The 121,896-nt window shown below is 29.8% G+C and overlaps 2 protein-coding genes and 42 non-coding genes across 44 annotated transcripts in view; all 44 read left to right on the forward strand.

The window, feature by feature from the left end:
* Window positions 1-9,387, forward strand: part of Dhfr (dihydrofolate reductase) — a 10,281-nt gene extending 894 nt beyond the window's left edge. Inside the window, exons 2-6 of the mRNA XM_067262450.1 lie at window positions 2,980-3,029; window positions 3,692-3,797; window positions 3,897-4,017; window positions 5,265-5,377; window positions 9,294-9,387. Coding sequence (XP_067118551.1) covers window positions 2,980-3,029; window positions 3,692-3,797; window positions 3,897-4,017; window positions 5,265-5,377; window positions 9,294-9,369 — 466 coding nt within the window. The 3' untranslated portion in view covers window positions 9,370-9,387. The remainder of the gene's footprint in view (window positions 1-2,979; window positions 3,030-3,691; window positions 3,798-3,896; window positions 4,018-5,264; window positions 5,378-9,293) is intronic.
* A 61,173-nt stretch (window positions 9,388-70,560) lies between these two features.
* Window positions 70,561-70,633, forward strand: TRNAF-GAA (transfer RNA phenylalanine (anticodon GAA)). The gene has a single exon. It is a non-coding gene; the product is annotated as a tRNA-Phe (tRNA).
* Window positions 70,634-70,812: 179 nt separating this feature from the next.
* Window positions 70,813-70,885, forward strand: TRNAF-GAA (transfer RNA phenylalanine (anticodon GAA)). The gene has a single exon. It is a non-coding gene; the product is annotated as a tRNA-Phe (tRNA).
* A 179-nt stretch (window positions 70,886-71,064) lies between these two features.
* TRNAF-GAA (transfer RNA phenylalanine (anticodon GAA)) lies at window positions 71,065-71,137 on the forward strand. Its single transcript has one exon. It is a non-coding gene; the product is annotated as a tRNA-Phe (tRNA).
* Window positions 71,138-71,316: 179 nt separating this feature from the next.
* TRNAF-GAA (transfer RNA phenylalanine (anticodon GAA)) lies at window positions 71,317-71,389 on the forward strand. The gene has a single exon. It is a non-coding gene; the product is annotated as a tRNA-Phe (tRNA).
* A 179-nt stretch (window positions 71,390-71,568) lies between these two features.
* On the forward strand, window positions 71,569-71,641 carry TRNAF-GAA (transfer RNA phenylalanine (anticodon GAA)). The gene has a single exon. It is a non-coding gene; the product is annotated as a tRNA-Phe (tRNA).
* A 179-nt stretch (window positions 71,642-71,820) lies between these two features.
* TRNAF-GAA (transfer RNA phenylalanine (anticodon GAA)) lies at window positions 71,821-71,893 on the forward strand. Its single transcript has one exon. It is a non-coding gene; the product is annotated as a tRNA-Phe (tRNA).
* A 179-nt stretch (window positions 71,894-72,072) lies between these two features.
* On the forward strand, window positions 72,073-72,145 carry TRNAF-GAA (transfer RNA phenylalanine (anticodon GAA)). Its single transcript has one exon. It is a non-coding gene; the product is annotated as a tRNA-Phe (tRNA).
* A 179-nt stretch (window positions 72,146-72,324) lies between these two features.
* Window positions 72,325-72,397, forward strand: TRNAF-GAA (transfer RNA phenylalanine (anticodon GAA)). The gene has a single exon. It is a non-coding gene; the product is annotated as a tRNA-Phe (tRNA).
* A 179-nt stretch (window positions 72,398-72,576) lies between these two features.
* On the forward strand, window positions 72,577-72,649 carry TRNAF-GAA (transfer RNA phenylalanine (anticodon GAA)). Its single transcript has one exon. It is a non-coding gene; the product is annotated as a tRNA-Phe (tRNA).
* Window positions 72,650-72,828: 179 nt separating this feature from the next.
* On the forward strand, window positions 72,829-72,901 carry TRNAF-GAA (transfer RNA phenylalanine (anticodon GAA)). Its single transcript has one exon. It is a non-coding gene; the product is annotated as a tRNA-Phe (tRNA).
* A 179-nt stretch (window positions 72,902-73,080) lies between these two features.
* Window positions 73,081-73,153, forward strand: TRNAF-GAA (transfer RNA phenylalanine (anticodon GAA)). The gene has a single exon. It is a non-coding gene; the product is annotated as a tRNA-Phe (tRNA).
* A 179-nt stretch (window positions 73,154-73,332) lies between these two features.
* On the forward strand, window positions 73,333-73,405 carry TRNAF-GAA (transfer RNA phenylalanine (anticodon GAA)). Its single transcript has one exon. It is a non-coding gene; the product is annotated as a tRNA-Phe (tRNA).
* Window positions 73,406-73,584: 179 nt separating this feature from the next.
* On the forward strand, window positions 73,585-73,657 carry TRNAF-GAA (transfer RNA phenylalanine (anticodon GAA)). The gene has a single exon. It is a non-coding gene; the product is annotated as a tRNA-Phe (tRNA).
* A 179-nt stretch (window positions 73,658-73,836) lies between these two features.
* TRNAF-GAA (transfer RNA phenylalanine (anticodon GAA)) lies at window positions 73,837-73,909 on the forward strand. The gene has a single exon. It is a non-coding gene; the product is annotated as a tRNA-Phe (tRNA).
* A 179-nt stretch (window positions 73,910-74,088) lies between these two features.
* TRNAF-GAA (transfer RNA phenylalanine (anticodon GAA)) lies at window positions 74,089-74,161 on the forward strand. The gene has a single exon. It is a non-coding gene; the product is annotated as a tRNA-Phe (tRNA).
* A 179-nt stretch (window positions 74,162-74,340) lies between these two features.
* Window positions 74,341-74,413, forward strand: TRNAF-GAA (transfer RNA phenylalanine (anticodon GAA)). Its single transcript has one exon. It is a non-coding gene; the product is annotated as a tRNA-Phe (tRNA).
* A 179-nt stretch (window positions 74,414-74,592) lies between these two features.
* TRNAF-GAA (transfer RNA phenylalanine (anticodon GAA)) lies at window positions 74,593-74,665 on the forward strand. The gene has a single exon. It is a non-coding gene; the product is annotated as a tRNA-Phe (tRNA).
* A 179-nt stretch (window positions 74,666-74,844) lies between these two features.
* TRNAF-GAA (transfer RNA phenylalanine (anticodon GAA)) lies at window positions 74,845-74,917 on the forward strand. The gene has a single exon. It is a non-coding gene; the product is annotated as a tRNA-Phe (tRNA).
* A 179-nt stretch (window positions 74,918-75,096) lies between these two features.
* TRNAF-GAA (transfer RNA phenylalanine (anticodon GAA)) lies at window positions 75,097-75,169 on the forward strand. The gene has a single exon. It is a non-coding gene; the product is annotated as a tRNA-Phe (tRNA).
* Window positions 75,170-75,348: 179 nt separating this feature from the next.
* Window positions 75,349-75,421, forward strand: TRNAF-GAA (transfer RNA phenylalanine (anticodon GAA)). The gene has a single exon. It is a non-coding gene; the product is annotated as a tRNA-Phe (tRNA).
* A 179-nt stretch (window positions 75,422-75,600) lies between these two features.
* TRNAF-GAA (transfer RNA phenylalanine (anticodon GAA)) lies at window positions 75,601-75,673 on the forward strand. The gene has a single exon. It is a non-coding gene; the product is annotated as a tRNA-Phe (tRNA).
* A 179-nt stretch (window positions 75,674-75,852) lies between these two features.
* On the forward strand, window positions 75,853-75,925 carry TRNAF-GAA (transfer RNA phenylalanine (anticodon GAA)). The gene has a single exon. It is a non-coding gene; the product is annotated as a tRNA-Phe (tRNA).
* A 179-nt stretch (window positions 75,926-76,104) lies between these two features.
* Window positions 76,105-76,177, forward strand: TRNAF-GAA (transfer RNA phenylalanine (anticodon GAA)). The gene has a single exon. It is a non-coding gene; the product is annotated as a tRNA-Phe (tRNA).
* Window positions 76,178-76,356: 179 nt separating this feature from the next.
* TRNAF-GAA (transfer RNA phenylalanine (anticodon GAA)) lies at window positions 76,357-76,429 on the forward strand. The gene has a single exon. It is a non-coding gene; the product is annotated as a tRNA-Phe (tRNA).
* A 179-nt stretch (window positions 76,430-76,608) lies between these two features.
* Window positions 76,609-76,681, forward strand: TRNAF-GAA (transfer RNA phenylalanine (anticodon GAA)). The gene has a single exon. It is a non-coding gene; the product is annotated as a tRNA-Phe (tRNA).
* A 179-nt stretch (window positions 76,682-76,860) lies between these two features.
* Window positions 76,861-76,933, forward strand: TRNAF-GAA (transfer RNA phenylalanine (anticodon GAA)). The gene has a single exon. It is a non-coding gene; the product is annotated as a tRNA-Phe (tRNA).
* Window positions 76,934-77,112: 179 nt separating this feature from the next.
* On the forward strand, window positions 77,113-77,185 carry TRNAF-GAA (transfer RNA phenylalanine (anticodon GAA)). Its single transcript has one exon. It is a non-coding gene; the product is annotated as a tRNA-Phe (tRNA).
* Window positions 77,186-77,364: 179 nt separating this feature from the next.
* TRNAF-GAA (transfer RNA phenylalanine (anticodon GAA)) lies at window positions 77,365-77,437 on the forward strand. The gene has a single exon. It is a non-coding gene; the product is annotated as a tRNA-Phe (tRNA).
* Window positions 77,438-77,616: 179 nt separating this feature from the next.
* Window positions 77,617-77,689, forward strand: TRNAF-GAA (transfer RNA phenylalanine (anticodon GAA)). Its single transcript has one exon. It is a non-coding gene; the product is annotated as a tRNA-Phe (tRNA).
* A 179-nt stretch (window positions 77,690-77,868) lies between these two features.
* On the forward strand, window positions 77,869-77,941 carry TRNAF-GAA (transfer RNA phenylalanine (anticodon GAA)). Its single transcript has one exon. It is a non-coding gene; the product is annotated as a tRNA-Phe (tRNA).
* A 179-nt stretch (window positions 77,942-78,120) lies between these two features.
* Window positions 78,121-78,193, forward strand: TRNAF-GAA (transfer RNA phenylalanine (anticodon GAA)). Its single transcript has one exon. It is a non-coding gene; the product is annotated as a tRNA-Phe (tRNA).
* Window positions 78,194-78,372: 179 nt separating this feature from the next.
* On the forward strand, window positions 78,373-78,445 carry TRNAF-GAA (transfer RNA phenylalanine (anticodon GAA)). The gene has a single exon. It is a non-coding gene; the product is annotated as a tRNA-Phe (tRNA).
* Window positions 78,446-78,624: 179 nt separating this feature from the next.
* On the forward strand, window positions 78,625-78,697 carry TRNAF-GAA (transfer RNA phenylalanine (anticodon GAA)). The gene has a single exon. It is a non-coding gene; the product is annotated as a tRNA-Phe (tRNA).
* Window positions 78,698-78,876: 179 nt separating this feature from the next.
* Window positions 78,877-78,949, forward strand: TRNAF-GAA (transfer RNA phenylalanine (anticodon GAA)). The gene has a single exon. It is a non-coding gene; the product is annotated as a tRNA-Phe (tRNA).
* A 179-nt stretch (window positions 78,950-79,128) lies between these two features.
* TRNAF-GAA (transfer RNA phenylalanine (anticodon GAA)) lies at window positions 79,129-79,201 on the forward strand. Its single transcript has one exon. It is a non-coding gene; the product is annotated as a tRNA-Phe (tRNA).
* Window positions 79,202-79,380: 179 nt separating this feature from the next.
* Window positions 79,381-79,453, forward strand: TRNAF-GAA (transfer RNA phenylalanine (anticodon GAA)). The gene has a single exon. It is a non-coding gene; the product is annotated as a tRNA-Phe (tRNA).
* A 179-nt stretch (window positions 79,454-79,632) lies between these two features.
* TRNAF-GAA (transfer RNA phenylalanine (anticodon GAA)) lies at window positions 79,633-79,705 on the forward strand. Its single transcript has one exon. It is a non-coding gene; the product is annotated as a tRNA-Phe (tRNA).
* Window positions 79,706-79,884: 179 nt separating this feature from the next.
* TRNAF-GAA (transfer RNA phenylalanine (anticodon GAA)) lies at window positions 79,885-79,957 on the forward strand. The gene has a single exon. It is a non-coding gene; the product is annotated as a tRNA-Phe (tRNA).
* Window positions 79,958-80,136: 179 nt separating this feature from the next.
* On the forward strand, window positions 80,137-80,209 carry TRNAF-GAA (transfer RNA phenylalanine (anticodon GAA)). The gene has a single exon. It is a non-coding gene; the product is annotated as a tRNA-Phe (tRNA).
* A 179-nt stretch (window positions 80,210-80,388) lies between these two features.
* On the forward strand, window positions 80,389-80,461 carry TRNAF-GAA (transfer RNA phenylalanine (anticodon GAA)). The gene has a single exon. It is a non-coding gene; the product is annotated as a tRNA-Phe (tRNA).
* A 179-nt stretch (window positions 80,462-80,640) lies between these two features.
* TRNAF-GAA (transfer RNA phenylalanine (anticodon GAA)) lies at window positions 80,641-80,713 on the forward strand. Its single transcript has one exon. It is a non-coding gene; the product is annotated as a tRNA-Phe (tRNA).
* Window positions 80,714-80,892: 179 nt separating this feature from the next.
* On the forward strand, window positions 80,893-80,965 carry TRNAF-GAA (transfer RNA phenylalanine (anticodon GAA)). Its single transcript has one exon. It is a non-coding gene; the product is annotated as a tRNA-Phe (tRNA).
* A 25,515-nt stretch (window positions 80,966-106,480) lies between these two features.
* LOC136968405 (transmembrane inner ear expressed protein-like) lies at window positions 106,481-121,470 on the forward strand. The gene is made up of 4 exons (XM_067262421.1): window positions 106,481-106,561; window positions 110,403-110,523; window positions 120,498-120,641; window positions 121,298-121,470. The coding sequence occupies exons 1-4, from the start codon at window positions 106,484-106,486 to the stop codon at window positions 121,468-121,470; spliced, it is 516 nt and encodes a 171-aa protein (XP_067118522.1). The 5' UTR covers window positions 106,481-106,483.
* Window positions 121,471-121,896: the final 426 nt, after the last annotated feature.

The following is a 121,896-nucleotide window of genomic DNA, read 5'->3' on the forward strand; positions in this document are numbered from 1 at the left end:
AAAGCGGAGCTGTCTGGTTTTCGTAAACATGTGATAACCGAGCATAATACTAAAATGAAAACAAAAAACGTAAACTAACTTATATTTTCAATTAAGAATATTTTTAAAAATTTGACTGGAAAGTTATCTCGACATATGTATATGAAGATAGAAAATTTACCTATTTTCTTTCCAATCTGCGTACAAAAACAATTTTTCGACAGGCATGTCCATTTACAAAAAAAAAGTAGACATTTTTTTTCTTTTTATGTGGACGGCTTCAGATTTTCAAAAGAATAATTTTCAAACTTGAATAGGAATATTACCGCTACGTCATGACTACATAAGAATTATTATTTAAAAATAAAATAAAAGATTATTGTGTGTAGACTTAAAACACTCCTCACCTGTTAACGTGTAACAGGTGAGAAGTGTTTAAATATTTTAAGCAGTATACACCATGTTCTAATATAAAAACATAACTATTATGATAAATAAAACTATATTCCGTGTTGTTGTTAGAGTTTAATCCACAAAATACGATGTGTCCAGCACCAAACACGGTTTCACCTTCTACAAGACAACGTTTCCTGTCGGCTTCTTACCTGTTTTGGCAGCCATTTTGAGCGCCCTTTGTCGGATTTGGCGCTTGTCAATATGGTTTGCTAGGCAACGCTTCAGAATCAAAAATGAATCGTTCTGTTACCCAAGAGTTGAGATCTTTGCATTATGTAATGTTTTTTTTAACAACCCACTATCTTGTAATGCATTGTAACAATTATCTACATGCCCACCAACCCATATCTGCATTATGTAATTTATGGATAGCTCCTTGTGTTTACTAATGCATAGATTGATTTAAGATTTTGGTGACATTTCATTGATAAATTGAACTATTATAATTTATTTTTATATTTAGCATAAGGATTACAAATCTGCTTGTTATTTGCTTCAAAAGAAAAAAATTTATCTGCTAATCTGATTGATATTAATAGAATTACAGAAAAGCAAAAGATTGATAAATTAGGTTAATATGAATAATATGTTGATGGCAGAATCATTTTAACACTTTTAGATACATTATACAGATATATAAAAATAAACTAGTAATGAGCAATGAAATGAGGCCATTAAGAAGGCAAGGACTTGGCCATGGTTGAATATGGCTATTTGTTGATGTGGTAGTGGTTGATTATATTTAATTTCATACAGATTAAAGTATTCTGTTAAAATGTTATTTTTCAGATTCCTGTTATGACAATTAAGCCTATAAAATAAAAATTTTTTAATTGATACCAAACAAAATACCGAACATAAAGATATTACTTTTTAAAAATATATTTAATATAATTTTTGATAAACAATGAACAATCAGATAATGTTGAAGTCATTGTCTTCAAATATTGTATAAATATTTTTAGCTTCTTGTAAATATAGCTTGTAAAATAATTCTTTTAGAATTCAAAAACTATTAAAAACAAACTGTTATTTTGAATAGGTTTTGAAGTTGTTATTATATTTTGTACAATATTTAAACATTTACCTAAAGAATTAAAGCAATTGCAAAAGCATTAATACAATATTAAAATCTGACTTCTTCAATGATTTGTTGTTTGTTTTAGAATTATTTTTATTAGCATATTTCATCATCACTATTGTCATATGATGATGAGTTATACATTATAATTTTATTCTACATAGCTGTTTTAATATATGTTTCTGTTTTAATACAGAATTTTTGTTTTGTATCCATATATAGAATGTTTACCAGTCTCATTGAAGTTAAAGGTTAACTTCAATAAGACTGTAACTAAAGTGTGAATTTATTATTAAAGTACAGTGCTGGACCAAATAACTGGCAAGTTTGGGACTCGAAGTGGTCTGAATTCTGAATTTTCTAGTTTTCTGATCAAAGGCTAAATATATACTTAAAATATAAAATTAAACAATGGAAATATGAACAAAACTGTTTTTAACACACTGTATACAAACAGTCATACTGGAACTAGCATTGTGCAATGAATATATTATAGAAATTAAAACAAAGTGGCTGTGTAGCAAACTACAGCTCTACTACAGTGCTAAGTTTCAGAAATATCAAATTTTCTGATAATTCTGGATTTCAGAAATTACAGATATAATAAAAAAAGCTAAGTTGCAGTAAAATAAAATATTTGTTATATTAAGATCATCTATATCAGCCAAGCCCACCAGTGGCCGAGCAGTTCTGTTGCTAAACACTGGGAGTTTGGTCGCAGGTTTGCACCACACTTGGATGTGCTGGCCATGTGGAGTTTTCCGGGTTTTCTCCATGTTTGTAACACCTGAATAGGGGCCAGTTTCCCTTAAAAGACCTCCCAGAAGGCATTCTTTCCCTTCATGTAACATCATGCTCCAGAGAAGGCAATGGGAAACCACTCTGGTTGTAACTTCCCCTGGATACATCTTGGCGCGTTACTAACCGCTTACTAACCTGTGTCACATGCTTGCGACGTCAGGATGTTCTGATATGGCACCCAGAGAGAGAGATATAAGCCAAAAACTTTTTAATTTAGAATAATATGAAATTTTCAGAATATAGGTTTTCAAGCTCTTAAATTTCAGTGTGAAAATCTTGAAAAAATTTAATGGTAGTCAATTATAATAAATTGATTCCATATTTTTTAACTGTTTTTTGTCTTGGTGATCTAGAATAATAAAAACAGAATAATTAACTGAACAGATAAGAATAAAATTGTTCAAGTATGTTAAAATAGTTTTTTGTAGTTGATTTTTGTCGCAGTGAAAATAACAAATTATGATAAATTCAAAAATAGTTGAATGAACTTTCTAAAGTTGTTCTGTAATTTTAATTATTGCATTTATATTTAACGTGAAAAGTGATTATACAATAAAAATTTAATCATATTAATTTTTTTATTAGAATAAAAATTAAAACAGAAATTTATAACATCCAGATTTTTCATTTCATTTTAATTTAAAATAATTTTATTTTTTTAGAAAAGAAATGGCATTTTTTACAAGAATTACATCTGAAACAAATAATCCCGGTAAGTCATGTCATTTGTTTTATACTAAACAATATATAACACTTTCAGAATACAGTAGAGTCTCGCTAGTCTGAACTAATTGGGACTGAGCCCTGTTCAGATTAGCGGATTTTCGGATTAGCCGAATAATTGAAATAATTCAGAAGCAAGCAGTAAAACAGGTCCAGTTTATATAGATCCAACACCATCAATGACTTTTGTTTCTGTTTTTGTGTGTAAGTACAGTATAGATCTGCTGTTTTAGGCCATGCACTAATTTATTAATTTACTTTTACTGATTTATTAATTTTGCACTGATTTATTAATTTTGCACAGTATTAATACAGTACTACAATAAAATACAATTTTTTATTGTTGTGGAATTCTAAATCTTTTTGTACCATTAATACTATTTAAGTTTAACTGAAAAATACAAAAAACATATATTTTGTGAACTAAAAAATTCCCTCTCCACTGACTGAAACTTGTTCGGATTAGCAGTGTTTGGACTAGCAAGACACTAGCAGCCTCATGGTAACCAATTACGCAACTCATCACTCCAAAGTTCAATAAACAAAAAGAAAAACTCAAAAGTGAAAATTCAGAAAATATCAGTTATAAAAACAGTTGTATAAGTATAATTGAATATAAAAATTGTTTTTTTTTTTTTTTTGTGTGTTTAGAAAAAAGGAATGCAGTAATTATGGGAAGAAAAACATGGTTTTCTATTCCTGAGAAGTTTAGACCACTTCGTAACAGAATTAATATTGTATTAAGTACCACTCTGATGTAAGATTTATTTTTCAAATGCAGTGAAATATATTTAATAATTACTTAAAATATATATATTTCAAATGAAATTAAATTATATTTTTGTATTTATCATAGAGTATTACCTGGAGCTGATTACCTAGTACGATCTTTAACAGATGTAATTCATCTTTTATCTTCAGAATTAAAGGATAAAGTGGAAAATTGTTATGTTATTGGGGGAGAAAGCCTGTACAAAGTAAAAGTTACATTTTTTAATATTTGTAAATATCTTAGAACATAAGTGTTGAAAACTAATCATTTGATAATTTTTTCCTAAATAAAATTCCATTTACAAATTATAATTATTATATTATCTCTGATCAAAATTTTGTTGTTGTTAAGTGTTATGAAAAAGACATTTTCCTGATTTCTCATTATAACATATTAAACTCTACAATCTGTTCTGTATGTTTACTGTGATTGCTTTTTAATTAATATTGATTTTATCAAAAGTAATAAGAAAACACATGACATACAACAATAGAAATTTTTATATGTAATCAATGTTTTATTTAATTAAGAACGTAATCCCAGTATTAATGTTGAGCCTTTGTGATAATGAAATTAGCAAGGAATATTTTGATATCATTCCAAAATCACTTAAAAAATTAAATGGTTTAGAAAACAGAAAATATGAAAAATTGAGCTTAAAGTTCAATAAATGAAGAATATTTTGTCGTCTCCCAGTCCATATTATACAAAATTGCTGAATTATAAATAACAAATTGTTTTTACAAAGTAAAAAAAAGATAATTTATTAAATTAGTCAAAATTAAGATTATGTACTAAAATACAGATGAAATGTAGATTAGGCAGATAATTTATTTTTCAGTATTGTTTTATTTTTGAATGGAAATCTACATACAGTCAAACCTTGATATAGTATTCTCAAAAATAAAATAACACCAATGAATACTTTGAATGGAATTTCCCATAAATGTTCAGTAGAGAAATTTTCAGTACTTGCGAATTACTAAACATAAGCTTTTGAATTGCAAACAACATTGAAAATTCTATTATTTGATTATAAAAAATTCAAATTAATGTGCACATCCTGTTACTGTATATGATTCTTATTTAAATTTCTTCAGTTTAGAACTGAACTTGATTTTATGGCTTGCTTTAGAGGTGAACAAATGGTGGTTTGACTGTATATAAATTTTTGTAAGTCAACTTTGTAAATAATTTGCTAAACTACTCATTTTTATAAATTTGATTTTATGTCAGTGATGTGAAATGAAGATCTTTAAGTATTACTTTGACATTAGTCTGAGAAACATACATTATTATATATGATTTGATATTTGATATATTTTTTATCAAATTTTTATATTATATAGAGAATATTAGAATATTTTTATTATAAAATCTGTTATTATTGTTATTTTTTTTAATTTGTATTACTAATCAAATGTATGCTGAACATTTATGTTTTGTATGTAGGAAACAGTTTCTTCTGATTACTGTGATAAGATTTATCTGACAAGAATCGATGCTGAATTTAAATGTGATACATTTTTCCCAGAAATAGATAAAAATGTTTATAAGCTTGTAAGGTGAGAATATCTTTTAATTTATAATATAGAAGTTTATTTTGAATATTAATATATATAAATTGTTATATAATAAACTATTTACAATGTAAATTGACAACAAAACTTCCAAAATGTTTAAAACAATATTCTATATAAAAAAAATAGTCATAAAATTTTTGAAATATAAAGAAATGATTGACAGTATTTATAAAAGATTGGACAAGGTAATACAAGTACTAAGAGATATTGTTTAGATTAAAAAATATTTACATTGAATAAAGAAATAAAAACGATCTTCCTTTTACTTTCTATGGCGTAAGCTTCCTGTGTCTGTATATTTCATTTTTTTTTTTTTTATATCTGCTGTTTGGCAATAATTTACTTAAAAACTGTTTATTTTAATAAAAATAAAAGATTACAATATACATATACTTTTTTAATCTTTTCACATGTATAAAATTGCAGAAGTGACATCACTGAGTTTTAAATGTCTATAACTCCTTAATAAATTTGTTCAAAAAATTTTACTGAACATTTTTATCATAGTTTTTCTTAAGGAATCTGTCCTATAAGCAGAGTTGATAGATATACTGGTCCTTGAGCTATGCTCTCAAGTAGAGTTAATGTTTCAGGTTGCCGATAGCTGGCATTAGAGTTGCACTACAGCGAGAAGTTGATTTATCTATTTGGTTAGTGGGTAGTTTTACCATATTCAAGCATTTCTTTTGTAACTTTTTTCTGCTGTTTTGTCAAAAAAAAGTCTTATTTGTAATTACATTTTTTAATTTTATTCATGTGTAAAGAAAGAAAAAATATATTTGATTTATAAAAAATTTAATAAGATGATAATATGAAATTACAGATGAAGATGTGGATAAATCAAAAATAATTTAATTTATTTAGGTTTTAAATAGAGATCTGTTTAAAACTGTTATATTGCTACATATTGTGAATGAAAGTTTTGTACATAATGTTTTTGCTTTTTTAACTCTTTCCACCCTGTGGACACTAAGAGGGCCTCTTTTAGTAAGCCCATTATGTTCGGCCAGGCCCACAATCGGGTGGCTGGCTAGTGAGGGATGGGGGCTGATATTTTTGGTTGGATCACCCCTGAAAAATTCCCAGGGATTTTTTGACCCATCCAGATTCAAACCTTTGTTCCCAGAGCAGTAGGCTACCACGTTGTCTGCTCGGCCATCCAGCCATCTGTACATAGTGTTCTGAGTATAACAATCTGTTCAATACATAGGTAATGGTAAAATAAGTAAATAAATTTGCATTTTACTGTTTTATTTTATTACATATGTAATGACAATATAATTAGGAGAACCATAACTTTCCTCAAATACATTTAAATAGCCATAGAAATTTAATCCAGATAAAGACAAACTATTTTTTAAATAATTAATTTTAACACTACATAAAGTGTGCTATACAATTTTACTTGATTCGTGGTGTGAGTAAGTATAGTGAGAAATAGTATTTAGGATGAAATAATTCTGTATTTTTGACATGAGAAATTACATTTCTTTTGACATTCACATTGACTCTACATATTTTGGTACAGAAGATGAATGAAGATTTATTGATGGCCTAATACACCTGTAGTTTGTTTATATAGGTCTAAAACAACACTAACATGTTTTTCTTTTAGATTCCACGATCTATAATTACTATCAATATCTAATAATACTGTCTAAACTCTTGCCATTCTACATTTACCTATTTTATTTGTCAACCTCTAATTCAACATCCTCTAATTACCTCTAAGTTGTTAAGTCTGTAAATATGTTGTCTAAATAGTTGGAATTTCCTCTTTTCCTCTGACATCCTATATTTGAAATCCAAAAACTAAATCTACTGACTTTTAATCCCCCTCTGTAACCTTTTTTTGGCTCAGCTTTAATCTCTCTATCATTAATAAACACAATATAAATTGTGAATAACATATATCATAGCTCCTTTCTCTTTTCAAACTACAATAATTCAACTAATATTAATAAATAAATAAAGATATGGGCTTAACCTTGATAAACTCCAAAGTCACTCTAAAACCTAAATATCCTTTTTTGTAACACTTTAAATCTATCCTATCTTAACACATGGTTTAACATTTCTATACATTTCCATAATTAAATGTACATAATTCTTATTGTTCCTTTTTCTTCCTGATTCAGAGAGTTTTCAGGAATCCCGAAGACATCCCATATTAATAATGTATACACAGGCTTAACTATAAATTTTATGACTGCTTTCTTATCCCTAATAAAAATGCCCAAAAATATTTAAAAATGAACACAAATTGTAAGCAAAAACAAACAGTCTAATAAATTTAGTCTAAAATCGTGAAAATGACAGTTAATGGAAATATAAATATTAACAACATTTAAAAATAAATAATGTTCAAAACTGAATTAAAGTAGTATTTATAAGCAGTCTTAAAAAAGACAAAAAGAAATATCTGAGTTAAAAATGAGAAAATTTCATATATTAAAAGAATTTTGAATGTTTACAGCTGACTCTCCTCTTATGCTCAAGCCAAATGTATGCCATGAAGTGCTCAAAATGGCAGAAATATTTATTGTGACACTATTGTAGTATTAGAGCTATTGGTAGTGCAAGGACCAGTATATCTGTCGACTCTGCTATAAGTTTGCAAAAGGAATCCTGTATTTGGAATACAGAAATATTTGAATTTATGGAAAATATTTGAAGAATACTGCCAAACTGGGACACTTTCAAACAATAATATTTTTAAAATTTAGCTTTTTTTTTTTTATGATAACCATGTATAAATTGATAAAATTCACATATTCAGATCTCATTTCGTTCAATTTGTGAACTTAGTTCCTTTTATCTTTGAGGAATGGTAAAAATAAACTATTGTCATCAGAAAAAAAGTCCTGTTCTATGTATGATATGGTAAGAACAGCACCATTTTGAACATTGCTGGAAAATGACTAGTGTAGCATTCTATATTGCTACCAATTTTAGTGTATATAGCATCCATAGTGAGCATAGTATCTGTATTGTAGCAGTTTATGTGGCTGAGTCTTAAATAATATTTTGTATAAATATTTAAGAAATTAAATGTCTTAATGTTTATGCTGAAAGAAGGTGGAAAAAGTGTATACATAATAAATTCATTTAAAGTATTCTTAGCTTTTAATATTTGAATATTTTATTATATATATATATATATAATAATAATCGAGACGAGTTGATAATAATAATAATCAGCGCAGAGCCCAAACAGTTAGGGGTTGAAAGTTGAAATTTGGTACACAGTTAGGGTACGTCACAAGAACGCACACTAAGAAGGGATTTTTCGAAACCCCCCACGGGGGAGAGGGACAGGATTAAATCTTCTAAATACATTACGGAGACGAGTTGATGATAATAAAAATCAACGCAGAGCCCAAATGGTTAGGAGTTGAAAGTTGTAATTTGGTACACAGTTAGGGTACGTGACATACTGTACCTTAACTGTGTACCAAATTTCAACTTTCGTTGTCATGAGAATGCACACTAAGAAGGGATTTTTCGAAATACTTTCCCACGGGGAGAGGAACGGGATTAAGGCTTAACACTTTCATCAACAATGGAAGTGTTAAGTAACAATGGAAATGTCAACAATGGAAGTGTTACATAACAATGGAATTGTTAAGAGAAAGTGACGTGCAAGACGCAGATGCAGTTTTTTTCATTTTTACGGGAAATGGAACATATTTTTAGACCCATCTAAAAATTTTCTAATTAGTCTGGAAACAGGGGGACCTAATTCTTGCATTCTGTGAAAACAGGTAAGATTGGCTATAATTTAATAATCTTAATTTTTGCTATCATTACATTTTTGCCCGAGCAATGCCGGGCTTATCTGCTAGTATATATATATAATATTAAAATATATAGTGTATGCATACTGTTTTTCTTTTAGTGATCCATTAGTGCCTGAAGAAGAACAAGAGGAAAAAGGAATAAAATATAATTTTGAAGTATATCAAAAAAAGTAATTGTTTGAAATATATATATATATAAAATAATGTAAGTTATTCAAAAAGTTTTATTCTTAAAATACTCATAAATTGAATGTTATACTTGAAATTCGGTTTATGCAATTTTTAAAAAATGTTGATTTATTTAAAACTTGGCATTACATGTTTATACAGTGGAATATCATTTATAGATTTCTCTAGGAACTGGCCCAAAAACATGCAGGATTTAAATTTATGTCAAAATGCATCACAAGTTGCAGAGAGAATAATTTTCATGGTAAACTTATAGTATTACAGCTTTTACTGAATTGTTTTTACTGTTTATTTTTTATATTAGTATTATTTTTTGTAACAATTTTTGTTGCCGTTTTATCAACATCTCAGTGGTTAAGTAGACATAATTCCAAATGCTACTTGTAAAAAGTGATCTGAAACCATTATAATTTTTTAAATTTTTTAATTTCCATTAAGAACCATTAACTATGCTAAAATTGTTAAAAATTGTATAGAAATATGTATTGAAATAGTTCTTGAAATAAACTTGTTTTAAATGGAATATTCTTTGTTTATGAATTCTTTTGCTATTACAAGATGATAGTAGCATGTAGATATTTTCTATATTGTGATCATTTTACATTCATTATCAAATAATATACTAAAGCCACCCACTGTCATATGCTTTCAGGCTACATAACGGCCATAATACTAATAAATTACCAAACAATTTGACACTAGAGGGAGGTGTTGGCACCATCTCGTAATAAATTTAATTATAATTTTAATTAAATAATTTAGATTAAACTGGAAGAACAACATTGGCCCGGAGTGGAACTCAAACCCACAACTACCACTTACTGTGCAGATGCATTGCCAATTTCGCTACCCAGAGACCTGTCCAATCTTGTCTTCCAGTATATATAACATTACGCATAATGTTCTGAAAAACAGTAAAATATTGATTACATGTACTTTTTGGACACACTGTTTGCTTATTTCCCTGTAAAAAATTAAACAATTTTTAATTCTGTTAATTTAATCTAAACATTTAACATACAAATGGGTTAATTAAGAAAATATACAGTTTATTAACTTAATTAAATTATTAATGTTTTGATTGCAGATAAAACAGTTTCAGTTATAAAGTTGAACAGCCGGTTAAAATTAGTACATTCCACTTTTTTTTAATTACAATAAAAAGGGTGCAACATGTACTCCAGAAAATTTGAAGGGTTGTGTAAGTTTGGGTCCTCTGTAGTACTGAACTGCTGTATAAGTGTTTGCTTCTCAATCTTTAAGTAGTTTGTGATAAAGCTGCCAGTAAAATATACATTTTGGTTTCTTTAAAGATCTCACTGGATTTCATGAAACATTTTAATTATCATGTTTGGCTTCAACATGAATGTTGCACTGCATATAGTCTACATTAATTAATATATATATACAATTATGAATTATGTGGCCATGTGAACCATTGGATTTTTGGACTAACAGTGACATCTATAATGCATTTAAACAACTTGCCAAGAGAATTAATTTTATCAATCAACGAATAATCATTAACCTTAAGGTTCTCTGATTCATTATGTTTGCATTAATGTTTTCTGTTAACACTTAGTATCAAGATCTTCTGATATCCTTTTGCCAGTCTTACCAATTCATGTTTACTAAGGAGCCTTAGATTTATTTGTCTGGAAAGTTTCCTTGCTTTTGGCATAAGTTGACAACGACTTGATTTACTTTATGATAATTTCTCACTTTATTCACCACTTGCATCTCGATCGGTTATGGAAAGACCGATCTCATTCCATACCAGTTCTACAGAGTATTGCGTTGCTATGACACTTATCTGATATATTACTAGCTTATGGCTAATAACTCTTATCATAACACTAAATAACACTCTAAGATATAATACACTATTTAATGTTCTGCAATGTTCTCCTTTACGATGTTCTACAAATGTTCTCCTGATAATGAGACTCACAGTGCTTCACACATAACTGGTGCCAGGTTGTGCTTGATACCGACCTTGATGTGACTATCTGCATATTAGTGTGCCTCACTGTGCTTCTTCTATGTTTTAATGTACTTCACTACTGTAATGCTTCAATACGCCCAAGTGCCTTCAAGTGCCTCACTGTACAACGTACATATCATCTACATGCTACACTTCATTGTGCTTCTTATTTTCCGTGCTTCTGTGCATTATGAAGTGTTCTCAAGTGCTCATCAGAGGTGTTCACCTCACACGTGCTATGCCTCATTAATGTGCTTCAAGTTTACCCATGTGCTTCTTTGTGATGTGCTCATCTTGTTGTGTGGTGTGCCCCATAGTGTTGTATTTCAATGGTTTCTGCTTTATTGCTTCTGTGCACCACAAGTGTCCTCAAGTGCTTCATCAGTGTGTGCTTCAAAGTGCTCTTAAGTACTTCATCAGCGTGTGCTTTATCAATGTTTACACAATGATAAAGCTTTGTGCTTTTGTGCTCATTGTTTAATGTGCTTCAAAGGGCTCTTAAGTGTTTTATCAGTGTGTGCTTCACAATGCTTCTATGCTCTGAATCTGTGTGATGTCCATCTCTGCTAAGTGTTGTGTCCCATCGTGCTTCATCTCCATTGTGCGTCAGTGTGATCAAAGTGTTCTCAAGTGCCTCATATATGCTGTGCTGTGTTTACCTCATTGAAGTTAGGCACCTTATAGTGTTGTGCCTCATGTCTAGTGCAGGTGTATCTCTGCATTTCGACATGCTTCATATCAGCCTCAACATGCTCTTTAGCATCTCAACTGGCCTGTATGGGTCTCTTCAAAACTAAAAGTGCCTCAGCTTACTTCCAAATGTAATTCATGAGTATTTGTGTTTAACCTTTTGTTCATTTTGTGTGATATGGTGGTGTGCCTTGATGGCTTGTGGACGCAGACATGTTATGGCATATTCTCTTCTGGTGGAGCCCATGCTGTCCAATGGCCTTTATCAGCATGTCTTCTCTGGTGGAATCTGCTCTGCATGATGCCTACAGTGTTTGGGGGCAGTGTCTGGGTGTAGGGATGATGCTGGAATTGCTTCAGTGAATTCTCTCTGAAGATTCTACAGTGTTCTACACTAAGTAATGCTTCATGGAGTCTTCACTATATGCACTACTTAACTTCACGTGACATGGACATGTGCCTATGGACGTTATAACCTTTGAACAAAGTTGTGCTATTCATGAATGGACTTGTTCTGCAACTTGATGTTCATTCTTTATTTTCTTTTGTTTGCTCTGTTTGGTTATATTATTTATTATAATTTACAAATATTGTTGTTTTACCTATAATTTACAAAACACTATTGTTCGCATACTATTATTATATTCTCTTTTCTTTCATATATTTACAAATAATTGTAAACATAATAATTCTACTTATTGTTAATTAATGTCATAATTTTAAAGAATGTAATTCCTGATAATACCTAAAGTGGGGCTGGGATATGTACTCTGTACATTAAAAATAAAATGATTGATTGATTGCAGCTGGAGTTGAGATGATTTTACCCAATTTTGGAGAGAATAAATTATTTCAATTATCTTCCACTAATGAATTTTACATCCTGGATAATATATAAAGGCATATGTATTATTTAAATAGTATTACAAATTTTAAATTATTGATTATACATGAACAATTTTAAAATTCTATAAACTAAATGAGGAAGTTATTTGAAATTTTCTAAAATAAATGAAAATCAACAACTTTAGTGCCTTTGACCGGTGTGCTTCTCTCTTCTTTCTCTGTAAAACGCAAACGTTTTCGAACCTCGTTGGTTCTTCGTCAGAGAAAGAAGAGAGAAGCACACCGGTCAAAGGCACTAAAGTTGTTGATTTCATTTATTTTCACTCCGGTGTTATTCCTTTATATATTTTCTAAAATAGTTTTCTAACTTTATAACAAAATTTGTGGTACTGGTAACTTTTTATATCCTTTACAATGTCAATATTATTTACACTTACAGGAGTTGGTACATTTAAAATCTGTTTATTTATTTTTATCAACGATAATATTTATTACTAAACTATAACGAGGAACACATAGATCATCTTAAATTCTATTAAAAAATAAATAAGAAAATAATATATAGACTTTTTAACATCTGCATCTATTATCAATATATTCTTTATTTACAAAATTTAAATTGGATTGAGAGAATTGTTCCACTTTCTGTTCGTATTTATGGTTTGTCAAATCTATATAAAAACAAAGTAAGTAAGGAAATAAAATTCTCTTCCCCAACTTGAATCTATATATAAGGACAGTTTTCTTTTATATGAAGTAGTCTGTTGATTTCTTAAATTCTCACTTTGCACTTTTGTCACACATATGAGCTCTTCGAGCTTCGAAATACTTCTGAAGTAGCCCCTTGACGATGTGATCGATACGAACAAATAAGAAACTTTAAGAAACCTATAGAATTATAATAGAAAAGACTTTCAGGCAATAGCAAACATTATATCTAATCGATTCGAACTTTGGCGATAGCAGCCTACTTAATCTTATAATTGTTCTTAATTAATCTAGACTGATTAATATATTCTGTTTGTGCGATAAAATTCCCAAAAATATGTAAATACATTCAAAATTTTCGAACAAAATTAACGAAAAATTTATTTTTACATAAATTAGATTCATCTTTAATAATAAATATTCATAATTCGTAACAGAAAACACTAAAATTCTAATTATTTCGGATCTATAAATGTTATTTTAATAACAAATATTCGTAACATCATACCAAGAATCACGGCAGTGACTTCACGCCAAGTAAAACAGTCACTGACTGACTAACTATATACAGAAATCAGAGTTGCCGTTTTCGGGGTTCGATTTCTCCGTTCTCCAAACATATAAAGTAATTCCAAGTATCTCGTTCAAAAGCTAATTGTTATCTTAGGTAGTGTGCGAAATTTCAGGATTTTCTATAAAGCGGTTGCCAGAATATAAACAATTGAAAAGTGCAAAAATCGCCAAAAAAGCTATATTTTCTTCTTTTCTTTACCAGGGCACTGCAGACGCTTGCAGAGAAAAACTATTGGATTTAGAAAGCTGAAATTTTAAACTTAAGCCATTCTCGTTATCAGTGAGGTGTTGGCTAAACTTCCGATAGGTCAAAGTTCACGGGGTTTCCCATAGAACTACAGTAGAGCATCGGTTATCCGACTTAATTGGGGACTCGGGTTGGTCGGATAACCGAAAAGTATGAAAAAATACATTATTAGTATATTAGTATATCGCTATTAACCTACTTCGCCCACAACTACTAAAAGTAGCCAGACATAGTCAAATATTGTAGCTCCACATCACTAGCGGACATTTGAATTTGCCGACTAGAACGCGATCGGTTAACCGATATGACGGTTGATCATGGGTCGGATAATCGATGCTCTACTGTACTTCAATTTTATAGCTTAATTTTATGCTTATAAGAATAAAATTACATGGAAACAAATGAATTTTATTCAAAATGTTATCCAGAATAATAAAAGCTGAAATTTATACAAATTAAAACATTTTATAACGATTTTCCTAAATGGCGTATATAGATGCAGTCACTTAGGGCGCCAGAAACTCTTGTGCGGGCCCTACGACCAGAAACTGTATACCTCGAATGTAGTCATATAAGTGAGGCTTTACTGTATTATTATTAATTTTTTTTATTCATTTTTCTAAGCCATGATATACACTCTCGTGTGACAACTACAAGGAATATGTAGTTAAAATCTAAAATATACCACGGTATTTAAGATTAGATAAAAGACAGATTACTTTACTGTTTTACCAGCACCTCAGTTTTTATTGTGTTATTGTAACCAAAATTTATGTTTTATCCCGTGTTTAAACTTTTAATGTTTGTGGTCCAACACATCGAATCGACATGTTAAATGTAAGTCTACACCCTTTCCATTCCTATCAATTACCTCCTTTTTTTAAAAAAATTATTAACCCTCTATTAATTAATTTTGTAGCAAAAAGCTGATGAGGGACTCCACGTCCGAAATGCATTCTGTTAATAAAATAGAGTTTTACTAAGTCTAATTTGATGTCATGTAGTGGTATAATAAGTTTAGCGGTAAAGAAAAGCCAATCTTAGTTCTCACGAGTTATTAGATAAAAGACAGATTAGAAAATCTGTTCTTGAAGTCTTGAAGAAATTTTTGCTAATAAAATTCTAAATATTCATTAAATATTAGATAGAGCTTTCTCTAAAATATTCATAAATAACATTTTACGATAATTACACCATTTTGTTCTTTTAATTAAGATTAAAAGGATAAATTAAAATGCTAAACATTTCGAGTGATATTGACTTTCGTTAATAGACTTCCTGGCATTTATCCTATAAATGTAATTTTCTATTATATTCTTAATATAAAATGACTTTGTAAATTTTAATATTAGCAAATTTTAATATTAATTTCTAATTATTTTTACTTATAAAATATGCATAGCCTAATTAATTATTAATAAATAAATATTATTCTATGAAATTTTAATTCATTTTAATTATAAAATTTAAATTACATCCTTTTAACTCAATTTTAAAGAATAAACAAACATTCAAACCTAAAAGTCATTCGATATGAATTAAGCATTAATAAATTTTATAAAGAATCTATTATAATAAATTATGATTTGCAATACAGTAGACCACTACTTTACAATTTACTATTATGATTGCATGACACTTAAATATTTACGTATCATATTTTTTATCGACCTTTTGGTATGGTATTTATAATTCAAACTATATTATTATGTTATTATGTTGCCATATTATGTCATTTAAATGTAAATGATAGCCTGACAAGACTAAAAACTCCGGTTTCAACGATTGCCAATAGGAAAAAGTCCAACCTGAGCGTAGGCGATTTCATTATGAAATTACTAGTTTGGTAGGTTTTCGCATTTATACAAGCATATATTAATGTTTGGACAGTTTTAATTATAATTTCTCAATTCACTATACTGAGTGATTTGGATTAGTGGGATTAACAGAAGCAATAATAATAAAACTCTATATAGAAGTTTTACTTGAGTAGGTTATACTGCTGAATTTATAATTACAAGAAATGAGCAAAACTTTTATGACGATACAGCTATATACAGTGTTACCAACTACAATAATATAATGCGCGGTATAGCAAAGACTTCCGGATATCGAAACACTCATTAATTAATTATAATTTCGTTATAATTATAATTACTCGTTAATCATAATTTTTCTATAGCGAAAAAATTTGTCAGAGTTGGTGAGAATTTACTGTATTTATTAAGACTTGTGTTACATTTCATTATAAGACTTTATTGGATTTTCAAGTTTTAATTATGAATATTTATGTTCATTATCTTTCATAATTTGAACTTGAAAATTTAATAAAGTTTTGCATTTATTATTTATTATTATATAAATATAAAAAAGTCTTTAAAAGAATGAAGAGAGATTACTTGAAGTTTATGAAAAAGTATTTGAAAATTAAATGACTTACAAATTTCTGATTTGATTTGATTTTCAAATCTATTATAATTATTAATTATTGAATTGCATTATTGATAAATTCTATTTATTCTGATATGTGCACAACAGATAATTTTGAATATTTCAACGCGATTATGTCGTATATTTAATTATTAATACATTTCTAAATATGTAGTAAATACTTTAAGAATTTTGTGTTGATAAAATAAATTTCTTAAATTATAAGATTTTCATTATATTAAAAGTTTTTATCTAAAGCAAAAATTACATTTTTGTCTTTTAAAACCTGTAATAATTTGAATAAAATTTGGAAAAGAAAGAAATGTATAGATACAAATTTGTTTTTAATTTAAAAATTTCAGCAGAATCTTGATTCTTATAATTTCATAAGCAATGCTTTTCTTTTCTTTTACGCAAAGATGCAAGAAATTTTATGATTGCCCTGCTCAATCTTATTCTAGTTTTGGGTGACAGAAATGATTTTTGGATTTATTAATTTCAGACTTTTTGTCGATTATTCTAGACCACGTTCTGTGTACTTAATGATTATCATAGAAGAAAAGATAAATTGTATTTTATACCAATTAATTGTTTATCTTCCCTGCTGATACAGGCTCGATTTCATGCATGCTATAAGAAGGTATAAAAATAGGAAATGTATACAAATACTGTATTTAAAGTATAATTTTTAAAAAATTCGATTAAACCTTTAAAATTTTTATAACTACATTAACAAAGCAAATGTTGTTCTTTGTGTTTACAAAGATATAGAAAATTCTGTAACAGTTTCTCGTGTACAGTGGAACCTCGCTTAACGAGCATAATTCGTTCCAGAGTCTTACTCGTAATGCGAAACACTCGTTAAGCGAAACAATTTTTTCCATAGAAATTAATGTAAAATACGATAAAGCGTTCCACGCCGAAAAAATACTCAAATGTTTTATGTATAACGTTTATCCAAAAAGAACTGTGCAATATACACTGTTAAGGAGCATGAATCATCATCATCATTTCTTCTAGCGCGGAATGAACCATCCTGGAGTGAGAATTTCATTTGCAAAAACAACAACAACAAAAAACAGCTAATATGTTTGATAAACACTCTAAACGATATGCCAAATTCTTGAGTTATGTAAAGGTTATAATTAAATATTAGAAATTAATTAATTAGACTAAAGGTGGGCAGTTATGTTTCCATCTCGTATTAAATTTAATAATTATGAATAGTTCATTTTTAATTCAGACATTTCTAAAATTTAATTTGGAATTTTGTCATTAAATTTAACGACCCAAGAATTTGGCATATCGTTTGGCGTGTTTATTATATAACGAGCTATGGTTGTTGACGTTTATAAGTAATATATGTGAACACAAGTTTAGAAAAATGTGTGATCACAAGCGACACTAAGATGCTAGCGGAACGAGTGCTAAACACAGACTGATGGAGCATGCCGCATGTGCACAATTCTGGACTTCCCCTCTCCTCATCACTCGTTATGTGAAATATCGCTCGTTAAGCGAGGCAAATGTTTACAATTTGTTTGCTCGTTATGCGAAATACTCGTTGTGCGAGGTGCTCATTAAGCGAGGTTCCACTGTATTTCTAATCCACCGTACAGAAATCAGTTTTGTATTGGACAAAGAAATTCAAATAAAACTATTTTAATGAATATGACATCTGTAAAAGAAGCTTTTAATATTTAACTACTAAACCAACCTTTAAAAAAATTAGAGAATTTATGCTAACTGTTTGAGAATAAGTTTATTCAATATCTGGTATGATCCATATATTGAATACACTGGTTATCGTCTAGATTGGAGAATAGGTATTCAACATATGATTATGTTGAATATCTATTCCCCAATCTAGAAGATAACCAGTGTAACTAATTCTAAAATGATAAACAGCTGAAAATTATCGGATTCCAAAATAATCTTACAGTATAATTTTTAACTTTCTTACTCCAGTGTTTCGTTTCTTTGCCACACTCTCCACATGTGTTACAATGTAAACAATTCTTTATAAAATATATTTTTTTTATTGTAATGAAGAGAAATGAGATACATTGAGATATGTGTACTGGGAAACATTTTGTCCGTTTAAAAAAACATTTCCAATGAGATCACTTAAAAACTGAAGTGAAACTTTATAGGTTCAACCCAAATTCAAATTGGTCTGATTGTGAAAATTAGTTTAATCGAGAAAAAATGTCTCTTGTTACACATACCGGTATCAAATTTTATATAAATTGATTGTTGTCAATCTTTGACATCCTACTGCTAGGCAAAAGTCAATGCTTTCCATTTATTTATTTCTCTGTCACTCTTCTTCCTGATGGTTCTTCCAATCTAATTTTATCTTTCTATCTTTTCCTTTGATATCCACGAAATCGTTATCATTTTGTCGTGAGTTTAGACTAAATTTATCTATTCAAAAAATTTAAAAAAACCAATGGGATCGGTAAAATTTCAATTCTAAAAAACTTTAAATTAAAATCCAAGTAAAAAGCTACTCTTTAAAATCCGACTTCGAGTGAGTTAAGAAGACAAAAAAAGGACGAAAAGATGCTATACTTTCATAATTTTATTAGTTCTATTTCCCAAATGCATTTCGCAACGCCTCATCAGTGGGTAGTTGAGTTTTGGTAACCTCCGTTCCTTTTATGCTGGATGATGTTTTCCCAGCATGCATCTATCTGCATACCGTCATTCAGATTGATTAAATTTGCATATTCTTTTATACAAAAATGTTCTATTAATTCTATTAAAACGTAGAATAATAGAACATTTTTGTATAAAAGAATATGCAAATTTAATCAATCTGAATGACGGTATGCAGATAGATGCATGCTGGGAAAACATCATCCAGCATAAAAGGAACGGAGGTTACCAAAACTCAACTACCCACTGATGAGGCGTTGCGAAATGCATTTGGGAAATAGAACTAATAAAATTATGAAAGTATAGCATCTTTTCGTCCTTTTTTTGTCTTCTTAACTCACTCGAAGTCGGATTTTAAAGAGTAGCTTTTTACTTGGATTTTAATTTAAAGTTTTTTAGAATTTAAATTTATCTATTTTCAGTGAATCTTTCTAGATATATTGCCTGATACCATTTCAATTACTTGATTTGTGTTTTAATGGCATATTTTATTTTTCTCCTCTCTCTCTTTTATTGTTGTGTAACTTTTTCCGTTTTTACATGATAGGGTCACTAGTTACCGTTTAGTTATTGGTCATCAGACTGTAATTAGCCATTTCAAATATAAATCTACAATAGTAGTTTCAAGGCCAATGATAAAATAATATTTCTTTTCAGTAGAAAATCAATGGCGACGGATTTAAAAAAAAAAAAATTATTGGTAAGTGCTTTTATGTTTGGAAGACAAAGAAACTGCGTGATATATCCGAATAAGCGATATAACGAGGGATTACTATAAAATATTTCTCCATTTAAATCTTCCTGTTAAATTTCCTTAGTCAATATTTATACAGTTTACTCAGAGGCGGATTTACACAGGAACTAATAGGGCTTAAGCCCTGGACCCCCAAGGGTCAAGGGTCTACAAAAATTGAATTATTATCATAAAGTTTTAATACTTTTTCATTAACACTGAGCACTTATCGTATAGTAAAAAATAGTTAATATTAATATTACATAATAAGTATTATTTAATATTAATAATAATAATGATAATTTATAGTATTATTTGTATTAACAAAAAATGGGGCCCCATTGGACTTCAATAAGCCCTAGCCCCTGAAAAACGTAGATCCTCCCCAGCGTTTACTTTACTTAGAATATATATTTCCGTCGCTCTTTGACATAATCTGAGTTTCAATTCTTATTTAGAAGTTAATGTCTGTTTTGTAGGCTATATATTATTTGTATAAAACTATTGTTTAAATGACTGTAAATAATGGTAAGAAAAAAGGAAACGTTGTAATTTAAAATCATGGAATCAGATTCATATTATTAAGCATCCTTAATCAACGAGCAACGAGTTGCTAAACTCTCCCCGGCAACATTTAAAATTTTGGTGGCGCCATCTGTTATCATATTTTATTAAAAAACTTTTTAAATAACTTTATTAAAAAGTTTATTAAAAACTTTTTTGAAAATGCTTAAAGGCATGCGTATAGATAGTTTTTAAAAAACTATCTATACGCATGCCTTTCAGCAACACGTCAGGCCAACAATGGGCCTGACCTGATGCTGAAAGGCCAACAATGGGAAAGCTGGATGGTGAGGAACGAGGCAGAAATCCGGACGGACCACCCCGAAAAATTCTTGGAGATTTTTTATGACTCGTCCAGATTCGATTACTGACTGGTCCTCGAGAGCGATAGGCTCACTTCAACAGCTTTGCCATTCTGCGTTTAGATACTATGACATATCGTAAGTCAAGGGTTAAATATTCATGCTTCGTAACAAAATATTTCACTCGAAGTTTTCAATTTTTTGTGGTAACTTTTTTTTCGACTCGCCATTTCGTTTCCCCGTTAGAGGTTTGTTTCTACTCAAACATTTCTTTTCAGCGATTAATTGAGGCAAATATAATTTTAGATAAGAAAATTAATGATGGTTTGAATAATATAAAAATGCGATTATGCGTTGGTCTAGTTTTTGTGGAAGTAATGTGTCTAGATGTCTAAAAATCTTGAAAATTGATTTTTAAGAAATACGCAAAAGAATGCCTTTAAAATTAGTCTAAAAATTCGATAATACGATTTTTATTTCCTTTCCACACTGTTTCATCCTCTTCTATAGAAATTTGAAATCTTCCATTTTATTCAAAACATCGATAAGATTTTCATTTTATTTTTTATCATCTGTCCGGTAGAAATTCTTTCCATTCGTCATCGATTATCAAATATTGCATATTGTTGCTAACAATGAAATTACTATGCTTTTATAGTTCTTATCAATAATTTATAGGAAAAGTTAATACTTTCAATATAGCATCATATTAATCAATTTTAAATTGATATTTCATTATAAAATCTTTAGTTAGTTTATTAATAAATAATGGCTTCTTTTCAATTTATAAACTAAATAAATCAACACTTTCTTTTGGTAGTTTTTGATACTTTACAAAATCATGTATAAATAAACAACTATAACTCTTTCCTTAATAAGTCCTTTATCTAACTTTTCATATTGAAATGTTATTTTATAACCAACTGTGTTTTTAATGTCAAGAATCCATTTGAAATAGTGCTTGATATTTTAAAATTATTGATCAATTAATAGAATCTACACTTTCTCTTATAAATATTTCGGAAGGCTTTTGATGACGAGATGTTTTATGTCAATTTATTTTATCTTTATATTCAGCTATAAAAATTCAAAAACTTTTGCTAAAATTCGCAAATTTTTTCCAATTAATTTTACCATGCAATTTCTTATAAAAATTTTTGAATAAATACGTATCAATTAACTTAATTTTTAAACTTTCTAGTTATATTTTTTCTGTTGAATCATAATCGAAATATCTCTAATTTTGTTCTCCGTTTACAAAGGAATGAATTTCATAATGTCTACATGAGAGAGTTTCTACTCAATTGGGCTGCAATTTGGGGGAAAAAAAAAACTGTAGACCTATAAAGTCTCACTACTTTTCCTTAACCCCGAGAACGGAGTTAGATAGATAAAAGAGAAAACAAGATAGGGCCTCGATTAGTTATTAACTATACAAGAACTTTCGATGCAAACCAGAAGTCACATTATTTCAATTTAAAAATTTTTCCCTGAACAATAGAGTCATGCCGGTCATCTAACACTTTTCAAGTGTTAGATAGATGACTCTATTGTTAAAAGGAAAGTATGACGTACAGAGGCAAGCCTAATTTGAGGTGTAGAGCATATATTTTAAATTAAATAAATTAAAAATTGCTTTCCGGATGTCACAATAAATAATTGCTCGTTTTTAATGTAAGTTGTTTATCATTCTTTTGACGTAGAGCTGCTTTATATATTTCTATTACATGTATGCTGGCATAATTATGGCATAAAAAATTATGTCAAATTTTAAACATCTTTCGTTATCTTACCAAAATATTAACTTATTCACTAATTTAAAACGTCTTCAAAATGATTTTAAGCGTTTGTTCACATTTTTCTTCAACATCGGATTGTTTAGTTTTAATATTTCATACGTCTTTTTATGTATTCCTAATTTTAAATAGTATTTTACATTCTTATATAAAATACTTCATTATTATATAATGATGTTGATAACTTTCGTTGTCTTGATTCAATTCGTATTCCATTTTATGGAACCAATGATAAATATCAACAATAATCAGATATTCTTAGGCTAATTTATATTCATCTCTGGGATTGTATCAGTTTTCGAATTATCAATTACTAATGTATCAATCTATGTCAATATCAATCTATCGTAAGCGAATCGACTCATAAATTTCATGCAAAACGTCATACATATTGAAGTGATTTATAATATAGATGCGGCGTTATAGATAAGTTTATATTATATATATTAAAAAATATAGACTAAAACGTATCCGAAAGATATACGGAATTTTAAAACTAATAATATGATATAAAATTCAATTCTTATGTATTTAAAAATCAAATAATATTTCAAGTGCTTTTATTATGAGAATAATAAAAAATAGCGTGCTAGTGAGAAAAATACTAGAGATATTTTTGATTAATTCGAATTGAAATAATTTTTAATTATTTTTTAATATTTCTCTCAATTTATTACAATAACCTACTCAATATTTAGAACTCAATCAGGTAAGCATTTCAGATTTATTTTCGACAAATTATATTATATTACTCATTAGTTCTCGGTGAATTATTCTTTCACGATTAATAAAATATTCGCTTTGCATTTATTTTATAAAGAATTATTTTCTTTTATCTATTATTAATGTTAGCCTGTGATGTTTATCTTAACGTCATAAGCCAGCATCAAAAGACATAATACAAAAAATCAAAAGTATCTTACAGATGACGCTTTTACTAGAAAATCAATAAAAAAGAAAAAGAAAAATACAGTTTACTTTACGTATGTAATGATTTACATCAATATAACCCGTGATCTATAAATATAAATTATAAAAAGTCGAAAATATACAGATAAAAATTAATTTATTTTCAACTTAGGAAAGATGTAATATAAAAAATGGCCATTATAATTGATTAGAAATAATATTTTACCATTTTAATATTTTATGTTTCTAAGAAATTAATAAATAATGCTTTTATGTGTTAAAATTATATATTAAAACGTGTTGTAAAATGCATAAATTTACCTATAAGATCTACTTAAAAGTATAGTATAATACGTTCTCATATGCTTCTTGATATTTTAAAAGTGGAAAATAATCATTATTAATGTACTATAATAACTATAATATAATATTCAGAATAAATAATATACTATTAGAACAAATGGCTATATTATTAATTTAAGACATTAAACGGGAATAACAGAATACGTTGGCTAAAGTTGTATATAAGTCTAATACTGTACTGTAATATAGGCTAACTGTTGTAAATAATTATTATATCTTATTGCAACGCGATGTTGGGCTGCAATTTTGAAATTGCAGACCTATAAATTCTCACTGTCGTCCGTCTGTCTGTCGGTTTCTCCTTCCTTATTCTAGAGAACTTTGTTAGATAGATGAAACTCAAGACTAGATATGAACATCTTAGTGTCAGGAAGCCCCGATTAACTATATATGAACTTCCGGTATAGATCGGAAGTCACGTGAATTCAATTCGAAAATTTCCCCTTGAATGGAATTACACAGATGACTTGCATGACTCTCTCCAGGAGCAAGACATTACTGATTTGAGATGGAGAACATACATTTTAAATTAAATAAATTAAGAATATGATTAAATTCTTTATTCTTTACCATATGATTATATTGGCAATGCTGGTCACCCCAAATAACTATATATAACCAATAAATAACCGACCCGAAATAAAAAAAAGCAAAACAAGTTAAAATTACAGTAAACAGTATACAAGGCACATCAGCACACAGTAAGCAGTAATTGCATTAACAGCATACAGCATTACAGTAGATAAGAAAAACAAGGTAAAAAATATATACAGTTATTTAGAAACACGTAAATAAAAAGAAATACAAAAACGATCTTTGACAATAAAATCAAGTAAAAATTCAGAATGAGTTATCGGTTGTATCAATATAATATTCCTTTGCAAATATTGATAGGTTCCAACTTATTTACCTCAAGGTATAAAAATTCTTTGACGGGATGAATAGGGATAACGTTCCTACAGAAAAAGGAGTGAAAGGTTTAATTCATTAAAAGTTTAAAAAATTAATTAGATTTAATATAACAGATATTCAGATTTTGAATTCTATGAAGTATATTAAATCAAAATTACAATTACATTTGACTCTTGATAATCCGATCAGATTTATAAGAGTAGGCATAAAATCCTTCCTAAAGGCAACGAACAACGTGACTGTCGTACTTCGGTACTGATTCTTATTGGGACCGTGTTGTTTTTTTATTGTAAAATTTGACGTTACTAATTTATTGTATGTATTTAAAACATACGAATAAGAGAAAACATATTAAATTGGATATTTTGGATATATGGGTGTTCATATTAGCAAGAGTATGCCGCAATTAAACAGAATCAGATCACATTTATTAATTTAACATTTAGGTTGGAGAAAAATGAATATAATCTTGTTATCTCTCTCTCTCTCTCTAGTGAATCTTTCTAGCAATTTCTATAAGATTTTATTAGTTAATTAAGTAAACGTTTATTCCTCCTTTCGCTTTGAAATCGCAAATATAATTGTTTTGTTCCTTCTGTATTATTTGATGCAAGTTGCTGTAAAATATTGTGTCGTGCTTTCCGTAATAACGGCTTTAATTCCAACATGCAACGAAACTCTTGTATAGATAATGGTTTTAATTCTAACTTAAAACGAAACTCTTAGTTGTGAACTATAATTTACAAATGAAATTAATTTATTCACAACTGGTTGCAATTTGTCGTGATTTAAGTAAAAAGGATCACAAGATCCACGTACAAACATTCTCCAGAAAAAGCGATGGATGTTAAAATAGCATCAGTAATATTTTTTTACTTTATTTGGTTCCTATTTAGGGTTCTTGCTCTATTCGAAATAAGAATAATCACTAGTAAAGTACGTTAAATAGTTTTTAAAATGTTATTTAATTAATAATTTATATTAATTTTAACTTATTTTATCTTAATATTTTGATTTTATTCTTGAAAGAATATTTAAACAACGGCAATTAAAGCATAATGTTTTACATCTTCTAATTAAGCAAATTGGAGAAAACAAAATAAATATAATTCAAAATAAAATTGTTTTTACTTTACTTTTTCCAATTTGCTTTAAAATTCAAGTAAGACAAAGGTAATAATATAATTTATTGTAAGATTAATCAATATTAAATAAATTTAAAATATATTCAGTATTTATTTTATTATAAATATAAACACTATTAATTTAACCCTCAAAGGGTTAAATTAATAATGTTTATATTTTAAAAAAGAGTAGAATATTCTGTTGTATACAAGTTTATAGTTAGTAATGGCTACAAGTGAAATTGCTAAATATCCCAGGTGATATCATCATAAAAATTTGATTTATTTTTCTTTATTACAAATAACTTTAACTGAACAATTTCTTTCGAAAAACACAAGCAGACGCAATTATTTCTGCAGTCAACAATAAAAGATAGGTTTTTTAATTATAAAAATATTATATATTAAAAAATGTTTACTAAACTATAGCATATAACTGAATTTGAACTACAGCATTAATTCAAACTTTATAAATTTATGAATTAAAAATCTTGAATAGTAAATAAATACTGTATAATATTATATAATCTTATGTAATATATTAAATAAGAACGTTATGCTATATTATTATAGAGTTTAATTTGCTCCCATAACTAATAAGATAAATAAATATAAAGAATATTTGTCTAATTTTCGAAAAAAATTTCTAAAAACTAATTTTCCATTTGAAACTAATAACTACAGAATTTTATAGATAGAAATTGCATCAGTATACTTCAATAGCTGGAGACTATTACAGCTTTTATGAAATGAATGTATTTCCAAGAAGCGAACATTCCTATCAGTTTCTTCTAGATTTACTCCTGTTTCTGGAAAATTTCGAAAGGAAAAAAAAAAAAAAAACTAGAAAATAAACTTTTAGAAGATTAAATTTATATAATACTTTCGACTTTCTTAAATCCGTACTTGGAGTTAAAAATCGTCACGATTTATAATTTATTACCGGCAGTTACATTATACATTATACATCTGCAAGATATATAATGCATTAAAGTGATAGAATTATAATTTATTAAATATAATTAATCCGACGAAAGACAGTTAAGAATTAATAAAATGGCATTTGTGGTTATTATTATTTCTTCCGGTATATTATTGAGATGCCGAATAATCGAGATTATATACATTAATTTATAAATTAACCAGTTTAAAGTCAGTTTTAAAAACTTTATATATTATGTAGCGAGAGCATTATTCTATATTTTTTTATATTTTGTATTTATTTTAAAACAATTTGTATTTTGCGTGTTTTAAAGGGTTCCAAGTTTCCATGTTTCATGCTTATAACATTACCTTCGCATTTATTAATAAAGAAATAATAATTTTAAATTATTTTCTATTTTATTTATTGAGATGGTCTGTTTCTATTAATATTTTTTGTTATAATTAAATTAATTTGCAACAGATCAGCTTTACAAAAAATGTAAATAAAAAAAAAAATAGGATTAATACGGAAGATTGAGAATAGATAAGTTGTATATCCATCAAGCAGATTAACTTCTTTAATCTTATATATAAATAAATAAATTAATTAAACTGAATTACTGATTAAATTAAGCACCGATCATAATATAATTTATAAATTAAACAATAAAAAAATTTTTTACTGATTTAACTCAGAATTTCAATTACAATTTTAAAGATTTATCCACTTAAAAATATATCGAAATAACAAAAAAAGTTTTAATCAAATTATGTTAGGATTCGGATGTAGAGAAACGATTTTAATATTTCTCGTTAGATATAAAAAATCGATGAAACGACAACTTGTTAATAATTCAGCATTTAATTTCTGTGATGGTGTAAACACTCCATCGTAGATTAACGATATGCCTTCGAATTTTAATTCGAATATTTGATATGCTCTCAATTTTATCATCGGCGATAATTCCATCTTTTGAACTCCCTAAAGGATTGCCAATAACCCAGAGAAAGAAACATCGAGAGATGTATTTCTATACAGTTCATCAGTCTGTAAAATATATGCATTGAAAATAAATATAGCACGTGTTTTATTGATTATTTAATATAAGTACATTTGCTTATCTAGCATTTCTTTTTTCAATTAATCGATTTTACAAATTAAATTTTTAAGATATTTATTTTCTCATAAAGGTGATTAAAATATTTTTACTTTAACATTCTTTCCCCGTCGGTAGACATTTATTGATAAATGGAAAAAAAATTGCAACTACAAATTTTTTACTTTAGTGTTCATAATTTAATTTTTACTTCTTCCTCTTCGATTAAGGACAAACTGGCTTATTCTACTTCACTTTTGTTTCCGCGCACCTGTTTTAAAAAATATTTTAAAAATTTATCAAAAATAATCCTCGATTAATTAATAATCACGTGTTTTTTACCATTTAAATTATTTACGTGCGATAAAAATTATTAAAAAAGTGTATAAAAATTGGTTTCTGTCGAGTTGCAATCCTTTCGAATTTGCTTGTAATGTGGAGCGAGGATGTATATTAATCGATTTCCGAACCAATTTTTGTAAAAAGTCAAATACAAATTAATAAAACATAAATGTCAATGAATAATTCTATACCCATAACAGTTCTGTTTACCATTTGACGTCACAACCGGCCTATCTTCATTGGCTAACCTTCAAACTAAACAGAACCAAGTTCGTACAGCTAGCCATCGCTCTTCTTGTGTCGATCAATGTGCGCAACAAGCGGACTTCGCTTATTTCAGGTAAGTTTTCTCTGGTTCATTCATTGCTAAACACTTGATTATTTCCGAACAATTTCCTTTATTGCTACTTTGCATTTTATTCTATGTTTTTTCTATACGCAAGAAAACTATTAAATATAAAACTAACTATTAAGTTTAGTAGTTTAAAGTTAAGTAGATGAATGTAAAAATAGATTTTTAACTTGTGATAAGCCTGTATATTTTATTAGAAATTATTATTTTTAAATTGCTCTTGGAAAATTATAAATACGTTTTATTTATTTATTATTATTTTACAATTTGCTAATGCAAAATATGTCGTTTAATAGAAAATATTTAAATTTTTCCAATGTTATATTCCGAATTCAGAAAAACTTCACGTATAAATTGGTATTGCTGTATTTTATGGTGCATTTTTCAAGAGTCGTGATGACACGATCATCATTTAAAATGCAGAAATGCACTTTTTAAATCATTCTATATTCGGAATAAATACAATAAAATAATTCTATGAGAACAAATTAGTATATAACCTTATAATTATATCATATTTTACAATTATTTATGTAGTTTACTACAGACACTAAAATATTGAAATAAAAGTTTTAATCTGTTATTGAAGGAAAATCGTTAATATAATATATATATATATATATATATATATATATCGAATAAGAAAAAAATTATTTATTTATTTCAAAATCAATATATCTGCGTGTTTCGGTGATATAATAATAGCTAACTAGCTAAGTTTGATAAAATATGTCAAATATACTCTTCCTCCATTAACTATATTTAATTTTTTGTTATAAACTTACAAGCATTAACTTAACATTTTAAGAATTATTTTATATCTGATACAATCTGCTCGATTATTTACAAGGGAAAAAATATAGATTAATGTCATCGAAAGTTTAATAACCATGACACCTGCATATGTTTAAGTAACCTATTTCATTTAATAATTTCGATATAAATTATTTCTAGGGATATTTATATAGAAGAATAAACATAATCGTTTATTTATAGAACATAATTGATTTGTAATTTATAAAACAGTGACACGATCTATGAACTAATTGACATTAATGAATGAAATACAACTAATTTCATTCATTAATGTCAATTAATTCATAAAGAATAGACAATTAACTATTTTGCAAATTACAAATCAATTAAAATTTATTCTGCAAATATTCGATAAAGTTTCAAAGAAGACAAAAGAAACTTGATTGAACATATTTAATGAAATTTCATGCTATATTTTATGGTAATAGTTTCAGTCGTTTCGTAATGTCGTAATATATTTAGATTTACGATACGATATTTTATCAAATTATAAAAATCAAAAATAATAATTGAAGTAGTCTGTATTTTAAGCACATTTACCCTAATTGCATTTAATTTTTCTTTAAGCACAATAGAAAAATTAATATTAACAGCTTATAGGTAAGTTTTAAGTAATTTTCCAAAAAAGTTTAAGACATTATACATTAAACTATTATGGAATTTTAATTTTAGAATTTCTAAAAATATAATTCTAGCATTCAAGTTTTAACATTTCATTTTTTCAATATTTACAACTGACTCTTAAATTGAATAATTTCTCCTTAATCTTAAAACTAAGATTATTACACATAGTAACTTTATAGTTTCTTTATATTCCTCCTAAACTGTGTGCGTTTTGTTTATCCTATTACCATTAAAATAATACTATTAATTTTATTAATAATAGTATTATTTTTTCTTTGATTCCTTTATTAATGCAACAAATAATGCCATAAGCTATTGAAAGTGTTATTAGAAGTAGGAAAAGAGGTTTGTGATAAATAAACCTTATTTGGAAACTTTACGGTTTTATGGGCCATCTTGGCATTCAGCAATGTGACATTAAAAGACTATATTTTCGTGGAATTTCTCTTAAATAAAATAAACAGCCTCGGAATATGAAATTAAATGGCTTATTGCACTTAAAGTAAAATTAAAATTATTCTAAAATTACCTATTTTCGTTTAAAATAGAGTTTTTAAATACAGATCTTACAACAATTGCATACGGTTTAATTTTTAAAGATGATAATATATGCATATATATAAGCTAGAAAAGTATAAAATTGCTATTGTCTTAGTAAACAAGAATCAAAATATTTCTATAAGACACAAGATTTAGAAATATTAATAAAAAATAATGAATAAACCAGAAATATTCGCCGTTACAGTATCAATTAAAGAAGAAATTAATTTAAAAATGTATTACAGTATTAATTATTTTTGTTTCCAAACATTTCATGTTTTTAGCGTTATCGATATGTAATCGGGCTTGAAATAATTAAAGTATTTGAATAAATTAGAAATTAGGAATAATGTTTAATCAAAAATATATCTAAATCTACTTTAAATGTGCTGAATCGTTTTAGCACTGTAAAAAATACTGTAGATGAATAAATAAAAATCCATTCTGTTAGTTTTGATCCTTATAAGTTAATTTAAATAATTAAATTATTATTATATATATATATTATAGATTTTAGATTAAAGTAAATAATTATACAGATTCTGATATAAATCGCATTCTCGTTTTATTTATTACATTTAGATTTATTCAAAAAATCGCACGTGTAAATAGAATATAAATTTATATGACAACAAAACAATGGCAGAAAACTGTATAGAATATTAATAAACATAATTAAAGAATGTTTATAAGAAATTATAAAATGTTTAAATCCTAAATTCACTTATTTAATACGTGAATGATTCATTTCCCGAATAACTTTTATTATTACTTTTCCCCCCTCAAATATTTTTAGCGGAACAGAATTTCAATTAAGATTCTTGAATTATAATTATAAATCTGTCAAGGATAGTTGATAAAAACAGAAATGAAATTCGATCTGTTATTATGAACCATATGGACATTAACGTAGGGCCAAAAGTATTAGTACAATACTTGTTACTCATCCCGTATGGTTCATAACTTGCAGAATTTTAGTCTTTTAAGTTAACGTAATTAATTTGGAAATTTGTTTTAAAATAGAGAAATGATAAAATTAAATTACCAAAATTTTCACATATTTAGAAATTAATAAAATAAGATATATGGATAGTTAAATTTTACGCATTAACAAATATGATACCTCTTGTCCCACAATATATATGCGCTCCCAAACTAATTGCGCCAATTTTGCACCGAATGATTTTATTTTTTAATTTTAAATCTGTAATAATTGCACTTTTATCGATTTTTAAATATCGAAAGAGCAAAGGGCACGTCTATTGAAAACCTGTCTACCATTGTTAAATTCATATATTAATACTACTCAACTGTTAAGTTTTATTTTGTCCCTACTTAAGCTTTTAATTTGCATTCATTCTATAATGAATTGTTTATGTGTAAAGTTGTTTTCCCATTATTATTATTATTATTATTATTATTATTATTAGAGTATTTTGAATTTTTGCGCTCCAAACTCTTGCGCCTCTATGCCCGAACCCAATGGGTCTAACGGGAAATCCGCCACTGATATTTAAATATAGATATAAAAGATATGTTTAGATAGAGACCATATAATACTTTTAGAATCTCTCAAATCATATATGATTAAGGAAATTATACAAATAGCTTTTTAATTTTTGTTATTCAAAATAATTATAAAATAATATAATAAATTCAAGCATATTTATAAAAGTAGAATTTTTCATTACACATAAATTTATTATATAGAAGGAGAAGAACATATAGTTTGTCCTTCCAAATTCATTAACAATATATTTTATAAGATGAGAATTTTGTTCTAATGAGAGAAATCTTAATACTCGTGTATAATAACGCCGTAAATTAATAATATAAAATTAAATTGAAGCAGACTATTATTACTAATCATAATTATTTAATCAAAGTTATCAAAGCAAATAATTATCAAAATTAGACAAGATGAAAGTGATTTATCTAAATAAATCTATTTGAATGATTTTATTTCAATTCGCACTAACTTCAGAATCGCAATTCTTTCCGGATTTGACAGAATTAAACCCACGCAACAAGTAAAAGTCAACATTAACTTTATAATAGATTATATTTTATTTCCTTATCTTTACTTTTAAGTTAGAATCAGCTTCCATTTCTCAATTTCTTAATTTAGACTAAATATTTGTTTACTAATAAGCTTAATTTTCGACCTTTTTTTATTATAAGGATTTATCAATTAAATTTATGTAAATAAAAACAAATTATAAATGTAAATTTTATATTAAAATACTGTTAAAAGACATTATTAATAGGTTAAGGATGGCGTATTGTACAGCATATTAGTAAAATATATAAAAAATTAATTAGTTAATAAAAGAGTTATCTATTTTTCAATAATCTAAATAGTATTAGTCGGAAAATTCAAAAATAATTTGAATTATTTTGGGAGGGTCTTAATAATAATAATATTATTATTATAATGCTCTATAGTCTATCTCAACTTAAACACTTTGTTCTCTTGTATTTAATTAATTTAATTTATATAATTTAAATTATTAATACCTATATTTTTATAGTCTTGATAAGATAATATATTGTTATTATTTTAGATTACAGAACTGTGTGAAACGTGGCTTAATATATGCAGAAATATATCGAATATAAATTTAATTATAAATGTATTTATATACGATAGCATTTGAAATACTTTTAAAAATTTAATCAAAGATTAACATCTAATACATGTATAATACAACGATATTGGATTATACTTTTGCATCTAATATATAAAGTATATCTGACATTTTTCTTCCCTATCTCTTTTCAAAATTAATATTTTACATTATATCTATTTTTATAATGAAATAGGCGTATTAAAAGCAGAATAATGACCTTCAAATCTTACTGTTAACATAAATTCGAATACGTACGAATAATACGTAATTACGTACGTCATCATCTTATATTTCCTAAGCATTACTGTACTTTCTAAATATAAGTATAAATTCACAAATTCATTTATTGTGAGATTTCTACATGATGATGATGATGATGATGATGATGATTATATATCTCACCGTCAATTATACTGTTGGAGACACGGAAGGAAGGGCTGTATGGGCTGTATAAATATATACATTCATGATAGCATGATTCAAGAACAGTAAAAATTTCATTCAGTATTTTATGAAATACATAATTGAGATAAGATTTCATTTCTAAAACATACTCCGAAACAAAACTATACACGATTCGTAACAATAACACTAAATTGAAATGTATCATAATGAGATCCATTGTACAGATAATTTTGCGTATAATTATATAAATTTCCGTATTTCGAGGCAAAATTACACACGATTCATAATGCCAGCGTCAAACTGTAATGTATCAAAATGTGCTTCATTCTATAGATTAAGGTTGAACATAGGACTATATATATATTACACGTAACAAATGTAAATTGTTTTAAACGTGTACAGTACATACAGATTATGTTATTTGAATAAATATTGATATTTTAGATAAGATTAAAACTTATCGGTAATCAATATGAAATATGGAAACCTGACACGTCAAAAATTTATTTTTATTTAGTTATAATATAAAATAATAATAATATTAATAATAATAACGCGATTGTGTTTAAATTGTTTAAAATCTGCCGAAATAATCTTATAACAAAACTTTTAAAATTTTAAGTAGATTAGGAATTTTTTTATGATTATTATTATCATCTTATTATTATGAAAATTATTATCTGTAATAAAAAAATAGAAAAACCGCATAAAAAATATTTATTATGTTTATTCTTTATAAAATATTTATAAATTAGATCCGCGATGGCTTACAATTATTTAAAAATTCTATATAATTTTATATTTATGTTTTTAATAATAGATATGACATTTAATAAGCTAATAGAGATGATTCAATTACAAAAAATTTTGTTCGTGTAAAAAAACACAAGCAATAAAATATTTTTGAAATTATATCGTAATTCTCCACTTAATCGTTAATCATCGATTTTTTCATATTAAAATTAAAAAAAACTAAATGACATTTTATATGCGCTTGTAAAAAATTCATAAATCTGTCTCAGTACTTCATTACGTATTAAAGCGTAGTGTATAAATATGAACGCGAAAAATATCATAGTAAAGCGTTTATATTATTTTGAAATTTTTTAAATTTCTTGCTAAATATTAAACATAAGCAATACTAATAATAATAATGAAGCGAAGAAACAAACAAATTTCGTGTTAAGTTAAAGTATAAGTTAAAAAATTCTTTTATATATATATACTAAAAGATATCCTAATATGTTCATTTAAATATTTATTATTCCTATATAAATTTTCTCTCTCGCTCTCTCTCTCTCTCTCTCTCTCTCTATAAATATATGAATATATTTAATTTTATACAGCAGACATAAACAGTATAGATAAATCTGTGTTAGTGCATGAAATGCACATTAAATCTTAAAATTTATTTCTTGCATTATCGAAATAAAGTATGGGAAAATAGGGCAGAACTCTTAGTTTTTGGTCAGTGGGTAAAGCAATATAGCGCGAACTTTAAGAAGTTCATAGTAGATCCTACATATCTATTCACTGCGAGTTGACAACCTCAAGCTGAAACAGAGTTCATCCCTTCTCCAGCAAGATATTATAATATATCAATTCTTATTCTGACAATAAGTCCAAAAAAATTAATGTTGGGTGATTTACGCACTCATTCATTGGGCTGCAATTTGAAAAAATTGTAGACGTAAATTCCCACTGTCTTCTGTCCGTCCGTTGTCTTTCCTTAATCTCGAGAATGGGTTAGAGAGGTGAAAGACGAGACCGTATATAGAAACCGTAGGAGCAGGAAGCCCCGAGTAACTATACATAAATGTCCAATACGAACTGGAAGTTACGTTATTTTAATTCAAAACTTTTCCTTAAAAACAGTTAATAGATGATCGGCAGACTCTATTGTTAAAGGAAAAGTATGATGTATATGGGCAAGACAATAATTTGAGGTGGAGAGCATATATTTTAAATGAAGAGGAATTATTTATTGTGACAACGTCACAATAAATAATTGCTCGTTCAGACGTAATTTCTGCATCCGGTACAAAACGAAATTGCGTTACATCCTGGTGAAGGGCCAAAACTATCTCAAATATGCCCTTAATTCGTATGCTGGAGTGGACAGTGACGATGAAGACGATATTCACATTTGTAAATTTTACCGTTAATTTAAAAAAATTGTTTTTTACTTAATCATTTAAATTTGTTTTCAAGCAAGTGTTCCATGTGCAATAGAACTAATTTTTTTACAAATAATATTAACATAAAGCAAAATAAACTACAGAAAACAATGCAATTTTATCATTGATTATTTAAGTAATAAAAATAAGTATTCCGTTCTGCCCCTGGATCGGTTCAGAACGAACCAAACTGTACGTTTTTTATATCATAAATAACAATTAATGTGCTTAATTTTTGATAGTTTTGAAAGAAATGTTACGTTGTCAAGTAGTTAAAAAATAAACTCGTTCATTTTCATACGTCTTTATGTATCCTTTACTATTTTACAATCCTTATAACCTTATATTTTCCGTTATGTCCTGGTTTCCTATATGATTTCTTTCGTTAATAGCATCATTAATAGCTGCAAATAAATATTTGAGCTAATAAATAAATTATTCTTCTTAATCATTAATTTATAAACTTCTTTCGTTAATCGTTATTACAAGAATAAGAAATAAATATTTGAATAAATGAGGAAATTATTTTACTTGTCCATCTTTGAAAATAAATAAATAACATATAATAAATATTTGTAATAATTTAATATATTTAGCCTACAATATATTTAAAAATGAAACTTAATGGATTATTTTTAAAATTATAACATTAAAATTTATAAAATTTAATGCAAAATGAAAAAAAAATTATATTATTTCCTAGGAGAAATTCATTAAACCCGATATATATTACTAGCGAGACTAAAGCTTGAGAATGATTTATAAAATTTGAAATTATAATTTTTGATGAATGATTGTTGCAAATTATAGTAAAATGATTAAGAAATATTGAAATTCTATTTCTTTTCTTGATGTAGTTTTAAAATTTGGTGCATTTATTCGAAGCTAAAGGAGAACGTTTTCTTTAATTTTTATAGACCTCCAGAGAATCATTGAATATTCTATGGAGGATTAATGTTTATCTAATTTAAAATATCTATTAAATTATTATGTTTATACTTTGTTTTATAAATTTACTATTATTATATATCATTTTCAATAAGTAAATAGCAAATTTTGTTGTATATTCTGCTTCAACGTATCGTTTTATCTTGAGGGAGAAACTTGTTTTCCTGTTAAATCACGTATTCAGTTATTGTAGACTCTTTAAATGATAAACAACTTCACAATATTTTAATAATTTCAAGCTTTAAGAGAAAACTAATTCTAAATTTTAAACTTAAATAAAGAAAGGTGGAGATTTTCGATTTCGTAACCGTATTTCTCCATTTGTTTGGGATAAATGGAAAAGTTTTTATGAGTCTATAAAAACTTTCGAAAACAACAATCTTCTCCATAAGTATAAGGATTTTATCTAAAAGTCAGAGTGGCCCCGAAAATTGCTAAAAGCTGGTTTTCTATTATTCTCAATTTAACAGTAAAGACTGTAACACAATTCCGCGGTAACTCCCAAGTCAGATTCGTGGATTACGGGATTATTGCGTGTCACCCAGCCACAAAAATGGCACCAATAATTTACCTGAATTTACAACTTGTTTTACTCTCAAGAATATTCATTTTTATTATTATTATTTCATTAAAAAGAACCGAAAATAACCACTGATTTACCATAAAGACACATTGAAATAATTTATAAATAATAAACATTTCTATTAATAAATATGTTACAATCATTTCAAATTTTATAACTGACCTTTCCGTTAAATTAATTTTAATAACATTAAACAGTTAACATGCCTTAAAAATAAAGTTTTCGTGAAATTAAAAGCCTTTGGACGTATGTAAAATAGTTACATTCATTAAAAGATATTTAAATTTCTGAAAATTTCTTAGTTACTTTAATAATAGTTATTTAATTTAATATTAAATGAATATTAAATTGAATTTCTACCATAGAGGATCAGATAACATTTATATTAATCAATTTGTAAAATGTTTGAATCTCCAGATTATTTTTTATAATAGATTCGGCATTGAATCGGACTTAAGTAATAATCTGTCTCTAAATAATTTAAAAAAAAAGAAAAGAAAAACTGTTAATCCCCGTAAAGTTTGGAGTTTTCTAGACTTGAATTATTTAAGAAGTTAACAATAGTCAAAAGAAAATGAAAAAAATCTCTTAACAGAAGACATTTCTCTTCTCTGAAGCAGAAGGAAGAAACGAATGAATTAAGGAAAATGTGCAAAAAGTTACAATTTTTCGGAGTGCCAGGTTTAGCAATCTATCGAAAAGAGTACGTTTCCAATGGATAACACAATGGTAACTTTTGTGTAGTGTGACTAGGATGATATATATAAACGTTATAGATCTATGGATGTAGCTTACAGCATACTATTGAAGGGCAGATACACAAGTTTTTGAAGTTATCGACAATTCAAGCAATAAAATAAAATAAATAAAATTATATTTTCCGCAAATACAAATCTTGTTATATCCACAAACGTAAATGTAAATCGTCACGCACGAAAAGAAGAATGATTTGATTGTTTTTTATGCTCATCAAAGACGAAAATAAAACGGAAAAATAAAATAACGATATATTTTAAGTTTACAAACATTTTTATTTTATTACAGGTTTAAAAAAAGTTTAAATATAAGAAATAGGTTTTCACGGAAATATATGAAATTATATGTTTTTTTAATATATATATATATATAAATATCCATAAATTGCATTTCTTCAAACTACTTTTTAACTTTTTTTGATTGATCTTTAAATTAAAAGTTGAAAATCGAATTATTTTCGTATGTATAAAACATATTTTGGTAACGTGTAATTAAATAATATGGTTAATGTTACCTTAGGTAGCCAAGATGGCGTTCTAATCTAACCTAACCTAATCTAATAAATTATCATAATTATTAGCAACCAAATTACTAGAATAGGTTAGGTTAGGTTAGAACGTGCGTCCCACTGTTTCCTTGCTGGACTTAGAGACGAGCCGCCATCTTGGCTACCTAAGGTAACATTAACCCGAAACGATTGACAATCCGAAAAAAAATTCAAACACGCATCGTTAATGATAATTAAGGCTAGGACATCTAGCCACTAAAAGTCATATAAGTTATATAAGAGTTGTTATTATTAGCTACCGTTATATAAGTTATTACTTAAATGACTTTTATAACTAGTTATATGACTTTTTTAATAGTAATAGGTGCTTTTATTATCTGCTTCTAATCATTATGAAATACAGAAATAAATCTACTTTTACTTATTTTGTATATAAGTAAAATTTGTTTATTATTTTTTATATTTTTATTATTTCTTGTTTATTTTAATTTTGTTTACTTTTTCAATTTTTTCGCTCTTTAAAACATTACGAAGATATTTAAAAGTCAATATACTACTTAAAAATTTCTACACTATATAAAACATTTTTAAAGCAAATTATTTTCTTTCTTTCTCTTAATATCGGTAAGATATCGTTGAAAAGATCTCTAGATTGATATATATAAAGAAGATTACATAAAAATTGTTAAAGCTATTAAATAACAGTCTATTCTCTTTTGTTTATTGGATCCAATGTCTTCCAATCTTCTATTGGATTATATTTCCAACATATTTTTTAGAAAACCAATTGTGGACAGCATCTATTCATAATGATTTACTCTTCTATTTATTTCGAAATAATTTTCCTTACAGAAATTTTAATCTTCTTTAAAAAATTGATATAAACAAATCCAAAACATACATTGAAATATATTACATAAACTGTATCCATTACTTTACTTATATATTACATAAGTAAACTGCATTAGTAATATTCAAAAAATCAAATGTTCGTGTGTTTGTATAATCATGTTGTTACAAGAAGTAATTAAAACTTTTATAAGAAGCTCAACTTTTTCAGACAGTAGAAGGTGAGTCAGAAAGGTTTGATGGTGTGCTGACACTACTTGATTTACAGGGAACCGATAATTGTCATTTGAAGAAGTGTGCCTGAGTTATTTCAACAGTCACTTACACCAGCATCCAAGATGGCGCTGAGCGTATTGTAGTGAGTTGCAGTGGTAGCGTGAGTAACCTTGCAAAAGCGACCGAAAGGCTGTGAGAATGACGAAACATGAATATCTTTCCATACTTGGCAAATAGTGTCAGCGCACCATGAGATCAAAAATTTAGCCATCTTCCTTATTCATTTATACTTGGCTATTGAACATACTTTTATTTAGAAAAAGTTATATATATAAAGATTCTTGTCTGTGTAAATTGGACAAATTAAGATTTTAAAAATTAACTGTGAAGCTTCTCTGCTTGGTTTTCCCCGTGTAAAACCGTGCAAAACTACTGAATTCGTCTCGAATTTTTACTTTTTTGTTACTTGCCCGGTTGTTAAACATAACATGGGTTCATTAGTGATAAGCATAAATTTAATAATAACATAGGTTACTTTCCCTGTTGTTATTACATAATATTGTAATCGTGTCACATTTGACTCTCCGGTTTTTTTGGAATCTCGATGTTTTAAGACCCCAGAACTCAAGAAAGTCGAAAAAACGGGCCCCTGCGATATGTGTGTATATGTGTGTGTGTGTGTGTGTGTGTGTGTGTGTTGGTGACTATTTCGCTTAATATCTCAGGATGGATTAAAGACTAAGAAACGAAACTGGCATAGTAACTTATATATAAGAGGCACTGATGATATTAAATTTTGGTAGTTTTAGATCCAAGGAGTGGAGTGATAGAAGAAGGTGACATATCGTACCTCTAGTGCGGTCGGACTTAATTAAGTTTTACTCGTTATTGGCATTTACAATATTTTTAGAAACTCACCTAAACTCTCAAAATTAAGCATTTCTTGCTTTTTATAATAATTAATAATATAAAAGTTATTTTTAATATCGTCTCATAACAGATGTCGTCATATACAATTTTAACTTTGTGCTAATATGACAGTGTTTCTTAACAATAAGTATTTTTCGCCGGAAAAGTTATGCAACTTCTAGCTAGATATTTTAAACTGTGTCAAACTGTGCTAGATATTTTAATCTGTGTCTCATTGAGTATTTTAACCGAACAAGAAGCATATTATACCGATCTTCAGACGCTCCACAACATTGTAATTCAAACTATGCCGTTATCTTTCACATAAATCGAAATAGATTTTGCCACATGCGAAGGAGGGTTGGAGTGCATTGGGTCCAAACCAACAAATATCTATACTAACTACTACTGATTACCTATACTCCTCTGTATGAATTGCATCACCAGTAATCAGTTAAAAATGCATTGATAAATATACCATTAATTTGATAATTTTTGCCGGTAAATTCAGTAAAAATAGGTAGACATGTAATAATTATTTTGAAATCTTAATCAAATACTTACTTATATACACTTTCACGTTTATTTATATTTTTATATACTAAAGACATAGAAGCCGCAAGCGTCATTTATCTTCTAAACGATCAGTTTACAGTTCTTTACAGTTTTTAAAGTATATATTACAGCACTACACTGGACAGTTTGGTAATTTGTTTATTCGCAAAACTTTTATGAAAGTGAATTCAAATTCTCATTTAATTTATTATTTACATATTTCCTCTTTTAATAATATAACTAGTAATAAAATGTAGCCCCTCTACCCTCTACAATTTTATATTCGTACTTAGGACATAAAATTAACTATTTACGACTCTGTTATTTGTAATATATATATATGTATACGTAACATTCAGTAAATGAATTGTATTTCGTAAGTTTGATTATTTGCACTAAAAAAATATATTTCGTATTTAAATAAATTGATATTTTGTTTATCCAACATTAACAACTGAAAATAATATAATAATTGTTGCATTTAATTCTAAGCCCTGCACAAATTTATATTTAAACATATTTTTGTTAATTCACTCGATATTCATTCAGTATATTTTTGTCTGATTATAATTCTCTTATTATTCTCGAGAAAAATATACTGAATGAATATAGAGAAAAATTATGCGGTAAAATTATTAATAATGCAAGAAATGAATTGTGCATTTAAGAAAGTTTTTTTTATTAATTACGAACACTTAAATCAATAAAAAATAAAATTAAAGGTAAATTTGAAAAATTTATCTTTATATTGGAAGTATTTAATTTGATTTTTACAAAGAAAAGAATATTTCATGTTGCTCTTCTATTAACTTTTTTTTTTTTTCTTTTAAATTATAAGATAATAAAAGTATGAATTAAAATTCTGTTTTCATTTTGGAGATAAAATTAGGCCTATATTTAATAATTTAGTAATTGTGGTTTCAGTTTAAATCTTTTTGTGTCATTTTATAAAAATATTATAATTTTATTAACTTTTTAATTACATTAAAATATAATTAATAAATAATTAATTAAAGTCCTTTTTATTATAAAAGAATAACGATAATAGATATTCGTGCATATAATATAATTTTATGTATGTACTTGCTATTGCTCTAGTTTAAATTTATTCAATGAACATTTCTTGTGATGATATTTTGTTTTGGACTGAGATATACTAAGTAAATTTTGAACATGTAAACAAATAGATGATTGTGAATAACACAGTAAAAAAAAAGAAATATTCTTCTAAGAAATTTAATAAATGAATTCGAAAAAAATTGTTACTATTTTTATATTTATCTTGTTAAGAGTAAATATTAAACAAACTGCAGATTATATATATATTTTTTTTCAATAGATATTGTTAGTTTCTAAGTGGAAATTTTACAAACTTTGTTAATTATTTTACTGTTTAACAGTTATTTTTTTTTTCCAAATTTTAACAATGCTATTGTGATATTATATTTGCATTTAAAATAAATTAAAAATTGATATAAAATAACTCTGTAGTTTATTAACACTCTCGACTAATTATAATAATAAACAGTTAAAGGAAATATATAAAAAGGATCCAATTAATAGTTAAACATGAAAAATTTTCAAAAGGCATCATTACAAATTTATTATACGTAGTTTAATTATTTTTAAAGCGTTTACAAAAAATAGACTTCAACAAGTACAGTACAAGGCATATAATTTATTTGAAATGTTTGAACGTGTGTGTAGTTGAGAAGTTCTACAGAAAAAGGTACGTAAATACATTTCAATTAAAATTAATTAATTAAATTAATTTTAATTTAAGTTACCATCGATTAAATTTTGATGTTTTAGGAATTCTCAAAATGTTTTCTTTTTATGGGGTTTGTTATGAAGTAAATGTAAATGTTAAACACACACACACGCTTGAGTAAAGTATTTATTATTTCAAAGAGAATATTAATATCCAAAAAAACTCTATTCGATATGCATAATAAAACACTTAAAAATATTTCTAAGTACTCTTATATAGGCTGTAACTTATGCCATAGAACTTCTCAATTATATACGAATTAATCACATATATGAACTGATATATTTATATAAGTAGACGGATTTAATACAAGAAATATTAAAATGTACATTTTATATCATTTTATCAGTCACTCTGCTAAAATAAGGCTTTTTTTTTTAAAAAAATCAATAATAATCGAGTGATAAAAGTAACACAAATAAATAAATAATCGAAATAAAGTAGATAAATTGTGATGAACACTTAATTACATAATTTAAGTATATAATTTAGTAAAAATTTCTATTCGTTTTACTGAGTAAATCTGTTATTTTATCAACTACACAAAATACCCTTTCGTTTTATCGTTATTCAGCATTGAATTAGCAATGCTTAATTTATTTTATAAACTGTGCAATATATTTTTTAAAAAATGCATTTATAAATTACTTATGTCTTAATTTAACTTAATTATTTTAACGAGTAAAAATAGAATAATTATATAAAGTCACGAAAATGCTAAATTTTGGTGGAAATCAAATTACAGGTATATGAAAATTCGACATAAAAAAATGTTTTATATATTAATTAAAAATAACATTGAATATTACAAGAATAAATCAATTAATTTTGACATGTTGCTACGATTCGGATAAGGATTTATTTGGGAATTTGAATAATCAATTGACACTTTATCTCAAATTATGTTTATTTTCTAAATTTAGAAATTTCATAATGATAAGTTCTGTTCTAGTTTCAATAAAAATGAGTATTTTGATATCCATAAACTATAACAGCATTTCTGGCAATCGATTGAAATCTATCCATATTTTTAATTCCTAAAAATAACATAGAATTTTAAAATTGCTTCCATTTTAATTTAAATATTTTAAATAATGCCTTCATTATAAATTATACGATTTACTAATTTGATTAGATAATCCAACACGGCGCAAATTTTTAAAAAAATGTTTGGCAATATCAAAAACTATCAAAATAATTCTAACAAGCACCTATTTTTAAGTTTCTAAACTTAACACTTACGCATAAATGGAAAAATAAGTGAATATATCAAAGATACTAATGCTATAAAAGTCACTAATTGATAATTAAACTAATTTAATAGTATAAAATATAAAATATTATAAAATTAAATTTTAAACTGAAGTTAAATTGAACATCACGTATTTCACTTTAAAAAAATAATAATAATAAGTAATATAATAATGCATGTATTATTTGGATTAATCAAATTTATCTATAGAAAAGTTAAATAATTTTTTAAGTAAATTTAAATAAAAACTTTACTATAATTATTACATAGGTAAACTAAGTATAGCATTAATATTTTAGGACTTTTTCACACTTAAATGTTCAGTTTAAATTGAATTAAAATAAATATAGTCCGTTGCCTTGCAACCGACTGCAATTATTTCGTAAGTACGTCAAGGAAAAATAAAAAATTGTTTTCTAATAACTCGTTTTTTTGGCTACTTAAAATAACAGATGCTAAATTATTTAAAGTTCTTTCTTAACTAGGACACTTCATTATTTTTTGCCGAATTTTTGTTAAATAATTACTGTGATATCATAACTAAGAATTGAAAATATTGTATAAATTATTTTTTTAGTAAGTTAATAAAAACATTTTTAATTAATTCATGTGTCAAAATGATTTTATTATTATTACAATAAATTTTTACATACTTTAATAATACTTAAATATTAATAAATTATAAAAAATATAGATTTATTATTCATGATAACTCTAATAGGAAAAAAAAGTGTGTTAAATTAAAACAAAAATTTTAAGGAAAAACAAAGAATTTTTATATAAATCTACTAATTAAATTAGGTATTTTTAATATTAGTTATTAGTTATTTCTATGAAAACATTATGAAAATTAATTATGGAAAAATAAATAAATAAAACATTTAAATTTTGTGTAAGAATTATCAGAAGGATATCATAATATTTCGTACAGAAAAGGATTAATGATTTCTCTCAACTAATAATGCAATTTCTTAATAATTAAACAGGACTTATCTCGTGATATAGAACAGCGAATCTTTCATAGTTAATTTTATGTAATTAATACCGTTGTTTGCTACATAAAATTTTAATACAAGGAAATCAAATTCTAATTATAAATAAAATTGAATTTTCATATAACAAGCTTATAGAAAAACGGTTTCAATTATATTACAAATAAAAGTAACTGTAGAAATGAAAAGATTTCACTTTTCAATTTTTTAAAGCTCACTGATCCATAATTCTGGAAAGAATTATCTAGTTACTTTCTCATTTTAGATTTAATTAATTTTAGAATGAAAGTGCATTTCCAATAAAAAATTAGGCAGTTATGTAAACTAAACTAAAGTTTACCATGTGTTTTTTCAAACAGAAAATGTCCATGATTTAGTTCTTGGAAATTAGAGACAAGAAAGGAAAAGTTTTCTCTGGAAACTTTTTCCAAAATTAATGCGTTCAAAATGTCCAATAGGCAATGAAAGTAAAGATATAAACGCCACATTTTATAATTTATTGCGGAATTCTTCTCTGAGAATTTAATTCTGAGCTAACACAATATAAGAATTGCTTTTTCAGAAATTTGTAGCTTAAAAGCTCCAGTTCATGCATTGCATTTTATTATTTTTCAGAAAAATATTTAGATCGTTTACATTCGGCTTTTTAAACATTTTACAAATCCGATTTTGGAACCTTTATTTGTTTTAAAGAAGTCGATATCAATCTCAATATTTTCCAAAACTTCCTTTTCTATCCATAAATATATCTATCAATATTATGTAAGGAATATGGAATAATCTATTGTTTTTAGCCCTTAATATTGTTTTACACTTAGTCTAGATCAAATAGACACATATACATGCTGTCTTATCACTGGTGTGATAAGCCTGCATGTATATGTGTCTATTTGATTTAGGCTAATTGCATGGAATATATTTTAAGAAGTCAATTGTTTTAATAAATACTGTATTATTGAAATAATATCAGTGTTATCAATACTTTCATTCAATTTTTAAGCAAAGACAGAACCAGAAACAAAGCTTGGGAGGTATTAAAAATAGTATAATTATTTCATTTCGTGGTTTTTAATTATCATTATTAAATAAGCAACATATAAAAGTTTTATCGCTTTAATAATTTTTTTTAAATAAAGTACCTAAATAGTATACAAATGTAACAAGCTTAAATAGTGATAATAAAAATATTAAAATTTAAACATTATTATAAACAATAATGGAATAATTTCTTGTTAGCTGTAGTTTTCTATACTTTAATTTCTGAATAACAACGCATACCAATCGAATGTAAATTTTGAATTAAATTGTCTGTTTCACTATAATGATGCCGATTTAAGTTACGTTATAAAATTAACATATTATTTCATTTTCTTCATAATTTACAAATGTTATTTATAATTAAATTCCCAATTAATATATAAAAATTAGCTAGAAAAATACATTTGAAACAGTTTCATTCTATGAATTCCGGACGAGATATTTTGGATATTCCGATAACAGCGAATTCTTTTGTGAGTTTTCTAACAAAATACAAACAGAATTAATAGACAGCGTGCAATTTACAATTGAGTTTACAATTTATTGACAATTATCTAGAATTTGAAAAGGCTCCAATAGCCTTTGCATGTAATAACGATGTCAAAATTTTCATGTATAAGACAGAATCTTAAGTCCTGTATCGGTAATAAAAGAGAAAAATTTCACGCAAAGAAGTATTCATTACATACGTAAACTATATAGTCATATGGAAATCTTTACGCTTAATAAATAATAATTTAAAATTTCACATATTAAACGAATGACAAATTAACTAATACGTTTTATCGTAAGTGCACAGTTCTATTCGCAATCAATGTTTAATATATTAAGTATAATATACTATTGTTGACCTGTCAAGATAAGTCCACAATATATGGCATTTAGGCCGGAGAAATTTATAAATTTCCTCCAAGTCAAATGTATGCCTCATAAACTGTATATTATAGACATCTTAATAATGAATACTACGTCTAAATATAATAAATGCTGGATAATTATAAGTTTGCAGAAGTTATTTGTATTCCTTCATATTTGCGAAAGAAAAATATTTTAGAATTAATCAATAACTATTTATTTAGTTTAACAAATATTTGAAAACATATTATAGTTTGTTTTGATAAATATTTATTTATCAAAATAAATATTATTATCAGCGATTATTTTCAAATTTGTTTTATATAAAATTAATTAAAAAATTATTCCTTTTCTATATCTTATACTGTACGGTACATTGTATTTATAAGTTTCAATATTATAATAGATTCTGTATTTAAAATACTGTGTCTATACAGTAGGATTTAAGAAATTATTATATATCTTTAGCGAGATATACAGTATTTTATTCAGTTATTTACAGTAAAACCTGTCGAAAATGGACCGTTTACAAAACATAGCAAGTCTAAACAGAAACAAAATTTAGAATTATTTGCTATGTAAATTAATATGCTAATATAAGGAAATCTAACACAAAAACGGATTACTTTTTGGTACCAACTGCGTAACAATCTTAACTGGTTTCCCGATCGTATATAGAGTTTTCCGTTAAATACGATATCGTTAAATCGAAATTGTCGGTACTTTTAACTCGAACCTATTTTTCGTATCCTACACCCTTCGATAGGTCCACGATCTTCATTTTCTCTTACATTCCGTGTGAATATAGAAGATTAAGACAAACACCGCGGTTACATGATGAATACTAATGCCGTTACAATTTTCCTTTAACTGGTACAGTATGTTATCGCGTTCTGATTGGAACACAAAGGGACAACGCACTTAAAACCGCAATAAACTATGCAATCATTCAGTGAACAGATTCTCGAGAAACGGCTTGATATCCACGTGTACTCTAATTTGATAGACGGCGCGTAATTTCAGGGCGAAGAACTAGCCATTAAAATCGTACAAGAGACGGTGTTTAACTCGGATAATTATTTGATTTAAAGTCGCCAGTTTGGCAAGCTTTACTTTTTTATTTACTTTTAAACGAACGTACTTAATTAGTAGATGAATGTATTTAATTAAAGAATTAATTTGTGGATTCTCATAGGAATTTATCAACTTAATTAATACTATTTACGAAACAATTGTCAATATTCTCACTTAGATTAACAAAAATTTTAGAGTAAATAAAGAAAATACTAAAGTTTTTGTATGTTATTTAATAGATAATAGATTGAGAATGACATATTTTTAATCATTATTCAAAATATATCATTATTATTTAAATTTTATTCAGCAGAAACAATTATATCAGTGCTAATTTTCTAAAAGTCATTGTAATTCAATTGCTGGAATTCATATTTTCTAAACTTTGATTAGTTTTTATTTAACTTTGATCTTTTGATTTGTTTATAACAATGACAATTCATTTTGTCACTAAGAATTAAAATAATTAAGGGAAGCAAGATAAATTGAAAACACTAGCTTGTTAAATTACATCAAAAATTATAATAATAAATCTGTCATTATAAAATGAAATCTTCCTTCTTCATTACAATTCATATAATTTCTTCATAATACGATGCATTAGAAGAAATTATACAGAATTAAAATTGAAAAAGAAATCTCGTTTTATTAATTCAACACATACTTTGCATAATTAGCTTAAATTTCAATTATATCGAAATGATTTCTTCATTTATGTTATAATTAGTTTTTCATTTTTATTTATTTTTTCGAAAAATCTACTTTTAAATTATAAGTTTAAAATTCATTTATGTAAATGCATATAAAATCAATCGAATACTTAAACCATCCTTAATCTCACTTTACATCAAGAATTCTTGATTATAAAAATAACAGGTTATTAAATAAAAATGTTTAAATATTAGTTATTATTTCTTAACATAATAGAAAATGTGATAAAGAAACAGCTACTTAGAATTATCGGCATTGTTAATTTTGTTACATTTAATAATAAAATAAATAAATAAATAAATACTAGCAATGAGTTGCATAACTTTCCCCGCAAAAAATTTAAAATTGTGGTGACGCCATCTGTTAAGTTTTTAAAGTACACAAACACAAACGTCCACACATATAGAAACCCCCTGAATGTTTTTATATTTCTCGATGTTACATCCTGAGTTCAAAAATGTAAAAAATATTGGGGGTCATTTTTTGACTGAGTCATATTTTCTGTTATACATAGCAACCGGAAAGGTAATAATAAAATATACAAAGTTTTATTCTTCTGAAACCGTGTTTTTAATTCTGTTGATTCACAAACACAAGGTGTGTTATTGTTTCAACACTAGGCGATATTCCATTTTATTTAGTTGATACGGGGAACGTTATTTAGTTGCCCGAAACGTGGTACCATACATGTAATACGTATCAACTAAATAAAATGAAATATCGCTTAGTGTTGAAACAATAACGCACCTTGTGTTTGTGAATCAACTATACAAAGTTTGTTCAAAAAGTTCAAGGAATGGGTCCAAAAAAATCAAAACATGTTAGAATATATAAAGTTATTTAATATTTTTAAAATAATCGCTTTGAGCTGTTATGCACATTCTCCAACAAGGCCTCCAATTCAGGAAACATTTAGAAAAATCATCGAAATCATCGAAAAATCATTGTATGAGTTCTATTGATTCAAATTATTTTTCTTTTTAAAGTTGGACCTATTCTTCTTCAACTTAAATGTAGGACCTGATGAGTTTTTCTTTAAGAAAGTTAAAAAATAATTTTAAAAGGAAACAGTTTTGAGCCAATAGAACTCGTACAAAAGAAAGAGAAGATAATTTTACGGTCCCAAAAGAAGCAATTTTTCTAAATGTTTCCTGAATTGGAGGAACCATCGAAAAAAGTGTATTAAATGTCAGGGTGATTATTCCGAAAAGCATTAAAAAGAGATAATATTTTCACTCTCTTCACTCATATACAATTAGCTAATTATTATTTTCTCTATTATATTATTATTTCCATACATCATATAAGTACACAGTTCCCCGGCTTTTTGTTATTTAAGTTTTAGTAAAAAGATCAATTATTTATATATTTTTCTAATTAATTTGTCGATAATACGGTGATAGAAAAATTGCATTTAATTTCATTATTTTTTAGTCTCTATAACTTACAATGTATACTAATTTTAAAAGTATTGCTATCATTTTAATTCAATAAATATCGATAAATTTTGGATAAGATTTAATTCTGTTAGCTTAGTTTCCATTTACAATAATTAACTTTGCAAAAATAAAGAAAAATAAAGAAAAGTTAAACTTAAAAACAACGAGCAATCATTTATTGTGACATCACAATGCCCGGCTGCAATTTTTCGTTATAATACTCTTAATTTACTAGTACCTTGTTGCTGTGCAGTACATCATACTTTTCCAGTTACCAATGGAGTCATGCCGGTCATCTATTTAACTCCGTTCAGAAGAAAATTTTTGAATTGAAATAACGTTACTTCCGATTGAAACCGGAAGTTTGTTTATTCTGGGTCTCCTGCCCCCAAGTTTTCCATATTTGGTCTCGACTTTTATCTATCTAACACTGTTCTCGAGATTAAGGAAGAACAGACGTACTAACTGACAAACAAAAGTGCCAGTGGAAATTTATTGGGCAACAATTTTTTTCAAATTGCAGCCCAATTATTATTGTGTTTATTATTAATTACAGTATACTCTGTGAAGTCGAGTGATTGATAAATAATAAACACGAGGGTGAAGTAAGTATAAACAGAAAGATTTTATGCAAGTTTTTGTCTACTCTGATGATTCTATCGCGTGCTTCATTTTACAGATGAAATTGGCTATTGTGATTGAAATGAACAATCATTTTTATCTATAAAACAATTCCCCAATGATTCATAGTTTTATCTATTAAAATGATCGTTTATGTCAATGACTTTTTGACGAGTAATCATTTTTACATTAAAAAAATTGCTATATTTGTATAATACAAATAGTTGATTTTTAAGATAAATCGATGCCTGGGAAGCTGCCAACTCTTTTATGTCTGCTGTAGTAGCCCATTATTTCGGTGTTCACCCAAATATCATCCTGGGTTCCCCAAAGCAGACGACTCGGTTAACCGGCCGTATATACAGTATATATATATGTTTGTGTTTTAAGAATATTATCATTTCTTAGCCAGGAATAAATTATTGGAGGCTACAGAAGCAAGATGAAAGGTTCTGATTAGTATTTTTCTCCTTTCCATCCAGCACTAGCCCTATTAGCTACAGCCCAAGCGAAAAAAATACGTAACAATAGGCTGTTTACGTAATAAAAACGAAAACATATTATATATAGTGTATATGTATACTGCCGATAAGCTGAGGGGCTTAGCCATCTCGTAGATCTCTTAGGGACTGTCTTGAATATATATATATAAAAATTATTAGATTATAAAATTGTTTTATTATCTCATATTTTCTTCTTTTATTTATTTACTTTTTCATATTGTCTCCTATTTATTTCTCCTATTTTCTTCTTTTGGTATTTATTTATATATCACAGGAAAAAGATTAGAAATTTAGATCCTAATTTTCAACAACTTCTTTAAAGTAAAGATATATTTTAAAAAATGAAAGTGTAGTAATTTTGTATTTTGAAGTTTTAATAAAATATAAGACAATAATTTAGATAATTTGAAAGTTTTGTTTCTATCTTTTAATGAAAATTGATACCATTTTTTTAATTGAAAACACATTTAATAATGTAATTAAAATTAGTTGCCAGATGTTTATTATAAATTCATAACTATCTTCAAGCTAAATATGGTTTCAGACATTGTTAGATTTTTCTTTCTTTTCAATAATTTTTTTAAAAAATGTATCTAACTACAGTAAAACAATTTCGAAATTAATATTGTAAAATGATGCTTTTAGTTTTATTAAAATAAGTTTTCCTAAAAATTAAAAACAAAAGAAATAATAATAATAATAATAATAAAATAATTCTCCATAAAAAGTAATGAATAATTAATAATAAATACAAAAACCGAATTTATAAGCTTATTTCTGTACTTTAAGTGTATTAAAGTCAATTTTTTTAATTCTCAATTTGATTGCAGAAGTAATTGTTTTGTAAAATATTTTTCAAAATTATAAATTAATAATAAAAAAAAAATCTATTGAATGTTTTTCTAGCTCGAAAAAGTTATCGAGAGAAATAATAAAGAAAATTTCATAAAATTAAATTACGATTTCTCTTCGTAATTATATTTTAACTTTAAAAGAAAAATCAAAAATAGGAAACTAAACACAGAAGTTGTTTCGAAAGTATTTTATTATTAATATAAAGGCATCTAAAAGCATATTTTAACATTAATTTTGAAAAATTTTCCATCGTCTGAATCTAAAAAATTATATCCTAAATTCATTAAAAATCGAAATATATAGCCTAAACTTAAAAATTTCTATGCTTCACTTCAATTTCAAACTTCGTGTTATTTGCAATAATTTATTATGTAAATATTAAACAGATCGATTATTATCATTAGTTGAAAAAAATAAGAAAAAGAATTTTAACGAGTGAAAAAAAAAATAAATAAATTATATTACGTCGTATAAAAATGAATGGAACTAAAATTTCTGCATCTTTACAAAGGATTTTTTATCGATAGATCGAATAAATGAAAAATTTATGATATATTTTATCGTACTTCATAAAAAAAAGATCTTTTATAAAAATGTTTCGCTCTCATTTGCAAATTTCAGCCGAAATTAAATATTTATTCAGCTAAAATTCCGATATAATGAAGCAGAAGTTGGATCATTATAATAGAGAAAGAATAAATCAGAAAATTATAATTACTAAATTCGATTGTATTTTTATTACCAGAGCAACTAATTTAGATTATAATCATAAATCAAATTTTAAGCGCAATTATAATGCGAGATAAAATAATAAAAAGTAATAGGGATTTATGCCAGATTCGTTTACTTTCTAATTTTCTGTAGTTATAGAGAAGCCTTATCGTGTTATCAATCACTAATTAAAAGTTTGGAAAACATAATCAAATTTTAAACGGGGAAAAAATAAGTCAAAACATTTATTTAACTCAATTATTTTTCTTGGTGTTATTTAGAATTGTAATTAGTTTAAATTATACAATAGGGAATATATTTTTAATCCTAACGAACAATTTAAAATGAAACGGTCTTGATAACAAATGAATAAAGTTATAATTTGACTATTTATCTTTATTAACTTTATTGAAATAAAATTAATTTTTCAACTTCCAATTATTGAAGTGTTTTACGGTATTTATCTTGAAAGTGGTCCAATTTCGTATAGAATTTAAACCGTAATTCATTATTAATAAATTTCCTTGTGTTTAAATTATTCTTATACTCATAAATTTTAAAGTCAAATGTAACTGTTCAATCAAGTCGTTGCTCTATAGACGTTCTCCTTTAATACTGGTATTAATCTTGATAGATAAGTTTACGTCAAGTATAGCTATAATATATTTCAAAAATGATAAATGTTCGTATTTCGGAATTTAAAATAATTCGTTTTATAGACTAAAATTAATTTTGTTTTAGGTTATAAATCTTAAATACTTGCATATTTTATCAAGATGCTTCAATGAATGTATTATCTTAATTTAAGTAGTGAAGTAAAATAAGTCATGAGTACAGGTTTAACACTTAGTCTAGATTAAATAGACACACATACATGCGGGCTTATCACAACTGGTGTGATAAGCCCGCATGTATATGTGTCCATTTAATCTAGACTAAGAGTTAAACAGTATTAAGGGCTAAAAGCAATAGATTATTCCATTGAATGAATACAGGTTATGTGACAAATGATTAAAACTTTTTACAGTATGGTTTATGTAGTCTATTAAAATTATAAATGTAGGAAAATCTCTAATATTGTAGACAATATTAGATAATTATCAATAAAATCTGAGAGATTAATTTAATATAGCACTAAATTAATGAACTATTTAGAGCATGCATATTAATTTAGACAATTTAATTTTTGAGTAAGCATCGTTGTCTGATTCATTTGATGTAAGTGATAAATTATTAGTGAAATTTCTTTGAAAAGTCAATATCTAAATGTTTGAATAAATTCAATCTATTCAAACATTATTTTATATTAATAATCCAATATATTATTAACAATTTTTATAATAATTATAATACGATGATCCTAAGTATTAAAATAATATTTAGTCGAAAGCGCATCTTCGAAAGTAGTGGTAATAATATATTTTCGCATTTATTCAAACAATTTGTTAAAGTAATAAGCTGAGTTCTCTTTCTTAGTCATTTTTTATTTTTTACTTCTTAATAAAAAGTAAACAAAAAAAGAGAAAATAACATTATAACCATATTTTCATAACGTTATAAGCAATGACTTATTATGTTATTGGCTTATTACTATGGTTAGAACGGATCAGAGATCGTTCCCCACTCTCATCCTTTCTAACTGATCCCATTTCGGTAATCCGTAATGGGATCAGTCAGAAAGGCCCATTCGAAATGAAAGTATATAGCTCACACTGCTCGTGCCTTGTGTCAACAAATCAATCAAATAGTCAATAGGTTCCTTTTTCCCGTGTAAGAAATCGTAAGCAGTGTTGACTCCCTTCTGAATTTAGTAAGATTGTATTCATCCATCTTTTATATTCCTCTTTAAGAGACGTATATAAAAGATGGATATCAAAACTTTAAGTTTTGATGTAGAATTTTACTAAATCGATGTTACAGAATTCATTGTATTTAGTTTAAAATATCTAAGAGACATATAGAAGACGAATGAATACAGATACGAATTATTATCGACAGATTTATTATCAAATATAAAGTAAGAATTTTTCTAATTAACAATTTTTAATCAAAATATCTGTAAAAGTGATATTTCCACAAACATTTTATTAGTATTATTAATAATCTGTATCCAAGCTATATATTAGCAAGTATTCGCTCTCTTTATTTGAACAAGTATACAAATAGTCAGTAATATTACTTATAGCTTATAATATATCGAGTTTAAACACAACCAAATAGAAAATAACATGAAAAATTTATACCTCTAAAAGTTTTCGTATCAAAGAATCTACATAACTTTACTTCACATTTTTAAATAGGTATCAAATAGTTGCATTTATATGAATTAATTGATAAAAATTGACATTATTACAATTATTTATTTCAATTTAATTATTCAAATAGACAAAATTCAATTATTTAACGACGATTTAAACAAAGTAGAAACGTTTCCGCTTATCTCTATTTTGTACATTATTAATTAATTTAATTAATTTGACCATATCATTAAATTTGTTGTTCTTTATATAAAATTTTTCGATAGATTTTTTTCAGAGGATATTTCTATTGCTTGAAACATTCAAGGATTTTTGTAGTTTTTCTGATAATCCTTCATCTCTGTAACATTGATGTACTATAATATGCATGAGTTTCTAAGAAAAATTCATTTTGTTGGCTATTGGGGATACATCTGCATATATGTTTTTCATTAAGATACTTGAATGCTTACAAAGAAGTTTTGTTGAGTATTTTGTTTTTATTTTTCCCATAAATCTTTTTAGAATTTTTAAAGCCTGTTAGATATTAATGCAATTGCATATTCTTACGTGAAGAAATCAACTGAATCTTCATAAAAAATTTTACAAGTTACAAAAAGTTGTAAATGGATCCTACTTAGTAAAAAAAGAAAAATATTCTGTTGTTAAGGATTATTTGTCTTATTTGAAAATGTATGATTTCAAATAATAAATCTGTATTTCCTCCCCCGTTACATGATATATATATATATATATTAATTATTTACTTAGTTAAATTGAAGTATTTGATCTTTTTAGTTCTTATCTGTGGACTTATTATATATTTATTTAATATAAAAACAAATACAGTAGTTGAAATAAAGTAAAAATAAATTTTATTAGGCCTATCAGTTGTATTTTCTGCAAAAAACACAAGACAAGGATAAAAATTATCTTTGAAAAGTGTCATCCGAAAGGAATAAAAACAACCAATTTTAAATTAATAACATAAAAGACGAATGTGGAATGCTCTGCATCCGAATCATAAATTGTCCTTATGTTTACATTAATTACGAAGTTATTAAAAAGCATTATTTTATTCATAAGCTAGTCTCAATAAACACAAATGAGTAATTAACTAAATTAATTAAAATTATAAATATTAAGCATCATATTGAACGAAATAAATGATTCCTGCCTCGCTAAATCTATCTACTAGCGGATTAATATAATATACAGCACGACACGTAATACGTTTCAATTATATAATTGCCTAGATATAACGTATCACTCTTTACATTACGCATAAACTTTTGAATATTTACAAAGATAAAAATAAATTTCATCAATTTTTCTTGTTTACTTTTCGTAATTCATCATCATTTACATCTTCATTATCAACGGAATATACGTTAACCCCTTAAAAAGTTGTTATTAAATTAATAAAACACGCAGTCTACTAATAGTTTAATATTTATTACTGTCGAATAATAAAGGAAATTATTAAATTTTACGAAAAATAATTATAATACGCTGCTATATAATACCACTAATCAATTTTATAACTCTTCTTACATAGAAAAGTTATATTTTAATAAAGAAAAGTAATGAAAAATTTATAGCAGTCCACGTACTGTACCGTAAGTGATCAGTATTTATCAATTTAAATAAAATTATGACGCTAAAATAACGTTTTATTTCAATAACCAGTTATTTCGAAGATTAATAAACCGTAAATAAATACTAGAATAATGGTAATGAATACGTAAATATTTCATTATCTCGCGATAGTGGCGAATGGGCCAATTTTCGGGTGTGGCCAGCTCATTAGCCACGTTTTTTATTAACAGTTTTGCATTAACAGTTTAGGAAATTATGAACAGAATTTCTTTTCGTATTCAATTTATGCTATTTTCATTATTAATTCTACTTATGAAAATATAAACAGAGAAGAGAATTCAAATATTTCGTCGTTAATTTTTAAATTCGAAAGAGCAAATTAGCTAAATTATTTATGATATTTACGTAATTTTTTTTTTCTTTTTGTAAATCGCAAATGCTTATAAATTATTTGAATAAAAGTTCCTTAAGAATTGTGAGCTGTATGTGAGATAAACTACATATAATTTATAGAAGAACACACTGATAGGAAGTTTTATGAAATTTTAAGTTAAAAAATACATTTTGGAATGGAAAACTTGAATAAATAAACTCTTAATATAAATGAAAATGTTTTTAAAAACGTTGTTATTGGTCAGGCTTTTCGAGATTGGGAGTGGCCCCCGCCGTATACATCTCTACAATACTTTTACACACGCACGCCAATTAAATACTACATTTGGTTGTGTTTGTACGGTTTCTGGGAGAGGGAATAGTATGGGTGGGGCCACCCCCTAAAACATCATTAGCATTGTCATAGAACTTTCGAAGTTTCAACCCTTAATTAGAAATGGATAAGATTTGAGTTGCAAGGTTTGAGGGCATTCGGAACAAGTTAAAATATACATTTCTCTCTGTTCTTATTAAATCAAGAGTAGAAATACGTTCTTGTTTTCGTGTCTCATAAAAAATATAAAATCTCACATCATTGATACTTTTAAAAGAGATTCGAAGCAAATGTTTTCAAATTTTCGTAATATTAAATAGTAACGAGCAATTTATTTAATTAAAGAGACACTTTACCATTACATGTATGTAATGGTAAAGTGTCTCTTTAGCAATGAAGAAATTCTATTTAATGGAATGGTAGCTACGAAAAAATTTTGTAAAAAGCTTTTAAATGTACTAGGTTTTATGTATATTTGTCATTATTATTAAATATTTAAATACCAATATATTCAAATACTCTCTTCAATTTATATATGTTATATAATTCTGTGCAATAATAAAAACATACTTAAAATTCGGATAGTTAAAAACTTAATCGCCTAAATTGTTGCAAAATTCGATATTAGCAAAAATTTAGAGTTTAATGAAATATTTACACATAAATCTTTGTAGTATCTTTTATTAATCTGTCTGTCGTATTTACTTGCTATCATCACTTTCAGATTGCACATCGTGTTCAAAAATCCCGACAAAACGTGCAATTTTTCTCTTCTTTCTTCTTCCATTTTCCTTTCTTTCTTCACTCTTTCTTAAGTAAAAGCATTATTTTTCAATTTAAAAATATTCTTTTTAATGAAGAGTCAATGTTCAAATCTTAACTTTAGAAAAGCAACAGAACCCCAAAGGATAGAAAGGAAAGTAAAATTATTTAAAATATACTTTTTTATTATTAAAACTATCCTTTCTGTGCGTTTAATTACTGATAAATGAATTATTACACGTGTTAATTAAGAATAAAACACGAAACTTTATTGTTTCCAGTCGTGTTATAGGCTATACTATAGAGATTTTTCAGTCATAAATAATTATATTCGGTATTGATAAACAATAGTTGATTTTTCAATTCTATGTGAGGAATTTGATTATATCTTTTTACTTAAACACGGGTAATCTTATTAAAAATAATATAATTAATTAAATATGTAATAAATCGCGTCTGAAATACACTAAAACACACACGTAAAAGAAATAATGGAATGTATAAGATTTTTTTGTAAAGGTACACGTTGTTAGAATCGAAGTTAATATTAATAAATTATCAAAGTTTAATGTCATGTAAATTTATATAAACTAATCAAATCACATTGTTTAATATGCAAATGTTTCCAATAACTTATTCCAGCTTTTATCATATTTACGTTGCATAATGTGATTTTTAATTAAAATTTATTACTATTTCATTTAAATGTTTTTTTCAGAATATTCAATTAAAATTTAATTGTTTTCTCATTTGCTTTGCCGAATTTTCAGAATTTTTATAATTAACTCGTTCGTTTAGATCGAAGTGGCTACATACTATAAGAGAACAATAGACTAGAACAACTCTAATCTGGTCAACGTGGCTTTGCTTTGACACATTTTGGGGTGTCACCTTACCCCCGGAATGCCCTTTTTTTCACTTATAAAATACGTCTGGTTTTCGGGATTTCAAGATTGGGCTACGAGAAGCGTATTGAGATATTTGTAGTGCTCTAGGCTACTACGTTTATTTTAAAAGTGGTCCAAAAAGACGGGTTACGTTTCCAGGAATTCTGCTTTACTTTTTATAAACTATCTAGCACCCCCGAGGTTCTCACCGGACCTTTACATTTATATTATTATTATTATTATTTATTATTAATTAACGAAAATAGCATTCTGTATACGTAGCCGTATTCCGTTTGCTTAATAAATTGCATCAGTTACATGGCATTTGGCATATTGTACAGTATTTGTGAATCTCGGGTAATTCGAAACTCGATAATTCGTCCTTTGAATTTTGAGCTAACGAGGATTTCCTGTATTTGAGACAAGCTTTTACAATTTTACACATTATCTTTTGTTATTATACAAGAAAAATACTGTATCGTTTCCTTTATTTCTTTCTGGTATAAATTAAAACTAAATAACATATTATAAAATAGAAAAAATTAAAATATAAAGGAGTTCTAACGATTATAATAATAATTTTTATTGAGTAGAGTAATAATAGAACTTTACATTTAAGTACAGGTACATGTTGTTAACTATTTACATTTTGAGATTAAACAATTATTTTTTGTAAAAGACTATATCAAAAATAGATTATATTTTTATTTAAAATTTAAATAATTTAATGTAACTTATCATTAAAATAATTTGATCAAAAATCTTTCCAAAACAACTATTCAAAATTTTTATGTCACGTTTTTAATGGCATTTTCGTCAATATCAAGTTTAATGACCAGTTTAATAAATTTATATTCGCGCCTGATTTATCTCGTTATTTTCTAAAAGTACTTTAAAATCGCCATTAATTTATAATGAAACAGTTTATACGCGCGTAATCTTTAAATATCTTAAGTATCTTAAATATAATAAAAGCATATTAATAAAAATAATTGCAGTAAACTTCTCGATAAGGTTCTTTATCCATTGAAGTAGAGAAATCTTTCTAACTTATGATTAAACTAAACACGTAATTACTTGATATTTATTTAAAATTTACATCGTAAACATTAACTTTCCTTTTTCTTTTATTATTACTGAATTAAAATACAATATATTTGCTTATTAAAATGAATAAACACATCAATAATTATTATTCGCAAACGTAAGTATCGCTTTTTTTTTTTTTTTAATGATTTTAAACCCGATAAACGAAAAACTTTCAGATCTGAGAATTATTTTTGATATTAATATGGTCGGAGAAAGTTATTATTAAAGATTTGGCTGTTGGTTCATGTGTATTTTCGAGAAATTGTCGGTTTATGGTTTGTAAACCTTTACATTATGACGTTGAAAACTGTAATTTATAGCCTTAAAAACCTGTGATTTATGGCCTTAAAAGTATGTATTTCGCTTAAAATTTTATGTCAACTTTCAATCATTCATCCATTACGGATTATTGATTTATGGGTCTCTCGCACCTCTATTTTTAAAAGTTAAAGAAGCGTTATCAAAACTTTATTTCTTTTTCTACAAAGAATTAGCCAATCTACCGAATTCTGACCCTGATTCTACAATACGCTCGAGATTCCGTTTCCCGAAACTGTACGTGCATATTTTGACAATCTCATTTTATAACTTTTTTAATGTGTTTATTGAACTGGAATTTTTATATCTTCGTGTCCCAGAGAGGACTATGCGAAACAAATCATGTCTGTGCAATTCATAAAATCGTTTAGGTATAACGCAACGATCTATCTTTAACCGCGCGGCACGCAATTTAAAAAGAATTTGAAAATGTTTTGCCCATTAAATTTTTAAAATTAAAAAAAAAAAAAATCTATGTAAATCGGATCTTTATTCATAAAACTTGTTCAATTTACGGTGTTAAATACATAAACAAACGTAACACACGTTATTATTTGTTTTTCTTGTGACGAGTTTATTTTGGGGAGATCAAACAACTTTATGGTTCTGCCTGTAATTTTGAATATTAAATAAAGTATCCTATGCAAATGGTTTACCAGATATTTAAAGAAAAAAAAAAAATGAAAATGCCCAGTTTTATTAAATAAATTTAAATGAACGAACGGTCGTTTAGAACATGATTCTACTCGTAAGTTTTCATGATAGTTTGTGTTCATGATAGTTTTCTGGAAGAATAAAAATATATAATATTTTATTTGGTGCCCCTTTATTAATTAATAAATGCAAGCAAATAACTCGTATGCTATTGTTCTCTAGAACATACTGTATAATTAATTCACTAAAATACGGTAATGTTAAAACATTGAAAATCATTTAAGAACAATATAAAAATGATATATAATTAGCAAATATTGATTAATTTTATTTTTGATATAACACGATGGCATTATATTTTTCAATAGAAAATTAATATCGAAATTATCTATGAATACAATTAATTTAGCGTAGGCATTTGAAACAATCACTTCTGTATTGCGATATATTTGCAGTACACAAAATAGATTAAAAATCAATTAATTTTATCTAATTTTAAAATCATTTACATTTATATTAGCCCATTTTAATGTTTAATTCGATAATATAATTTAATGAGTTTATGAAAACATGTTGAAAATTTACATAAAGAATGACGTTAACTGTTGATTAAGAATTTATGTTTCTTATTGTCCAATAATATGTCGTTGTTTCGAAAATATAAAATATAAAAAAATGATAGAAATAATTGTTTTTCTATAAGCCTATACTCTATTTTCCAACTTTTATATTTTAAACTGACGGGACTTTTATCACCTTTTATGTACTGTATTTAGAGGTCACTATGTCGATTCTTGAAAAAAGTCGTGCTGCGCTGTTCTGTGCAGGTAACAAAGAAAAAACACTAATATAAAACAGCAAATAAAGGTTTTTTTATTGTTTAATATTTCAAATATTTCTTATCAATTTATAAAATAAACATTACAATCCTTTTCAGTGCTAAGTTATTTTTACGTGTGGAAGGCAGTATCTGCCAAATGTTCCCCAAGACTCTAGCCACACACGCACTAATTTCACGAAATTGCTGCGCTTCATTTCGCATAATTCCGGCCAATTACGTCTGGAGGCCAGGAATTGTTCATGGATTGTTGGAAGACACACGAGATTTGACAAATCCCCATATAAAAAAATTGCAGGGAGTTAAATCGGTGGCCACTTTTGGTCGAAATGACAAGGTCCGAAAATCATTTTCGAAAGAGTACGGCCCAATCATTGGCAATCGGTGGGGTCGCCAACCACGGAACACCAATGGCGCGCAATATATACCAGGGCAACTTTTGTGCACATAAGATCTACTTTTTATCGTAAAAATGTGTCGCGATCGACTTGTTGTCATAGGCATAGTCTAAGTGGGGAGGGGGAGTGTGAAATACATACTATGTTTATACACTGTGTTTCAGTACGAAGTGCACTCACTGCTTATGAGTCGAGTCATAACTGCATGCATACAGTTGCGTTCGGTTACAAATATAATACATTAAGTCAAGACATCGCTAGCGATCGACCGGTCGATCGCGATCGACTTGTTGGCCAACCCTGATAAATACCAACACTGTTAATGGAACACTGTTTACCTTCGTAATAACAATACGTCATAGATAGATCTCAAAAATTGTGGAATTAAATATAAAATCTGAAAGATTTTATTCAAACAGTAGGTCCTATATATAACATATATATATATTATATATATATATATATATATATAACATTCCATGGATATATATTTCAATAAACAGACATCATGATTTTACTTTAAGAAGGCGTTTATAAGAACGAGAAGAGAGAACAGATATTTCGATATACTGTATTACTTTATTTGATTTCTATTTAAAACGTTAAGAAAAATTCATATTTGAATAAAAACAAATAATTTAATATTTATATTATATTTAAATTACATGAATTAGTCTAAAGACGAAGAATCCGGGTCGCGTAAGTGGCAACGTATTCATAGTTGCTCCATAAGAATCCGGCTATAACATTTGATTAGCATTATTTATTTTTAATTGAAGTTTATTTCTAAACTTTTTGTGAATGTATTTCGTCAAAATTATGCAAACTATAACCCGTCAAACATCCCTAACACTCTCAATCAACACAAACGCCTTGATCTGTAATTACAAATATGACTTTCTGTCCAAATGATTATCCGTACTGACGACTGAGCGAAATGCATATTTTAATGTTTCGTTTATAATGAAAATAAATAAATTATGTTTGAGATTCGTCAGAAATGTGAGCAATAAGATTCGCAATTTACCAAAAAAATAAAGAGGATCGCGAATATTGAATTCTTATATAGGATATCCTATTCATCACACCTAAAGATTCACAACACAGTATTATTACAAAGTTACATTTATTGTGGTGTGCATCAATTTATAATCAATACGCAAAGTATGGCCGAGCAGTTAAGTGACAACCTACCGCTTTTGGAAACATGGATCAATCTGGACGGGTCAAAAACCCCAAGAATTTTTCGGGGATGATCCGTCCGGATATGTCTCGCCACCTCCTGCCCCATTGCAGGCCTGGCTGATAAGTTTAAAAAGTCAATTGTCCATATATTTAATATGCCTTTATTCGAAGAGGCCATATATGTTGTAAGTGAGCCAGAATACCATAAATTATGAAATAATTAATGAATTTCTGTTGAGCCTTTAGGTATTCTGAGAATATAAGATCCTATATCCTGTATTTTCTTTACTGTCTTTAGAAATTACTGTTGATATTTCAAATTGTTAACTTAATTCTTTTCCCATTTCTCTTTTTATCAAAAATGAAATTGCGAATTTGTTAACCTGGAATGCTTTACCTCAAGAAATGAAGAAAGCTTTCTTAATACCACCAAGTCAGAAAAAGTTTATAATAAAATAGTTATAATAAATTTTACTAATGCAAATTAAATAATAAATTAACTAAACTAATAGAAAATTTGAGCTTTTTTCCCACATGTATTTAACCTCTCTGTTGTGAAAGTATAATATATATATTTTCATCAAATAAATTCATTGTTAAATTAATAATCATTTATTATACTTTTTCAGAATGATAAAAATACACGTCTGCATTATAATAATGATGTCAGTTTGGAGCTTGGAGAGTTTTCAAATGTCAACGTCTCAACTAAACAATCTTCAAAATAAATCAAGGTACCAAATCGCCATCGAAATCATTCGACTACTGCAGGAAGCTCTTCGGAAACCTTCGAATTGGAAAAGAAAATGGCCCGAAATAGATGCTCGTGGATTTGACGAGGATATCTTTGTAGAAAAATTTGGAGAATGGCAACCAATGAAGAAGTCGTCGGCATCCATCGTCAAATAAAAAAGAAATAATAATCATTAATGTACAATATACTCGTAATTTAACAATGTAATGATTTTAGTTTATCATGTCTTCGATCAGTTAATGATAATTAAAGTGATAGGAATGCTCTTATTTTTAATGTACATATTTTTAGTAAAATTATTTGAAATAATTATATAAACGAACGGATTCTTCTGTCAAACAAAAAGCTATAGTTAACGACTTTTTCTCTAATCTTTAAATCAATTGTAATTACATATTGAGATGAATTCTTCTATAACATAAACAATACTCGTCTCATTTCAACGTTGAATTCAAAATCTTGTAACATTGTCAGGATATAAAGATTTTTCGCTATAAAATATGTTTGTTTAGTAGTCAAATTTAAGTAAATTAAGTTTGCATCGAAAATTTTGATTTACTTAAATAGATATTACTTTATATATATATACATACAATATGTTCAATAAAATAACTAATCCCCGTATTTAAAATCAATTATTTAAAGTGGGGTCCCACCAGATAAATGGAAATTTTAATTTATATGAATAATATTTTGTAAACCAAGGATTGAAGATCTAGAACGATAACTGCAAAGAACAAAAATCGATATTCTCTAAAATATATACTGAATATATCATTTGCAGTTTATTAGTAGATACTGAGAACAAATTATTAAATTTGTCTCAGATTTAAATCCTAATATTATAAAAGTTGATGTATAAAATGTTAACTAAATTTAAGATTTTCATTCGAATGAATGTAATAAAATTCAATTTTAAGAAAACTTTTAAGCGGCTTTTTAAGTTGAAACGTATCGCATCATTAAACACAAGAGCCATGAATTTTTCAAAGGAAAAAAAAATATTATTTATAAACAATGAAATAGTTTTAAATATTATTTTGTTTTAATATTTTAAAATTTATGAAATGTAATTTTGAGTTTAACAAAAAATATTTTTAATCCTTTACAGAACATAAAAAAGTATATAAAAATATATAGGGTATTTACTTTTTAAGATGAGCCATTGGGTTGCATGTTGGGGGAAAGTCGTTGGCGTGCCACGTTGGGCATGTGTGCCAAGGATTCTCCACTCGTGTACGTTGAATTTACATGTATTATATAGGAACATGTGTTCACACGTTCTTATACATTATATGTAAATTGTCACCACAAAAGCTTTTAAAAAATGAAGCTTTGTACTTACACCGTGTTACTGTAATTGCATTACAGTATAATATTTTGCGATGCTTAAGACGTCCTTCCAATCTTAACGCTTTAAAGAGTTCAGTTTTAAAATAATGATTATCAGTAAAAATCTCTAAAATTAGGAAAACGATTCGAAACGAATAAACATTGCCAGATTTTGTACTTAAACATTTATTTATTAATAATTCAGTTCTCAGAGTCTGGAACAGATAGGAAATGTTGTTTAATTGCCCTAATCTATTTATAATACATTTTAAATTTTATTTAACGATAATTACTTTTCAAAATTTTAATTTATATATATTCAGTTTAAATTTTAACATGTGCATACGAATGTGTTAAATTAAATGAGCTGATGTTTATTTTTATCAATTTGTAAATTGAAAATTTTAAATAGTATAACATTATACAGTCGTGTTTACATTTAAAATTCTAATAAACGATAATTAGTTAATGTTCGATTGTATTTCTATTGAAAATAGCTCAAGTCGCAGAAGTCCAGATGAATACATAAAAATTTTATCTCTAAATTAGTAATTTCCAGCATATAAAATATAAAAATAAAATAAAAAGAAAAAAAACTCAGACTGAACCTCATTATTTTTTACTATGTATGTACGTATAATGTCTCTGATAGAACAATATGTCCTGAGAACATCAAAATTAAAAAACTTCTTTTTTGATACATAGGTAAACACAACCTGTACTTAAAACCTTTAATACAGTATTTTTCTCACAGATGTCGTCTTCCTTTACGTGCTTGCTTGCCTTAATATGCCCATTTAAACTTTGTCTATGAGTATATTTTAAATGACGCTCACTACATTCCATTTTAAACAGTAAATGATAAATGCGCAAGTTTCATTCTTCGGATCGGGCGAAAAAGTTCACGTTGCATTGAAAAAAAAGAGTATTTTTAGATTCAAAAAATAGTTAAATTATTGTGTTAAAGAGTTACTAAATAATTTTATTTTTAAAACTAGGTACATTAAACTTTCTAATACTTTTTACAGATTTTTTCTATCACAAATACTAATAAAGTTATCAATTTTTTAAAATTGCACACAAATTTTATAAACACCCTGTACTATAAAAGTGGCTGTAGCGACGCCATGTTTAAAGAAACTTAAACACACTTCTGCCATTTTCCTTTTGGTTAAGGGAGTTGGTTTATGTTGTGTAAAGGCAACGAGCTAGAATATTCTAATTCATTGTGTAAAATTGTTTAAAGGATAAAAAATATTTTAATTCTTAACTGTAATATGCGAGTCAGAATAACCCTACTTAGATATTTTTTATATTTTGAAAGTAAATAACAAGACAATTCTTTTTTTTACCCTTTATTTAAACGTTTCTAAACAACACAAAATATTCTGTAGTATGAGTGGCAATTAGCTAAATGCATTTCTACACATACTTAATTTTACTTCCTCAGTTATTGTGTATAAATAACAAATATAAAAAGCGTTAAAATCGTGTCAAATTTGACTATCAAATGTTTTAAAAAATCTTGGTGTTCTTAAACATCCTGAACTCAAAACGTAAAAGAAAAAAAATATTCCAACTATGTGTGAGTTGGCGTCTACAAAAACGAATTCAAACACAGAAGTTTGGGTATAAAAAACTTGATACTATTAAATATTCATAGATAGTAATTAGAAAAGTGTCATATGTCGTACCTCTCGAGTCTAGAGAAATACGACGTAATAATATTACTTGTTATTAACATTTACAAATTTTTTATAGAACTCATCAGTAACCCCACAATCGATACCTAAAAGTCTCTGGTTAGCTCCCGAATTTCGGCAATCAGATATATTTATTGCTCAAATTATACGTGTAAAACAGCCGAAACTCTCACTTTTGCGTTAGTCAGTAACGACGTAAATGTTTGTTGTTTTTTTGGTCTCAGATAAAGTGCGATTATCGGAGCATTTTTTACCGCGTATAGTTGCAGGTAAATAACGCTGAAACGAAAACTAAAAGCGCCGAAATAGCTCAGCTGGGAGAGCGTTAGACTGAAGATCTAAAGGTCCCTGGTTCGATCCCGGGTTTCGGCAATCGAATATATTTTTTGCTCAAATTATACATGTAAAACAGCCGAAACTCTCACTTTTGCGTTAGTCAGTAAAGACGTAAATGTTTGTTGTTTTTTTGGTCTCAGATAAAGTGCGATTATCGGAGCATTTTTTACCGCGTATAGTTGCAGGTAAATAACGCTGAAACGAAGACTAAAAGCGCCGAAATAGCTCAGCTGGGAGAGCGTTAGACTGAAGATCTAAAGGTCCCTGGTTCGATCCCGGGTTTCGGCAATCGAATATATTTTTTGCTCAAATTATACATGTAAAACAGCCGAAACTCTCACTTTTGCGTTAGTCAGTAAAGACGTAAATGTTTGTTGTTTTTTTGGTCTCAGATAAAGTGCGATTATCGGAGCATTTTTTACCGCGTATAGTTGCAGGTAAATAACGCTGAAACGAAAACTAAAAGCGCCGAAATAGCTCAGCTGGGAGAGCGTTAGACTGAAGATCTAAAGGTCCCTGGTTCGATCCCGGGTTTCGGCAATCGAATATATTTTTTGCTCAAATTATACATGTAAAACAGCCGAAACTCTCACTTTTGCGTTAGTCAGTAAAGACGTAAATGTTTGTTGTTTTTTTGGTCTCAGATAAAGTGCGATTATCGGAGCATTTTTTACCGCGTATAGTTGCAGGTAAATAACGCTGAAACGAAAACTAAAAGCGCCGAAATAGCTCAGCTGGGAGAGCGTTAGACTGAAGATCTAAAGGTCCCTGGTTCGATCCCGGGTTTCGGCAATCGAATATATTTTTTGCTCAAATTATACATGTAAAACAGCCGAAACTCTCACTTTTGCGTTAGTCAGTAAAGACGTAAATGTTTGTTGTTTTTTTGGTCTCAGATAAAGTGCGATTATCGGAGCATTTTTTACCGCGTATAGTTGCAGGTAAATAACGCTGAAACGAAAACTAAAAGCGCCGAAATAGCTCAGCTGGGAGAGCGTTAGACTGAAGATCTAAAGGTCCCTGGTTCGATCCCGGGTTTCGGCAATCGAATATATTTTTTGCTCAAATTATACATGTAAAACAGCCGAAACTCTCACTTTTGCGTTAGTCAGTAAAGACGTAAATGTTTGTTGTTTTTTTGGTCTCAGATAAAGTGCGATTATCGGAGCATTTTTTACCGCGTATAGTTGCAGGTAAATAACGCTGAAACGAAAACTAAAAGCGCCGAAATAGCTCAGCTGGGAGAGCGTTAGACTGAAGATCTAAAGGTCCCTGGTTCGATCCCGGGTTTCGGCAATCGAATATATTTTTTGCTCAAATTATACATGTAAAACAGCCGAAACTCTCACTTTTGCGTTAGTCAGTAAAGACGTAAATGTTTGTTGTTTTTTTGGTCTCAGATAAAGTGCGATTATCGGAGCATTTTTTACCGCGTATAGTTGCAGGTAAATAACGCTGAAACGAAGACTAAAAGCGCCGAAATAGCTCAGCTGGGAGAGCGTTAGACTGAAGATCTAAAGGTCCCTGGTTCGATCCCGGGTTTCGGCAATCGAATATATTTTTTGCTCAAATTATACATGTAAAACAGCCGAAACTCTCACTTTTGCGTTAGTCAGTAAAGACGTAAATGTTTGTTGTTTTTTTGGTCTCAGATAAAGTGCGATTATCGGAGCATTTTTTACCGCGTATAGTTGCAGGTAAATAACGCTGAAACGAAGACTAAAAGCGCCGAAATAGCTCAGCTGGGAGAGCGTTAGACTGAAGATCTAAAGGTCCCTGGTTCGATCCCGGGTTTCGGCAATCGAATATATTTTTTGCTCAAATTATACATGTAAAACAGCCGAAACTCTCACTTTTGCGTTAGTCAGTAAAGACGTAAATGTTTGTTGTTTTTTTGGTCTCAGATAAAGTGCGATTATCGGAGCATTTTTTACCGCGTATAGTTGCAGGTAAATAACGCTGAAACGAAGACTAAAAGCGCCGAAATAGCTCAGCTGGGAGAGCGTTAGACTGAAGATCTAAAGGTCCCTGGTTCGATCCCGGGTTTCGGCAATCGAATATATTTTTTGCTCAAATTATACATGTAAAACAGCCGAAACTCTCACTTTTGCGTTAGTCAGTAAAGACGTAAATGTTTGTTGTTTTTTTGGTCTCAGATAAAGTGCGATTATCGGAGCATTTTTTACCGCGTATAGTTGCAGGTAAATAACGCTGAAACGAAAACTAAAAGCGCCGAAATAGCTCAGCTGGGAGAGCGTTAGACTGAAGATCTAAAGGTCCCTGGTTCGATCCCGGGTTTCGGCAATCGAATATATTTTTTGCTCAAATTATACATGTAAAACAGCCGAAACTCTCACTTTTGCGTTAGTCAGTAAAGACGTAAATGTTTGTTGTTTTTTTGGTCTCAGATAAAGTGCGATTATCGGAGCATTTTTTACCGCGTATAGTTGCAGGTAAATAACGCTGAAACGAAGACTAAAAGCGCCGAAATAGCTCAGCTGGGAGAGCGTTAGACTGAAGATCTAAAGGTCCCTGGTTCGATCCCGGGTTTCGGCAATCGAATATATTTTTTGCTCAAATTATACATGTAAAACAGCCGAAACTCTCACTTTTGCGTTAGTCAGTAAAGACGTAAATGTTTGTTGTTTTTTTGGTCTCAGATAAAGTGCGATTATCGGAGCATTTTTTACCGCGTATAGTTGCAGGTAAATAACGCTGAAACGAAGACTAAAAGCGCCGAAATAGCTCAGCTGGGAGAGCGTTAGACTGAAGATCTAAAGGTCCCTGGTTCGATCCCGGGTTTCGGCAATCGAATATATTTTTTGCTCAAATTATACATGTAAAACAGCCGAAACTCTCACTTTTGCGTTAGTCAGTAAAGACGTAAATGTTTGTTGTTTTTTTGGTCTCAGATAAAGTGCGATTATCGGAGCATTTTTTACCGCGTATAGTTGCAGGTAAATAACGCTGAAACGAAGACTAAAAGCGCCGAAATAGCTCAGCTGGGAGAGCGTTAGACTGAAGATCTAAAGGTCCCTGGTTCGATCCCGGGTTTCGGCAATCGAATATATTTTTTGCTCAAATTATACATGTAAAACAGCCGAAACTCTCACTTTTGCGTTAGTCAGTAAAGACGTAAATGTTTGTTGTTTTTTTGGTCTCAGATAAAGTGCGATTATCGGAGCATTTTTTACCGCGTATAGTTGCAGGTAAATAACGCTGAAACGAAGACTAAAAGCGCCGAAATAGCTCAGCTGGGAGAGCGTTAGACTGAAGATCTAAAGGTCCCTGGTTCGATCCCGGGTTTCGGCAATCGAATATATTTTTTGCTCAAATTATACATGTAAAACAGCCGAAACTCTCACTTTTGCGTTAGTCAGTAAAGACGTAAATGTTTGTTGTTTTTTTGGTCTCAGATAAAGTGCGATTATCGGAGCATTTTTTACCGCGTATAGTTGCAGGTAAATAACGCTGAAACGAAGACTAAAAGCGCCGAAATAGCTCAGCTGGGAGAGCGTTAGACTGAAGATCTAAAGGTCCCTGGTTCGATCCCGGGTTTCGGCAATCGAATATATTTTTTGCTCAAATTATACATGTAAAACAGCCGAAACTCTCACTTTTGCGTTAGTCAGTAAAGACGTAAATGTTTGTTGTTTTTTTGGTCTCAGATAAAGTGCGATTATCGGAGCATTTTTTACCGCGTATAGTTGCAGGTAAATAACGCTGAAACGAAGACTAAAAGCGCCGAAATAGCTCAGCTGGGAGAGCGTTAGACTGAAGATCTAAAGGTCCCTGGTTCGATCCCGGGTTTCGGCAATCGAATATATTTTTTGCTCAAATTATACATGTAAAACAGCCGAAACTCTCACTTTTGCGTTAGTCAGTAAAGACGTAAATGTTTGTTGTTTTTTTGGTCTCAGATAAAGTGCGATTATCGGAGCATTTTTTACCGCGTATAGTTGCAGGTAAATAACGCTGAAACGAAGACTAAAAGCGCCGAAATAGCTCAGCTGGGAGAGCGTTAGACTGAAGATCTAAAGGTCCCTGGTTCGATCCCGGGTTTCGGCAATCGAATATATTTTTTGCTCAAATTATACATGTAAAACAGCCGAAACTCTCACTTTTGCGTTAGTCAGTAAAGACGTAAATGTTTGTTGTTTTTTTGGTCTCAGATAAAGTGCGATTATCGGAGCATTTTTTACCGCGTATAGTTGCAGGTAAATAACGCTGAAACGAAGACTAAAAGCGCCGAAATAGCTCAGCTGGGAGAGCGTTAGACTGAAGATCTAAAGGTCCCTGGTTCGATCCCGGGTTTCGGCAATCGAATATATTTTTTGCTCAAATTATACATGTAAAACAGCCGAAACTCTCACTTTTGCGTTAGTCAGTAAAGACGTAAATGTTTGTTGTTTTTTTGGTCTCAGATAAAGTGCGATTATCGGAGCATTTTTTACCGCGTATAGTTGCAGGTAAATAACGCTGAAACGAAAACTAAAAGCGCCGAAATAGCTCAGCTGGGAGAGCGTTAGACTGAAGATCTAAAGGTCCCTGGTTCGATCCCGGGTTTCGGCAATCGAATATATTTTTTGCTCAAATTATACATGTAAAACAGCCGAAACTCTCACTTTTGCGTTAGTCAGTAAAGACGTAAATGTTTGTTGTTTTTTTGGTCTCAGATAAAGTGCGATTATCGGAGCATTTTTTACCGCGTATAGTTGCAGGTAAATAACGCTGAAACGAAGACTAAAAGCGCCGAAATAGCTCAGCTGGGAGAGCGTTAGACTGAAGATCTAAAGGTCCCTGGTTCGATCCCGGGTTTCGGCAATCGAATATATTTTTTGCTCAAATTATACATGTAAAACAGCCGAAACTCTCACTTTTGCGTTAGTCAGTAAAGACGTAAATGTTTGTTGTTTTTTTGGTCTCAGATAAAGTGCGATTATCGGAGCATTTTTTACCGCGTATAGTTGCAGGTAAATAACGCTGAAACGAAGACTAAAAGCGCCGAAATAGCTCAGCTGGGAGAGCGTTAGACTGAAGATCTAAAGGTCCCTGGTTCGATCCCGGGTTTCGGCAATCGAATATATTTTTTGCTCAAATTATACATGTAAAACAGCCGAAACTCTCACTTTTGCGTTAGTCAGTAAAGACGTAAATGTTTGTTGTTTTTTTGGTCTCAGATAAAGTGCGATTATCGGAGCATTTTTTACCGCGTATAGTTGCAGGTAAATAACGCTGAAACGAAGACTAAAAGCGCCGAAATAGCTCAGCTGGGAGAGCGTTAGACTGAAGATCTAAAGGTCCCTGGTTCGATCCCGGGTTTCGGCAATCGAATATATTTTTTGCTCAAATTATACATGTAAAACAGCCGAAACTCTCACTTTTGCGTTAGTCAGTAAAGACGTAAATGTTTGTTGTTTTTTTGGTCTCAGATAAAGTGCGATTATCGGAGCATTTTTTACCGCGTATAGTTGCAGGTAAATAACGCTGAAACGAAGACTAAAAGCGCCGAAATAGCTCAGCTGGGAGAGCGTTAGACTGAAGATCTAAAGGTCCCTGGTTCGATCCCGGGTTTCGGCAATCGAATATATTTTTTGCTCAAATTATACATGTAAAACAGCCGAAACTCTCACTTTTGCGTTAGTCAGTAAAGACGTAAATGTTTGTTGTTTTTTTGGTCTCAGATAAAGTGCGATTATCGGAGCATTTTTTACCGCGTATAGTTGCAGGTAAATAACGCTGAAACGAAGACTAAAAGCGCCGAAATAGCTCAGCTGGGAGAGCGTTAGACTGAAGATCTAAAGGTCCCTGGTTCGATCCCGGGTTTCGGCAATCGAATATATTTTTTGCTCAAATTATACATGTAAAACAGCCGAAACTCTCACTTTTGCGTTAGTCAGTAAAGACGTAAATGTTTGTTGTTTTTTTGGTCTCAGATAAAGTGCGATTATCGGAGCATTTTTTACCGCGTATAGTTGCAGGTAAATAACGCTGAAACGAAGACTAAAAGCGCCGAAATAGCTCAGCTGGGAGAGCGTTAGACTGAAGATCTAAAGGTCCCTGGTTCGATCCCGGGTTTCGGCAATCGAATATATTTTTTGCTCAAATTATACATGTAAAACAGCCGAAACTCTCACTTTTGCGTTAGTCAGTAAAGACGTAAATGTTTGTTGTTTTTTTGGTCTCAGATAAAGTGCGATTATCGGAGCATTTTTTACCGCGTATAGTTGCAGGTAAATAACGCTGAAACGAAGACTAAAAGCGCCGAAATAGCTCAGCTGGGAGAGCGTTAGACTGAAGATCTAAAGGTCCCTGGTTCGATCCCGGGTTTCGGCAATCGAATATATTTTTTGCTCAAATTATACATGTAAAACAGCCGAAACTCTCACTTTTGCGTTAGTCAGTAAAGACGTAAATGTTTGTTGTTTTTTTGGTCTCAGATAAAGTGCGATTATCGGAGCATTTTTTACCGCGTATAGTTGCAGGTAAATAACGCTGAAACGAAGACTAAAAGCGCCGAAATAGCTCAGCTGGGAGAGCGTTAGACTGAAGATCTAAAGGTCCCTGGTTCGATCCCGGGTTTCGGCAATCGAATATATTTTTTGCTCAAATTATACATGTAAAACAGCCGAAACTCTCACTTTTGCGTTAGTCAGTAAAGACGTAAATGTTTGTTGTTTTTTTGGTCTCAGATAAAGTGCGATTATCGGAGCATTTTTTACCGCGTATAGTTGCAGGTAAATAACGCTGAAACGAAGACTAAAAGCGCCGAAATAGCTCAGCTGGGAGAGCGTTAGACTGAAGATCTAAAGGTCCCTGGTTCGATCCCGGGTTTCGGCAATCGAATATATTTTTTGCTCAAATTATACATGTAAAACAGCCGAAACTCTCACTTTTGCGTTAGTCAGTAAAGACGTAAATGTTTGTTGTTTTTTTGGTCTCAGATAAAGTGCGATTATCGGAGCATTTTTTACCGCGTATAGTTGCAGGTAAATAACGCTGAAACGAAGACTAAAAGCGCCGAAATAGCTCAGCTGGGAGAGCGTTAGACTGAAGATCTAAAGGTCCCTGGTTCGATCCCGGGTTTCGGCAATCGAATATATTTTTTGCTCAAATTATACATGTAAAACAGCCGAAACTCTCACTTTTGCGTTAGTCAGTAAAGACGTAAATGTTTGTTGTTTTTTTGGTCTCAGATAAAGTGCGATTATCGGAGCATTTTTTACCGCGTATAGTTGCAGGTAAATAACGCTGAAACGAAGACTAAAAGCGCCGAAATAGCTCAGCTGGGAGAGCGTTAGACTGAAGATCTAAAGGTCCCTGGTTCGATCCCGGGTTTCGGCAATCGAATATATTTTTTGCTCAAATTATACATGTAAAACAGCCGAAACTCTCACTTTTGCGTTAGTCAGTAAAGACGTAAATGTTTGTTGTTTTTTTGGTCTCAGATAAAGTGCGATTATCGGAGCATTTTTTACCGCGTATAGTTGCAGGTAAATAACGCTGAAACGAAGACTAAAAGCGCCGAAATAGCTCAGCTGGGAGAGCGTTAGACTGAAGATCTAAAGGTCCCTGGTTCGATCCCGGGTTTCGGCAATCGAATATATTTTTTGCTCAAATTATACATGTAAAACAGCCGAAACTCTCACTTTTGCGTTAGTCAGTAAAGACGTAAATGTTTGTTGTTTTTTTGGTCTCAGATAAAGTGCGATTATCGGAGCATTTTTTACCGCGTATAGTTGCAGGTAAATAACGCTGAAACGAAGACTAAAAGCGCCGAAATAGCTCAGCTGGGAGAGCGTTAGACTGAAGATCTAAAGGTCCCTGGTTCGATCCCGGGTTTCGGCAATCGAATATATTTTTTGCTCAAATTATACATGTAAAACAGCCGAAACTCTCACTTTTGCGTTAGTCAGTAAAGACGTAAATGTTTGTTGTTTTTTTGGTCTCAGATAAAGTGCGATTATCGGAGCATTTTTTACCGCGTATAGTTGCAGGTAAATAACGCTGAAACGAAGACTAAAAGCGCCGAAATAGCTCAGCTGGGAGAGCGTTAGACTGAAGATCTAAAGGTCCCTGGTTCGATCCCGGGTTTCGGCAATCGAATATATTTTTTGCTCAAATTATACATGTAAAACAGCCGAAACTCTCACTTTTGCGTTAGTCAGTAAAGACGTAAATGTTTGTTGTTTTTTTGGTCTCAGATAAAGTGCGATTATCGGAGCATTTTTTACCGCGTATAGTTGCAGGTAAATAACGCTGAAACGAAGACTAAAAGCGCCGAAATAGCTCAGCTGGGAGAGCGTTAGACTGAAGATCTAAAGGTCCCTGGTTCGATCCCGGGTTTCGGCAATCGAATATATTTTTTGCTCAAATTATACATGTAAAACAGCCGAAACTCTCACTTTTGCGTTAGTCAGTAAAGACGTAAATGTTTGTTGTTTTTTTGGTCTCAGATAAAGTGCGATTATCGGAGCATTTTTTACCGCGTATAGTTGCAGGTAAATAACGCTGAAACGAAGACTAAAAGCGCCGAAATAGCTCAGCTGGGAGAGCGTTAGACTGAAGATCTAAAGGTCCCTGGTTCGATCCCGGGTTTCGGCAATCGAATATATTTTTTGCTCAAATTATACATGTAAAACAGCCGAAACTCTCACTTTTGCGTTAGTCAGTAAAGACGTAAATGTTTGTTGTTTTTTTGGTCTCAGATAAAGTGCGATTATCGGAGCATTTTTTACCGCGTATAGTTGCAGGTAAATAACGCTGAAACGAAGACTAAAAGCGCCGAAATAGCTCAGCTGGGAGAGCGTTAGACTGAAGATCTAAAGGTCCCTGGTTCGATCCCGGGTTTCGGCAATCGAATATATTTTTTGCTCAAATTATACATGTAAAACAGCCGAAACTCTCACTTTTGCGTTAGTCAGTAAAGACGTAAATGTTTGTTGTTTTTTTGGTCTCAGATAAAGTGCGATTATCGGAGCATTTTTTACCGCGTATAGTTGCAGGTAAATAACGCTGAAACGAAGACTAAAAGCGCCGAAATAGCTCAGCTGGGAGAGCGTTAGACTGAAGATCTAAAGGTCCCTGGTTCGATCCCGGGTTTCGGCAATCGAATATATTTTTTGCTCAAATTATACATGTAAAACAGCCGAAACTCTCACTTTTGCGTTAGTCAGTAAAGACGTAAATGTTTGTTGTTTTTTTGGTCTCAGATAAAGTGCGATTATCGGAGCATTTTTTACCGCGTATAGTTGCAGGTAAATAACGCTGAAACGAAGACTAAAAGCGCCGAAATAGCTCAGCTGGGAGAGCGTTAGACTGAAGATCTAAAGGTCCCTGGTTCGATCCCGGGTTTCGGCAATCGAATATATTTTTTGCTCAAATTATACATGTAAAACAGCCGAAACTCTCACTTTTGCGTTAGTCAGTAAAGACGTAAATGTTTGTTGTTTTTTTGGTCTCAGATAAAGTGCGATTATCGGAGCATTTTTTACCGCGTATAGTTGCAGGTAAATAACGCTGAAACGAAGACTAAAAGCGCCGAAATAGCTCAGCTGGGAGAGCGTTAGACTGAAGATCTAAAGGTCCCTGGTTCGATCCCGGGTTTCGGCAATCGAATATATTTTTTGCTCAAATTATACATGTAAAACAGCCGAAACTCTCACTTTTGCGTTAGTCAGTAAAGACGTAAATGTTTGTTGTTTTTTTGGTCTCAGATAAAGTGCGATTATCGGAGCATTTTTTACCGCGTATAGTTGCAGGTAAATAACGCTGAAACGAAGACTAAAAGCGCCGAAATAGCTCAGCTGGGAGAGCGTTAGACTGAAGATCTAAAGGTCCCTGGTTCGATCCCGGGTTTCGGCAATCGAATATATTTTTTGCTCAAATTATACATGTAAAACAGCCGAAACTCTCACTTTTGCGTTAGTCAGTAAAGACGTAAATGTTTGTTGTTTTTTTGGTCTCAGATAAAGTGCGATTATCGGAGCATTTTTTACCGCGTATAGTTGCAGGTAAATAACGCTGAAACGAAGACTAAAAGCGCCGAAATAGCTCAGCTGGGAGAGCGTTAGACTGAAGATCTAAAGGTCCCTGGTTCGATCCCGGGTTTCGGCAATCGAATATATTTTTTGCTCAAATTATACATGTAAAACAGCCGAAACTCTCACTTTTGCGTTAGTCAGTAAAGACGTAAATGTTTGTTGTTTTTTTGGTCTCAGATAAAGTGCGATTATCGGAGCATTTTTTACCGCGTATAGTTGCAGGTAAATAACGCTGAAACGAAGACTAAAAGCGCCGAAATAGCTCAGCTGGGAGAGCGTTAGACTGAAGATCTAAAGGTCCCTGGTTCGATCCCGGGTTTCGGCAATCGAATATATTTTTTGCTCAAATTATACATGTAAAACAGCCGAAACTCTCACTTTTGCGTTAGTCAGTAAAGACGTAAATGTTTGTTGTTTTTTTGGTCTCAGATAAAGTGCGATTATCGGAGCATTTTTTACCGCGTATAGTTGCAGGTAAATAACGCTGAAACGAAGACTAAAAGCGCCGAAATAGCTCAGCTGGGAGAGCGTTAGACTGAAGATCTAAAGGTCCCTGGTTCGATCCCGGGTTTCGGCAATCGAATATATTTTTTGCTCAAATTATACATGTAAAACAGCCGAAACTCTCACTTTTGCGTTAGTCAGTAAAGACGTAAATGTTTGTTGTTTTTTTGGTCTCAGATAAAGTGCGATTATCGGAGCATTTTTTACCGCGTATAGTTGCAGGTAAATAACGCTGAAACGAAGACTAAAAGCGCCGAAATAGCTCAGCTGGGAGAGCGTTAGACTGAAGATCTAAAGGTCCCTGGTTCGATCCCGGGTTTCGGCAATCGAATATATTTTTTGCTCAAATTATACATGTAAAACAGCCGAAACTCTCACTTTTGCGTTAGTCAGTAAAGACGTAAATGTTTGTTGTTTTTTTGGTCTCAGATAAAGTGCGATTATCGGAGCATTTTTTACCGCGTATAGTTGCAGGTAAATAACGCTGAAACGAAGACTAAAAGCGCCGAAATAGCTCAGCTGGGAGAGCGTTAGACTGAAGATCTAAAGGTCCCTGGTTCGATCCCGGGTTTCGGCAATCGAATATATTTTTTGCTCAAATTATACATGTAAAACAGCCGAAACTCTCACTTTTGCGTTAGTCAGTAAAGACGTAAATGTTTGTTGTTTTTTTGGTCTCAGATAAAGTGCGATTATCGGAGCATTTTTTACCGCGTATAGTTGCAGGTAAATAACGCTGAAACGAAGACTAAAAGCGCCGAAATAGCTCAGCTGGGAGAGCGTTAGACTGAAGATCTAAAGGTCCCTGGTTCGATCCCGGGTTTCGGCAATCGAATATATTTTTTGCTCAAATTATACATGTAAAACAGCCGAAACTCTCACTTTTGCGTTAGTCAGTAAAGACGTAAATGTTTGTTGTTTTTTTGGTCTCAGATAAAGTGCGATTATCGGAGCATTTTTTACCGCGTATAGTTGCAGGTAAATAACGCTGAAACGAAGACTAAAAGCGCCGAAATAGCTCAGCTGGGAGAGCGTTAGACTGAAGATCTAAAGGTCCCTGGTTCGATCCCGGGTTTCGGCAATCGAATATATTTTTTGCTCAAATTATACATGTAAAACAGCCGAAACTCTCACTTTTGCGTTAGTCAGTAAAGACGTAAATGTTTGTTGTTTTTTTGGTCTCAGATAAAGTGCGATTATCGGAGCATTTTTTACCGCGTATAGTTGCAGGTAAATAACGCTGAAACGAAGACTAAAAGCGCCGAAATAGCTCAGCTGGGAGAGCGTTAGACTGAAGATCTAAAGGTCCCTGGTTCGATCCCGGGTTTCGGCAATCGAATATATTTTTTGCTCAAATTATACATGTAAAACAGCCGAAACTCTCACTTTTGCGTTAGTCAGTAAAGACGTAAATGTTTGTTGTTTTTTTGGTCTCAGATAAAGTGCGATTATCGGAGCATTTTTTACCGCGTATAGTTGCAGGTAAATAACGCTGAAACGAAGACTAAAAGCGCCGAAATAGCTCAGCTGGGAGAGCGTTAGACTGAAGATCTAAAGGTCCCTGGTTCGATCCCGGGTTTCGGCAATCGAATATATTTTTTGCTCAAATTATACATGTAAAACAGCCGAAACTCTCACTTTTGCGTTAGTCAGTAAAGACGTAAATGTTTGTTGTTTTTTTGGTCTCAGATAAAGTGCGATTATCGGAGCATTTTTTACCGCGTATAGTTGCAGGTAAATAACGCTGAAACGAAAACTAAAAGCGCCGAAATAGCTCAGCTGGGAGAGCGTTAGACTGAAGATCTAAAGGTCCCTGGTTCGATCCCGGGTTTCGGCAATCGAATATATTTTTTGCTCAAATTATACATGTAAAACAGCCGAAACTCTCACTTTTGCGTTAGTCAGTAAAGACGTGAATGTTTGTTGTTTTTTTGGTCTCAGATAAAGTGCGATTATCGGAGCATTTTTTACCGCGTATAGTTGCAGGTAAATAACGCTGAAACGAAAACTAAAAGCGCCGAAATAGCTCAGCTGGGAGAGCGTTAGACTGAAGATCTAAAGGTCCCTGGTTCGATCCCGGGTTTCGGCAATCGAATATATTTTTTGCTCAAATTATACATGTAAAACAGCCGAAACTCTCACTTTTGCGTTAGTCAGTAAAGACGTAAATGTTTGTTGTTTTTTAGGTCTCAGATAAAGTGCGATTATCGGAGCATTTTTTATTGCGTATAGTTGCAGGTAAATAACGCTGAAACGAAAACTAAAAGCGCCGAAATAGCTCAGCTGGGAGAGCGTTAGACTGAAGATCTAAAGGTCCCTGGTTCGATCCCGGGTTTCGGCAATCGAATATATTTTTTGCTCAAATTATACATGTAAAACAGCCGAAACTCTCACTTTTGCGTTAGTCAGTAACGACGTAAATGTTTGTTGTTTTTTTGGTCTCAGATAAAGTGCGATTATCGGAGCATTTTTTACCGTGTATAGTTGCAGGTAAGTAACGCTGAAACGAAAACTAAAAGCGCCGAAATAGCTCAGCTGGAGAGCGTTAGACTGAAGAACTATAGTTGGCAGTGCCGGATTTACATAAGGGCATTTAAGGCCGGTGCCCAGGGCCTTCACAAAATAGGGGCTGTCACAAAACTATGTTTTAACATTTTTTTTTGTCTGTTACCAGGACATTTAGTGTGACCTAATGATTTGTGCCATAGGCAGTGAAAACCAAACCCGGTATAAAACCAATGAAACATATCGGAAAATTTCGGGAAAAAAATTTTACATAGGTATATTTTAATTATATAAGAATAATTAGTTTTACGTGATAAAATATATCTATGTTTACAATAACCTTATTTTTAAATGAAATGTACATATTCCTAGTTGAAATCTAGTTGAATGTACAGTATTTTATTTAAATTTTTTTATGTCATCAAATTTGCCTACTCTTGGAGGGCCCGCATTGTATTTGTGCCCACGGACCTATGATTGTTAAATCCGGCTCTGCTCATAACTGTAGAACAAGGGCAAAGGAGTATTCACATGCTTACACTGAGGAGCCACGTGGTACTGTTTGCTGTGGTTTTACTGCATCCATAATTGTGGACTTTTTTTTTGAAGAGCCCTGTAAAAACTTAGGCTTGAAAACGTGCTCAATTACTAGAACGCGTTACTTGCAAATGCTACAGGAGAAAGTGATACCGTCACTTTCTTCCGTATCATTTGCAAGGAACATAATGTTTTTGACACTGTGACATTCATGCAAGACGGGGCTCCTCCTCACATCGTAACCAAATGAAGACGTTCTTGAGAACCTTTACTGAAGAACGATTAATCAGCTGTCATTGTACAAATGAATGGCCTTTTCGTTCCCCAGATTTAACAACCATTGATTTTGGCTATGGGGTTACGTTAAGTCCCGAGTGTACCACAATTGCCCATCTTCTTTAGTGCAGTTATACAACGCCATTCGCCACGAAATCTCCTGCATCCATCCGAATCTGCTACATGCTGCAGTTAACGGTGTTGTCACTCGCTTGCAAACTGTTATTTGTGGTGATGGTGGACACATAGAACAAGTGCTGTAGTGCTGTGATATGCGTGTAAGTGTAAACATTTGCCTGTATGCAAATAAACGTAATTTTCCCGGTGAATTCCAGTGATTTTCTTGCATTTAGTACCCTTTATTGACAAAAATTTGAACTATTTTCTTTCTCTCTACCCAGAAAAATCCCTCTTCGTGAGAGTAACTTTTATGCAAACCGCATTCAAATATACCAATTCTTTCAACTTTTATGAACATCCTGTACATCTCGATAAACAAAACATACTGGAAGAAAGTAAATTGTTAATTATCATCTTATTTTTTTTCAAATTACAGTGATACCTTCGTTTTCGTCGATAATCCATCTGAAAATATTCGGCGAAATCCGAAACCGACGAAAATCGAAGCAATTATTTCCATACGAATCAATGTAAATCCAATTATTTCGTTCTAGACACTCCAAATACATACCAAAACACATTTTATAGAGAAAAAATATAGTGTTTAATAATAAAAACAATAAACAATAACAAATTAATATAAAATAAATATAAAAGACTAATGTAAAGAATAATTGAACATTTAACATGCATTTCCCATGATGGAGCTAAAAGGAAAAGAAAGGAAAGCAATGAAATTGGGTATATTCAAATCTCAGCATCAAGCCAGTGAGATGCTGTCAGAAGTGACACAACTGCTGGCGTTTTCTAGAAAACACAAACGCTGACTGTCGGAAATTTCGGGAGAAAAAAACAATAAAACTGGAGAATGATGTGAACTTTTACGTTACGTTAAATATATTTTTGAACTAATTTAATGAGAACAGCTTAATGAAAAATGAATATTTCAAAAATAGAAATAACGATGAAGATTTTTTAAATTTCCGTAGGAGTTTTCAATAATTAATCAATCCTAAGATTACACTTTAACAACTAAAAAAAATTATGTGATGTCTTACGTAAATATACTAGTATATTAAAATATTCTATTAATGTAATGTACTAACCTAATCTTAATTTATTCAATGTTTATTCATCAACAAATAAAAATAAATTCAAAATTCCCAACGCAAAATAGAGCTCTTAGGAGCCTCGTGGTGGCTGCCATGTTGTTTGCTGGTGTATTGAGCACTGAAAAAAATGTTTGCAGTTTGCAAGAAACACGCTGAGATTTTGAATACGCCCATTGTTTGGCTAGATACGCACGGTAATGCTCACACAACGAGAAACAACGTCACACTGAGCAGGAAAACGCATGGTTTTGCAAAATTAGCACCAAGGTCACGTGAACAAGCCGACAAAATCCCAGGCAACCGATGAAAACCGAGACAAAAAAAAAAAAAAAAAAAAAGAGGAAAACCGAAACCGACGATAATCGAAGTCAACCAAAACCAAGGTGTTACACCCTATTCACACTGTATATTTTAAGCCAGCTTAAGGTATGAAATATGAACCAACTGTCTTAACGTTAAACCGGTTTAACTACCAACAACCGGCTCAGCTTAAATCGCTTTTTCAAAGAAGCTTGAGTCGCTTCAGGCTTTCCCCGAGATCCGCCACAAGTTCAAAAATAATGGCGGAAGCAGATGTACAAACGTTCAAACAAACCAAGGTCCTAGAACCTTGCGAACAAACGATACTCTTCTCTGTTAGCATGTATATGCTGCTTCGGTACAAGAAGTTTAAATAATAATATAAATTTCTCTCAAAAATCCATTCTTATCACAGTGATATAAACATTGAGAGAATCGTGCTGCCAACGACAACGACATGACTGATAATAAATGTTAATAATTCCTAACTAACGTCTTATGCATTTTAAATAAGTTATTTATATTTTAAATTACTAAATATCAGTGGCGTGCCGTGACGTTTGATGATAGGGAAGCTGTGTTTCTGTAAGAAGCCGACTTCCAGGGGCAATCAGTTAATTGCGCGTTAGTAATGATCTTGGGTCCATTCGTACGTGCGTGGTGAGATTGTCAAAGATTATATCAATCTCCGTTCTTTCTTTCTCCATTTGATTGGTCACTGTCCCTCAATCACGCTTCCCGAGTGATGGTCCCTGGTTACTAAGCGTAACGAGACTCTTACCTGGAGCCAGAGAAAAGTCAAAATAGAAGATGAATTCGATCTTCCACCGATCGTAGGACGACTTCCTTCCGCGGTTTATAGTTTCTGCCTGGCAGTTTGATATAAACAATGGGTGTCCGACTACAAACGTCTTTTACCTATGTCTTTTTAAACTAATAAATTATTCTGTAAATTAACCGTTTTCTCGCCTCTTTCGTAACGAGTCAGACCTGTCCGGTACATGACATTTCCATAAAAGTTTTAAACAAATACTGGAAATGACAAAAATAAACAATTTATGTATTTTAGTTGTAAAATACAAATAATACATACATAATACAAATTGATACGATACAAACAATGATCGAAAAACTGTTTTTTTTAAATTTTTTATAAACTAATTCTATTCGGCGATTTTTTCCGCAAAGTCGTTAATTACTTTATCATAAAAGTCGCTGGTCGCAACTCCATCGACGTATTTAGAAAGCTCTTTTTCTATCGAAAGCAACTCTAGCTACAATTTTTCTTCCGACCCAGTGTTCCTGGCCAATGTATGAATTCTCTCCGTGGTCGAAAAACTGCGCTCAACAGACATACACAATCAATACACATCGTCTCTCTCTTTCTTTTTTAACTATTTAAACTACTTATGTCTCCTCATTACAAAGGCCCTTATAAGAGCCATAGCACCAAAGACCTCGGTCCTCAAATTAAGATATGTCAAATTAATATTGAAGGCATTAGTCGAGCAAAATGCCAATACTTACATAGGATTCTGAAGGACAATGAAATTGACATAGTTGTAATTCAAGAGACTCATACTGAGAATGAATACCAACTTCAGACAAGAGGTGTGATTCTTGGTTTTGAACTAATTGGCTCAACCTACCACAAAACATACGGCACTGCAACATATGCCCGTAGTGACATTGAGGATGTCCTGTTTTGTAAAGCAACCACTGACGATAACATTCATGTGGTCACTATACAGGTTGGCCAAATTACAATCAGCAATATCTATAAACCCCCAGCTACAACTTGGCCACAACACGTCATACCACAATTACCTCATCCTGCTGTCTATTTGGGAAACTTCAACAGCCACCATGAACTCTGGAAATATCGCAACACTAATAAAAATGGTGACATGGTATTTAAATGGGCAGAGGAAAATAATCTTTATCTTCTGTTTGATGCTAAAGATCAATGCACCTTTAGGTCCAGCGCTTGGGGTTGTGAATATAACCCTGACTTGTGCTTTGTGTCTACAGATGAAAATAGACAACCGTTATCAGCTACACGCACAGTTTTAAATCAATTCCCACATAGCCAGCACCGTCCAATAATTATCGGAATTGGACTTAGTATTCCTATAGTAAATAGTATACCACGCGCAAGATGGAATTTTAACAAGGCTAACTGGACTTTGTTCTCAGAGGATCTTGACAAATGTTTGGGATGGACCCCACCTACATCAAACAACTTTAAAAGGTTTGTTGGAGCACTGTTTAGTGTAGCCAAAAAATGTATACCTAGAGGATACCGCAAGATTTATATCCCAGGATGGAGTGAAAAAAGTGAATTACTATATAGGAAGTTCCTAGAATCTGGTGACCTTGAGATAGGGGATGAACTACTCCATAGCTTAGATAATGCCAGGCACCTTAGATGGATAAACACTGTACAAAATTTGGATTTTACAAAGTCAAGTAGAAAGGCGTGGTCCCTGCTCAGAAGATTGGGAGGAGCAACTGTCAAACCAAGTAGAGAAAACTTGATTACTCCAAATAGTATCGCAGGACACATACTAAATATATCTAGAGCTTCTAGAGATCGTGAATTCACCAGTAAGATTAAAAAAGAGCTTACGTCCATCAAAGCTAAATGTAAAAATGATACAGCGTATTCACTACCCTTTGTTACTGAAGAAATCTCTGCTGCCCTTAAACAAATAAAAGCTGGCAAAGCCCCTGGAAATGATGGTGTCCATCCTGAATTCCTGTTACACAGTGGCAAGTACACTAAGCAATGGCTGGCTCGCTTCTTTACTGACATCCTACAGAAAGGTAATGTTCCTTTCGCTATGAAACAAGCTAAAATCATAGCTATCCTGAAACCTGGAAAACCTAATGATAGACCAGAGAGCTATCGACCTATCTCACTCTTGAGTGTGATGTATAAGCTTTTAGAGAGACTTTTTTACAACAGATTGAGCAAGACAATTTTTGAGAATATTCCGGTTGAACAGGCTGGCTTTCGACCGAATAGGAGCTGTACAGACCAGGTACTAGCCTTTACTACTTTTGTAGAGGCTGGATATCAAAGGCAATTAAAAACATCTGCAGTATACATCGATCTTACTGCAGCATATGATACTGTCTGGCGGCATGGCTTAATCTATAAGCTGCTCCGAGTGATACCCTGTTTAAAAATGGTTAAAATAATTGATGAGATGTTAAGTAACCGACCCTTTCAAGTTGTCATGGGAAATTTGAGAAGTAGGATAAGAAAACTAAATAATGGCCTACCTCAGGGTTCTGTCCTGGCACCACTGCTCTTTAGTCTTTACATAGCTGATCTGCCTCAAACGAAGGCAAGGAAATTTGGATATGCAGACGATTGGGTGATTGCCACGAGACATAAAGACCTTGCAATTACTGAAAAGATCCTGACGGAGGACTTATCAATCTTAGGACAATATTTTCGCCGAGTGGAGACTTCAACTGAGTAAGACAAAAACTGAAGCTACATGCTTTCACCTTAATAACAAGCTGGCAAATGAAGAATTAAAGATTTATTTTGACAATAATTTACTGAAATATAATAAGAACCCGAAATATCTTGGTGTCACTCTGGATAGAACTTTATCCTTTAAAACACATCTGATGAATTTGGCTGCCAAGGTTAATACCAGAAACAACATCCTCCAAAGGTTATGTGGAACCACATGGGGTTCTTCGCCGTCCACCTTACGGATCACTGCTCTTGGCTTGGTTTTCTCTGCAGCGGAATACTGTGCACCGGTATGGATGAACAGTACTCACATTAATAAACTGGATGCCCAACTAAATACTACCCTACGTATCATAACAGGTACTCTCAAATCAACTCCTATCCATTGGTTACCTATTCTGAGCCATATCCCTCCATCTACACTCCGAACGGATAGCACTCTGCTCAGGGAATATAGGAAAATATTATCTAATCCACAACTCCCGATTCATCAGGATATTGATGACCTCAGCATAAACCGGCTTAAATCAAGACACCCCCCCTATTAAGAGCTAAATCCCTGCATTCCAATAATTTCAACCTCACTGAATCTTGGAAAAGGCTCTGGGCTGATGTCTCTCCGGTGGACAGCCGACAACTTCCTTGTATCACAAAGCGACCACCTGGATTTGAGTTATCCAGAAATCTTTGGAGTGTGTTAAATCGGATTCGGACCAAACATGGGTTGTGCAGGGACAGTCTTTTTAGGTGGGGAAAAGTTGCATCCCGCAGTGTGACTGTGGTGCTGAAAGACAGACTATACACCATATTTTGGAAGATTGTCCAGTAAGATCTTTTCCGGGACAACTGAGTGACTTCCTGATTGTGACTGAAAGTGCTTTAAACTATATTTCTAACTTAGATTTATATTTATGATTTGTGTTTTTTTCTTTTTGATTTGTGTTCTTCATTTATGATTTGTTCTTTTTTGAATTAGATGTGTAGCCATACGCTAAATAAATAAATAATGTGTTTTATGTCTAAAAGTTACTTGTCAATATAGTCCGGGCACGAATATAAATATTGCGATTCGCTACGTAATTTAGATAAATCACAAAATTTCCCATAAAATTGACTTCATTTAAAAAATTAAAACACGCTTGGAAAAATTGTTAATAATTTTAATATTATGAAAAACATCTAAAAGTGATAAAATTCTAAAGATTTTATGTCTGAAAATCTGTCAATATAATTATAATTTTCTTTTAATTATACTGTAATTAAATATAACTTTGCAAACGTTTTGTACATAAAAATAACATTGAATACTCTTTACTTTTTAAATCTTAAACAATTCACTTAGTCAGATAGCTCCTACCAGTGGCTAAAAGATAAAACTGTTGGAAGCGTTATACGTGTGTAACTTCCACCAGCTAAACCGAATAAAATTGGTGCTCTGTAAAGCGCATGCGCCATTGCCTATAATCTGGCTTACAGAACCTAGGGTGCATATACTTTTCGTTTTGTATGGATCGATCTGTAAAATTGGATCAGCCCTTGTCACGTGATACAGATAGCTTCTGTCATAGCAGAAAATATACAAGTAGGATCGAAGATGGCAACAAACATTTGTTAGTTAATAATAGTCTCTGCTTGTTAGTTAACATATACTGATTTTTAAAAATATTATACGTATAATATCTTTGAAACTCTGTATATGTTAACTAACAAGGATAAATTAATTAAATTAAAATAATCCATTTTATCCCTCGATATTAAAACAGTAGTTGGTACTAAACGACATACGCTGTTATGAATTATCGTTTATTTGACAAAATTGTTTGTGCTCATTCGTACGAATTTTTAAATCGTATTACTCTGTGAATAAAATTGTTTTCCACAAAATAAAATTTAAATAAAAATTTTACAAAATTAAAAATAAAACTTGCAGAAAAGGTAAAAGTGCACGCCATACATTCTTGCTGTACAATCTAGCAAAATTGTTTTTAAATACTTATTTTTTCATCTCAGTTTATCGGACATTTTAATAATGATGTTTTTACTTGTCATTTATAAGTTTTAAATAAGTTTCCTTGTCAACAATTCAACGTGTTTCTTAGTTATTTACTGTAAACTTAACTTCAACCATGGAAGACGCCATCTTTAATCTCTTATCGATCCAAACGATCCTATCCTCCGCTCGGATTAGTTTGATCGCGATCCAGTTGATCCTAGATGGCGTTTGTATACGCAAATAGAGATTGATCGGATCGCAGTAGTTCCTTTGTATACACAATTTGAACGATCGAAGTGATCTTGGATCAGTTTGATTCCAAAAGTATATGCACCCCTATATCTCAGAGTAGCGACACACGAGTCATCGCCGCCATGTTCTGTCAATTGTCATCAAGTGGTCTAAGGGTTTGCATTAAGAAATGACAACTTTTTTTAGTTTAATAAAGCATTTTATTCCTAAAAGTGCTTTATTGAACTAAAATAATCGTCATTTCTTAATAAAAACACATAGAACACGTGATGACAGTCGACAGAACACAGCGGCGATGAGCCGTGTGTCGCTACTCTCATATCTAGGTACTCTATAAAATGAACACGTCACAAACGAATTTGGGAAGATGTCACGTTTGTGTAACCACTTCTGACCCGCCAACGGGCAATAGAGCCGCGTCGGACCTCCAAACATTTGATTTTTGTCGTTGTCTATAAGTTTTATGGGATGGACACGTATATCTTAACGAATAACAAAATACTTATTCACACGTCAGCTGACAAGTGAAATTCACGTAGAAAGCGCGGGAACACGCTCGGCAGTGCTGGCGCTTCGAAATGGACTAGCCAACTAAAACGGCAGCGCTCGTGGCGACAACGCTGGTGATGTAACTGAGGCGGGGATGGAACTTCGCCCATGCACTTTTCCCGCACGCATCTCAACAGATAAGGCCATTCGCATACTGGCCAGACGCTCGCAAGCTAAATACCGAAAAGTGAAAACAAATTTTTTTTTATCATTTTCTTTATCACTGAGGTGCCATATAGGATTTAGCGCCTGGAGCGACTGCTCTGTTCGTTTTACGGTGGGGCCGGCTCTGACTGTAAGACATTCTGATAGCATTACTTGGCGTGCAAAGGGCCACAATCATTACAAATTCCACTTTGGATTTTCAAAAATACAGATAATATTACTTTAGAATAAATGAATGATTCGACATTTCTATAATTTTATTTATTAGAAAACAGAAAGCATTATTTTAACTTAAAAATCATAAAGTAATCCTGTTTCTAATGAACATTATTATAATAAAATAATCCTTTGTGAAATATTTCAAACCGATTAATGTTTTTCGTAACGCGTGACGTAAAAATATGACGGAATCATAATACCTCACGCGTTCCAAACAATACATTCTAACAATTCGTTACGGACGGCCGGATGGCCGAGCGGTGAAGGTGGCAGCCTACCGCTCTGGGGGACCCGGGATCGAATCCGAACGGGTCGAATAATCCCCAGGAATTTTTCGGGGGGTGGTCCGTTCGGATATGTCGGGCCCCGTCCCTCACCACCCGGTCGCCCCATTGTAGGCCTGGCCGAACCCATAATGGGCCTACTAAAAGAGGCCCTCTTAGTGCCCACAGGGCGGAAAGAGTTTAAAAAAAAAAAACAATTCGTTACGTATTGTTAGAATGCATTGTTGACTTTTTCTATTGTAGGTGGCTATTGTTATATAAAATTTCCATCTGCACCGACTCTTCACTAAGTAGACAATTTATACAGCTATTATTTTTTGGCATTCGAATATAATTCATGTGTAATATATATTATATTATATTAATTAATACAATAAAACTTTTGTTTATTTAAAACTTTTAAAATAATTAATTTTTTATTTTATTTTTTCAATCAATACATATTGACGAATAATCCCAACCGGAATTTAGTTTAGTCGAAAAAAAATAGAAAAAAAATAAAAGATTTATAATTATAATATTTCAATATTATTTTTAATACATTTTCAAAATTTGTAATATTATTATAATTACAACTTTAAAATATTTTGCGGGACAAAAATAATCGAGATTGTAATCGTCCAATTTTAGTAGGCAGGGATCGCATGGGGAAGTGATTCGTGTTTTAGACAGGGGAATAGTGTTTTGTAGCACGTGAGTTCTGCAGGAAAGTGAGATAAGTAGTAGGTAATTTACATTCTATGATGAAATTCAATGTTCTTGTAACATATATTATAGAAGTTAAGCAATAAAAAAAATAATGGGCGGACCATTAAAAATTCAACAATTTAAGACGAGTTGTCGATTCTGTAATTTGTTTTCTTAACTTTTCCATATTTTTTATTTTTAGATATATAGTGCATTCATTATATATGGTATTCAACATAATGCTAGAAATTCGAGAAATTTGCTTTGGATCAACGTCCACGTGAGTTTAATTACACCTGTCAATACTACTGATCAGTGTTAAAACATGAATATCTACGTTACCCAAATTATCAAAACACATTCATGCCTCACCATTCATTTAATTTCATTAGATTTGGAAGTAGTTCAACGCAACGTTTATCCATATATATTTCTGCTGTGAAGTTTGACATCAGCATTCTGAGCAGCCTTGGTTACTCACTACTTAATGGGAAATGTTTACTTAATCATACCACCATGATCTTTTTCAAATTAATACAATACATTTTATGTTTCTGTTTTTACCTGAATAAAGCAATAGATTCAACACATTTATTGCTTTGTATTTTAGCGTAATTGACAAAAAACTGCTTGAAAAAAATTGTACTTAAAAACATTTCAAATTTCTGTCGGGTGTTCTTAGTCTGTGGAAAAATTATCTTTAGAACTTCGATAAAATTTTCACACATTAAGCCACAAAGCCACGTCAAGGCGACACCCATTTTGTGGTAGTTTTTTGATTTCCAGAAACTGACCCCGATTGCTCGACAGAATAACAATCGAGGAATAAAACTGGATATTCATTGCTATTCGATTCATTCGGCAAACTAAAATAACCTACGAAAATTTAATTTTTATGTCATTTTCATCAAACTTTCCTATTAAAGGATGTGAAGTTTCAATACAGACTTTTCATATAAGAATCAATATAGCAACGAATAAAAAAAATTACGTTCAAAATATAAATAACTACAAATTATAAAAATTGCATATATAACATACTAAAAAGTTATTATATTGTAACAAAGATGCTGTTTCTTAAAACCCCTTTGCTACCAATTTTTGTGTAGTGAAACTGTTTTTATACAGAAAAATAAATTAGAACGAAAACTATTACGATATTTATTGTAAATCGATTGAATGTTTCATGTAATCATAGCGCCAAATATTTAAGACACGTGTTATCTATCTATTGTGAGAATATTTTTAAAGAGAAATAGACTTGTGTATCGATTGAATGTTTCATGTAATCATAGCGCCAAATATTTAAGACACGTGTTATCTATCTATTGTGAGAATATTTTTAAAGAGAAATAGACTTGTGTATCGATTGAATGTTTCATGTAATCATAGCGCCAAATATTTAAGACACGTGTTATCTATTGTGAGAATAGCTTTAAAGAGAAATAGGCTTGTGTATCGATTGAATGTTTCATGTAATCATAGCGCCATATATTTAAGATACGTGTTATCTACCAATTATGAAAATATTTAAAAAAAAAGAAATAAGCTTGTGTATCGGTCAAATGTCTCATGTAATCATAGCGCCAAATATTTAAGATACGTGTTATCTACCAATTATGAGAATATTTTAAAAAAAAAGAAATAAGCTTGTGTATCGGTCAAATGTCTCATGTAATCATAGCGCCAAATATTTAAGACACGTGTTATCTATCTATTGTGAGAATAGTTTTAAAGAAAAATAAGCTTGTGTATCGGTCAAATGTCTCATGTAATCATAGCGCCAAATATTTAAGATATATATTATGTATTAGTATAGTTTTTAAAAAGTATATCAAGTGAATGTTATATAAAATTAGAATGTGAAATATTACTAAAATTCTAGCTTATATACTAATCGGAATAAGAAAAAACCTGGTTATTACTTATCAAAATCCTTAAATTAAATATTACGATATTAAATTAAAAGAAGGTGTAAAAATCATGCTACTTATCGTGATTCTACCGTCTGGTGTCGGGAAGAAAATTGTCCAAGTTAAATTCTAATTTGAAAGTTGTTAACCTGAAAGTAATATTTTTGTAAAAATTTTTGTATTTTGCGTAAAAAATTATAATGTACATAAAATATATTAAGAGAACTAAGATTATTTATTCAACTGATTCCTGTCTAAACTATTGCACATTTACCGCACCTTCATTTTAATAATTTGAAAGTTATTATCTTAATTTGAACGAAAATAAGCTGGAATATAACAAAAATCTGTATATAAATCAATCTCGCTAATTTAATTCAGCAATAATTTGTATAAATATCTCAACTTAAAGACAAATATGTTTCGGGTCGATGCTCTATTAGAATTTATACTCAATATTAATTATATAAACAAAAACAAAGGGTTACTTACTTCGGTGAGACTTGCCGAAACAGAATTCAGTTAAAAACCTTCTGAAAAGAAACAACAATAAAAATTAAATACAAACAATATGAAAAAGAACAGTTGTAAAGTATTGTTAGTTGAGTATTACCTCGCATCAAGCGCGTCACTTATTATGTCGAAATTTCTAAGATAAACCATTTAAGTCATTACTACAAATATTCAATAAGCTTTTAATTTCGTATAATTCAGATACGAGGGATTATCTGTGCGCGACATTTCAATTATGTTTACAGTTCGTAACGTCGTAAGGAATAGCGTAACGATAATTTTACGTCTTTTCTGTTAAAAACTTGTAGGGAATGCACCGGTCAAAGGCGATAAAAGCGTAATTTTGTTTCAGAAAGTTACGAAATCACCGAAAACAAAAAAAAAAAAAAAAAAAAAAAAAAAAATTGTTGGCGTCGGACTGTTTGGAGTTCGAAAGTTTTCGGAAAATACGGGTAAAGTTCACACTATTATTTCAGTACTTAGTCACAGTGTTGATTTCGCCCGTTTACGGGCGCAAATCAACACTGTGACTAAGTACCGAAATAGGTGAAAAAGGTTTCGAAATAGTAGTGTGATGGAATGTCGTCCTGCAACACACATCGTGGTACACATATTGTCCGATAGAAAGCATAAAGAGATCGTAATTGGAAGATAGTAATAAATTTGCGAGAAAATGTCAGTGTGAGTGGTGAATTTGTGGAAAATCGTGTGCATTATAGAAAATTACAAAAATATCTATGAAATTTTGTTTCAAATATAAGTTACGTAGTTATATCGGAGGAGGTCAGAATTAGTGGCGTAGCGTAGTGGGGGCGCAGGGGTTCCCCACCCCGGGCGGCACTTATAGGGGACGGCAAAATTTCACAATAAATAATATTTTGTAAAAATACCTAAATAAGGGCGCGGCGAAATTTGCCTCCACCCGGGCGGCTGACACCCACGTTACGCCACTGCTCAGAATAGGTCTTCAGGGGACCTATTTTGAGCTCTTCCGATAACTCAACGAGAGTGATACACGGGACATTCGATAAGTCCCCGTAGCGAAAAACAGTTACCAAACCTTAGACAAATCGCTATTCTATGCTCCACGTTAAGTGAGTTTCGCTACGGGTAGTCGGTCGAAATGCGTCTGTGTTCCATGCTATCAATAGCTATTACGCTTTAACCAATCACAGTTTAGTTAATATTGTATTTTTGCCACGTGACTGCAACCCGCCGTTTTCAAAGTTTTTAGTATTCTGAAGCCTAAGATTTTGTTAAAATATCATCAAAGAAGGAATAACACAGCCAGCGAACTATAACTTGTCAATTCGAGATATTAATTAAAACACTTCGGTTCTAGTCAGAGTCGGATTTATGTATTTCGAGGCTCTCGAAACAGTGTGAGGCCCCTTACCAACCCTTTACAATTTTAAAAGTCGATCACACAAAAAAGATAATTAACATAAACATATTAATTTTAATCATAAACGTTTCATTGTTTAAAAGTATTTGCAACATATTAGAAAATAAGATACCGTACAATTCAAAAAGGAAAACACTAAAAATTTCGTTTTCGTCACTTTTCGATGACAAAAAAACTGCTAAAAGTTAAGAAAATCTACCTGTAAAAATCAAATAAATTTTATATTAAAAAGATGGGATCACTAGAAATATAATATAAACAATACTGGTTATTAATATAATTAAATACTACACAAAATAAAAAGTAACGTATATTTTGTTGGTTTGTAAAAAACAAATTACAAAATTTGACTTCAATTTTCTTTTTGTACAAATTTTTGAGCTCCTTTGAAACTCGAGGTCCTAAGCTATAGCTTACATAGCTTACTTGTAAATTCGGCCCTAGCTCTAGCTTTTTTCGTAATTCATTGCATAAATGTAAAAGTAATGGCTTCAAAAAACGACAAAGTTCTTTAAAGCTTGTATCATTCAGCCGAAAAGCATTTTCTCAAAAACGAAAAACCAAGATTCATGACGTCCAATGCTAATTTTCTCTATCTCCAATTGCTCGTGAAGTAATATCATCCTCACACCTAAAGTCGCCATGTTCTTTTTACTTTCGTTACGTTCCTAAAACGACACCTCGAGAGTGATCAATAAGAAAAGCTTAGTCATCGCACATGGCTATAGGAACCGAAAACGAAACATGCTGTACGACTCAGAATAGCATTTTCACAGTTGATTAAATGCCAATCACGTGGTTTCGATAGAAATTGATTTTTATCATATTCGTTGGTTTAACGATACAACTCAGAATAGGTCCCCTGGATACAAACATTGGAAGCGTTATACGTGTGTAGCTTCCACCAGCTAAACCGGGGTGAGGTTGGTGCTCTGTAAAGCGCATGCGTAAATGCTTATAATCTGGCTACTTGGAAGCATTATACGTGTGTAACTTCCACCAGATAATCCGTGTGAGGTTGGTGCTCTGTAATGCGCATGCGCCAATGCCTATAATCTGGTTGCTTGGAAGCTGACTCGGTTTCGACAATACAGAGCTTCCATTCCGCCATTGATATTCGAATATACAATAGCAATCTTATCGTGTATTTCACATGTAGTATAGAAATTTGTAATAAGCTACATAATGCAATTATAATAAAATATTAATTTTAATTAATTCAAACAACGTTAAAATATGAAAATTTACATTTTAGAAAATACGGGGGAAGCGGCGCTTCCACCGCTTCCAATAACGGCACGCCACTGCTAAATATAAATTCGTTTATGATGATTTATGAAAAGTAAGCAAAAGTTTGATTTTATTTAAAATGTAGTATTGAGTACTTGAGGGCTGAGCGAATAATTCGCTTTAATTACCTAGTGTGAACAAGTAGTTAATCTTGTTTTCAACAATGCGACTTAACTTAATTCTGCTTAAATCTTAATCCCGCTTAAAATGTACAGTGTGAATAAGGTATTACTAGAGTACCTAGATATCTAGGTACTACTGTATATATATATATATATATATTTTTTTTTTATTTTTTTTTTTTGTAACTTTTTCCGCCCAGTGGACACTAAGAGGGCCTCTTATAGCAAGCCCATTATGGGTTCAGCCAGGCCCACAATGAGGCGGCCAGATGGTGAGGGACGGGGACCGACATATCCGGACGGACCCCGACCCGTCTATATTCGATCCCGGATCCCCCAGGGCAGGCTGCTAACCTTGACTGCTCGGCCATCCGGCCGCTGGTATTACTGTATATTAAAATGGTTTAAGTGAAAAGTGTGAAAATAGTGAAATAATATATATATATATCGTTCATTCGTATATAATCAAGGTATTATTTTTTTATAAGTTTCAAAATGGATTATTATAACTTAAATTTTGATTTGAATAAGACAAAACATAGCTTCTTTCCTTTTTTTGCTAACGTGTTGATTCGCCTTCTTGATTACGACTTCGCTCGCTATATTTCGCTAGAGGCGCTACGGTCGGTCTCAGCCAGCCAATGTGTTCCTACAGCTAGACGCTTGGGACGTTTGTATGAATGACGCACTCTGTTCTCTTCTCGAATTAATAATAAAACGCACCATAAGATGGCGCCAGCACGTTGGCTGATAAAAGAAGCTTCTTCGCCGAGGCAACATAGTCCTGTAACCGACGCATCACCAACGTCAAACAATCATGGATTTTCCAGTTCCGGAAAAATAAAAACACGGGGCGAAATAGCCATTTCAGCTTACCCCAATCATCCCGCCAGAGGGCGGGCAAGCATGCAAGCAAGAAATTTCGCTAGTGGAAATGTTTTTAAATGCAAAATTTTCGTTAAAATTATTTTTAAAAGACTGTTTCCTGGAGCTTCCTAAATTATTTTAATAAGATGAACAACAATTTTAATTTTTGTTCCTCTTAAAGTTCTTTCTTTCTTGTTCTTCTCTCTTCTCTTTGTTGTTCCTATTAAAATAAATTTGACAAAAATTTAACAAAACGTTGAAATCGAGTTTTAAACTAACATTTTGTTCCTAAAAGTAAAGCATAAATTTGTATTTATTTCTTAAAAATCTAATATCTCAATTTTAAAAAATGTATTAAGCCATTGAGCACTATTATCCACTGAAAAAACTGCTAAAGTCGCTTTCACACGATCCAGGTGATTGCTCGCTTGTATTATGTTTTCAAACAGCATTCGGTTTTTATTCGAGTACCGCCCAGATGTCTCTCCATACCGAGAATTATCCTCTTTTTCGGTTGAAGGTGAGAACTCTCTCGAGCCCAATGCAATGGATTACGTGCGTAGAAAAATTGCCGTGCTTTGCGAGATAGACGGAAAAATAAACGCAATGGGCAAATGCGGGTCCAAGCTTTGGTGAAAAAGACTGTTTTCTGGAGCTTCCTATATACTTCTTGAAGAACTCAGAGCAGACGATGCCAAATTCTTGAGTTACTTTTCGTCAACTGTCAGGCATCGAAATTCGCAACTTCGCTGCATGACAATACTGACAAAAGTGTTGTGGAGCATGTGCAAAAGCTAATTGAAGACGACCTGGATCTTGTGAAGACAGGCACTTGCTCCGCTATTCTGTTAGATTGTAACACAGGAAAACTTCCGTGCTAGACCCGTAAACTGGTAATGAAAAGATCAGGCGGATTTGTCGTCTACACGAAGATTTCACTGCCCGTTTGGTGTGAAAAGTCTCATGTTACGCATCCGGGCGACACTCAATGTCCGGGTTTCACTCGGACATGCAAATCGTATGAAAAGGGCCTAAGCGTCTAAAAGTGAAGGTTGCTTTGTGATTACATTTGTCTATTAGCGTTAAAGTTGTCTGCTACAATGACTGAAGTATTTACCCTAATAATCTGTTGTTTATCGATAGTTTCCTCAAGAAAACTCCCGCTGCACAAAGAAACTTGTCCCGAATGTTGAAAACATCACAAACTACAATGGAATGGAGTGGAGAGAAATAGAATGATAGAATAAGGCAACGCAATACGTTGCCTTATTCCATCATTCCATTTCTCTCTTATTCCATAATGTTTCTTTGGGCTTACTACTTCTGATCTATGAAAATTGGCACTTCAATTGGCAAAAAACTATAAATTACCACATCATTTTAACACAGCAAAAGGAATTTCAGGAAAGAAATGATACTATAAATTCATGAAAAATAATCCTTCCTTGTCTTTACGCATTCCAGGGGCAATCTCAATGGTAAGCGCATAAAATAAAAGGAAATGAGAATTTGAAAGTTACAAACAATGGAAATTAAAAAAGCCAAAAAAAAACCGGAAATGCCATTGGTTTTGTAATCTTTGTGAAGAAAATCACGAAGAAAACATGATTTAGTGCTTATACGTAAGACTTGGATGCATGATCTATATGCTAGAGTTGACAAAAAACACAGAAATATGTTTGTAATAAAATATGCGACGGTGACATAACAAAAGTAAGCCATTTGGGAGTGCCTCCCCAGAGGACTCTGTGCAAAACTGGCTCCTATTTAAGTGTTAGAAACCTGAAGAAAACACAAAAAATTCTACATTTTTAGTCCGTTGGTAAGGAGCGAACCCACAACCAACTACCAGTTTTAAATAGTTTTATATACTCGGCCATTTGTGGAATAGTGGGATCGGATTATTCGTGAAAATCTAAGCTTTAATCGTAGGCACAAAGTCAATGGACACCATCTCAAGCCTAATCATATCAAAGCACACTTTACCAATGTAAGAAAGCTGTTTGAAGAATATCTGGCAGGTGATAAATAGCAACGGGGTCACCCCGGACAAAGTTTGGATGTGCCAAGATGACACAAACAAGCCATAATTTACTACAGGGAAATAATAGCAACAGACCGCTCCGACTTTGTCAGACAGTGCAAACAGTTTTCCGAAAGGATTCATAACAGTTACTGGAAACTAAACACCAACTAATAAGTGAAGATCAACGCAGCCTACTTTCAGAATAAGATTATAGATCCACTGTTAGATTAGGAAATTCCACATATTTACGGAAAAGAGGTATTAAAGATTTGGATTTCTATGGACAAAGCACCCAGTTGCTCAGAAAAGCGTCAAAGAATTGTTGCAGGAATATGGAAAGTATGCCAGGAGGCGTGGAAAGAAATTCTTCTTGAATCTCTACAATGAAGCCTCTACAGTATAAATTTTACTGTAAAGCGATAGTTGGAAAGAACATAGAATACAATAGTGGCGGAACGACATGGAAATAGGCCGAATGGCTGAGTGGTGAAGGTGACAGCCTACTGCTCTGGGAAATACGTGATCGAAACAGGACGGGTCAAAAAAGCCCGTCCTGTTTCAGGTTTTCAGGTAGTGGTCTATCTGGATATGTCAGGCTAGTCCCTCACTACCTAGCTGTCCCATTGTAGGTCTGGCCGAACCTTTAATGGGCTTGCTAAAAGAGGTATTCTTAGTGCCCACAAGGCGGAAATAGTTTTTAAAAAGGCATGGAAATGTACAGAGCTTAGAAAATGTTCAGAATTAACTCAATCCCCTGGAATATCTAAATATTTAATTAATTTATTTATACATCAAATTTTTTCACGGTTTATATATTTTTCGTTTATAATTTTTTATTATCAAGAGAAGAAGAATCATACTTCAAAACAATGCTTCAGAGAAAATCAAAGAAATCTTTGCGTATAAAATGCCACGATAGCAGGTCTTGTTCCAAAAAATAAATAGCAAAGAGCGTAGAATGTACTGATAACATTAATTATAATAATAGATTTATTAAAATTATTTTTATTAATTGCAATTGTTATTATTTTTCTCTAGGTGCAACTAGTTTTTACAAATTTCGTGTTTTAACAATGAGAAATTTTAGTCAGTAGGGGAAGCTGTTGTACTTTGGAACACTTTCTGATTTTCTTTTTTAACAAACAACTAACAATACTTTTCTATTATTATTTTTTGCTAAAGTGAAAGAGCACTCCCATCCTTACATAATGCACACAATAGATTTACCATTTGTAAATAAGTTGTATTTGTCGTGTTAATAAGATTTACTATTCTTGAATCTACATGAGAGGAAAAAATTTTTTATTTTAAAAGTATTGCTAGATACAACATATACACGTACAGTACCTTGAAATTTACCCTCTTTTATCTTCAGACATTGTAGTTTAAACAATAAAAATAGTACAACATAATGCATGAATTAATTCCAAACATAATTCCTTTTTTTTCCAGTATAATAAGTCCTGTTAATTGATAATTGTACTAAGTATACATAGATAAAGTTAAGCTATTATAAAGGACACAAAGACATAATAATTGAATAATTCCTTTTTCTAGATACTTTTTATCATTTTCAATAGTATCTTAAAGAAGGAACTGAGTCATGCACACTGCAAGGCTTATAACGGCTTCAATGGTCTTTTTTAAAGTTTCTGTATCTATTGTTGGACTCATACCAGATTTACTGCTTAGCATTTTCGACTGAAAGATAATGGTAATATTTTAAGATTCTGAGTACAAAAAAAATTTCAAGATACAAGATGCTTGTGCGTTCGTTTCAAGGTACAAGAACATTGAAACGCGAAATTCAATTAATGTTAGAAACTTAGGAATACCAATTCATATAATCTGCGAACTAATACGACAAATTCTTTTTCCTCTAACGATATCTGTTCTTCTCAAGAAACTTAAATATAGACATGAGAATTTTACTAACAGACAAAAAAAAAAAAAAAAACAATTTTTGATCACAATCTGGCGTCTATGAAATACTGGCTACCCGCCTAAAAATTTGATGACACAACCATATGTGACAATATTACCAGATCTGTTTTCCGATAGATGCCACAAGAAGTATTAATAACGAAAATGTTCGAAGGTACAAGTTTTCCCTAATGTTTCTTACTAGCTAGAATTCAAACTAATATAGAATTTTTCAGTGAATATTAGTATTGTTAACTGCATTTTGTTAATTCTAAATTTAACTACTTCTTAGTTAAATCTACAAGTAACGAAATCTACAAGTTTGAACTAGTTTTGCCTAATAAGATAAGGTTATGATAAATTTCAAATTTTGACTATAACATATACATTAGTTACCATTAAAAAGAGTAAAATAGACTCATAAGTTCAACTAAGTGAAGTTGACTTTTGGATTCTTAGATATCAGAGTACGATGGAATTCTGAATTAGTGTGCAATGGAATATTGTACACTAATTCTTTCTATGATATTGACGTTGCCGTTCTGTTTTACGTCTGATTTTATTTTTTGTCTTTTAAGGAAAGTGTTCACAATAGGGCCAGCCAGCATCGGCCAAGAACAGCAAACGAAGTTCTGATGATCAGCCCGTATCGAACTGGAAATTGAATCTTTCACCAACTGGCTGTCTAGTTTCGATTTTTAGGAGTCCTAGTAATCTATTCCGAACAAATTTAGAACGTCGATATTTTAAAAAATTAATTTATTCATACATCAATTCCTTCATAATTGTCTAAATCCACTTGTATAAAAATGGGAATACTAACTGATAGCAAAAAATACTTACAGTAACAATCAGAGCGTTGGAGTATACATCTTAAAAAATAATAAACAAAAATATAATTATAGTGTTATATTTCAAAAAGTTCAAAATTAATCTGTGGTTTCTAAGTAAGCAAATTTGAAAATATAAATTTGAACACTCGTGAAATCAAAAAATATTATAAAAGTAACTTCAATCGAATAATTCAAATTAATAACTTCAATTTAAATTAATAATTCAGTTTTATTTTCTTATTTGTTAAATTAATTAAGAATAGCAATATAACTTTATTTCATTTATACCATAATAAGTCAGTTATACCGTACTTGTATTAAAATAAGTATATCAAAGAAAAATCTGACGAATCACAAGAAAACAAATTTAGCAAGGAATTTTATTTATAACAAATTTAAATTTTATACATATATATTATTTATTACAGTTATTTTAAACGTTTTATTATTATTATTAACATGCTTTATATCGTGTCCTCAAATCTTGCAACTCAAATTTTATTCTCTTCTAATGAAGATTGAAGTCTGAAACTTTGATAACATTCCTAATCCTGATTAAAATGCATTTTAATAATGTTTTGGTGAGTGGTCTACTTCCATCATTTCCTACCTTTAATTTCTAAATATATTTAAATATGTGAATAAATATATATATATACAATTCGTTCACAGCAAAATTTCGTCTTTGTTGGAGACTACTTGATTGAGCCACACACTTCCTTACCATCACGTTTGACTGCGTAAGTTTATCGAGATTTCTTGCAGCACATCTCACCAGAACTTCTTCAAGACATTCCCTCTAAAACAGCGCGCTACAATATGATGCTCCAGTACTTAAATGATATCTTCAGGCATCGAGCGATTGGGAAGGAATGTCCAGCTCCTTGGTTCTTAAATCCCTTGATCTTACGTTTTCCGACTTCTTTCTCTGGTGATACGTTAAGGGTATGATGTATGAACACCAGTGGATACAAAGGAACTGTCAATCCGTATTATTTCAGCTTTTGATATTATCAAAAGACAACAAGCATTCTTCGAGAAAGTGCGACTAACCATGGTTGGAGTCCGTATAACGAAGTTGGCAGTCGTCACTTCGGACATTTATTGTATATACCAGAAAAATATCATTAAAGTTTAAATGTATTGTATGTAGCTAGTACTTATGTCAAAACAGACCATACACAATAAGACAGAGAAGGTAAATGCACAGGCAGGATAATGATTGCACGTCACAAACGCGTCCAATTTTCTGCAGATTATATCTCCTCTAATGTTCGTTTCCGATCCTAAGTTACTTTTTTATAATCTGTTAGAAAATGTTACCATTTACCATTTAAATTTATGCCACGTCAAACATTAACTTTATAAAAATTAAGAAATTGCTTGAATATAAAATCTTAAAATTATATAATGTGTATACAGCATCTCTTTTAAAACAAATATTAAATACAAAATGGCCTATGTTATAAATAAAAGTGAAAATAAATGCAAGTTAATAAACATTTCAAATGTTACGATTTTTCTTGACTAATATAAACTAAACGCCTTAGCCTATCTTTAAATATTTTAATATATATTATTATTAATCTACGATATTCCCTCGTAACAAAGATTAATGCGTTTCTTTCTAATATTTTATGAATAATTTTTAACATAAAATTATAATGTGAGCGAAAATTTCAAGAAAATTAATGATAAAACTTCCTTTAAAAATATTCAATATTGTACTGTACATTATTTGTAAACATTCTAAAATAAAATGATAAATTATAGCCTTTTAAACGTTACTTTTTATAAGTGAGCGTTTATCAAGTTATTTCTACTATAAATAATCAAAATGCGATAATTAATACGTACAGTACAGTACATAAAAGTGATAAGAAAGTTTAATATTTTAAAATTCAATAAAATCAATTAACATAAATAATTTCATATCAATTTTTTTTTTTTCATTATTTATTTATCTTTCCCCAATCGTTTATAATTGCTGAATCTGCGTAGGTTACACAGTAAATAATATATAGTTTATGTTATTAATTTATAATAATCTTAAATAAAATTTTAAAAAAGAGATTTTATAGAATATTTTTAAGACTTTTCAGATATTTACAAATCATGAGCATTCGAATGCTCACTTTTAGTTTACAATTTTTATATAGACTAATATTTTACAGCGGTTCACTAAATGATAAAGAGCTGTTACACCACGTAAGAAATGCTTCGATGATAGAAATCCAAATAATTAGAAATTCTGAAATTTAATAGTGATGTAAGTTTCGAAATTTCTACTCTATATTCCAATCTGTCCGTTTCATAAAATTTAAAGTTGTATAATTAATAATGCTATCATTTTTTAAAAGTAAAATTAAATAATTACATTCTAAAATAGCTAATGGATTGAATTGATGGATTAGAGCAGTGGTTCCCAACCGGTGTTCCGCGGAACACTGGTGTTCCGTAAGCATTTCCCAAGTGTTCCGCAGATTTAGTCGCAGATCGGAAAGTGTACAATCGTATTCGAGCCGCTGAATATCAAAAAATTAAAATCATAAAATTTTCATAAACTTAAATATATATGTACGACTCGTACTTATGGAGTGTACTACTGTTTCGAAAAAGATAAAGGCAATGATAAAAACTGAATGAAATATGTAAAAAACATCAGGCACAAGTTTCCCATTAAAGTTATTTAGATATATTTTTTCCTGTCTTAGAATTGGCGTTAATAATATGAGTAGAGATTTTAAATTATAACTGCTCAATTCTAATAAAATAACTGATGACAAGCTTATGTATTTCATATTAACTTAAGTAAGTGTTCCGCTAAAGAAAATTGCTCACAAAAGTGTTCCGCATCCTAGAAAAGGTTGGGAACCACTGGATTAGAGCGATCTGCAAAAAAGAAATGCCTTGGCAGATTGCCCTGCCGGAAAAACTAACGGAAATTGTCCCTTTATTTAGGTGTTACACACGTGAAGAAAACCCAGAAAATTCTACGTGGCCTGTCATGTCGGTCAGGCCGAACTCGCAACCAAATTACCAGTGTTTATAGGTTTTATCCACTAGGACACTGGATGAGAGCAGAACAGTCAATAGTAATTTGAGTCGTGGGGGGGAGTCCATACGTTGTCATCAACGTATGGACTGACGACTGTGAATACTGTCCTTCCGCTATTGTACAAACAAATTTTTATTTTTGATTTTCATATCCAAACTTTAAAAACGGTTTTTAAAAAAACAATATTAAGAATTGTATTATTTAAAGAATTGTTTAAAAGAAAATAGAATAAATATTAAAAATATATGGTTTAAACTTAAATTACATTCTATTTAAACGTTATTACCATTATTATTCAAGAGGAATTATTATTTCATTAAAAATTAAAATAATGTTTAAAATATTTTAAAATTATTAATAAATGCTAATAACAAATGAATTCGTTCAAATTCACTCGAAATGAACTAGTTTAAAAATTTTTCATTCAGTTATTTTTATACGAAAATACGTTTTTAGAATAAGAAAAACATCTCGTAGTCCCTTAAAATTCTTAAAAATTAAGATAATTTATAAATAATGTAACGATATACGTTGTAAATAATCGAATGGCTTCTTTAAATAAAGTAGCCATTTCGAAACATGTAGAGGACATTTCCGTAAAAGAAAGTACTAAAACTCACCACTATGACACTTTTGACGCTGCAAATAAATATTTTATTTTCACAAGGCATTTATGCTATACAGAGACCTTAGCGAAGCAGGGAATAATGTTCAATGTGGTCCTCATTCCGAAGGTGATGAACAGTAAGTTCAAAGTTCGACCATAATTGATTCGCTATGATGTTTCTCATATACTCTTCTTTCAAGGCAAACAACATGCCCTCGATAAATCAAGCTTTTTAAGTGTTTTCATAATAAAAAAAAACTACACGAATTCAAATTCTAAAATGTCACTGTGTACTAATTTTTATTTTATTTGATATTTTCGAGCTTCGAATTTCCTGTTAAAAAAAAACACATGAAATATTTGAACAGAAAGAAAAATTGTTAGATAAGATTTGAAAAAAATGAAATAAAAAAATATAAATAAGCAAAGACGAACTACAGGAAAACAATTGGATAGTAAATTTCGATTTCTTACGTATCAATTTAACACAAAATAATAATTTTCTACTTGTCAAAAGTGAGAATCAGAAAAATCAATAAGTCTAGAAATGTTGGCATTGCCCTACTAGATTCGATGTGATTGACCTAAACCTTAACCAATTTTACGCAACTAATCACGAATATAAATTATGATTCAGAAAATCTAAGAACATTAAAATGTATTTTCTACCGAGAATTACCTTTTCTAAAATTGAAAAGGTAATTCTCGGTACTATTAGCTTTTTTTCTCGCGATGATGCGTGGGAGAAAAACGCACGTGCTCAATGGTAATTTGTGACGTCGTCAGTCCACATGTTGCCATCAACGAAGAATGGTCGCCTTTCGCTATTGTCCGAACAACTTTTTTTATTTTTTTATTTTCACATCGACTGGAAATGTCGGCTATTCTGTAAGTACATTTAATTCATATAAATTATATATTTTCATTAATTATTATTATTTTAACTTTGAAAATATTTTGTTTATTTATTTATTTATTTTCTAAAAGTCGAACATTTTGTCGCTTAAAAACAATTTATTTTTACGACTAATTGTAAAAAATTAACTAAAAATTACCATTTTAATATTAGAGACTCATTTTTAGTAATGATAATTTAAAAACCGATAGAAATTTAATTATGTTTCTACGAAAAATATAATAAAAATGACACCAAATTTTATACTGAAATATTAATTTTCATTAAAAACATATGCATTACTCCGTAATTCTATATTAATTATATTAAAAAATTCAATATATATATATAGGTTAAGTCTTGAGTGAATTTTTTAATAAAATATTTATATTTTGACTGCATTTTCAAATCTTCCATTGTATTTGCACTTTATATAGTTTGATACATTCCAAGTGATTAATTTAATTCGGTAAATTTACATTTGAAATAGTAACAAGACATCTTAGAAAGGTCTTTGTCCTTGAATTGGAAGACTTATAATTTGATAAACGAACTAATATCATGAGAAAGTAATTTATTAGTGTGGGATCGATAGAGGGTAGGAATGACGAAGAGAAAAATTAGGTAGCCTGTAATTTTTCATTAGCCTATAATTATATAGTGTTGCGTTAATGTAATTTTTCAATATCTCTATATAAACCTAATTTTCGACTTTATATAGAATTTCAAAAATATATATATTTTTTTGAGATTTAAAATTGAATTACCTGAATCAATTTACTTTCTACGTATTTTTTAAGATAGAAATATTTGAAAATAATCATCTAGATTTTCGTTATTAAACATTCCGTAGCACAAATACGAAATTTAAAAATGTATAAATTGCCTTAGTATAAATTATTTTAAATAATATATATTCTATCATTTAATATTTAATCTAGAAAACTTGTGGAAAAAGTTTCTATTAGCATCAAAGCGTGGATGTTTGGCTGACATCAATACTTCAAATATCCAAGCAAATTAAATTTTTGCACGAACGTATGTATCCCTGTTCGATCATGAATAATAAAGAAGAAGATATACAACAACGAATAGTTTTCTGTATAGAGTAGTTCCATTTTTTCACCATTTCGTATCGACCACACCCAATTATTATGACAAAGTAATTTGATATACGTACTTTTATGATCGTCTCAGCAGCATCATAGGTCATTGCGGGATCAGAAAACTAATTCAAGGTTTATAGGAATTAATTTTCTTGTATGTAACATGCGAATCGTTTTTAAAACTTCGTGAAAACAAGTGTAAAAATGTGTAAAACAAAGTTTCTTTTATTAATTTTTAAGATACAAATTTATACATTAACGACTAAATAAATACGTTAATCATTTGTTAAGACAGTCGCGTTTAAAATATAAAGTAAATAGTTAATTTAAATTATTCAAGTAAAATATTTTTTAAAGAGGAGCTAAAATTTTGATTTTTATTTTAAAATTTCATTCCTGCTGACTTTAGATAAATATATTAACACCAAGATAGTGCGTAACAAGCTTTAATTATTTTTATAATACTTTTTCTATTCGTTAAATTGTCTCCTTATAGATTTTGAAAAATCTTATAAAGCAATAAAGATATAATATTAAAAATATGTTATGCACGAAAGTACATAAATATTTAAATTAAATATCGTTTGCTATGGGCTTCATCCAACAAGTTACAAAACCTGTGGGCTACAATATAAAATAAAAGAAAATTAATTCGTTCTTTATAGTAAAAGTCGAGTCTTGGCTAGTTTCGTTAATGGATCATTTCCAAGATATTCCTACCTTGTTTATAGCCTTACATAAAAAGTGACTGCTTCAAAATTGCATGGATCGACAATAAAACTTAAGTAATGGTCCAGTTTATGTAGTTAATTATTAACGTTTATAATGAATGTTTTTGATTTAATTATAGTTAAAATTTATATTAGTAATATTGATGTAATGCAATTTTCACTTATTTATTTTGCTTTCTTTCAAATATTATTTGCCTTGGATTTATTTTTAAATGTTATATTTGTTGCTTTTCTTTATACTTAGGTACAAAAATATTATAAATGTATATGACGTTCGTTTATTTAATGTGCTAAAATGAAATTTTCCTTACAAAATAATATTTCGATTGCTTCTAAAGTCATTTTAAAGCATTCAAATTTAATGTCAATTCAATTAAATTAAAATAAAAGTTTAAATTATATTATTATCCGTTAATATTGAATAATTTTTATTCAGTTTACACTTTAAGAATACAAATAGAACACACTGAAAAAATGTTTCTTACATCCACTGTAGGAAACTTTTAGAAATATTACAAAAGCTGTGTAAATAATTGTGTTTTTAATATTAGAAAAATGGAATGCTTATACAAAACATTTGGCCATCAATTTGATTTCTGTAAACCAAATTCTGGCATAGCTGCTTTGTTATGTCTTGACTACGGCCAAGAAAAACCCACATTATTATTTTGTGACAATGTAAATAACAATCATCATCATTACTTGTTTAATTAAAAAATAATTAAAGTTCAACTTGAATCCCACAAGTGCAATGTAAATTCTGTAACAAAATTTGTCTAGCTGCCTAAAAAAATTCCTTGTGAGCATCACAATTTGAAAGGAATGCATACAAGTGAGCAACTGGATTATCGTCATTAATTAAACTATATCGTATATTTTAAATTAAAAAACTTATTCCGAAGAATCGAGCGAATCGTAAAAGTTTTCGATAAACTTCTCGTCTAATATTTTCAGATGAGATAAAAAATCACTTTTTTCCTCGTCGCTCCAATTGACGATCCATTCGTTGGACAATTTCATTCGGCACTGGAAGATGCTGGGCGGCCTGTCGCTGACGTTCATGGAATCGACCGAATTGGCCAGGGAATTGGCCGTGGCGGGCGCATACGCTTCAATTAAAACCTTCAGAAAATCATCTTTCTGCATCTCACTGTATTCTTGAAACCATTGCAATAAATATGCAAGTTGATCAGATTTATTGAGTGGCCACTTGTTAGGCATTTTTGATTTCTCTTGACTAGATAAACAATTGGAATACAAGTAAAACTAAACCAAGTTCAGAGTTGCTTCGTTAATTTTTTTGTAAAATGTGTCGACAAAATAGTAATCTTGTTCTTGTAATTTTCGTAAAAAATTATTTCTTTCTCTGTCGGACCACTGGTCGAACCAGACAGAAAATCATTTTAATTGGCACCTGAAAATATTTGGACAATTTTCACGCACGGACAGATAATCTAAACATTCTGTGAGAAAAGACACGTTATTGGGTAGTGCCTTTTCTAAAAGAAGTGCTAAAAATTTATCTTTCTCTTCACTGTCCCAAGAGGAAAACCAATGCAAAACAGTTCGAGCTTCAGTTTCGGTTACAGTCAATGTCATAAGGCCCAAAACGGCTATCAATCAACTCAAGAATAATATAAATCTAGTCTGCTCTCGACCGCCTCCTGCCTCGCTGCGAGATTGCCTTACACTTTCTACTGCGCAGTCGTCTTTTGGCCCTCTAACTACAGCGTTCTTAATATTGAATAATTTATATTCATTTTTAAGTCTAATTAATGGGTTAATATAGTTTACTTTAATTCACTAATTGATTAAACCAATAAATATATTAAAAAAGATATGACACAAGGATACAGTATTAATTTTATTTAAATTAAAGAATAAATTATTAAAAAATAAATACATAAACCGTTTTAAAAGTTTAGACTTTAAAATATTGCATTTATTATAAATATTATTAAATAGAAGATAATTAATTATGTTCTTCTCAATAAAAGTATTGTGAAGATGAAGAGACCACTACAGCATCGACTTCGTTTTGGTTAGAACAACCAGTGATAGCGGGATTTCGAGTTTGGCACATACTTTTCCTTATATTAGCCGGAATTATAGCAGTCAGTAAGTTATCATTTATTAATTATAAAGAAAAATCATTTGTATCATATACGAGTGTATAATAAAAGGAAAAATTCAATTATTCCAATCGAATCATCGGATCTTATAGCTACAAGTATATAGTTATTGATCTAAGTTGAAAAGTTTAAGGAAATAAGAACTAACTTGTTATCGGAATGTATATTATCCATTAACTTATGTCACTTTCTTTTAAAAATTATAAATATTATTCATAAACTGGCTCTTGTAAGTTTACCAGTAAGATTAATAAACAATGAAATTATAACATTAATTTTAAATGAATTTTTCCTCTTAAGAGCCTCAAAAATGTTTTATCTTTTCAATTTCTTTGTTTAAATATATTTTTATACATATTAGCGATACTTTATAACATTTTAAATAATGTTTATGCTATTTTACATATATTTTAAGATAAATTTACTTTTAAATATATCTATAATAAATACCATAATAAAAATAATTATCAACATAGATTATGTATTAAGCATTATGACAAAATAGTAAAGAGAACATGTTAGATATTAATAAATAATTTATATTATATTATAATATAGCGAAAATTACGTAATTTGGTACAGACAAATGTTTTTAATTAAAGATTTTAACATGTTTCTTGAAAAAACATGGAATCTACACATTTAGTCTTGTGTTATTTTGTTTTAGTCTATTTTAAGCTAGTTTAAACTTTATCAAGCTTGTTAAAATCCAATATGCCATCGAACATCTTCATAAATAAATAAATAAAATTGAAGTTTGTAAGAAATAAGAGTAGACTATTGATAATAATACATAACGTTGATTGTATTGAAAATGATTAAATTATGACTATGTTTTATTGAACTCAATTGGTTTATAAACCTGGAATACAACCCAAGATTATATTTTGGCTATTAAATTTATAAATTTTAAAAATCAAACTCGTAAAATAATTCGATTTGGTTTCTTTACGCGACACGTGGGCGATCTGCAGAAGAAGGATGCCTCACGAGAAGACTTTTATAGGAAACTGCCTCTATTTATGCGTTACAAACGTGAAGAAGACCCGGAAAACTCCACATGGCCAGGTCGTTGGCGAGACACAAAATACCAGTGTTTAGTGGTTTTATCCATCCGGCCATTGGTGGGCCATAAAATAATTAGAAAAATTAACATATATAATTTTAATGTAAAAAATAATGCTTACAATAATTTAGAAAAATTTGCTTTCGAATTTTAGTAAATGGAATTAAAATAATTACCAGGCAAAGCGCTCAATGACTTTCACATATGTGATAAGCGGAAGAACGTCTCTGGGATTCTGGGGGACACAGGATGGAATCTGGGCGAGCAACTCCAGTAATTTTCATGGGAGTCTATCCCGGATACATCGCTCCTGTCCCTCATCATCCAGCCTCCCCATTGGGACTTAGCCGAATCCACGATGAGAGTGGAGAAAAAAGTCCTCATTTTATCCACAAACGGGAAAGAGCCAAAAAGGAAAAACTTTCATAAGTACTGTAAATATCATACAATATAAATACAAAATAAATAAAGCTACTGCATCTTAGTTTTTTATTTATTTATGCTGTATTCATACTGTATATGTATTGAGTATAACGAAATAAGATATATACAGAATAGAATCAGTTTTTGAAGACTATGTTATATGACTAGATTTCAAAACATTGATATACGTTATTTAGTCTGAACAATTGATGTCAGATATAAGATCTAAGTAAAAGTTAGATATTGATGTTTGACGTTTTAAAAATCAAGCCAATAAAAGAAAATAAGCGGATATCTAATATTATCCATTATTAAAAATTAAATAAAACTTAATTTTTATTAATTATTTTTATTGCTAAACTATTATTCAATAAGAATAATATGAAAAAAGTAATTTTTTTATTGTTTGCAAATGATTTTTATCTCCAATATTTACTTGAGATTACATCTTACTAGCGGAGATACTCGGAGAAATTTGATATTCACTCTTGACATTGTAGAAAATTTTAAAAAAAGACCATTTATATTTACATATAGTTTTTATTATAAAGCATATTGAAATACGATGTTTTTAGTTTTGGATGAGACAGAACAATTTCATCAAATACTGGTCATCATTCTAAAGGGAAGAATGCCCGGCGAACGTAAAGCCTGCTTGAAAACTTCAAAAGCTGGAGCTAAAAACCAAATTGTGAGTTCATTGAAATGGTTTATTTGCCACAACTCAAAGTGTCCCTAACGAAGGTGTCTCAATATTTCCGGACACTAAAATAACACACTGCGTACCTCCATATGTCCAAGATTATTTCAACATGTTCTGGGCAAAAATAAATAAGTTTGAAGAGATACATTTCTAATGTCATATTTCGACTACAATCATTTGATTATTTCCTTGCTTCCTAAATTTTTAATACATTTACTTGATTCGTAAACATTAAAGTTCGGGAATATGATATAAAATAAATGCTGCAACACGTCTTTTGGAGACATTAATTTGATGCAGCAAGTACAGAAATATGTTCCAATTTCTCTGTATTCCAGCGATATGTACACAGATGAAGTACAACTTGTTAACAAAAACCTCAATGTTTAATCTTTGTATAAATGGTGAAAACGCCATTATATATACTAAAAGCTATAACTATTTTTATTTATTAATATTAGATTATCTATTAATAGAAGAAAAAGGTACAAGCAAAAAGTAAAAAGTAACAAAATATAATAGGTTATTATGATTTCTGCGAATTAATAAACAATTAATAATACATTTAATAATCATAAATATTTACAATAACTTTTTTGTGTGAAAAAAACTATTGGATCTGACAGCTTGATGTAGATTCAGACACATTGAAGTACCTGATAGTGTCCGCCCGGATAGGTTGAGGTAGTGGACGCACTGAGGTGTGACACCGGCCGTTTCACTCAACAACTGTTCACTCTGGATGATGGAAAAGTACTAATCGATACGAAAAGCGGACTCATCGCGTGGCATTACAAAAGCTCGGTATCAGTTTGGAAACTTCATCTATACATTACGATTAAAGATATAATAATTAATAGTGTAAAATAACCCTCCAAAGTTATTTTCCATTCTTTAAATATATTAAAAGAGGTAAATGTGCAGCACTTGCTCACAGTATTCTAATACTACAAATTGCGTTGATCAGATATACACAGGCCACCCTGGTGTACAGGGAGAATCGATTTTTTGTTTTCTTTTTCGCACAAAAAGTAGTCGTTGAGCATCTCTTGAGTGGATGAGTGGATGAGGGGATGGTGTTTGGAAAGTTTGGCTGCATTTGTTCGTGCCGTCTTTAAATGCATAAACAAACAAACTTTCTTCTTTTATGTGGCGTAAATCCAATAATCTTATTTACTTGTTTGCATTTAAAATTCTTCAAAAGAAAAGTAGCAATCTAGTTATTTAGTGTAAAAGTTTGTTGTGAATTTTACTATTTAAATACTTTACTTAAATTCTCGATAACCACAGATATAATATTCAAAGTATTATTAATTATCATCATCATCAATTCATCATCTTGGGCTGAATTAAGCACTTTCGACACCCACGGCCCTATATTTTTTAGAAGAATCTCATAGAATATTTAAGAATAAGTACAAAATAAATGGATTATTATTAGAAATGAAATTTAAAAAGTGAAACAGAAAACTACATTTAATAGAATTAAGATATAAAATTAAAAAGCGAATAAAACTATAGCAACAGAAGTTATCAGCAAAAATAAATATTGATTTTTATTAACATAATATAATTTATTAAAAAGTACATTTTGGCATTTTAAAGGACTTCATTTCTTTCCAAAGTTTTTGTTCGCTTGCCATCAAACTTCAATTATTCAATACTCGTAGTAATTCACTCATGCTTTTATTAGGTTTTTAAATAAATAAATATATATTTATTTATTTATTTACGCGTGTGTGTATTTATGTAAAGAACGTCAATTAAGCTTACCATTAAGCTTAAAAAATTCCCATGATTTAAATATTTGTAAAAATGAAGCTTCATTATCAGAATTATACCTTTTTAGAGTCTAAATTTTAAATCTTTATCAATAGTTAGTTCTTCACCTTCTGACATAACATAAAGTTTTTTCTGAAATTGTTTTATTTTAAATTTTAAGTTATTGCCATGAAATATTGCTACATTGTTGCATTGTTCTTTAATATCATTATTGTATATCAAACGGAGACGATCTAAAATAGTAATGAAATTATATATCTAATATCTACATCTTTATAGGCTTTTCCAAGCATTTATAAATTATTTATTAAACGAGTTACAGTATAATTATGAAGTAAGTCTCTATTTAGAATACATTCTAAAATTAAGTATTTGGTCTGGTCATCTTCTAAAAAAAACTACGATGATAAGTGCACTCGCGTAGGCTATACCACGATACTGGATTTACTCGTGCACGGTATTAGTATACTTGTTTACTAAGCGATGTTTCTTTTATTGTAGTTTTCATATTCATCAAATGAATCTCTTTTCCGCTTACGTATTCTAACGTTTACTTTGTAAGTTAAACATTTAAGGATAAATTTGTATTTTCTGCTTTTAAATTAACTTTATTAATTCGATTTAAAATCATCACTCCAAAATATTCTTTAAAATACAGTCTACAATTTTATTCATCGACTTTTCAGCAATAAAACTTATTTCTTTTGATTGAGCTTTATCATTTATTAATATATTTAATGTTTTATATATTTTTTCGTATCAGCATCGGCATGTGCAAGTCAACGAGTCTGTAATAAAATTTTTACGACTTTCTGAGAACAGCCTAACTGGAAATTAAAACTACCAACGATGAGAAGAGATAGAAAAATAATTGTCAAATTTTATGTAAAATTAAACTAACTCGAAACAGAGAAATTACATTCAACTGCTCGCAAATCTCATATATTGCTATTGCTATTGCTATTGCTATTGCTGACTGCAGGGTATTATATAGGGTCCTATATAATACCCTGCAGCTGGTGGAAACCAACCCACGCCTAACCACACGAGAAATGAGTAAGACACTTGGTTGTGACCGGTCCATCGTAGTTAGTCACTTGACTGCCATATGAAAGATCTGCAAGATCAACGTTTGGGTTCCTCACAATTTGAATGCAAGACCACACGGGTCAAGGTTAATCTGGAAGAAGCTGCTTCCTCATTCCCTGTATAGTCTATACAAGCAACACTTCTTGGATGGAAAGAAGTTCGTTTAAATATATTAATAAATGATAAAGCTCAATCAAAAGAAATAAGTTTTATTGCTGAAAAGTCGATGAATAAAATTGTAGACTGTATTTTAAAGAATATTTCGGAGTGATGATTTTAAATCGAATTAATAAAGTTAATTTAAAAGCAGAAAATACAAATTTATCCTTAATGAGGAGATGAAAATAGCACTTGTTGCGTTCTTCAGAACAAAACAACCTTAGTTTAATCTTGCAAAAATTCGTGACATGCCCAATCGATGGAAGAAGATGCTTGAATGTAATAGCAATTATTTTCTTAAATAAACTAGCTTTTGTTTTTGAAATAAATGTTGTAGTATAAAACTTTAGAAAATTCCAAAAAATTTTACATCATCCTAATAGATTTTTGACTTAAAACCGAAATTACTATATTTGCGAAATGATCTGCTAATGCGGCGTGAATAGGTATAAAGTATAATCATCGTTTTATTGGAGCGATTTTTTACACTTTATTTCCTATAATTAATTTTATTAATTACCGAATGTTTTATACTGTGTTATACCTATTATTACACTATATAAGTTAATTGATCAATATGAATTATACATAATGTAGAATCGACAGAAATTGAGAAGTTTTCTGTTTCCAAGCTTAGCTTATAATTACTGTAATCGTTGTCACTTGCTTTTACATTTTATCAAATAATTTTAACGTAAAATTGTCGTAATTTTTAAAATTTTTATTCTTAATTAAATAATATTTTAAGAAAATTTACTATTAATATTACGTGTTAGATTCGTTATTAATTAAACAAAATCTTAGTAATATTTATCAGCATTTATATTGATAGATGTTAATGATCAATGATATGGATTTAAGACAACTTATTTATTTGGTAAGAGCACAAATATGACTTTTCTATTGAATAAAAAACTTATTCTGATGGTAAAGGAATTTAAAAAAGAAAAAATAATAATTAAAAAAAAAATACTTATGCTATACACGTCAACATTACGCCAGGGACAAGAGATCTTTCCAGCATTGCAAATGCATTCCTGTAATGCTGGAAAGATGCAGAATGCATGCGTATATGCCTTAGTTTCACTGTAATGTCTACAGTAAAGTAAATTAATTAATTCAAAAAAGAAATGCATAAATCGTACGGTAGTTCCGCGACAAAATGTAAATTTTTCCATCTCTCCCAAATGCAGAGATAGAAGGGAATCATTTTAAGAAAATTGAGCGCAAAGAACAAAGAAGTAAAAATCAACATTGCATAAATTAATGTACGTAAAAACAGTTTAGCTTTATTTTAGTATAGTTTGCAGGATACTTTAAAAAATTTTATTTTGATGAGCTGGAAATGCTTTGTGAAATCTATTGTTTTTTGAATCTAAGCGTGCTAATTCTCGTGCAGTTTCTCTCGTTTTCCACGTAGTATAATCATTTCACAATAGCGTTACTGAGCCGGCATATAGATAATGCGATTAAGGTGTCAGCCTACCGAATTCGGGCGGTCGCAAAACTCAATAATTTTACGGGAGGGTGGTCTGTCGAGGATGATCCGTAGCTCACCACTCGGCTGCACCATTGAGAAGCTGGAGCCCCTTTTAATGTCCACAGAGCGAAGAGAATCTTAAAAGAAGTGTTGGCAAGTATAAGGCATTGTCGCAGTGAAGCAGGCTGCACAATGTTGACTGTTTTATAAGGACATCGGCATCGTTTATTGCCACACGCTTCGACAAGATAGCATTTTTAATTTGCATTTTGTTCTTATCATTGGAAAATTTGCGTTTTCCCGTGGAACTACCTCACGGTTTAAATGTTCCTTTTTGAATAAATTAACTTATTTTTCTGTAAACTTCGTTGTGGAACTAATACACCATATATTTGTGCAATGTTGAAAAGACCTTTTGCTTCTAACAATTCATTATATACTGTTTGGATTTTAATTAAATAATATTCACCACCAAATTAAACAAAATTTATATTATATAAAAATGAATTCGTCTTCTGATCTATAATGTTTATTGTCATTTGACGGTTAAAATAAATAGGAACCTAGCACGAAAAGCTACCTTTCAAGACTATTTCAAGATTGTCTTACAGACAAAAATTCTCTATTTATTATTTATACAGACAGAATAAAAATATAATGAGCAATAGCACGAAGCCTTTAAAAAGACGAGATCTCTGGGTTATATAATCTGTGATATGCTTACGCATTAATGCGCCCTGTCAGCATCACACTTCAACGATGACGAACCCTTGAACAGTGCAATGATTTCAAGGTACCAACATTGAATGTTTAGAAAGTATTAGGTTTTTATAAATTACAAAAAATAATTAATTAACAAATTCAAAAATTTGCCTACGTAACACGAAATCAGGTCCTAACACTATCGTTAAAGACCACTAATTAGAACTTCAAACAGAAAAATTATGATCGAATAAACAGTAGCAGATTTCCCATTGAACGAAATATTTCTTTCTGTTATAATCAAATTATTATTTTCTTTTCACTTATAAATAATTTATAAGCATTTCTGTAATTTTTTAAATTACTCATATTAAATAATTGACCCGAGATTTGGACTTTCTAAAGTTCCAATTCAGTTTTGACCAACCTTTGGAAAAAATTTGCCATCGCTGTTCTAGGAGATCGGCTTAGTATTCTGTTCCAATCTCAGTCCATCTCCGTCTTCCACGGTTTTTTTATTTCTATCCACCGAATTTTGTTACAAAGCCTTGAGCTATCAGTTCTTTTTCTTTGTTCTTTTCATATATAAATATGTGATAAATTACGTTTCATCGTACTAGAGAAATAAAAGTAAACATGCAAGATGATCAGATGATCAGATGACTTAAGAATCAATTTTCAACCGAAATGCAGACAAGCCTATTATTGTGTTGTAATTATGAAAAGTAACAACGTAATTCAGAACTCGCACATCTACCAAAATATTTGTTTATAAAGCTGTAAAATTTTAATTAACGTAACCAAAAAATTAAGTTTCCGAAAAATGTTTAATTGTATCACCTATAGCTACAATTATCAAAATAAATATACTGTATATTGGACGACTTTATAGCAGGCATTTTCAACCCGAGATTCCCCGTCCGCATGCAGTCTCGTGACTTTTTTACGGCTTGTATATTAATAAGATCTTTATATCTATCACGTCATAAGTAATTTATAAGTAAGCATTTGGGCATTGTATGCATAGCATAAACAAAAATCCTAGAGTTATAAGTGATGAATTTAAAGATTAGTTATCAATAGAATTCGTAGATTTTCCTTTATATAGACCAGGCATGGGCAAATGCGGCTCTTACTGAAAGTGTTAATTTCTGTTTTTTATTATTATTTTTACAATTTTATTTTTATAATTATGTGAAAATATGTTTATTAAAAAATTCAATATTTGTTTTATATTATATTTATATTATATAATAAAATCGCGCGCCTTACCATACTATCCGCCATGACAGTACAGAACTGCGGCTCCCATGCATTTTGCAAAACCTACATTTCGGCTCCCACTGGACTCTTGCTTGCCCACCCCTGATATAGACTTTACAATATATAAAATCTGATGTTCGACTCGATACCACATCAAAATAATGTCTCATGGTCCTTTACTATGAAAGGTTCAATGCCTGCTTCATAGAAAGCTAATCGGGCTTTGGCTCAGTCTCGTAAAACATTTCAAAAAGCACTCTTGTTAACAGCTGCAAAAGCTTAAACCTATTACACTTTTCAGGCTTCAATTGCGAAGAGAATCTTTACATAGTTGTTAATAGAATAACTGAATACAGATAAAATCTTGATAGAGCTTGTTCAGTAATGGAATGATTTTCCGGTGGCACACAGTATAAAGATTGCATCACGTCATAGATATTCCTGGTGCATAGCCTAACATCGAATACATTAGTACCGAGGTACTCGAATGCCCCAGAAATCGAGTAGCTTGTAACGCGAACATTTTTTTCGAAGAAATTTTTCCCCAAAATCGAACTTTTGAAACTCGAACACAAACCAATACGGCCATACTTAACTTACCGTATACTACATAATATCTGGACGGATACACATAATGTGGCATGTTACCAGATTGGGTTAATTTTTTATTTTGGGCTACAAATAATGAAAATCCGTTACTTTTCTAAATCAGTTGAAACGAGTTTGGATCAAGTATTGAACGAGCCCAGTTCATCTCATGCATTTTATTGCATTATTTTACTTTTTTTTTATTGTTTTTAATCTGTTATTATTATTATTATTTGTTTTATGCATTAATTAAGAAATTTACTTGTGTTACTTTAGCTTAAATTATGTTATCTTAGAATTAAAACGGGCTATTTTGGGATTTGAGAGCTGATTAATTTGGTTTATATTATTCCTTATGGAAAAAAAACTGTTTAAAACTCGAATACGAATGAATTGAATTCGTGTTACGAGGTACCACTGTATATTAATATTTATTTTTTTCTGTTATACTACATTATTACCTAACCCAGCAGAAATTCAAAAATTAGATTGTATAAGCCTAATTTAAATGATTTAATTTCTTTTATGAGTGTTTAATAGTTGATACGATCTAATCTCAATATCAAAATGCATACTTCATGGGCATTCGTACATTTTTAATATAATGATAATATATAATAATAAGCGCTTGAAAATTTTGTTTTTGATAAGAATTATAAATACGTGTGTATATAAAATTACTAAGATGAAAACTTTTATTTTTAGTTGTATTCTTATGTTGTTTTATGAAATGCCGAATACCTCGAACAAAACAAGAAATAGAAGCAGATTACATCAGGAAAAAATTAACGCGAAGGTTTAGATGTTTTCTCGATCAATTAACTATGGACGATATGAATTTGAGATTGGGTACGTATATTTTGTAATTTATTTTTTCATTCTAGTGCTTATTAATAATAAATAACATTAAATAATCCTTCACATTTTATACTTTGTTACATTTTATACATTTTATATTATACATTTTAGTATTAAAGTAAATTATATTAAAGTAAACATTGATTTATATCATAAATCAATATAATATATAAAGATATAAAGTCTGTCTATAGTCAATGAATGGCATGACTTGTTGTCCTTCGTCACTGATACTTTGATACTGATACTGATATTTGGCCTATTGTTTGTCTTATTGTAAAATTATATACAAGTGATATAGTAATTGTAAATTTACTTTATTAAATTGAATGTTACAAGTTTACTGTATGTATTTTAATAAAATATAAATAAGAGACAAACATATTACGGTATAATGGATATATACCACTGAAAGGCCGGATTAGCAAGAGTGTACTGTATAATTGAAAGGCCGGATTAGCAAGAGCGTACTGTATTATCATTTTATCAAATTATGACAAAAGATTAACTTGAATAAAGGTGTTCACTCAATACAGATAAGATTAGTTTATTATAGATATAACATAAGTTATTATATTTATAATTAATAAATGTATATCTTCAAAATTATAAAGTTAAATTATTAAACGTTGATATTTAATTTGTAGCTTTGGAAAAAGTGAAGGATTTGTACGACAGCAACGAAATAAATCAGTCAGAAGATAGTAAACTCAGTCAATTGGAAGAAAACAAAACCGAACATTTAGAAAAGAACAAAACAGAACATTTAGAAGATACAAAACTCAATCAAATAGAAGAAAATCATCTCCAAATCGAATAAATTCAATTGCCGAACATATCAATTTTCATTTTTTTAAATTGAAGAGAAATATTTTCTGTAAAAAAAATCAAGATTATAAAAACAGGAGTTGTGCGAGGATTCAAATTTTGAAGAAGAATAAAATTTAAGCACAGAGATTTGTACCATTTTTTCCAAAAAAAAAAAAAAATTTGTTTTCTCACTATAACCGATTGCTCAAGTCTAAAATTCTGGCAATATCTTTACCTTATAATTGTAACAATTTAAGTAAAAAATCTAGATATAATTCTTGGATAATTTTTTTTCATTGTCTAAATTTATGTAAATGCTTCGTTGTCTAATCCCACTAATTTATTATCACTTCATATTCTAAGAAAATAATTGCTTAATATTTCAATAAAATAAAATAAAAAATTAGGATATTTTTCCATTTTTAAACTTTTTTAT

Source organism: Centruroides vittatus, unplaced genomic scaffold (genome assembly GCF_030686945.1).
Source record: "Centruroides vittatus isolate TY-2023 unplaced genomic scaffold, ASM3068694v2 contig_1476, whole genome shotgun sequence".
In the NCBI taxonomy this organism is placed as follows: Eukaryota; Metazoa; Arthropoda; class Arachnida; order Scorpiones; family Buthidae; genus Centruroides; species Centruroides vittatus.

Coding starts and splice junctions, on each gene's coding strand:
- LOC136968405 (XM_067262421.1), top strand. CDS start 106,484: ATGGTCGCCTTTCGCTATTGTCCGAACAACTTTTTTTATTTTTTTATT. Junction 106,562..110,402: donor CTGGAAATGTCGGCTATTCT/GTAAGTACATTT, acceptor TCTCAATAAAAG/TATTGTGAAGATGAAGAGAC. Junction 110,524..120,497: donor AGCCGGAATTATAGCAGTCA/GTAAGTTATCAT, acceptor TTTTATTTTTAG/TTGTATTCTTATGTTGTTTT.